Source organism: Sciurus carolinensis, unplaced genomic scaffold, assembly GCF_902686445.1.
Source record: "Sciurus carolinensis unplaced genomic scaffold, mSciCar1.2, whole genome shotgun sequence".
NCBI classification, from domain to species: Eukaryota; Metazoa; Chordata; class Mammalia; order Rodentia; family Sciuridae; genus Sciurus; species Sciurus carolinensis.
Genome location: NW_025920140.1, coordinates 69,266 through 213,444, shown reverse-complemented (window position 1 = coordinate 213,444; position 144,179 = coordinate 69,266). Strand labels below are relative to the sequence as shown.

Sequence of the window (144,179 nt, the reverse complement as noted above, 5' to 3'; positions counted from 1 at the left end):
AATGCTTCAGCCCATCCTAAAAAGGTGTCTATAAAAACTAATAGGTACTTATACCTGTAGTAGCCCGGCTTTACCTCAGTAAAGTCTGCCTCCCAGTATGCTCCTGGTTTGCTCCCTCTTAATCGGGATCCTGGATTTGCTGAGGTCTTGGTCACATTTGTCAGTTGACAGGCCTTACAGTCTGCCACGATGTTCTCAATTTTGACATTGGCATCCTTGATTCGGATCTTTGCATGCCTAATCAGGTCTTGCATTTTTCTGGTGCCCATGTGTGTGGCCCAATGCATCCTGGTTAAAACTTTGTTCCCCACATCCTCAGGGAGGATTACACTGCTGTCCGCAGCCTTCTGCCACCCGTCTGTGCATTGAGTAGTGGGCTGCTGTCTGATGCACTCTAAGTCCTCCTTGGTATATTGGAGAGTTTTTGGTAGGCTGGCTGGCCCAGGATCCACCAGGGCAACACTGGGTTTGACTTGTTGGCAGAACCACCTGCCTAGCCATCTGGTCTGCCAGATTATTGCCCCTGGCTACCAGGGTGGTGTCATTTTAGTGACCAGGGCAGTGTACTATGACCAGCTTTTTAGGCAGTCATAGGGCAGCCAGTAGAGCAAGGATTTCTTTTTTGTTTTTAATTGCTTTTCCTTCAGCTGTTAGTAGTCTTCTCTCTTTGTATATGGCCTCAGGGACATGTGCCGTAGCAAATGCATAACGACTGTCTGTGTAGACTGTTAAATTTCACCCTTTTGCCATAGTCAGGGCTTTAGTCAAGGTGATTAGTTTGGCGCACTGGATGGAAGTCCCTGCTGGCAAGGGCTCAGCCCAAATCACCTCTGTCTTGGACACCACTGCTGCCCCTGCATGCCTCTGTTTGTTCTGTACAAAGCTGCTCCCATCGGTGTACCAGATGTCCTCAGCGACTGCCAGTGGCTGATCCTTCAAGTATACTTGAGACCCGTGGACTTGAGCCAAGATCTCCATGAAATCATGAAGGAGGATCTTGAGGTCAGGGTCTGGCAGCAGGGTAGCAGGCTTCAGTGCCGAGGGTATCTGGAACTTAATCCTAGAAGGGTTCAACAATAAGCTCTGGTAATGAGTCAGGTGGGCATTGCTGATCCACTGATCAGGCGGCTATCTGAGCACCCCAACAATGGTGTGGGGTATGGTCACAGAAAGTTCCTGCCCTATCAATAATTCATCGGCATCTTTGACTCTCTGTGCAGGGGCCACTATCATGCGTATGCAGGGTGGCCAAATGGCCACCACGGGATCCAGTTTCTTTGATAGATATGCCACTGGTCTTCACCAAGGCCCCAAGTATTGGGTCAAAACTCCTTTGGCTATTCCTTTCTGCTCTTCCACATACAAGTGGAAGGGTTCAGTCACATCTGGGAGCCCAAGGGCTGGAGCTGAAAGGAAGGCGACCTTAATTTTTGTGAAGGCAGCCTCCATCTCTTCTGACTAAGAGAGATCCTGATTTTTAGTGACCTCCTAGAGGGGTTTGGCTAGCTCCGCAAACCCATGGATCCACAGCCTACAAAACCCAGCAGACCCCAGGAATTCACAAACCTGTCGGACAGTTTGTGGTCTGGGGATCTTGAGAACTGTCTCCTTTCTGACATTTGTCAGCCATCTCTGACCATCCCTTAACATATAGCCTTAACATCCTTAACATCCCTTAACAAGTAGCTCACCTCCTGTCTGCAAATTTGCACCTTTTTAGCTGATGCTCAGTAACCAAGACTCCCCAATGTCTGGAGTATATCTCGTGTGCCCTGCATGCAAGTCTCTCAGTCCTCTGCAGCTATGAGGAGGTCATCCACATACTGCAGAAGAGTGATCTGAGGGTGGTTGGTGTGGAACTCACCAAGAACCTCATGGAGTGCCTCGTCAAAGATGGTGGGAGAGATTTTGAAGTCTTGTGGCAGTCAGGTCCAGGTCAATTGTCCACTGAATCCCTTGTCATGGTCACTCCATTCAAAGGCAAAGTTGTCTTGGATTTTGGGAGCCAATGGTAGGCTGAAAAAGGGATCTTTAAGATCCAGCACTGTATACCATTGTTGGTTAGGAGGGAGGGAGCTGAGGAGGGTGTACGTGTTGGGGACTGTCGGGTACACATCCATTACTCTCTTGTTAACTTCCCTCAGGTCCTGTACTGGTCTGTAATCATTTTAATGGGGCTTGCAGATGGGCAACGGGGGGTGTTCCAGGCTGACTGACATGGTCTCAGGATTTCCAACTCCAGCAGGCACCTGATGTGAGGTGTGATTCCCAGTTTGGCTTCCCTTGCCATTGGATATTGGCGGACTCAGGTAGGTTCAGCTCCTGGATTTAATTCAATATAGAGGGGTGGGAGTTGATCTGCCAGACCTGTTTTTCCCATTTCTGCCCAAGCTTGAGGAATGGCTCTGAGCCAATAGTACAAGTTATCACTGGATGTCTCGGGGACCTGGTGCAACTGGTACTTGTCCTCTAAACTAATTGTAAGCACCCAGATGGGTTGTTCAGATGAATCTAAGACTGATGTTCCCTCAGGCCCAATACTAATTTGGGCCCCCATCTTGGTGAGCAGGTCTCACCCCAGGAGTGGGTATGGGTATTCTGGGATCACCATGAACAAGTGCCAGCCCATGCCTAAGTCCACTGTTCTTTTGTAGTCCATGAGTATTTGTTCATCCCAGTGGCCCCTTGTACCCAAGAAGTCTTGGTGGACAATTTGCCTTGAGTTGTAATAATACTGAATTTTGGGCCCCTGTGTCCACCAGCAAGTTGATGGTGGTCCCCTCCACTTTAAGGGTTACTCTGGTTTTGGGGAGGGGAACCAAACCCTGCCCCCCGTAGTCACTGATGTCCCCAGATTCCATCACCAGCACCTTGCACCTACCTTCAAAATCTTGGGTTTTTCTCCCTGCCTTACAGGGACATTCCCGGGCCCAATGTCCTATCTGCTTGCAGTAGGCACATTGGTCTTTCTGCACTCTAGGCCTGTATTGGTGCTTGTCTTGCCCAGCTGCTAACTGCCTTAGTTGCTTTCTCTTTTCTCCAGGAGGAAAGAGTAAGATTTTAGCCATGCTGCAGGCCTGCCTGGCATTTTCATTTGCCCTAACTTTTCTTTCTTCCACTATTATCCAAGTCTCTCTTTCCTCTGGTGTCTCCTGGTTATTTTAAACCCTCTCCGCCACCACCATCAAGTCCTGTATACTGTTTTCTCCTAGCCTGTCAATCTTCTGCAGTTTCCTTTTGATATCTGGGGCTGCCTGATTAATGAATGCCATGATCACTGCAGCCCTCGTTTCAGGGGCTTTTGGGTTCATAGGAGTGTATTGCCTAAAAGTCCCCATAAGTCTTTCTAAAAACGTGGCTAGACTCTCTTCTCTACCTTGCTGCAGATCACTGACCTTGGCCAAATTGGTGTGCTTTCATGAAGCCTCCTTGAGACCCACCATTAGAGTCTGGCAGTAGACCCGGAGCCTCTCCTTACCTTTGGTTGTATTGAAGTCCCAGGTGGGATGAGACAGAGGAAAAACAGCATTGATGGTGTCTAGGTTGGTGGTTGGTTGCCCATTGTCTCCTGGAACCAATTTCCAGGCTTCCATCTGGATACGCTCCCTTTCCTCTGTTGTGAAAAGGACCTGGAGGAGTTGCTGACAGTCATCCCAGGTCGGTTGGTGGGTGAACAAGAGGTATCTAAAAGACTAATTAAATCTTTAGGATTGTCAGAAAATCAGGCATTTTGGGACCTCCAATTATAGAGATCATTGGTGGCAAAGGGGCAATAATGGTACTGCTTGTTTCCCTCCTCATCAGGGGGTCCCATGGCCCTGAGGGGAAGGACCCTTGAATCTGCTGGTCCTTGAGCAGCAGGGTAGCCTGCCTAGTGGCTCCTTGCTTGGGTATGAGCTGCTGGTCCTGCGACCTGTTGGGTGGCCACAGCTGTGCCAGCTGAGTGGGCCTGGTTTTCAGGGGGTGCTGGAAACCTGAGTTGATACAGGGGGGAAAGATGACTTTTTCCTCCATGCCTCCCTGAAAAATAGAACACAAAGAATGCACGGGAGCAGAGTGTTTAGGTTTGGGGCAATCTTCCTCCACAGATTGTGTCTTTAGTGCCAGAATTTTTCCTGCTGGAATAAATGGTTTTAACCAGGGAGGGGGATTTTCGACAAGATCCTCCCAGACCAAAATGTAGGGGATTTGTTCTGGGTGCCCTTTGGGTCCTCTGAGAAAGACCCTTGATTTTACACTTCTGATCTTCCAAACATCAAATGTTCCCTCAGGCGGCCAACCTACTCCAAAAGTGGGCCATTCAGATCTGCAAAGAATCCTTAGTTTTCCTTTCTTTATGTCCACATTCAGGTTATGAGCATGAGCGTGTGCATCCTTAAAATGATCAGTCACCAGAATCAAGGGAGTCGTCTGAGTTTGTCCCATGTCTTCAGTCACAAAAATAGTCACAAACAAAAGACTTAAGAAAACAAACAAACAAATGAAGAACAGAAAAATGCCAGAGGTCGGCCTAAAACAGAACCAAAAGTAAACCAACAGCCTCATGATGTAATGCAGGAGTGACCCACAACTGGTTTCAAATCCTACAGGGACTTGACCAATTTCAAATTTTTCAGGGGGACATACATTCCCTTCAGGAGGGCCTGGAAAATCTTCCAAGACCCTCCATTGGTGACCCTCCAGTGCATCTGCTTAGGTTCTCTGCCAACTCTAATAAAAAAGGCCTCTACAGGAACCTGATCAGTTTCAAGTTCTTCAGGGTAAAAGGCACCACACACACAAAGACACAGACACACTTAATGGCCAGTGATTGGCCCTCCGGTTTGGGAGTCCCAGGGGTCTTGGGGGATCCTGGATGAGCCCCCAAGTGTTGTGCCCAGATTGCGAATCCCCAAGTCCACCAGGGAGCCATCTCTGATGCAAAAGCAAAAGGGTCTTTATTGCAACCTCGAGCTCAGACTCACAGCATTCACTGATGCTGCAGGTACTGACTGAGAGTCCTGAGTCTCAATTCAGTGGGACTTTTCTGAGTTCCAAGTAGAGCGGGAAATTTGAACAAAGCAAAGTACGCAGTTGGCTGATCTTCCAACATGTGTGGTTTGGCATGTTTTCATTGGCTTAGGGTACCCAGGTCTTAACATATTGACATTTATGGTTTGGAATGTTAGGCATGGCTTGTTAGCTCCTGATTGGTTGTTTGCCAAAGGACAGTCCTATCTAGTAGCCTTCCTGGAATTGGCTATCTAGGCCTGAAATCTTTTATGCCCTAAATGCAGCCTGTCATGGCTACAGTTTAACTCCCTTTTCACTGACTTCCATGCTCCAAGAGAGCACTACTACCAAGTCACCTGCATTTTTTCAGAGTATTTCTTCCATGACCTCACTCTGCTTTCCTTAGGATGCACTGCTTTCTCTTAGGACAGAGATCCAATGTCTCTCATGAGTATGCTTGTGAGGATAATTCTTCAGTACCTTCTGCAGCTGCGCATTGTGCACCAGGTTTCAGTGGCAGGATATTCAAAAAGAGAAACCCACTTGTATCTGGTACTCTCCATGCTTCTTGGACACACTGCCATACTCTCTGTCAATGAAGGGGACATTCACACCAGAGCACTTTTCACATGAACCTGAATGTCAACTGGATATCCAAGAGGTGAACTCAAAAGACAGCCATTCTTGTCCCTTAAATTTCTTTCACATTTTTGCTTTGCAGAGGCTTGCACAGGGTTTCTTGTTCAATAATGTTAGGATTTGGTGTGGAATCGATGTTAGCCTCAATTGAGAGAATTCAGGAGGATCATGGGGGATTTAGAACCACCTAACCCAATATCATTGAACCTCCAGTGTCAAGAGGAATGGAGCCCTATTATAGACTCTTGTTAATTTTGATGGTAGTCCTCAATAGATGCAGTGTAGAATTGGGTGAAGCATAACAACAACTCAGGTTGTGAGTTGTTCTCATGTTTACCATGGATCTGAGAATTAATGCATTGTGCTTTGGAGGGTAAGGAATAACACAAGAGCCCCTCTTTACAAGAACTCACATTGGATGAAGGAAATCAGAGACATTAGGCATAAAGCAAGTTGGTGGTGGATAGAAAGAAGTCAAGAAGGAAAACGGATTTGACAATTTTCAAATGCTTGAGGTACCCTTTTTCTTCTCAGTCATTCTAATATATGTTGGTTATTATGGAATGCCGGGATCCAGCCCTAGCAGGAGTCCATGGGTTCCACACCGGTAAACGGGGCACAGGGAGACAGTGTCAGTGATGGGTGGAGAATGAAAGACACAGACTCTAGTTCTGGTGCAATCAATCCCACTTTATTCTGGGGAAGGCTGGGTTTATATACATTTTTCTACAGGCTATAATGGCAGTCTTGTGGTTAATATTAAAGAAGTTTCCAAAGCATAGGCAGAAAACAACAACCTTACAGATCATCCTTACCTAACCACAATTGTTTTAAGAATATCTAACTACGTCGATGAGTTAATACAATATTTACTTCCTTAATATCTAAACTCCATGTGACCTAAGATTCTTCTTATTATTCTCACGGTTATTACTCTCCTGGTTAAAACAGTAGACAAGTAATCTCATGTGACCATCTCTACTAGGTCCATCTGGAGCACCATTTAGGAAATATTATTTCTGTTTGCAGTTAAAAATGTAGTAAAGGATTATTGGGCAAGTGGAAAGAAATTTTTCCTGTAAAATTTAGAAATGCAATAGCCCATTGATCATCAATTTGTAATAATTTGTCAAATTGTTCTCTTGTTTAAGGAATAATTATTTCATGCATTTCACAAGCAAACATTTCTTTACTTCTAAATCTGGCCTTTAATACCAAAGAAGCTACCATAGTAGGATAAGACGTTAATATTTTCTTTCCTGATACTGGTAAGTGTATCCATTCAAGTGGATCATTTTGCCATAAACAACCTGTTGGAGTATGTTTCATTTTTAGCACAATAAAAACCCAAGGCAAGTTATAATTAACTTGTTGTAAGTAATGTTTTTGAATTGCATTTTCAACAACTTGCAAGACTTGTTCTTCTTCTTTAGTTAATACTCTTCTTGAGGTAGGATCTGAATCACCCTTTAGTATTTCAAACAAAGGTTTTAAATCATTAGTTGAGAGTTTTAAATAAGGCCTAATCCAATTTATATCTCCCAATAATTTTTGAAAATCATTTAACGTTAATAGTTTTTCTTTTCGAATTTGTAACTTTTGAGAGCTGACACAATCTCTTTTTATAGTACTTCCTAGATAATTATAAGGAGGTTCCTGTTGAATTTTTTTAGGAGTCACTATCAGACCCCACCTCTGTAAATCTTTAATCAAATCCTGTAATATTATTTATAACAAATGGTTTTTAGAATGTGCAATCAATATATCATCCATATAGTGAATCATATAGCAGTCTGGATACTTTTGTCTACAATTAATTAAAGCTTGATCTACAAATTTTTGACATAATGTAGTACTATTTTTCATTCCTTGAGGTAATACTTTCCATTGAAATCTTTGATAAGGCCTTTGTAAGTTAGGCGATGGTAAGCTAAAAGCTTAGATAGCCTTCTATCTAGTTTAGCTAAAGGAATAGTAAAGAAGCAATCTTGTAAATCAATGACTATAATATGATAGCCTTTAGGGACAGCCACAGGAGAAGGACATTCTCCACTAGCTGCAGAGTATAAGGGGAAGTAGGTCCTAAATCTTTCATAGTTGCTTTTAGTTTTTTTAACATTGTAAAAAAGAGAGGCTCCCAATGAGGCTCTCCTCCCTCATCTATAGCCCATACTACAGGGCAACAAATACTAACATCTCCCTGTTTTTGTGCCTCACTAACAGCACCTAGAAATCCTACCTCTTGGACTTTCCTTTTTATTTTATCTGGGGGTTAAGAAGGGCCGGCACAACAGGAGCCACCAAAGGTGGATCCTCATTATGATATCTGAAAGCGGCTTCTTCCAAGTCCTCCTCATCAGACAGAGAGAGCTAATCAGGTAGACCTTTCTCCTTTTTGACATCTTCATCATCATCTGATTCACTTTCACTTTCATTCTGAGTTTCTTCTGTATATTTTTTAACGGAGGCTGTCAGCAAAGTCTCCTTTTCTGACCTTTCGTCTGCTGATCTTACCCTTTTACTTAGCTGCTCACTTTCATGTCTAGGGTCTAAACAGTCCCTAAAAAGATTCCACAATGCAAAAGCATCAGCAGGGACTCTTTCATTGCCATATAATCTATGATGTGTATGCATAGCATCGCCTACCTTTTTCCAGGCTTTAACATCTAAGGTTCCCTGTTCAGGAAACCAAGAGGCACATTCTTGCACAAAATGAAAAAATCTTTTTAATTGAGCTGTTTCTACATGCGTTTCTCTTTTAGTTAATAAGTGCTTATCAATATCAATAAATAGTGCTCTTTCTTTGCTTTCACTACCTCCCATGGTAGCTGTTCTGTCTATCCCTCCCTATCCTTTCTCGGCCTTCTCTACCGAGCGGTCCGCGGCACCCCAGGCAGGATCCTAGCTGTCTCAAAAATGAAAGAAATTAATAATAAATGGGGATTTACCAGAGTGCCCCACGTTGGGCGCCACTTGCTGGGGTCCAGCCCTAACAGGAGTCCATGGGTTCCACACCGGTAAACAGAGCACAGGGAGACAGCATCGGTGAAGGATGGTGAATGAAAGACACAGACTCTAGTTCTGGTACAATCAATCCCACTTTATTCTGGGGAAGCCTGGGTTTATATACATTTTTCTTCAGGCTATAATGGCAGTCTTGTGGTTAATATTAAAGAAGTTTCCAAAGCATAGGCAGAAAACAACAACCTTACAGATCATCCTTACCTAATCACAATTGCTTTAAGAATATCTAACTATGTCGATGAGCTAATACAATATTTACTTCCTTAATATCTAAACTCATTGTGACCTAAGACTATTCTTATTATTCTCATGGTTAGTATACTCCTGGTTAAAACAGTAGACAAGTTATCTCATGTGACCATCTCTACTAGGTCCATCTGGTTAATATCTAAATTGCTGAGTTAAGGGTTACAGTAGGGCAGCCATCCCAATTGTAATTGTGTACTGACATTTATTATAGGGGTGACATATTCTTTGTAGGAAGGAAGGAATGTTGTGAAACCTTATTTTCTTACCTCACCACCACACATGAACAAAACCATCGATAAAATTTAACCAGGTTGGAGACAAAGGCAGATCTACAACTATTTTCTCCAGAGGCTTTCAGGGACTCATTGCATGGCTGCAAAATTATTTTTAATTTTGTTAGTGGTAAAGACCAATTGTTTTTCAGATTGTGGGTAATATTTTCTGGAATTTTTGTTGTATTCCCCTCATCCCCTTATGCAATCCGTTCAGACTGAAATGAGTAATATATTATCAGAAAACACAGCAGAAAAAACACCATGCTTTGGAGCAAAACATCCGGCAATTCCTTTTAGGATGAGCCTTTGCAATCATCCTCCAGAGGATGTTTGTCAAGCACTGGATGGAATTCCGGACGCCCCCGCAATGGAACCACTTCTGTTTTGATATTGAGGTTTTGCTGATGTAGGGTCTTCACACTTGAATATTTGCAGATCTTTCAGTGATTAAATTTCTGAGATTGTGGAGAATTCTTCATTTGGAGAGTCCGGGATTATTGTTGCATATCCCAGGATCAACTGTCTTCAATTGTAGTTCGTGGGGGAAAGTGCTGTGAAATTGGGAAAGACTTTTCTCATGGTTCTTGTGCCAGAAAAAATAGGAATCAACATACATATATTCGACTGTCCATTGGGAGCAGCAGAAAAGAGAGAGGAATTTGCAAGGTCATTGTTGTCCTTAAAAGGCGAATGAGGGTCGGTGCTCATGGTTGCATAGTGAATGAACAGGCAATAAGTACTTCCTATATTTTTGGTGCATGTTGGGGCTGAATATATGTCGTGGTTTTATGGGTTGACCATGAACGATGGTGAGTTTCATAGTGTCTCCTCACCGAAGTAGTTTTCCATCATCAACACCATTCAGCTTTTCTGCCCCCCAAACATTCTTTCTCCTCTTTTGAATATTCAGCTTGGAAGTTTTGAACCATTCCACTTTCAGCAAGGTGTATGTTCAAAGCTGGTGTTATGCCCTGTGGAACTGTGCTCAAAATGCCATCACCAGGATGTGATTTCATCCCCCAACTTGTGTTGTGCTTCCTCCTCGGGCTGGTAAGAGGGCTCCTGGCAATATCCCACAGGCTCTTGTGACAGAGAGGTATTATTCTGGTCAAGAAGATGAGCCATTTTGTGAATACAGATTGGCAAGACAATTCTGCATCTTGTGGAGATTTGCTGTGCCCCTGGAAAATTCCCAGCAGGTAAGTTTCTGGGTGCAGCCCAGTTGTAAGGCAACAGCCAAGGAGGAGGATTCCAGCAGTTGGAGTGAGCACAGAACAACTCTCCTTGCATGTCAGGATTCGACCTGTCCTCCTTCAAATATGCTGAGTGAATGACTCCCTCCTCCCTTCTTGAGCCACCAGAGGAGCCACTCTCCTTCACACGGAACATGTACGTCCCATGTACCAGCTGTCTCCTTTCCAGATGTCATAGGTTAGGTGGAGAAACCCCACAGATGGAATGTGATGTGACCCAAATCAATGATCGCCTAAAACATGCATGCTCTACTGAGCCCAGCACTCCCCAACCATCTCTCCCTGAAGCTACTAGGTACATAGGCTAGTGTCCTGAGTCTGAAGAAAACCCAGGTTGTCCCAGTCCTGGAGGTGTGGGGAAGCAGAGCAAATCCAATTGTGCCAGTGCTAAGAGTTTTGACCCAAGTGCTCTAAAGCACCCGTCGGTACCAGCTTGTTCCACTGGAATTTGTGAGGGCTAATATTTTGCATCTGGAGCCAGATGAGTGCCTGTCAGCATGAATGGTGTGGCCAACAGAGCACAGCCCCACCTCGCAGACCTGGGTGGAAGTGCGAGCTCTCAGACTTCAATGGGATCCCTTGTCCTGCCTGGATATGGGGGGATTTATCAGTCACAGGACTCCATACCATTTACAGCCTAGTTCCTCATCGCCTGGGCAACAAGGATACACTCATTTCTTCAAAAACCCAATACCCTGGCACCCGCTCCCTTCGCCTATCCTCTTACACTCACAGCTGAGCTGCCTAATGTCTTGAATGTGGGTTTGAAGTGGCCAGGAGCTGAATGATCTCTGGTTGCCATGGGAACTGTGACACCACCATGTTCTCAAGCTGCTCCTCTGTGACCTCAGGTGGAATCTGGGGTGCAGACGCCATATCACTGGAGCCACTCAACAAAGTTCATGTTGCCCAAGGCTTCACAAACACCCTGGAGAGTGCAATCAAGTGCCTTCTCCTACCAGAGCCTGGAAACCCCGCACCTTTCACAACCAAGCTGACCAATGCCTGCTCCTTCCCCTTTGATTTGTGGAGTTCTCCCATGTATGGCTCTCATGTCATAGGAGAACTGCTAACCAAATTTTACATTTTTCTGATTGGAATTGATTGCAACAGAATGAATGAAGGATCAAGGATATAACTTTAGTCTCTTTTCTTTCTGTAACAAATCTTGAGAGTAATAACTGAAAACATAATGAGGAGAAGATGAAAATTGGATGAGGAAGGTTTTCTTTCTGCCAACACGTTTCTGTTCTGGGACCCCCAGACCACATGAGCCAACACCACATGCCTTTGCCTGTTTATAACTCCCAACAGCATCTGGCTAAATTGCTGAAGCATGCCCTACTGAGGGAAAAAGGGCTTGCACAGGAGGCATAACTACCTCTCCCTCACCCATTCCTGAGATGAGGGGCAAGATCCAGCACCTGAACTGGCTTGTGCATTATGCACAGCTCTCTGCTGTGTAGAATTTTCAAAAAAAGTTCAAAAGGAAAAATAAGTAAAAACATACTCTTGAGGAAAGTGTCAGTAGATTTTCAGTGTAGTGGCTAGGGATTCTTATGTGAATGATCCTCAATATCTGCATTCGTATTCACCAATTGAGCATATTCTCAATCCCACATAGTCCTGCCTCTGCCCCTGCTCATGGGAAACTTGGATGCCTGATTTGGTTTTCTGCTCAAAGTTCAATCAGCTACATCAGTTTTCATCCTTAAGTGAAGAGGGGAACAACCTTTCCGTCAGGACTCAGCGCTAGACATGGGTATTCCCATGCAAGAAGATTCTAGCTGGATTGTTGTGAACAGGAGAATTAAGAATTGCTTAGCCATTGCTTGGCTTGTTCATGATTGTTTATCTGCACACAATTTCACAAAGCAAGTCTGTACATGGTCAAGTGTTGTGACTCACAGGAATCATCTCTGTGCTGGCGATATAGCCCATCACGTAGAGTGCCTGATTCGCACACTGGTGGCCCTGATTCGAGTCCCCAGCACTTTGGGATAGCAGAAATAACAAACAAATGAAACCATTTCTGAGCCTCTGAACCTTCCATCCTCTCTCCTTTTCATTTTCTTTTCTCCTCATGCCACAAAAAGAATCAACACTCTAAAACAACACCAGTTTCATATGCAACCCAATTCCACCAACACCTTTCAGCAGGCCACTGCACTCCAACACAGCAGTGCTGCCCTGTCACCTGCATTTCTTCAGAGTATTTGTTACATGACCTCACTCTACTCTCTTTATGACAGAGATCACGGGTTCTCATGAGTATGCTTATGAGGATAATTCTTCAGCACCTTCTTCAGCTGCACATTGTGCACCAGGTTTCAGTGGAAGGAAATTCAAAATGACAACTGCACTTGTACCTGGAACTCTCCAGGCCTCTTGGACACACTGCCATACTCTCTGTCAATGAAGGGGACTTCCACACTGGAGCACTTTCCACGTGAACCTCAATGTCAACTGAAAATCCAAGAGGTGAACACAAAAGACAGCCGCATTGTCCCTGGAATTTCTCTCACACTTTTGCCTTGCAGAGTCTTGCATGTGATTTCTTGGGGAATAATGTGAGGATTTGGTGCTCAATCGATGTTAGCCTCTCTTGAGACCACTCAGGTGGATCATGGGGAATTTACAAACTACTCACCCAATATCATTGAACCTGCAGTGTCAAGAGGAATGGAGGCCTTTTATAGACTCTAGTGAATATTGATGGACGTCCTCAAGAGATGCAGTGTAGAATTGGGTGAAGCATAACAACAACTCGGGTTGTGTGTTGTTCTCATGTTTAACACAGATCTGGGAATTAATGCATTGTGCTTTGGAGGGTAAGGAAAGACACAAGAGCCCCTCTTTGCAAGAACTCGCACCAGATGAATGAAATCAGAGACATTAGGCATGAGGCATGTTGGTGGTGGATAGAAACAAGTCAAGGAGAAGAACGGATTTGACAATTTTCAAATGCTTGAGGTACACTTTTCTTCTCAGTAATTCTGTTACATGTTGGTTATTATGGAACAACTGCAATTTGATATTCAGGTTTTGCCGGTGTAGGGTATTCACACTTGAATATTTGTAAACTTTTGGTGAATAATTTTCTGAGATTTTTGGAGCACTCTTCATTTGGAGAGCCAGGGATTAGTGTTGCATATCCCAGGATCAACTGGTTTAAATGGTAGGCCATGGGGGAAGGTGCTGTGAAGTTGGGAAAGCCTTTGCTCATGGTTGTTGTGCCAGAAAAAATAAGTATCATCACACATATATTTGGCTGTCCCTTGGGAGCAACAGAAAAGAGACAGGAATTTGCAAGGTCATTGTTGTCCTTAAAATGGGAATGAGGATCAGTATTCATGGTTGCATAGAGAATGAACAGGCATAAACTACTTCCTGTATTTGTAGTGTAGGTTGAGGCTGAATATATGTCATCGAGTTTGTGGGTTGACCATGAACAATGGCGAGTTTCATGGCATCTCTTCTCTGAAGTGGTTTTCCAGGATCAACAACCTTCAGCTTTTTTGCCCCACAAATATCCTTTCTTCTATTTTGAATATTCAATTTGGAAATTTTGGCCCATACCAGTTTCAGCAAAGTCTATGTTCAAACCTGCTGTTATGCCCTGTGAAACTGCTCATCATGCCAACACCAGGCTGTTAATTTATCCCCCAGCCTTGTGCTTGCGAGGCAAGCACTCTACCAGCTGAGCTATCTCCCCAGTCCTCATCTCCCTGTTTTTGTGCCTCACTAAAAGCACCTAGAAATCCTACCTTTTGGACTTTCCTTTTTATTTTATCTGGGGGTTTAGGAAGGGCTGTCACAACAGGAGCCACCAAAGGTGGATCCTCATTATGATATCTGAAAGCAGCTTCTTCCAAGTCCTCCTCATCAGACAGGGAGAGCTAATCAGGTAGACCTTTCTCCTGTTTTCCATCTTCATCATCATCTGATTCACTTTCACTTTCACTCTGAGTTTCTTCTGTATATTTTTTAATGGAGGCTGTCAGCAAAGGCTCCTTTTCTGACATTTCGTCTGGTGATCCTACCCTTTTACTTAGCTGCTCACTTTCATGTCTAGGGTCTAAACAGTCCCTAAAAAGATTCCACAATGCAAAAGCATCAGCAGGGACTCTTTCATTGTCATATAATCTATAATGCATATGCATAGCATCGCCTACCTTTTCCTAGGTTTTAACATCTAAGGTTCCCTGTTCAGGAAACCGAGAGGCACATTCTTGCACAAAATGAAAAAATCTTTTTAATTGAGTTGTTTCTACATGCATTCCTCTTTTAGTTAATAAGTGCTTAGCAATATCAATAAATAATGCTCTTTCTATGCTTTCACTACCTCCCATGGTAGCTGTTCTGTCTATCCCTCCCTATCCTTTCTCAGCCTTCTCTACTGAGGGATCCGTGGCACCCCAGGCAGGATCCTAGCTGTCTTGAAAAGGAAAGAAATTAATATTAATAAATGGGTGGGTTACCAGAGGGCCCCACGTTGGGCGTCACTTGCCGGGATCCAGCCCTAGCAGGAGTCCATGGATTCCACACTGGTAAACGGGGCGTGGGGAGACAGCGTCGGCGATGGATGGAGAATGAAAGACACAGACTCTAGTTCTGGTACAATCAATCCCACTTTATTCTGGGGAAGGCTGGGTTTATATACATTTTTCTCCAGGCTATAATGACAGTCTTATGGTTAATATTAAAGAAGTTTCCAAAGCATAGGCAGAAAACAACAACCTTACAGATTATCCTTACCTAATAACAATTGTTTTAAGATTATCTAAGTATGTCGATGAACTAATACAATATTTACTTCTTAATATCTAAACTCTATGTGACCTAAGACTATTCTTATTATTCTCGTGGTTAAAACAATAGACAAGTAATCTCATGTGACCATCTCTACTAGGTCCATCTGGTTAATATCTAAATTGCTGAGTTAAGGGTTACAGTAGGGCAGCCATCCCAATTGTAATTGTGTACCAATATTTATTATAGGGGTGACATATTCTTTGTAGGAAGGAAGGAATGTTGTGAAACCTTATTTTCTTACCTCACCACCACACATGAACAAAACCATCGTTAAAATTTAACCAGTCTGTTGGAGACAAAGGCAGATCTACAACTATTTTCTCCAGAGACTTTCAGGGACTCATTGCACGGTTGCAAAATTATTTTTAATTTTGTAGTGGCAAAGACCCATTGTTTTTTATATTGTAAGTAATATTTTCTGGAATTTTGTTGTATTCCCCTCGTCCCCTTAAGTAATCCGTTCAGACTGAAATGAGTAATATATTATCAGAAAAACACAGCAGAAAAAACACTATGCTCTGAAGCAAAACATCCAGCAATTCCTTTTAGGATGAGCCTTTGCAATCATCCTCCAGAGGATCTTTGTCAAGCACTGGATGGAATTCCGGATGCCCCCGCATCATACAATATCCTTTCTGGGACAATTGCCACTCACATAATATCTTCATTTGGTTCTGACACTCATATAATACCATCACTGTGTCCTCTGACACTTACATAATATACACAATTAAACCTCTGATATTCACAAAATATCCTCCATGTGGCCTCTGATATTAATATAATACCCACTTTGACCAATAAGACTCACATAATTCCCTCACTGTAGCCTTTGTCACTCACATAATATCATCACTCTTACCAATGACACATAATATTCTCCATGTGACCACTGTGACCACTGTCACTCATTGAGCATCTTCCCTGAGGCCTCTGACATTCAATAAACATAGTGTGACCTCTGACACTGATATAATGTCATCAGAGTGGCCTCAAAAATTTGTATAAAATCCTCACTGTGCCTTCTGACACCCAATAACCTCACTATGGTCTTTGGCTCTCACATAGTCTCCTGTGTCCTCTGATACTCATATAATACACTCACTGTTGCCATGACAATTACATAATATCTTCCCTTGATCTGACTCAAAAATTCCCTTAGTGTTATCTTGATACTCACATAAAACCCTGATTATGGCCCCTGACACTCACATAAAAACCTCAATGTGGCCTCTGACTTTCACATAATATCTTCGCTGTACCTCTGAAACTCACATAACATATGACCTTTCACACTCACATAATATCCTCACTTTGAACACTGACATTCACATAATATCCTCACTATGAATAATTATATGCACATAATGTTCATACTGTAAGCTCTGATTCTTCTTCTGGTTTCTGACACACATAAAATATCCTCCATGTGACCTTTTAAACTCATATTACCCTCACTATAACATCTGACACTCAGATAAAGTCCTTATCTGGCCTCTGACATTCATATAATATTCTTACTATGGCCTCAGGTTCTCACATAATATTCTCACTCTGACCACTAACGTTGACAAACTGTCCTCACTATAGCCACTGAAAACCAGATATTACCCTCACTGAGGCCTCTGACACATAATATCTTCACTCCAGCAACTCATATTTACATAATATCTTTAATCTGCCTACCAGCACTCACATAATACCTTCACTATGCCTCTGACACTCTGGTAATTACCTCATTATAGCCACTGACACAGAATATCCTTATGTGGTCTGACACTTACTTATCCTCATTCTGGTTCCTTTTACATAATATTATCCCTTGACCTCTAACACTCACATAATATCTTTACTGTAGCCTAAAATACTCACAAAGTATTTTCCCTGTGGACTCTCACATTCATATACAATCCTCACTTGACCACTTTTTAAAAAATACCATTTTTTTAAAGATTAACATGTAAATTACAGAAAAAGTGAAAGTATAAGCAAAGAACAAACTTATTAATTTGCAAGCAGCTTACTCAGACATGGCTTCCAGGTCATGAGTATACATACCCAACATCACATTTTATGTATTTGAGATCATTGTGAATATCATGCTTTTCCACACATGAATATTCATCAAAACAAAATCTAATACCTACCTCACTTGACCACTTACATTCATATATTATCATAACTCTGACACATTAATCTCACATAAATACCCTCACTCTGGCCTCTGACACTCATATAATATTTACACTTGACCACTGACATTAACATAATACCCTCACTGGGAACCTGATACTCACATAATACACTCACTGTGACTGAAGACACTAACACCCTTAATGTGACTGCTGACACTCACATAATATTCTTAGTGTGCACTGTGTCCTTTAGTATTAATATAATATTCATACATTAGAATTTATAACTAATATAGTAATTGTTATTTGACTTTTAATGCCAACATATTATCAATAATTTTACACGCAAAATTAATAGTTTCCCCGAGTCCTTTCAAATTCATGTAATATGGAATATGTGTCCTCTTAAACTCATATAAAAAACTGTCCATTGGTGCTGAGTTTGTGACTTACTGTTAGAGCACTTGACTAGCACAAGTGAGGCACTGGGTTCAATCCTGAGCAACACATAAAAAATAAATAAATTAAATTAAATTTAAAAAAGAATTATCTTACTTTTCTAAACTATCCCTTGTTCTTTCTATACTGATATTATATTCATACTATAGCATTAAAACTCCTGTAATCACTGGCCTCTGGCTGTTCATACTAACATGCTTTCCATTCTATAAAATCTAAACCTAACAAAATAGCTGCCTGGTACCCATAATGTGAATATGATAAACTTGTTGTACCCTCTAAATCTAATAGCTGCCATGTGGTCTTTAATATTAAAGAAATATTCTTACTATTCCACATTAAACAAATATAGTAGATTCTCTGGGACCTTAAATATCATTATAATACCCACAGTGACCATCTAAAACACATATAATAGCTCCCCTGTAAACTTCAATAATAATACAATATTCCTATTATGGCTGTTCCATGTCCTCTTTTCAACAATATATGCATACAATAGCATGGAAAACAATACAAGAGTTATTCTGTCCTTTAATAATAATATAATTTGTCTGATATTACAACATCAGAAATGGATAACACATCCATTCAGAGTACTCAAATACTAATATAAAATCCATACTAGAGTATCAAATATGAATATAGAAGCTGTGCTGTGGCCTCTAAATCTAATGTGTTATTCATAACCAAGCATCTAAAATGAATATACTAGCTCCCGTCTACCTTGAAACGCAAATATAACATCTATATTATCACCTACAATACCAATGAAATATATGTCCTGTAGCCTTTAATATTACTTTATGCCATCTTTTTTATAAACCCTGGAACCAATATAATAACTTACTTGTGGATTTTAATATTCACTTAATATCCTTGATATAACATCTAAAACTAGTAAATCGTTGTTCTGTAGCATTTAACATTAGCATATTTATATTATACAATATTATGTTAATAAAATATCTGCATTTTGGCATTAAATAATTTTATGAGTTATCATTAAAATTAATGTATTAACTACCATGTTGACTTTAATCCTAAGATATGCATACTTGAGTTTCTAAAAATGACCTAAAAATTTATTTGTGACTTTTAATATTAATATGATATCAATACTATGACATATCAATCTGATATGATAGCTGCCTTTTAAAATTGATGTAATATTCATTCTATAGGAAGTACAACTAATATAATAATGGCCCTGAGATTTTAATACTATTACATTTTCCATAGTATAGCATTTAATATTACATAATAGCTTCTAAAGACCTTGGATATTGATAGAAGAGGTGAGCAAGAACATCCATAACAAATATAATAGCTGTTATGTAGTCTATTTTGCAAAAATAATATCATAATAAAACACCTCAAGATAATGCAATATCTGTCCTTAGTTATTAATAGTAATACCAATACTACACCATCCAAAAGTGATATAATAGTTGTCCTGTGGATTGTAGTCCTATTATAGAATCCATATTATTATAGAATTCTCATGATTAGTGCTGCTATTCATGAGCTTCATTGGCATCAAGCAGAGAGGTAAGACAGAGCACTAACTGGAACCAGGATGCAAGTTCTCAACAGGCTCCATTAGAAACAATCCATGCTCAGTAACTGAGAGAGTTCAGAGGGCAGCTGATCAAGACACATAAAAAGCATGATCTTTGTCCCACTTCTCTGGGAGGAACCTGTCACCAATAATGCAAATTCAATGAAACATTTCTCAGTCATACACAGGGCTTCATGCTACCTGGTATTTGACACTTCAGGTGTGAGTTGCAGTCTTGCACCTGAGACAAACCAAGTGGTCCCTAAATTCCATGATCTCTTTGTCAGGATCACCAAACCCTGAGTACACAGCTGCAGATATGAGGACATGCAGAGAGACATATGTAGCCTGCATTGCCTTGCTGCTCCTTGCTAACACAAGACCAGAGGGCAAAGTCTGTGGGCTGTGTTTCCAGGGTGTCTCCATCTCACACTGACCTTGATTGTTCTGGGCTTCTCCCTGTGGCCTTTAATCATGAGATTTGCCTAATTTGTATTTCAGTAGGGAAGCTGTGGTCATAATATATTACATTAAAATTTTTATTTTGTCTATATTGGTCTAGCTGTCAGAAAAATCATAATTTAAAAAAGTGCATGTTCTGGTGATTTTTCTATAGAGAGTTTGGTGCACTACACCTTTGTATTGGATGCCCTTCTTAGAAAGGGACGAGTACACCATCAGAGCTTTGTGCCTCAGTATTTGAATCTGGTGATGTTGTGCTTCAGAGTGTGAAAGTCAGGACTGGGACAACTGGGTACAGAACCATTTGAGGATATTGGTAGAAAGTTGTATTAGAGACAAGGGAATAACACTCAGGAAGGCTTTATTGATACACTTGTTCATGGGAATTCTTTGTTAATACAGTGAATCTGTTTTCTGTGGAATCAAACCACTCTGGAACCCAGGATTTATCACACCTTTTCTGTGATTTCTTTTTTCTCCTGTTTTGGAGAATTAAGCAATGATCCCAGCAAATCAATTTTTAGGCATTTTCCAAGAGTTATCAATGAAGAGAAATTATCACTAGCTGACCTTGTTAGCTTAAAGGTTTTTTACAGTGACTTGGAAATTAACTGAACTTTTGCTCATTTCATGGTCCTATCAGACCTGCCAAAGTTCATACAGGGCTCTTTCTCCTTCCTGAAGAAACTTAGAGGATAGGGAATGTTATCACATAATGCCATAATGTCATAAGATGAATACCTATAGGAGAAGGAGATAAGTGGGGAGAATTTTCCATGACTTTGATTTTTAGCAGCCTAAAAAACAGGGACTTTCCTTTTCTTGAATTCACTGGTGCCTCAGGCCTTACCAAACTCAGCACCATTCAGAGTTGCAGGACTTTTTTGTGGTGATCCTCTCCATTTTTGTTCCCCAGTAAATTTCAAGGAACACAGAAGCTTTCAGCAATGCACTATCCTGGGAGTCCTCAACAGGGGTGATTGTTCATATGAGTATTAATATTCTAGTCTTTCCAAACCAGTAGTCTATCATCAGACTCTCACCTTTGTGGGATGGTAATGAGAAGTCAATTATTTCTGTGTGCACAAGCAAGATAGTTCTAAACCTTTGAGATGGTTTGCTAATTTTTGATATTTCTTAATAGAAGAGAAAGAGATCAGCTTCTTGTGTTCATTCAAAAGTGGGCACAGGTTACTCAGAAAACCAGCATTAGATTAATGACTATCCCCTGAAGAGAGTGGTTACGTTGTCCTTTTCCATTTATCAAAACTGAATTGTCAGTCATTCTCTCTGCTCCAGTAACCTTAGCTGTTGAATAAATATTGACTTTTGAGTTGGTTCTTTGTTCTTCTACTGGGCCTCCTTTCCAAATTTTAGATAGAAGAATAGAAATAAACTGTCTTCAACAATACACACAAATAGAAGTGACCTGCTGTGACTTTGAAAGAAGCAGTACAGATGTTCCATAAAGAAATAGAGAATTCCACTCCCATGGTTATGACCATGGTATTGAACAAATTTTGGCAATTTCACACCATCATTTCTTCTTGATAAAAATTGCATTCATGAATTTTATAACCAAAATATTTTTATCTATGTGAGGCATTTAGAAATGGAACAGAAATGCCAGTTCCTTGCTATTTAATGGGGTCCCTGTAACTTTGCCTGCTGCCACACAAACTTTTCCAAAAATCTTTGGAATTACAGCAGTCCCACTGCTGTCGGACTATGGAGACAAAGAAATGAGACTTCTGATGACTACATCTTGGAAGTGAAATACCATGGCTCTTGCTGATTTATTTTTCTTTGAAACCAGATGCTGATGTGGATTCAATAAGATGGGGAAGCTACTGGTTTTGGACAATAGAACTCTTGGTGCCAGTGATCCATTGTAGTGTACCCATATCATACAATGAGAAGAAATATTGAAACAATTCTAATTTTCACAAGAAACATTGGAAAGTCTATGGCTCTCTATCTCTGAAAGTCAGTCATTGCAAATTTCCAGTGGGGTAGAATGGAAACAAGGACAAGGTAGAAGTTGATTTCCCCTCTTTCACTGTTCAACTCACATCATGGTAGAATTGTATGGCATCCCTTGTCCCTCTCCTTTCTGTGTTGTGTTTTCTGAATGTTGGTACATTACACACATATGACTCAAATATTAGGGTTCCCAAATAGTACGTATAATATAAATGGCCTTATACACCTGATGACAACTTCAAATCCATATCCTAGAATAATACCAGGGAATAAATGGCAAAAGTGATCAGGTCTTGTAAGGCATAATGACTTCTTCAGGACCACCCACATGGCCAGAAGGAGGAAATGGGTTTGATTCAAACTGTCTCTCCAAACCAGGTGAGTTGGATACACCTGGGACAGTCTGGGGACCAGCTTCAGGGTGTGTTATTGTAACCATATCCACTTGTGTATATGTCAAGGGAAGTTGGGAGAAACCTGCCTATCAGTGGGCCATTAGAATCATCTTGTGTGAGAAAGGGATATGGGTATGGAGTCCCCAGGGAAGTGACCTCACTTTCTTGGCAGTAGAACACACAGAACTTGGAACCCTAGTAGCTAGGCACCCACATTCCTGATAAACTAGCATTCTGCTCACTTGTGTTGAGACAGAAAGTCCAGAGCCATGAGTTCTTGTTGTCTTCTCATCTTTGGGTGCTTATTTCTCAGGAAAGTCCCTAGTATGGGCCTTTCCCAAGATTGGAAGCACTGTATCAATGTTGGGACCAACAAATCTGGCAATTTATCCCAAGAAGACCAGAGGTGAAAGAGGACAGGCCATTGGAAGTGAGTAGAGTCTAGCCCTCCACTCAGATTCCCATTTTGATAGCACCAGACCCTCAGAAGTTTTTGCCTGTGTGTGTTTATATTTGTGTCTCATATTTGTGATTCATTGAATTTGATGTTGATCAAGCTGTGATACTATCCTTTAAAAGATCACCAACTTACATCATTACCTCCACACTTCAGAGAGACATAACTACATATTTGAGTGAGTACAAACTAGTACTTCACAAGCCCTAGTAACTACACTTCTTAGCAAGTCTTCTCTAAACACCTTAGAGAGCCTTTCTACTTACCTCAGAGAGCTGGCAATACATACCTCAGAGAAAAATTTGACTCACCACAGAGACCTTTCCTATATACTGTGAATAGCCCTTTTATTCACTTAAGTGAACACTTACACTCTCATCAATAAGCCTTTCTACAAACCTCATAAAGCCATTCTACACCATTCAGAGGGCCCTCCCTACATGTCAGAGAGCCCACCATACATAAAAATGAGAACCCACTCAACACCTAAGAGAATCTTTCCTTCACATCTCAAACTGACTTCTCTATATGTCTAAATAATGACTCCCTACTAATACCAAGAGCTTTTTCAGCACACTTCAAATTACCATTCATATACTCCTTAGGGACACTGCCTCCACACCTTATTGAGCAACACTTACACAACTCAGAAAGCCTTTTCTATACACCCCAGAGAGTACTCCCTATAAATTTCAGTTAGGTGCTAATTCAAACCTCAGAATTCCTGTGCTACAAACAACAACACACCCTACTACACAACTTGGATACAACATACTACTCAACAAAATGCCCTCTCTACTCACCTCTGAGTCTTGGCCTGACACACCTCAGAGAAGTCTCTGGATACACTGTTGAGTGGCCTTCCTAAACAATATAGGGATTCCCCCTGTTGTACTCAAAGAATACTCTGAATACATCTCATTGTGTTCTACCTAGTCATATCAGATAGATTTCATTATTTATTTCTGAGGACCCTAACTACACAACAGAGAGCACTCCTATGAAGACAAAAGTCCTTCTACACTCCTCATAGATTCCTCCTGTACACTTAATAAAGGCCTCCATATACACCTCAAATCATCTGCACTATAAATCTCAGAGAACCTTCCCTTCACACTTCGGTGAACACTTTCTGCACACATAGCAGTCACCTCTCCACACAGCTCAGAGAACTACCTACTCATATCAAGTGCCCTTTCTACAGAATTCAGAGGGCCATCCATACACACCTTAGACACATTTCCTATACATATTATTTATCAATCACTGTGTCAATGTTGATCCCAGAGAACCATTGCTACACACCACACACCATGCCTCTATATACCTCAGAATGCCATCATTTCACTATTCAGAGGGCCCAGTTACACACCTCATAGAGCTCTCCTTTCAAACATCAGTTTGTCTTCATTTATCTCAGAGATCTCTCCTTACTCACCATAGATGTCCACAAATACACACCTCAACTAGCTCTTAATTTTTACCAATGAACCCCCACCCTATACACCTCATTCAACAGTCCTCCCTAAAAATCTCAAAGAGGCTCCCATACAAAACTCAGAATGCTCTTTCAACAAACCTTTAAAACCACCTACACATCTCTTGTAGCCTTCAAAACTAACCAGAAAGCCCTCCATATTTACCTCCAAGGGCCAAAACTACAAACCTAAAAGAACCCCCAAGATACTCTTCTGAGTGTCCTACCAAAACACCTCAGAGATTCTCTCTCAAATATTCCTTTCACCACACCTGAGTTTATTCTTGCTACTTGTACCAGAGACCTCACTATTCACTGTAGAATTCCCTCCCTACATAACTGAGATAGCATTTCTACTATGTAAAACTGGTCTCCTACACCCATCATAAATTCCTCTGCCCACCTAATATAGACCTCTCTACACACCTCTGAGAGTCCTCTAAACACATCCATGTGCTATCCCTCTGAATTTCAATTAGCTCTCAGTACACACCTCAGTGAACCTACACAGCAATGCTCAGAGTCCAGTCTACTCATCTCCATGATTCCTAACTTCAGACCATATAGATCCCCCTTCCACACTTCATGGGGCCCTCCCTTGTATATCGATTTGTCCTACTTACTCATCTAACAGAGTTCTCACTACTCACATCAAAAAACCCTATAAACTAAACTAACTGAGCTGTTTCTACTCATCTAAGTGCACCCTATCTATACACCTGAATGAACCCTCCCATATCAACTGAAAGGACCCCCACGCACACTTCTTGTAGTTCTCTAACACACATCATAGAACCATCCTGCACACCTCATAAAGTCCACAAAGCACAGCTCAGAGGCCTCATGCTACCAACTTCAGAGAGACTTCTCTACACACCTCAGTTTAACCTTCATACACAACAAAGTGTACCCTCCGTACTAATATCTTGAGCAGTTCCTACACACATCAGAGAAATCCCTACATAACTCAGTGAGTAAAACCTTACTTCTTTGCAAGAAGAAATGATGTTTCTTTTGAAGCCCTCTATAAACATCTCAAAGAGCCTATATGCTCACCTCACTGAGGTCTCAATACACACACCTAAGAGAACACCTTTTACTCTCCACTATGGCTTTCCCTATACACCATAAATACTGACTCTTACTCTGAAACTAAATCTAACACTAAGCATAAATCTAAGTCCTCCCTACATGCCACAGAGTCCTCCCTGAACCTGAAACTGATGATGACTGGACCCTGACATAAACCCTAACCCTAGGCCTAACCTAGCTCTAATGTCATAATGCTCTCCCATCTACACCAGATTTTTCTCTCTCATCTCACCAAACACTTTCTACTCACCTCAAATGACCCTCCAATCACAGCTCACAGAGTTCTTTCTACAATTTCCAATGCACATACCCTGTGCAACTCTGTGAGCCATCCCAGCTCACTTCTGGGGGCCCTCTCACACACACAAAGGAGCCCTAGGACAAGCATCATAATACTGTCTTACAAAAGTCATACTTACCTCCTTATACAGCTCAGCAGTTGCACACTACCAATATTAGAGACCCCTCTTTACACACATCATAGTTTGCTCAATAAACATCAATGCAAACCATCCTTACATCAAGAGTAGTACCTACTTGTGTAGACAACCTCACGTAGACATCCATATATGCCGTACTGAGTACAAATTATATTTCTGTATGAGACCTTTGTACTAACTATACTTCTATGCAGTACTCTTTAAGCACCTCATAGAGAATTTCTACTCACCTCAGAGAGCCTTCACTACACATTTCCAAGAGCTCTTTCCATTCACCTCAGAGGTCTTTCCTATACACTGCAAAAGTCCTACTTATTCAGTTATGTGAGCCCTCCCTCTCATAGCAAGAATTTCACTGACAAACCTTATAAGTACCCCCTACACCTTTCAGAAGTTCCTTCCTACATACATCAGAGACACCTCCCTACACAAAGAGAACCAGTTTTAACACCCCAGAGAACACTTCCTACACACCACAAACTCATCCCCCTACACAAATAAGTAATCCCACCCTACTCACATCAAGAGCCCTTCCAGCACACCTGAAAGTGCCATCCATAAACAGCTTAGGGATTCTTCCTCCACACTTTATTGAGCAACACCCAAACAACTCAGATAGCCTTCCATATACATTTCAGCAAACACTTCCTGTAAATACCAGAGAGGTGTTAACTCAAACCTCAGAATGCCCATGCTACACACCTCAACCAGTGCTACATACACAACACAGTTAGGTCTCACTTCTATCCAAAACTCTCCCTACTCATGTCTGGGTGCTGCATATACACATCTAAAAGAGATCCCATCATTCTCTATTGAAAGCCCTCACAAACACTTCAGAGATTTCTTATACTATCCTCAAAAAACCCTCTCATCAAAATACAGTGTGCTCTCCCAACACATATCAGAGAGTTCTCACTATTCACTTCAGGGGGTCCTCCCTCAACAACTGTGTTAACATCTCGACTCAGTCATAAGGCCCATTTACACCCCTATAGATTCCTTGGCATATCTAATGGAAAACTCCCTACACACCTGTGAGAGCCCTCATACACACATCAGAATGCTAATCTTATGCATTTAAAAGAGCCCTCACTATACACCTCAGAGAACCTACACTACAAAGTTCAGAGAATCTTCCCTACACATTTCAGCAAGTCCCACCTACACATAGAATAGGCCCTCCTTCACACTTCATAAAGTCCTCCCTTCTACATCAGTTTTTCCTCCCTACTTTTCTTACAGAGCTCTCACTATTCAACTAAAGTGGCCCTCCAGAAACAGCTCAGAGTTTCCTTTATTATCTCAGTACACATTCTTTATACAACTGACTGACCCCTCCCAACTCATCTCAGAAGGACCACCCAAAAACATCATAGAGACCACTGACACACATCAAAGATCTCTTCTATGGACCTTATAGAAGTTCCTCTAAAGAGATCAGAGACTGCAAGCTACAACTTCAGAGAGTCCTCTCTACACACCTCAAAGTAACCTTCATTCACATCAAAGAGAGCCCTTCCTACTTACCTCAACAGCAGTCTCTACATACCTCAGAGAGACTTCCCTATGTACCTCAGCAAGTACAAATTGGATTCCTTTAAAAGCCCTCTTTACTAACTAGTCTTCATTTCAAGTACTCTCTAAATCCCTCAGAAAGCCCAATACATGCCTAAAGGAGCCCTTTCAATTCACAACAGAGGCCTTTCCTATGCATTCAAAATAATGACCCCGACACAGAACCCAACCCTAACTCTAACCTTAACACTAAATCCACCATACATACCACAGAAAGCCCTTGCTGACATTGACAGTGACCATGATCCTGACCTTGACACATTACTAATCCTAATGCTAACCTTAAACTTAACTACATAGAACCTTCCATTCTACATCAGTTTTTTTTCCCTACTCATGTCACAGAGCTCTCATGCCTTAACTTAAAAGGCCCGCCAATCGCTACTCATTAAGCCTTTTCTACAATTCACAGAACACCCTCCCTCTGTACCTCTGTGAGCCCTCCAAGCTCACCTCAGGAAAACCTCCCACACACCACTAGGAGATCTCAAACACATTTTGTAGAGCTTGCTTACACATGTCATAGTTCCCTCCCTCCACAGTCACATACTACCAACTTAAAGCATCTCCCAAATAATCTCAGAGCACTCTCCTTAGACATCAAAGAAAGCTGGTTCTACTTACCTCAAATGCATTTCCTACACACTTCAGAGGGACATCCTTATGTATCTCAGTTTGTACAAATTAGATTCCTTTGCAAGCCAAGTCTACTAATTAAACTTCTTTGTAAGTGCACTATAAACACCTCAGAGAGTCTATCTACTGATGACAGAAATTCCTCAATATACATCTCATTGAACCCTTTTAACTCACCACAGAGGCCTTCCCTATAAATTGCAAATACTGAACTTGACCCTGAACTTGACACTAACACTAGTTTAAGCCTAAACCTCAGTCCTCCTTACATACCAGGAAGTCCTCCCTGACACTGACACTGACCATGAACCTGAACCTGGCCTAAATCCTGACCCTAAGCCTAACATAATAGTGCCTTTCCTCATTCATCAGTTTATTCTCCCTACTCCTCTCATGTATCTCTGACCACTCACCTCAAATGGCCCTTGATACACAATTTGGTGAGCTCTTTCTACACTCTACAGAGCACCTCTCTGATTCACATTTGTGAACCCTCTCAACTCATTGCAGAGGACACGTCCACATATGTAAAGGAGTCCTCTGACACACATAATAGTACCTTGCCTACACAGCTGAGAAGCCACTCCCTTCAAATCTCAGAGGGACCTCTATACACACATCTTAGTTTCCTGCTGACACATCAAAGAATATCCTCACTACACATCTGAAGAACTGTCCCTACACACCTCAGAGAGACATCCTTACAGACCTCAGTGAGTAGTCACTATGGATTTTTTGGAAGCCTTTCCTAATCACCTCAGAGAACCGGTGTGCTCACCTCAGGGAACCCTCATAACACACCACAGAGAACCATTACAACAATTCAGAGAGTCATTTCAACACACCACAGAGGCCTTCCCATTACAATCTAAATACTGCTTTGGATCCTAACACAGACACTGAACTGAACCTTAACCCACTAACTCTAACACTAACCCCCTAATTCTAATACTAATTCTAAATATAACCCTAATTCAAGCCCTAAACTCAAAAACTAACCTTAAACCTAATAGTAATCCTTCCTTCTCAGCTCAGAATCATCTCCATACAAAAATCACAGGAATCTCCCTATACATCTGAGTGCCCTCCTGACACATTGAAAAATATCCTCACTATATGTCTCAAGAGAAGTCTCTACACACCTGAAATAGACATATACCTATACAAATAAGTGAGTATATATAATACTCCTTTTCAAAGTCCTTCTAAACCCTTGAGTGAACCTTTCTATTAATCTCATAAAACCCTCTCTACACTCTTCAGAAATCCCTTTGACTGAACTTCCATATACACCAAAAATACCCCTACTTACTTAATTGAGCACTCACACTCATGTCAATTAGCCCTCCTATGAAACTCATAAAGTCCTCCTACACCCTTCAGAGACCCCTCCCACAATACCTCATAGAGCCCTCCTTCCACAATAAAATGAATCTACTTTCACACCTTGAAGAAATTTTCTATATGCCTCAAACATACCTCCCTATACATCTAAGGATTTCCTCCCTACTCACATTAAAAACACTTCCTACACAACTCTAAATCCACTCATACACACCTTAGGGACATGCCCTCCACACTTCATTGAGAAAACCCTAAAAATTTCAGAAAGCCCTCCTTTTACACCCCAGAGAGTAATACCTAAAAATGCCAGAGAAATGTGAATTCAAACTTCAGAATGCTCGAGCTACACACCTCAGCAAACCCTACCCACGCATCTCAGATAGACCTCAATATTCACCAAAAACTCTTCCTACTCACCTCCAAGTGCCTTACCTACATACCTGAGAGTTTCTGGCTACTATCCTAAAAGAAACTTTCCACCACAGTGTGTTCTCCTTGCTTATATCAGATGGATCTCTGTATTTACTTCACAGGGCCCTCAATACACAACTGAGATAGCACTCCTGCCTGGACAAAAACCATTTTTTACACCTCATAGATAACTTCTGCACAACTAATGGAGACTTCTCTACACACCTCAGAGAGCCCACAAAACAAACCTCAGAGAGCCCTTTCCTACACACCTCACATTCACCTTCCTCTACATCTCAGAAAGCCCTCCACACTCATATCAAGCACACTTGCTATACAAGAGAGGGCCATCCATTCACACCATAGAAGCCCATATTACACACATCACTTATCAATCCTTACAGAACTCGGAGAGTAGTTTCCAAATACTACACACTGCCTCTCTACACTACTTTTACAATTCAGAGGATGCTGTTACACACTCATATAGCCCTCCTGTCAAACCTCAGTTTGTCCTCCTTATTCACATCAGAATTCTCCCCTTACTCAGCATAGAAATATGTATCTACACCCCTCAGAGAAAACATACCTCTCACCAAAGAGGACACTTCCTAAACACCCCATCCAACTATCCTCTCTACAAATCTCAGAGGGGTTTCCATACAAACTTCAGAATGCCATTTCATCAAACCTCAAACCTCAAAGAACACTACCTGTGCATCTTAGGTAGCCTGCACTACTCACCAAAATGTCCTCTCTATTCACTGCCAAAGGCCAAAACTACAAAACTCAGAGAGTCCTCTTTATACTCCATTGAGTGCCCTCCCAAAACACCTCAGAGACTCCCTATACTACCTTCAAAGGATCCTCCCATCAAACTTTAGTATGTTCTCCACACTCAAATCAAAGATATCACACTATTTACTTCAGAGGACCTTCCCTACACAACTGAGACAGCATTTCTTCTTAGATGTAAAGTCCTCTTACAACCCTCATAGATTCTTCTGCACACATAATAGGGAACACCCTACACACCCCTGAGAGACTCTCCTCACATATCAGTGTGCCATCCCTATGCATTTCAATGAGTCCTCACTACACACCTCAGGGAACCTACACATGAAAGCTCAGGAGACCTCCCTACTCATCTAAGCGAATTCTACCTACATGCCAAGGAGGTAGTCCACTCCACACCTCATAATGCCTCCCTTTCTATATGAATTTGTCCTCCACACTCATATTATGGAGCTCTCTGCTCACCTCAAATAATTCTCTGAGCACAACTAACTATAGTTCATTCTACTCATTTCAGTAAACACTCAGTGTAGACCTGTGTGAGCCCTCTCATCCTCACACTTGGACCACCCACACATGTCTACTAGTCCTCTGACATGTCAATGCACACCTCATAGTATACTCTACACAGCTCAAAGACCATGCACTACTAACCTCAGAGAGTCCTCCCTACACTCCTTAGAGTATCCTCCATGCACATAAATAAAAGCACTCTCTAATCACCTCAAAGCCATCTCTACACACCTCAGAGACATCTGTACAAACCTCACTGAATACAAACTATACTTGTTTTAAAGTCCCCTCCAATAACTATATTTCTTTGAAAGTCCTCTCTAAATGACTCAAATAGACTATGCACCTCAGAGATTCTCCAATGCATACCTCAGAGAACTTTTGAATCACTACATAGGCCTTTTATGTATGCCACAAATGCTGACCCTGATCCTGAACCTAACCTTAAACCTAACTCTAACTCTAATCCCAAGCCCTCCCTACATACAATTGAGGGCCCTTCCTATGATACTGACCATGATCATGACCTTGACCCTAAACCCCAAACCTAACCACAACCCACACCCTAATCTCATAGTTTTCTCCCTTCTACATCAATTTGCCCTCTCTACTCATCTCTCAGAGATCTCATTTCTTCCCTCAAAAGTCCCTACAAACACAACTCACTGAACTCTTCCTACACATCACAAAGCAACTTTCCTCTGCACTACTGTGTGTCCTCCCAACTCACATCAGTGGCACATCCACACACATTAAATTGTCCTATGACACACATCATGGAACCCTCCTACACACCTCATAGAGCCCTCTTTACACAAATAAGAGGCCACATGCTACCAACCTCAGAGGGCACTCCCTACACACCTGAGCGTACCCTCATACACATCAAAGGTAGACCTCCCTACCCATCAAGAGCAGTCCCTAAACACCTGAGAGAACTATCCCTACACACCTCAGTGAGGCATGTCTAAATACCTCACTGGTTACAAAATACACTATTTCCAAGTACTCACTACTATTTTTCTTGGCAAGCCTACTTTAAACAAAACAGAGAGCCTGTCTACTCACCTTAGAAAGCTATTAATACACATCTCAAAGAGTCCTTTCATCTCATCACTGAGTCATTCTGTATACACTGAAAATACTGACCAACACTCTTAACATAACCCTAAACTTAACCATAACCATAAACACAAGCCCTCCCTACATACCACAGAGGGCTGTCCCTGACTCTGACACTGAGCAAGATATGAATTCTACCCAAAATGGTAAGCCACACCCTAACTCTAACACAAAATTTGTAATTCTTTCCCTTTTATATTAGTTTGTCCTCCCTACTGATCTAACAGTGCTCTCAATACTCACCTATAAAGGCTGTCTCTAAACAATGTACTGAGGTTTTTCTACCCAGCAAAGAGCACTATCCCTATGCACATCTGTGAACCATTTCAGCTCACTTCAGTGGGCCCTCCCACACACATCAAGGGGCCCTCCTACAACCATCAATGGGCCCTCCTTACATACCTCAGAGAGACTCCTATGCAAAGAAGAGAACCAAGAGGACCTTTCCTCCACACCTAGAACACACCTCCCTACACATCTAAGTGATCCTTCCCTATTTAAATCAAAAGCCCTTCATACTCATTTAAAAGTTCCATACATACACACCTTAGGGATACTTCCTCAACACATTTATGAGCAACACCTAAACAATAAAGAAAGCCCTCTTTATATATCCCAAAGAGTACTCCTTAGAGATAAAATTCAAACTTCAGAATGCCTTTGCTAAACACCTTAGCAAATACTACCTACACATCTCAGACAGACCTCACTACACACAAAAAATCCTCCCTAATTACTTCCTAGTGCTGTACCTACACAACTGAAAGACCACTTGTGATATCCTTGGATTGGCCTTCCTAAACAGCATTGATAGCCCCTCTAGTATCTTCAAAGAACACTCCTATCACACCTTAGGGTATTCTCCCTATTCATATCAAATGGATCTCATTATTAACTTCAAAGTGCCCTTGTCCACAAACCAGATAGCACTCCTACACAGACAAAAGCCATTTACACCCACAGAGATTTATGCTGCACACCTGATACCTCCCAACACATATCAAAGCACCTGAACTACAAACCTCAGGGGGACCTCTTTCCATACTTCAGAGTACCCTACCTACACACATTACAGTCATCTCCCTATACAACTGAGAAAGCCCTTCCTGCTCACAACAGGTGTCTTTACACCTCAGAGTGTCTTCCATACATATTTCAGAAACACTTCCCATATACCTCATTGGGCAATTTCTACACATCTTAGAGAACTGTCACTAAATACCACACACCACTTTTCTGCACACCTCACAATGCCCTACTTTCAAAATTCAGTGGTCCTGTAGCCCACTTCATAGAGCCCTCCTTTCAAATCTCATTTAACCCACCCAATTCATTTCAGAGATCTATTCTTATTGACATTAGGGGGGACATTCCTACACAATTTAAAGTTCTAATACTCACCTAAGAGCACCATCCCTATATACCCCAATCAAGTGTCCTCCCTACAAATCTCAGAGAGACTTTCATACAAACCTTAGAATGCATTTTAAACAAATCTCAAAAAACTCTACCTATGTATCTATTAGATAACTGTCACTACCCAGCAAAATACCCTCCCTGTTTACCTCCAGACACCATAACTACAAACCTCAGATATTCCTTTAAGTACTCTCATAAAATGCCTCTGATTCCATCCACTATCTTCAAAAAACACTCTCATCACACCTCAGTGTGTTCTCCTGACTCATATTAGATATATCTCACTGTTGCCTTGAGAGGACCCTCTCTATACAACTGAGATACCCTTTCTAATCAGTCATAAATACTTTCTACACCTCTCATATATCCCTCTGCACAACCTAATAGGGACCTATCTAGACACCTCTGAAAGCCCTCCAACACATATCAGAGTTCTGTCCCTATGTATCTCAATGACCCCTATTTTTACACCTGAAATAAGCTACATTACAAATCTCACCAAACCCTCCCTGCTTATATCAGGGAATCCTACATACACACCACATACATCACCCAATCATCTCATAGGTCCCTCATTTCTATGTCATTTTTGTCCTCCATACTTATCTCACAGAGCTCTCACTACTCACTTTAATTATTTTGTTTTAATTTCTTTTATTAAAATATTTTTAATTTTTACAGACACATTTTGATTCATTGCACACAAATGCGATACAACTTTTCATTTTTATGGTTGTACACATTGTATATTCATGCCATTCATGTAATCATACATATATATAGGGTCATACTGTCTGTTTCATTCTGTTTTTCCATCCCCACTCCCTCCCACCCCTTTTTTCCTCTGCACCATCCAAAGTTCCTTCATTCTTCTATTCCCCCTGCTACCACCCATTATTATATATTGTCATGCACTTATCGGAGAAAACATTTGGCCTTTGGTTTTTGGGGCTTGGCTTATTTTACTTTGCATGATATTTTCCCACTTCATCCATTTACCAGCAAATGCCATAATTTTAATTGTTCTTTATGGTTGAGTAATATCCATTGTGTATATATACACAGTTTCTTTATCCATCCATCAATTGAAGGGCATCCAGGTTGGTTCCACAATCTAACTATTGTGAATTGAGCTACTATGAACATTGATGTAGCAGCATCACTGTAGTATGATGATTTTAAGTCCTTTGGGTATAAGCAAAGGAGTGGAATAACTAGGTCAAATAGTGGGTACATTCCAAGCTTTCTGAGGAATCTCCATACTGCTTTCCAGAGTGGCTGTACCAATTTGGAACTCCACCAGCAATGTATGAGTGTACCTTTTTCCCCACATCCATGTCAACACTTATTATTGCTTGTGTTCTTGATAATAGCCATTCTAATTGGAGTTAGATAAAATCTTAAGTGGTTTAATTTTCATTTCTCTAATTACAAGGGATGCTGAGCACTTTTTCATATATTTGCTGATCACCTGTATATCTTTGTCTGTAAAGTGTCTGCCCATTTCCTTAGCCCATGTATTAATTGGGTTCTTTGTATTTTGGGTGTAAAGTTTTTTAAGTTCTTTATAACCTTTGGAGATGAGTGCTCTGTCTGAAGTGTGTGTGAAAAAGATTTTCTCCCACTCTGTAGGCTCTCTTTTCACATTGTTGATTGTTTCCTGTGCTGAGAAAAATTTTTTTTAGTTTGAAACTATCCCATTTATTTATTTTTGCTTTTATTTCTTGTGCTATGGGGGTCTTGTTAAGAATGTCTGGTCCTAAGCCAACATGATGGATATTCAGGCTACTTTTTCTCCTATTTGGTGAAGGGTCTCAGGTCTAATTCCTAGATACTTGATACATTTTGAGTGTAGTGTTGTACAGGATGAGAGATAGGGGTTTAATTTCATTTTACTGCATGTGAATTTCCAGTTTTCCCAGCACCAATTTTTGAAGATGCTATCTTTTCTCCATTGTAATTTTTTGGCAACTTTGTCTAGTATGAGTTTACTGTACTTATGAGGGTATGTCTCCGTGTCTTCTATTCTACCATTGGTCTACCTCTTTAGGTGCCAATACCATGCCATTTTTGTTGCTATTGCCCTAGAGTAGAGTTTAAGATCTGGCATAGTGATACCTCCTGCATCACTCTTCCTATCCAGGATTGCTTTGGCTATTCTGGGTCTGTTGTTGCCCCAGATGAATTTCATGATCGCTCTTTCTGTTTCTATGAGAAATGTCATAGGAATTTTAATTGGTGCTGGGGTCCAGCCCTAGCAGGAGTCCATGGGTTCCACACTAGTAAACGGGGCGCGGGGAGACAGCATCGGCGATGGTTGGAGAATGAAAGATGCAGACTCTAGTTCTGGTGCAATCAATCCCACTTTATTCTGGGGAAGGCTGGGTTTATATACATTTTCTTCAGACTATAATGGCAGTCTTGTGGTTAATATTAAAGAAGTTTCCAAAGCATAGGCAGAAAACAACAACCTTACAGATCATCCTTACCTAATCACAATTGTTTTAAGAATATCTAACTACGTTGATGAGCTAATACAATGTTTACTTCCTTAATATCTAAACTCTATGTGACCTAAGACTGTTCTTATTATTCTCGTGGTTAAAGCGATAGACAAGTAATCTCATGTGACCATCTCTACTAGGTCCATCTAGTTAATATCTAAATTGCTGAGTTAAGGGTTACAGGAGGGCAGCGGTCCCAATGATTATTGTGTACCAACATTTATTATAGGGGTGACATATTCCTTGTAGGAAGGAAGGAATGTTTTGGAACCTTATTCTCTCACCTCACCACCATACATAAACAAAACCATCGTTAGAATTTAACCAGCCTGTTGGAGACAAAGGCAGATCTATATCTATTTTCTCCAGAGGCTTTCAGGGACTCATTGCATGGTTGCAAAATTATTTTTAAATTTGTTAGTGGTAAAGACCCATTGTTTTTCAGATTGTAGGTAATATTTTCTGGAATTTTTGTTGTATTCCCCTAATCCCCTTAAGCAATCCCTTCAGACTGAAATGAGTAATATATTATCAGAAAAACACAGCAGAAAAAACACCATGCTTCGGAGCAAAACATCCGGCAATTCCTTTTAGGATGAGCCTTTGCAATCATCCTCCAGAGGATCTTTGTCAAGCACTGGATGGAATTCCAGATGCCCCCGCAAATTGGAATTGCATTAAAACTGTATAGTACTTTTGGAAGTATGGCCATTTTATTTATTGTAAACAAATGGGATACATGTTGTTTCTGTGTACATGGCATAAAGGCATACCATTTGTGTAATCATAAATTTACAAGGGTAATGTTGTTTGATTCATTCTGATATTTTTCCCTTTCCCCCACCCCTCCCATGCCTATTTTCCCTCTAAACAGTCCTTCCTTCCTCATTCTTGCCCCCCTACCTAAACCTAACTCTAAACCTAACACTAACCCCTCCCACCCCCCATTATGTGTCATCATCCACTTACTAGGGATATCATTTGTCCTTTGGTTTTTTGAGATTGGCTTATCTCACTTAGCATGATATTCTCCAATTTCATCCATTTGCCTGCAAATGCCATAATTATATCATTATTTATGACTGAGTAATATCCCATTGTATATATATACCACAGTTTTTTTATCCATTCATTAATTGAAGGACACCTAGGTTGGTTCCACAATCTGGCTATTGTGAATTGAGTAGCTATTAACATTGATGTGGCTGTATCTCTGCAGTATGCTGATTTTAAGTCCTACGGGTATACGCCAAGGAGTGGTATAGCTAGGTCAAATGGTGGTTCCATTCCAAGTTTTCTAAGGAGTCTCCACACTGCTTTCCAGAGTAGCTGCACTAATTTGCAGCCCCACCAGCAATGTATGAGTGTACCATTCTCCCCACATCCTCCTGTTGTTGCTTGTATTCTTGATAATCGCCATTCTAATTGGGGTGAGATGGAATCTTAGGGTGGTTTTGATTTGCATTTCTCTTATTATTAGAGATGTTGAACATTTTTCCATATGTTTGATGATTGCTTGTAGATCTTCTTCTGTGAAGTGTCTATTTATTTCTTAGCCCACTTGTCGATTGGATTATTTGCATTCTTGGTGTAGAGTTTTTTGAGTTCTTTACAGATTCTGGAAATTAGTGCTCTATCTGAAGTATGATTGGCAAAGATTTTCTCCCACTCTGTAGGCTCTTTCTTTGCATTGCTGATAGTTTCCTTTGCTGAGAGAAAGCTTTTTAGTTTGAATCTATCCCAGTTATTGATTCTTGCTTTTATTTCTTGTGCTATAGGAGTGCTGTTGAGGAATTCTGGTCCTAAGCCGAAATGTTGAAGATCTGGACCTATTTTTCTTCTATAATCTGCAGGGTCTCTGGTCTGATTCTGAGATCCTTAATCCATTTTGAGTTTAGTTTTGTGCATGGTGAGAGATATGGGTTTAGTTTCATTCTGTTGTATATGGATTTCCAATTCTCCCAGCATCATTTGTTGAAGATGCTATCCTTTCTCCATTGCATATTTTTGGCCCCTATGTCTAGTATGAGAAAATTGCATTCATTTGGGTTTGTGTCCATGTCCTCTATTCTGTACCATTGATTCACCTGTCTATTTTGGTACTAATACCATGCCGTTTTTGTTACTATTGCTTTGTAGTAGAGTTGAAGATCTGGTTATGCGATACCCCCTGCTTCACTCTTTCTGCTGAGGATTGCTTTAGCTATTCTGGGTTTCTTATTCCTCCCGATGAATTTCATAATTGCTTGCTCTCTTTCTGTAAGGTACATCATTGGGATTTTAATTGGAATTGCATTGAATCTGTATAGCACTTTTGGTAGTATGGCCATTTTGACAATATTAATTCTTCCTATCCGAGAACATGGGAGATCTTTCCATCTTCTAAGGTTTTCTTTAATTTCTTTCATTAATGTTCTGTAGTTCTCATTGTATAGTTCTTTCACCTCTTTTGTGAGATTGATTCTCAAGTATTTTATTTTTTTCGAGGCTATTGTGAATCGTGTAGTTTTCCTAATTATTCTTTCCAAATATTCATCACTTATGTATAAAAATGCATTAGATTTCTGTGCATTGATCTTATATCCCCCTACTTTACTGAATTCACTTATGAGTTCTAAAATTTTCTGGTGGAATTTCCTGGTTCCTCTAAGTATATAATCATATCATCAGGATAGTTTGAATTCTTCTTTTCCTATTCGTATCCCTTTAATTTCTTTGGTCTGTCTAATTGCTCTGGCTAGAGTTTCAAGGATGATATTGAATAGAAGTGGTGAAAGAGGGCATCCCTGCCTTGTTCCAGTTTTTAGGGGGAATGCTTTCAGTTTTTCACCATTTAGAATAATATTAGCCATGGGCTTAGCATACATGGCCTTTACAATGTTAAGGAGTGTTCCCACTATCCCTATATTTTCCAGTATTTTGAGCATGAAGGGGTGCTCTATTTTATCAAATGCTTTTTTCTGCATCTATTGAAATAATCATGTGATTCTTGATTTTAAGTCTTTTGATATGGTGAGTTACAATTATTGATTTCCTGATGTTGAACCAACCTTGCATCCCTGGGATGAAACCCACTTGATCATGGTGCACTATCTTTTAAATATGTTTTTGTATGTGATTTGCTAAAATTTTGTTGAGAATTTTTGCATCGATGTTCATTAAGGATATGGTCTGAAATTTTCTTTCCTCGATGTGTCTCTGTCTGGTTTAGGTATCAGGGTGATATTGGCTTCATAGAATTAGTTTGGGAGGGTTCCCTCCTCTTCTATTTTATGGAATACTTTGAGAAGTATTGGAGTGAGCTCTTCTTTAAAGGTTTTGTAGAATTTGGCTGAGAACCCATCTGGTCCCGGACTTTTCTTTGTTGGTAGGCTTTTGATGAGTTCTTCTATTTCATTACTTGAAATTGGTCTATTTAAATTGTGTATGTCCTCCTCGTTCAGTTTAGGCAATTCATATGTCTCTGGAAACCTGTTGATGTCTTCAAAATTTTCTATTTTGTTGGAGTATAGATTTTCAAAATAGCTTCTAATTATGTTTTGTATTTCAATCGTGTCTGTTGTGATATTTCCTTGCTCATTCCAAATTTTAGTGTTTTGGGTTTTCTCTCATCTTCTCTTTGTTAGTGTTGCTAAAGTTTATCAATTTTGTTTATTTTTTCAAAGAACCAACTATTCATTTTGTCAATTTTTTGTAATGTTTCTTTTGTTTCAATTTCGTTGATTTCGATTCTGAATTTAACTGTTTCCTGTCTTCTACTACTTTTGGTGTTGGTCTGCTCTTCTTTTTCTAGGGCTTTGAGCTGTAGTGTTAGGTTATTTATTTGTTGAGTTTTACTTCTTTTATTGAATGCATTCCATGAAATAAATTTTCTTCTAAGTACTGCTTTCATAGTGTCCCAGAGATTTTGATATGATGTTTCTTTGTTCTCATTTAGCTCTAAGAATTTTTATATTTCCTTCTTAATATCTTCTGTTATTCATTCATCATATCATAGCATATTATTTAATATCCAGGTGTTGGAGTAGTTTCTGTTTTTTACTCTTTCATTTATTTCTAGTATGGCCATTTTGATAATATTAATTCTGCCTATCCAAGAACAGGGGAGAACTTTCCATCTTCTAAGGTCTTCCTCGATTTCTTTCTTCAATGTTTTGTAGTTTTCATTGTAGAGATCTTTTACCTCTTTGGTTACATTGATTCCCAAGTCTTTTTTTTTTTTTATTGAGGATATTGCAAATGGAGTTGTTTTCCTTAATTCCCTTTCAGATATTTCATCACTTATATATAAAAATACTTTAAAGTTATGCATATTGATTTTATAACCTACTATTTTGCTGAATTCATTGATGAGGTCTAGAAGTTTTCTGGAGGAGTTTTTTGGATCCTCTAAATATAGAGTCATGTCATCAACAAATAGTGATAGCTTAAGTTTCTCTTTTCATTTTTGTATTCCTTTAATTTTTTTAGTCTGTCTAATTGCTCTGGCTAGTGTTTCAAGCACAATGTTGAATAGAACTGGTGAAAGAGGACATTCCTGTCTTGTTTTCACTTTTAAAGGGAAATCTTTCAGTTTTTCTCCAATAAGAATGATGTTGGCCATGGCCTTAGCATAAATAGCCTTTACAATGTTCAGGTATGTTCCTACTATCCCTATTTTTTCTACAGTTTTGAGCATCAATATGTGTTGTATTTTTGTTGAATTCTTTTTGTGCATCTATTGAAATAACCATATGATTCTTATACTTAAGTCTATTGATCTGATGGATTGTTTATTGATTTACGGATGTGAAACCATCCTTGCATTCCAGGAATGAACCCCACTTGATTGTGGTGCACAATTTTCTTAATATGTTTTTGGATACTGTTTGCCAGTATTTTGTTAAGAATCTTTTCTTCTGTATTCATCAAAGATATTGGTCTAAAATTTTCTTTCCTTGATGTGTCTTTGCCTGGTTTGGGTATGAGGGTGATATTAGTTTCATAGAATGAGTTTTGTAGGGTACCCATGTTTTCTATTTCCTGTAACACTTTGAGAAGTATTGGAATGAGTTCTTCTTTGAAGTTCTTGTAGAACTCAGTTGAGAATCCATCTGATCCTGGGCTTTTCTTGAATGGTAGGTTATTAATGGCTTCTTCTATTTCATTGCTTGATATTGATCTTTTTAAATTATATATGTCCTCCTGTTTCAGTTTGGGAGGAGCATATGTCTCTAGAAATTTGTCAATGTCTTCGGTAGTTTCTATTTTGTTGAAATACAGATTTTCAAAGTAGCTTATCATTATGTTATGTATCATAGTGGCATCTGTCATGATATTTCCTTTTTCACCACAAATTTTAGTAATTTGAGTTTTCTCTCTTCTTTTTGTTAGTGTGGCTAAGGGTTTGTCTATTTTGTTTACTTTTTCAAAGAATCAACTTTTTGTTTTGTCAATTTTTAGAACTGCTTCTTTTATTTCAATTTCATTGATTTCAACTCTGACAATTATTTCCTTTCTTTTACTACTTTTACTGTTTTTCTGTTCTTTTTCTAGGGCTTTGAGCTGTAATGTTAAGTCATTTAGTATTGACTTTTTATTCTCTTCTTCAATGTGCTCCATGCAATGAATTTTCCTCTTAGTACTGCTTTCATAGTGTCCCAGAGATTTTGATATGTTATATCATCATTCTCATTTACCTCTAAGAATTTTGTAATCTCCTCCCTGATGTTTTCTTTTATCCATGTTTCATTCAATAGCATATTATTTAGTCTCCAGGTGTTGGAGTAATTTCTGTTTTTTATTTGTCATTGATTTCTACTTTCATTCCATTATGATCTGATAGAACACAAAGCAGTATCTACTTTTTTGGATTTACTAAGGGCTGCTTTGTGGCATAACATACGATCTATTTTTGAGAAGGCTCCATGAGCTGCTGAGAAGAAAGTGAATTCACTTTTTGATGGATGGAATATTATATATTTATTTGTTAATTCTAGGTTATTGATTGTGTTATTGATTTCTATGGTTTCTTTGGTTTTTGTTTGGAAGATCTATTCATTGGTGACAGTGGAGTGTTAAAATCACCCAGAATTATTGTGTAGTGGTCTATTTGATTCCTGAATTTGAGAAGGATTTGTTTGATGTACATGGACGCACAGTTGTTTGGGGTGTAAATATTTATGCTTGTTATGTCTTCCTGATTTTTGGTTCCCTTAAGCATTATGAAATGTCCTTCTTTATCCCTTCTGACTAACATTGGCTTGAAGTCCATTTTATCTGAAATAAGGATGGAAACCCCCGTTTTTTTACTGAGTCCATGTGTCTAGTACATTTTTTCCCATTCTTTCAACTTTAGTCTGTGGATTTTTTTTCTAAAAGATGAATCTCTTGAAGGCAGCATATTGTTGAGTCTTTTCTTTTAATCCATTCTGCCAGTCTATGTCTTTTGATTGATGAGTAGGCCATTAATATTCAGGGTTATTTTTGAGATATGATTTGAATTCCTAGTCATTTGGGATTATTTTTTTTGTTTTTAACTTGACTTGGTTTCTCCTTTGAATGGATTTTTCTTTAAGGTAGATCCTCCCTTTGCTGACCTACATTGCTGTTTTTCATTTCCTCCTCATGGAATAATTTGTTGAGAATATTCTGTAGCATAGGTTTTCTATTTGTGAATTCTTCTAACTTGTTTATCATAGAAAAATTTTATTTCATCTTCAAATCTGAAGGTTAGTTTGCTGGGTATAGGATTCTTGGTTGGCAACCATGTTCTTTCAGATCTTGAAATATGTTGTTACAGGCCCTTACATCTTTTAGAGTCTGGGCTGAGAAACCTGCTGAAATCTGTATTGGTTTCCCCCTATATATAATCTGATGCCTTTCTCTTGCAGCCTTCAAAATTCTATCATTATTTTGTATGCTAGGCATTTTCATTATAATGTGCCTTCATGTGGATCTGTTGTGATTTTGTGCATTTGGTTTTCTATAGGTCCCTTGTAATTGATTTTTCATTTCATTCTTCAGACTTGGGAAATTTTCTGATATTATTTCATTGAATAGGTTGTTCATTCATTTGGTTTGTATCTCTGTGCCTTTCTTAATCCCAATAAGTCCTAAATTTGGTCTTTTCATGATATCCCATAGCTCTTAAAGATTCTGTTCATTATTTCTTACCATCTTCTCTGTTTGGGAAACTTTATTTTCAAGATTAAATATTTTGTCTTCATTGCCTGAGGTTCTATCTTCCAAGAGATCTAGTCTTTTGGTGATGCTTTCCATTGAACTTTTTATTTGGTTAATTGTTTCCTTCATTTCAAGGATTTCCATTTGTTTTTTTTAAGAATTTCTTTTTGTTAAAATAATCTTTTGCTTCCTGCAGTTGCTCTTTCAACTGCTTATTGGTATTATCATTTATTGTCTGCATTTTCTCTGTTATCCTTTGCTTCATGAATCATCTTAATCATGTAAAATCTGAAGTCCTTTTCTGACCTTTCTTCTACCATACTGTCATTGGATCCTATTAATATAGAATCTAGATTTGTTTGGATCATTTTCTTCCCTTGTTTTTTTTTTTATATTGTTCATGTATCTTCCCCTCTAGCAGTGCAGATCTGGGGTATTGCAGTTTCCCCCTATAGGCTTATATTGACCATATGAGTTTCCAAAACCTTTTCTTTAAGGGGGAGATCAATATTAGCAATGCCAGTTCAGACAGTATGCAATCCTAGCCCATATAGCCCCTATGAGGACATTAACAATATTTTAATAATAAACAGAATGAGTTCAGTTATTACCTTCAGTATAACAAAACAGATTTGCAATAAGATCTGCAGTTTCTAATGGAGGACAAAGAGGATGCAGAAGAATGTAGGATATAGCTGTTAATGGAATGAGAAAAGAATACATAGAAGTTCTAGATAATAGAAAGACTGAGAGTATAATCAAAAGAAGTTGGTTTTTAACATGCAGAAAGGGAGAAAGAGACTCTGAGGGAACAGGTAAACAAAAGGAAATGAGTGCAAGAAAAGTAAAGAAAAAAAACAAAATTGTTCAATAAGAAGAAAAAAGAAAATGCACACTATAACAGTCATATTATATTCAAACCTACCAGTTTTCAGTAGCCTGATGCATGAGAGGTACCTGACAATGAGCTTCAAGTCTCCAGCAGTCATCTCAGAGTTGGATTTGCCCCACCTAAAGATCATAGGTATGGCTTCCAGGATTATCCAAGATGGCCACTCTGGTTACCAAACGTGTTGGCAACTGGGGAGCTGCAGCTCAGGGTGTGGGCATAGTCAGTTGGAGGTCCTGGGGGTGGGGTGTGGTTGGTCAGGCAGGGTTCCTGGAGGTGGGGTGTGTTCAGTCTGGTTGCAGGATTCTGGAGGCAGGGTGCAATTAGTCAGTCTGAGGGTCCTGGTGATAGGGTGCAGTTAGTTGGTCTGGGGTCCTACAGGGTCTGTCTGTTTTCTCAAAATGGCGACAGTCACGTGTAACCAAAACTGCATGTACTGTAACAGTGAACTTCTAGGCAACAGCAGGCAGCTGGCACTCCACTGGCGGTGGGCTGTCAGTCTGCTGACTGCTCTCAGATGATCTGGAGGTGAGCCTCGCATGGTGGGTGATGGATAGATGAAAGGCTGGCAATTGTCAGGCAAGAGGCCAGGAAATAGCGGATGATAGGTGCCTGACAGTGAGCAATCTGCACTCAAAAAGGTATCGATATGCTGACTACAGTTGATCACAGTAGACAAATGGGGTAAACAGCAGGGGATCAATAAGCTGTTAAAACTGCCTCACCAAGAAACAGATATCCTCTGCTGGAAACCTGAGTTAAGGAGTGACAATAATAGCAGCCTCCCTCTGGTCTGCCATCTTGGATTTGTCTCACTACTCACTTTAAATGGTCTTCTGAACACAACTGAGTCGTTCCCACTCATCTGAGTATGCATTTCCTATGCACCTGGGTGAACCATCTAAAGGTTTCTTAAAGGGCCATCCCACACATATCTAAGAGACTTCTGACACACAGAACCCTGCTACACTCCTTATGGAGCCATCTTTACTCATCTCACAAAATATGAGTATGAAAATCATTCATACAGCAATTAGAGTACCCTCCATACACATTAAAGAAAATTTTTTCTACTCAACTCAAGAACAGTCCCTACATGCCACACAGAGTTATTTCTACATACCTTAGTGAGTACAAACTATACTGCTTTAGAAGCCCTCTCTCCTAGCTATACTTCTTCACAAGCCCATTCTAAGCACCAGAGGGCCTATTTATGCACTTTGGAGAATCCTCGATACACAGCACAGAGAAATCTTTCAACTCACAACAAAGGCTTTTCCTATACACCACAAATACTAACCCTGATTTTGAACCTAACACTTACCCTAGGTCCAGCCATAACCTCAACTCATAGTGCCCTCCCATCCACATCAGTTTGTCCTCTCCTCTCAATTCAATGAGCTTTCACTGCTCACATCAAACAGCCCTCTGGAAACAACTCACTGATCTTGTTCTATCATTTATGGAGCTCCATACCTATGTAACTTTGTTAGCCTTTCCAAATCACCTCTGTTGTCCTTCCCAGAAATGTAAAAAGCACTCAGACAATCATCATGAAATCCTCCTAAATACCTCATCAAGTTCACACTACACAGACCAGAGTACATTCACTGCAATATCAAGGAGCCCACCCTGTAAACATCAGAGTGCATTGTGGACACCAAAAAAAGCCTTCACTACACATATTACAATCTGTACCTACACATTTCAGAGAGAAAACCCTACAGAGCTAAGTGAGCACACAGCATACTCCTTTTCAAATTCTATGTACACACCTCAGCAAATCATAACCAAACATATCAGATCAACCTCACTGTTCACCAAGGAGCCCTCCCTACTTTCTTCCAAAGGCTGTGCCTAGACACCTGAGAGTTCTCATGAGTATTTTTTGCCTCCCTAAACATCACAGAGATTCCCTCTACTATCCTGAAAGAAATCTTCCATCACAACTCGGTTTTCTCCTTACTCATATCACTGGCAACTCTGAGCCTTTCCAACTAACAATGGGTCCTTCCACATACATAAATGAGCCCTCCCACACCCTTCAGAAGGCCCTTTATACATGCTTTAGACAGAACTTTCTGCACAATGAAAGAAACCACTTTTCCACCTCAGAGAACCTTTCCTACTCACCACAAACACACTTCCCTACACATCTAAGTAATCCCTCCCTAATTAAATCAAGAGACCTTCTTACACACTTGAAAGTGCTTTGCTGTACACACTCACATTAGGGACACTTCTTCCACACTTCTGTGAGAAACAACCAAACAATTCAGAAAGTCCTCCTTATCCTTCAAATCAATTGATAAATTAGTCACCTTATGAGATTAACTGAGTGGATACTGAAGGGAAAAAGGGTTTCACTGGAGGAGTTGTTTCATTGGATGCTTGTGCTTGTGGTATACATTGTTTATCTGGTGAGTGTCTCTTTCTGCTTCATTCATATTAGCCACTTCCCTGCACCACACACTTCTGCCATGATATTTAACCTCATCTCAATGCCCAAAGAATGGGCCAGTTTTCCATGGACTGAGATCACTGAAACTGTGAACTCTCAAATAAAAATTTCCTCCTTTATAATTGGTCTGGTCAAGCCTTTTAGCCACAACAGAGAAAAAACTGACATAAACACAGCTGCAGTCCTTTTTATACGACCGTTTACATAAAGTACAAAAAATGCACACTGAAAATACATTATATAAACTTTAATATATATGCTCCAAAGTTAATGTTTGTGACTATGTGTATATAACCTGAATCAGAATGTTTCTGTCATTGACTAACCACAAATAGTGAATCCTCAGCATGGACTACACAATAAAAGCAACATTTAGGGCTTTCTCATAACATTTTTGCCAGTTTTCTAAGCAAGGGAGTATTGGTAAAGCCATTTTGAAACTGCACCAACAGTGGGACAGAGTTTTAGTAGTAAAATTTATAAATTCTAACAGTTGTGTTTGTATAACTGAGCTATCACTCTTCCTATGCAGATCTCTAAGGACAGACACATAATGATCTTTTTCTTTGGATCCTGCATTTCCCATATTTTATACCTGACTCTGACTTACTCCCCTGACCTCCTTTCCTTTGAGGATATTTTTGACTTATAAGGTGCACCACCAGGAGGGTTCCCTAATCTAATGGGTGAAGAAAGTTGCCCTGTGTCTGGACCTGTATGGGCCACCAACTGTCTTAACCAGTGCAACCAAACTCCCAGGTCCAGCCATGGGCAAAGGGGGATTGGAAAATAGTCACAGACACAGACCTTGAAGATTAAGCTGGGATCAGGTGGATCTCTGCTATCTGATGGAGATGTAGATCTAAATAATTATGCCATTAATCTTTATTTATATATGTCTCTTTATCAGATTAAAGACTATGTAACCATTATTCTTTGTATTCAAGAAAGTTACAGAAACTAGGACATCATATGTTGCTTTTGTATAGTTGCAAGACACAGTTAAAAAGTGCAATGTTAGGAGATTTGTGTAGCTCTCCAGAAAGTCCATTGTTAAAAATTACTATAGGGTAGGCAGGAACTGGAGAAGTGCAGCTGGTGAAACATTGTAGTTGCCTAGCATAAGAATTCCTTCCTTCCCAGGAGCTGTGTGCCTGAGATCAAGGTCCGAGCTGATAGGACTCTTGCAGAGAGCTTACTCATAAAGGGCTTTGCCATAGCAGCTAAGCATCCTCTAACCTTTCACAGAAACACTGCAAAGCACCAGGTATGCCACAGTCAAGAAGTCATCAGAGACCCTCAATCTCAATCACTGCTCTCCCATCCTCTCTCCATACTCTGGTTCACAGGAGACAGAGTATATCAGGAGACACCTCTAGTCTTCCATCTGCCTCATTGATTGGATGCAAGGTTACACTTCTCTGGAAACACCTCCCCAAACTTTAGGGAACAAATCCTAGGTTTTTTCTGCACCTGAGCCTGGCTCAATTACCAGCCAGGAAATGGAAAAAAAATGGTCTCTGAAGAAAACCATAAATTATTACCCTATCTTACAGAAGAATTTGTTTTACAAAAATGGAGGAAAATGGTCAAACTGTGCTATGTATAAGTTTTCTGAGTATCATGTTCAAAATTGTATATTCCCTTATTGTTTTGCTGCCTCCCTGATATCCATATTTAATGACAGATCTATCAGCTAATGCCAAAACTGATTCAAAAGCAGAGAAAATATGATGTTACTTTTAAATCAAAGTTCCTGTAGGTCTTAAAAAAATTATTTCTCTTTTTCTATACTCTGCAATTCTCTTCTTTGAGTTAGTTCCACATTAAGGGCTAAAGAAAAGGGTGAGAAAGAAAGAAAGAGAAAGAAAGAAAGAAAGAAAGAAAGAAAGAAAGAAAGAAAGAAAGAAAGAAAGAAAGAAAGAAAGAAAGAAAGAAAGAAAGAAAAGAAAGAAAGAAATATGGTGGGTTGGCAAGGTGCACCAGGCCTGAGAATGTCAGGAAATTCACTAATTTCCATGCATTTTTTATTCTTTCCAGAGATTCACAGTAAGAAAAAATTAAAAAGATCCCATATATACATATTGTCCTTGCAAAGAGTCTCTTGAGAACTTTGTGTTCTCCTAGAATTTTTTCATGTCTGAGTTGACTCTATTCTGATCCAGTTGTGCAACATTTCATACTGTGTCATGTTTCAATGCCTCTGTCTTCTTCTGAGCTTCAGAGTATTTTTCTGAATTCAGCTTTGGTCCCGCATCCGTTGGTTTGTTTTGTGTTCCATGAGTTTTTTGTCTGATATTTTCTTTTACTGTCTTTACTCAGAGTCCAATTATTCAAACCTGAACAAGGCAGTGGATTCTGAGGTATTTATCCCTTGGACAGCAATGTGCAGCTTCTTATGTCCAGACAGTTGAAGGTACCAATTTTAGACAATGAAAGTCTGAATCCTAACTCTTAATTATGACCTAAAGGATTAGAGAGGAATAAGTGGGTATTTCTGATCTTGTTTGAGAGAAAGTTAACTGTTTTGTGCTTTTGAAAGCTGTCCCTTTTTTGATACTGGGCATTGAACCCAGGGCACTTTACCACTGAGAGCTACATCCCTTATTCATTATTATTATTGTTATCATTATCATTATGATTATTATTATTAGTTGTTGTAGTAGTAGTGGTGGTGGTATTGAGACAGGGTCTCACTAAATTTTTTAGGGCACTGCTAAATTTCAGAGGTTGGCCTCAATCTTATTATCCTTCTGCCTCAGCTTTCCAGGTAACTGAGATTACAGGCATGTGCACCACCATGCCAGACAGTGGACTATCTTTTTAGACTCTGAGAATCCTTCATTGATGGATGAACCAGGAGACCCCAAATATTGTGGTAATTAAATGTTAATGTAACATACTGTGGTTGAAACCTGGCTCTGAAGTTATATGCAAATACTAGTTCTTGGGTCACCTGAGCCTGTGGATTTGAGTCTAAAAGCACAGCAAATTCAATTTTGTCCATCTGTTTCAGAGCATTAAGTACTTCTCAATATACAATTGAGACTCTCACTCATAAATAGATGAAATACAGTTAGTAAGGTCCATTTTTAATTACTGATTTATTTATTCATTCAAACACTTGTACAAAGTACTAGGTGTGAGTGTAGTTGCTGCAACTTGTTCAACATTCCTGTGTGCTGGACACTTCTACAGGGTTTAGATGGATCATCCAATTTAATCTTCCCAGCAAACCTGTAATGTAGGTATGTTTTATTCTCCTCATTTTACAGATGTTGAAATTGAGGCTCAGAGAGGTCAGGTAGCTTGCCTGAGGTTTCCTAGCTGGTAAGATTGGTTCTGAGATTGGAACCCTGGCACAGCTAATGCTGAACATTAAATTCTCAACAGAGAGGACAGATGGTCCTGGCATACTTGCAAAACTGCCTTGCCTGAAACAAATGAGGAGATTATTCAAAACATGTATGTACACTAGTAACCTCATAGGTCACTGAAATATAGGAAATGCCAGAGTCAAATGATTTGGTATAAACTTGTTTACCTTTCAGCATTTCATGGTTCAAAGATTTAGATGTTTGTTTCTGTTCCACTGAGCAGAGCAGACCTTTCATTTCACATTTAAGCTCAAATGCTCTTGATAATTAATGAAACTACTGAGACTATATCTAGGAAAAAATAACATGTTGGTGGCCAGAATGATTCAGTCTGAAATGCTGATACCTTTGCTGTGTTTCTTACACAAAGAACTGTATTGACACTACAACTCACAGAGGGACTCCTAGTCACCAGAGCTTCAAACCCACACTGGGCTGGGAGTTTGTCTCTGCTGAGAATAAAAGTCCTGCAGATTTAACAGCCAGGAAAGCCTGTTTCTTGTCTTCTTTCTGGCTTGTGGCCCAGGACTCCTGTTGCCTGCATGAAAGCAAATGCCAGTGTGGCCCACTCCTGAGAGACTCAGGAAGGTTGGCTCTACATCCAACCTGACAAGAATCACATATAGCCTTCATCATTGCCAGGGTGCTGAATCCTCACCAATTTCATGTCCAGAGTAAAATCTGGAAAACCAGTTCAGAGTTTTTTAAGAAGTTGTGACAGGATATTTTAACAGCAGATTCTAAGCAATTACAGGGCTGGTAAATAATGGAAGGTGTGAAGAAATAATTTTAAAATGTGTATGTGTGATATTTGTGTTTATTACCTAAGTAGAGGGTCCACTGCAGAAAAAAAATTCCAAAAAGAATGAAAGAAATCCCTTTCCTGGGATCCCATTTTGTCAGTACCCTAAACTTTCTTTAATTTAGAAGGGGGAGCAAGTTGAAGAGATCTTTTGGACAGAAGTTGCTACAAGTGAGTTTTCCACCAAAATATCAATACATTTTTCTTTTATAAGTTGATAGGTATTATCATTGAAGAGAATTAAGCTGTTTAAATTTTGCAGAAATAAGTTGTGAAGGTTTTCTAAGATGGTGGGGTTTGCTTCTTGGTCCACAGGAGGGAACATAAAAACTGTGCTGCTCTGTTGATCACACTAGAGTCAGGTGAACCTCTATCAAGAACTATCTATGTCCTTTATTTTCCAGACACCAAATGGATTTCTTCTGTCTCCTAGTCCACTGATCTCCAGCTTACATTTTGGGAGTAGCCTTAGTCCTGTAGCTTCCTGAGTCCCCCATACTGAAAGGGCCAAATACTGTGTTCCAGGTGAGGGTTTGGAAATGAACTTGTAAACATAGAACTTCTAAGGTACACCCTTTCTCTCAATTCTGCAGAGGCTTAAAATGGTGGTTTCTGCCTCATATTTCATAAATATATTGAGTTTACAAAGGGTGTTCATAGGGACAGGGCTACACACCCTTTTACAGGAGGTATTTTTTGAGGGAGAAATGGTGTAATTATGTCAACTGCCATAAGTGCAACAATTAGTTCTTAAAGTATTTTGTATACTTTAATTTCACTATGAAAACCAAACAATTTTTAGGGAAGTATAAAACTTAAGAAAAAACATGATAATCAGGTTACTCAATGTACTGATTTACTTGAAATAAATTCAAAAGTAAATAGAGCAACAGATTTTCCTTACTGGGATATAAAAGTCACCTGCATAATTCTCAATTATAATCAAGTTCTTCTTGTCTCTGATTAAAAAAAAAAAGAAAAATATAGCATGCAGGGCATTGGGTTAAAAAACAATGAAGACTTAGTTGCTTTATCTTGCAGAACCCTCTGAATTAGGATAGCATTATTATTCACTTACATGCTAGAATTTTGCATTAGTATCACTTTAGATCATGTGGATATTGGTAAATTTTTTCTTTCATACCAAAAGACTGTTCCTCACCCACCCAGCAATGTTATTGTTTAGATATGTGATTTTAGGCAGAACAAATCCTAGGGACAGAAATGAAGCTGGGGTAGACACAGTGCAAACTCCTCCTGCCTGATTCTAGCCTTGTCTAATCCACCATGCATCCCCTATCCTCAGTGTGGTTCATTTCAAGATAGTTGCAATTCTTTGGCTCCCATGCCATTTAGCACTTAGTATTTTGCCTGTTAACCTGGTAAACTTTATTAGACTGTGGACCCTTAAGACTGCAACTGCATCTTGTTCCGCATGGTGTCTCCCAGCATCTAGCTTGTTGGCTGGAGTACAAATGATAACAGCAATTATCAGTGACTTTCTAAATGATAAGATGCCAAATAATTCATAAAGAGATGTAATAAAAAAGGTAAGTGTTAAAAAAAAGATCAAATCTGTTTACCTTTTGAGTTGGTCATTTTGCTTGACAAAATTATATAGGCAAAGTACCATCTCTGTGCCAGAGCCTGATGTACATGATGAGATTTAGGGTCTCATTGGAAGAATGGTAAGCTAAAGTGATTCTAATTGCTATCTTGCTTCTCTGGCTTACTACTGGAGTTAGAGTATCATGATGTGACTTATGTCCTGGGAGCAACTGGGTTTCTTTCTTTCCCCTGGCTCTCATTTCTATCACATGAAATCAAGCTTTAGTCACACACACCAACACATTGATTTTTAAACATTTTAACTTAGGCAGGAAGCAAAAACTACTAATTGTAAGTAAAATGAGCAATGAGCAAATTTAGTACTTTAAAAAATCTTTAGGCTGGGCATCCTAATCTTTGGTGAGGAGATAAAAGGCCTCATTGTCTGAAAGACTTAAGATTTGAACAACAGAACTCTGGGAATGAGTAGAGTATAAAGGACTTATATGACTACAGTGAGTTCCTGGGGGCAGGACTCAGAGATTCTGTAGAATTCAGCAAGTATTTGTAAATAATGAATGGCCTCTCTTTTCCCTCCTTATTGTGAATTCTGTCACATGATTGAAATATATCCCAGGTTGACATCCTGGGAAACCTTGGTAAATGACTGGAACTATGCTAATTTTCTCACCTAGTATTACCAACAATAAGTATTTTTCATATTCAATGTGGTTCTATACATTATCTGTATTTCTGGGAGTTGAGATGCTTATACCCAGTAGTTCTGAAAATTAGCATCCATTCACCTGCATGGTGTGTTAAAGATTTCTGAGTTCTTAGGTCTTAGATAGGGTCTGACATAAACATTTTATTCAAGTGCCTAATAATTCTCTTGGTCCAGGAGTGATCTTTTGAGAATGACTGAAGGCCACTGGTTCCTACTTTACATTTACAAATCTGAAGAATAAATTGCATTGCGTGTTGTGAGGGGAGGTGCTGGTGATTGACCCAGAGCACTCCACCACTGAGTTTTATCCTCAGCTCTTTATATTTTCAGACAAGGTCTTGTTAAGTTGCTGAGGTTGGCCTTGAACTTGTGATCCTCTTGTCCCAGTTCTGAGTTACTAGGACTTACAGGAGTACAGACCAGTTCCACTTTACTTTGCTTTGTTACTGTGTTTAAAAACTACTTGCTTGAGTGTTTCAATTTTAATTTCACCAAATAGACCTGTTTTTTTCTCTTGGTGCCATTCAAAAGACAGATAGCCCCCCAAAGATAATATAACACAGTCTGGATGGCTGACTTGATATATGGTCTTGGACCCTCTCTTTCTGATTGGATCATAAAACTAAGGGAAAACAATTATGCACCATTTAAAATATTATTAACCTTCCAATGAAAAGGGTGGTTGAAGATAGAAATTTTTAAAATGATAAACATGAAAATATGGTAAGAGGAAGATTTTTCTGAAACTAGATATTGCAATTGATAAATCTTCAGCATTCAGATTATCATTATGTCCCTTCCAAACTTATAAAAATAATCTATCAAAATAACAAACCTCTTTCACATATACTATTAATGTACTGTCAAAGAAAAAAAATGCAGGCTTGGCCTACAACAAACTTAAGTGATACTGGCAGGTTTCCTGTTGTAATCTTTACAAAGGTAGGCTGGAATCCTGAGGGTGACAGCTGATAGGGCTGAGGAGATTCTGCATATGATAATTCACATACATTCATTGTTCATCCATGCACAGTTATTAGAGCAGGCAATAGCATATATTAAAGAAATCCAAAGTAAGAAAAAAGGCACTAGCAGTTTTGGAAGAGGTATGCTTTCAAACTGAGATATATTTTAGTAAATAGATAGATGCCAGAAACACTGTGCCAAGTGTTGAATGTCAAGGGCCCAGAATGACAAATAAACTGAAATGTCTTCTAATTGAATAATTTGGATTTCTGAGGTTACATGCCTGTACCATTCCAACTTTTAAAACAAATTTTTAACAAATTTGAAATGCAACCAGTAGGTACAGATACATGTTGAAATCCATTGAAGCTAGTCAAATTTGCATTTGAGACTGTGTGCTAAAATTTTTAGTTTTACAAATCGGAGACAGTAAATATTTGCAATGCTCTGCAGCAGGAACTGTAAGACATATATAACATGTGAATAACAGAAGAGTAAACAAAGTGAGCAGGAACTGAGGGACTGAGTGGTTCTTTGCATCCAGGGACTGGACAGATTCTGAGGAAGAAATGCCACCTGAACTGAGCTGGGAGAAGGGACAAGATTTTGAAAGAGAGCAAAGTATATTTTAGGACTTAATAGATCTGCCTGGTTAGGATATGGAAATTATATTCAGGAAGAGCCCTGGTGACAGATGAAGTCTGAAAAGGAGGCATGGGCCATGAGTAGTTCCACCTTAATCTTTTGTTATACCTTCAGACATGATAACCATGTGAAGAAAGAAATCAATAGAAAGTGGAAGAAACAGGAAGATAGGAGAAAATTATTGCACTACTTCAAATATTGAAGGGACAGTGTACATACAAATCAGTTTGGAAGACATTTCATGGCAAGATTGAGAAGAATTTTGGTTTGGTTTGAGGAGTAAATAAGTAGTAAAAATGAGGAAGAGGCAAACTGACTAAGTGACTATGAGACTGGAAATGTTTTAGGAAAAATTGCTAATATGCATTCAGGTCTTCCTGTGTGACAGACCTCATGTCTTCTCATTTAATGCTACCAGTATTTCTCTTGTAAAGATGAAGAAACAAAGGCACAGACATTGCCTAATTTACCCAAGATCACACACTATTAAGTGGAAGAACCAGATTCAAATTTAGTTTGTATTCTTAACCACTACTCTCACTGACATAGTTCACCAGGGAAGAGCAGCTTTCTTGGAAAAGAAGCATTGGTTGGGGATGACTAAAATGGAAATGATTGTCAAGTCCAGGTATTCCTATGGAGAAAAGTAGGCCGAGAACAGAAGTCTGGCGTAGGCTGAAATGTAAAAATTACTGTGGTCCCCCTCCCCTGTCTCCCATCTCCCACTCCCCCACAAAACACACTGCCCTCAGTCAGGAACTGATGCGCCTTTCTGTCAATCATATTTTCTTCTTGGTTTCTAAAAGCTGTCACAAGTTATCTCAGGTCAGTCATCCCAAACATCTTTTTGATGCCGCAGGGTTGTCTGTCCATTCCTTCTTTGTAGATTAGATGCTGGAGAACAGAAAATGGAAGAGAATAAAAATCCACTGACAAATGAGGTCCAACCCGGAGCATTGGACTCCAGTTTTGCTTGCAGCTTCTGCCAGACATGTGTTCCCAACATTAACTATTTTCTGGACCACCTGTAGTATCTCTTACATTCATTATAATTTGTACTTTTATCCCTACCATTTCTATTAAATATTTATTCTGTGAAGGAAAAACTGGGGGCAGTAGTAAAAAGCCAATAAAAAGGACTGAGAAACATGCCAACAAAGACAGGATAATCAAGAACTGTGATAATTAAGGGTACATAAATAAGAAGATAGGAGCAAAAATCAGTGATGTCTTTTAAAATATCAGACAAGACTAAAAAAGCCAAAAGGGATTCTTTTGAAATTATCAACAAGATAGACAATGACCCAAACAGGAAATTAAAAAACCACTCACAATGAAAATTCAAGACCTGCTCTCCTCCAGTGTTCACTCCAAGTCAATGAGTATAGTGGTTAGAAGGATAAATAAAAGCGTATAAAGTATATGTGAGGAATTTGAAAACACAGTTGAAGTGGATAACATTTTAGAAAAAAATTAAAATTTTAAAGCGCCAGGAAAGAAGCAGAACCTTGAATACACCATTAACCAATGAATACATTGAAACAGTAATTAAGACACACTTTAGCCCCTGCCAAAGTAAGAACTTAGGTAATTTAGTACAGATAAATTCCAATCAGAGTTTAAAATTAGGTAGAGTTGTAGCACAGTGGTACATTGTCCCTGGGTTCAATTTCCAGTAGGGTAGCTGGAAAAAGAGAAGAGACCTCATTAAGAAAATATCATGTAGGACCCATGCAGTGGCACTTGCCTGAAATCCCAGTCACTTGAGAGGCTGAGGAAGGAGGATTGAAAATTTGAAGGCCAGCCTCATCAACATAGTGAGATCCTGTCTCAGAATAAAAAATAAAAAATGTAGCTCAGTGGTAGAGAATCCTGTCTTTAATCCCTAGTACCAAAAAAATATATAGAACTCAACACTAAAATTGGCAAATTATATTCTACATAAGTTTTACTTAGTAAACATGACTTACAAATGTTTCCAGCTGGTCATGGTGATACTTGGTGGAAATTCCAGTGACTCAGGAAGCTGAGGCAGAAGTATTCCAAGTTCAAGGTCAGACTGGGCAATTTAGGAAGCTCTTATCTAAAACAAAAATTAATAGAGATCAGGGCTGGGGAAGCGCTCAGTGGTAGAGCACTGACCTAATTGGTGATTCACCCATACCCACCTCTGTCTTGCTAGAAGCATAAGCTCCATGAAGGGGCTTTATTAGATACTTCCCTGCTCTTTAGAGTGCCTGCAATAGAGCCTGATAAATGCCTTCTGAATACATGTGAAGATTCAGCAAGAAGAGTGGATATTAACCAGGCAGCAATTTTATCAAGTTTTGTTACTATAATGTGGACATCATGTTCCCAATAAGGCCACAGGCATGTAAAATGGATTATCATTTTCTACAAATTCACAAGGCAGACTTTATATTAGATTTGGATGTTATAGTATGGATATCTTATTAACATAAAAGGCCACAGGGAAGCAATGATATTAATTTTACATACTACATAGTGATATCAAAATAGTTTTGTAACCCAAATAAGTTATATTAATTTCACTTGCTAAACTATGGATATTTTATTATGTTATTATTATATGGCATGTGGCAGCTATTATATTAGCTTTAGGTGGTTATTAGCATTAAAAGCCACAGATCATATATTATATTAGTTTCTTTTCTTACAGTATGGACCTGACATTAATAATTAAGCACAGTACACATGAAACATGGATTATCATTTTAGTGTGAAAGGCTGCCGGGTAGCTATTTCATTAGTTTTGCATGCTATGTCATCTATATTATATTAACACTAAAGGCTACAGGGAATCTAGCATATTAATTACATGCTATACTGTGAATGTCTTGATAATAGTAAAACTACATGGCAGTTATTAGTTTTACATGCTATGGTGTGGATATTACTTCAATATTAACAGCCACAGGTTAGCTCTTATGTCGCTCTTAGATGCTACAGTATGGATAGTTTATTAATAATAAAGTCCACAGGGCAGCTACAGTATTAGTCTTAGAGTTTATACAATGAATAATATATTAGCATTAAAGACAACAATGCAGTTACTATATTACTTAAGAATATATACATTACATAAGTATTAAGAGCCAGTAGACTGCTATTTTATTAGTTGTAGATGCCATGGTTTGCATATCATGTAAGTATTACAGGTCACAAGGGAGCAATTACATTATTTTAGATTGGCTACCATATTAATATGGTCATAGGCAAGCTATTATATTAACTCTAATTGCTATGGAATGGATGTACTGTATAGTATAGTATTAAAAGATCATAGGGCAGCTACTATTTCATGTTCAGGGAGCAAGTTTTGATACATTTTTTAATATTAAAGGCCACAACACAACTGTAATATTAGTTTTAGGGGTCACATTGTAGGTATAATATTAATATTAAATGCCACAGGATAGTTATTATATTATAGGGTACCTTATGCATACTGCATTAGTCATAAAGGCCACAGGACAGCTATTTTATGAGTTTTAGATGGTACTGTATGGATATTATGTAGCACTAAAGGCCACAATATAGCTATTTCTTCAGCTTTTAAGGCCACAATATGTATTCATACTAATATTAAAGGCCACAGGGCATCTCTTACAGTATTTTAAGATGCTATAGTACACATATTTCATTAGTATTATAGTACTACATTTAGTTATTGTGTTTGCAAAAATGCTATAATGTGGATATTATATTAGTATTTAAGTCCACAGGGCAGTTATTATACTAATATTCAATGATATAGTACTGATATCATGTAGTATAATGACCTGAATACCCATTATATTAATTGTAGATACCATGGTATGAATATAATTACTATTAAAGACTATAGGACAGCTATATCACTATTAGATGGTATAGATTGTATATTATATTAGTATTAAAGGTCATAGTGTGGCTATATTAGTTTTAAAAGCATACAGCAGAGTTGGATGCAGTGGCACAAGTCTGTAACCCCAGTGGCTCAGGAGGCTAAGGCAGGAGGAACACAAGTTCAAAGTCAGCCTCAGCAACTTAGCTAAGTCCTAAGTAACTTTGCAATACCCTGTCTGAAAAAAAAATTAATAATAATAAGCAAAAAGGAGCAAAAAGTGTGGCTCAGGGGTTCAATTCCTGGTAGCAAAAACCAAAACTGAACAAAAGAAAGCCATTCTTCATTACAGATGGTTATGCTAATATTAAATATCACAGTTCATCCATGATAATATAGTATAAATGTTACATTAATACTGAAGTTCATATGACAGTTATCTCATTAGTTTAAGAAGTATTTTACATATTATTTAAGGCCACAGAGAAGATATTGTATCATATGATTATACATGGATTTTATATTAATATTAAAGGCCACAGGACAGCTAATATATTAGTACAAGATGCTGTAGTATACATTATATTAATACTAAAGGCCAAAGTTCAACTATTGTATGAGCTGTTATTGCATCATTATTACTTTAATGTAAAGGCCAGAAGACGGCCTTTATATTAATTTTCATTGTTATTCTCTGTGTACAATATTAGCATAAAAAGACATATGGCAGCTATTATACTAATTTTAGATAGCAAAATATGGGTATTACATTGATGTTAAAGGTCAAAGATGGCTATTTCATCAGTTTGAGGTACTAATGTCTGGCTACATATTACTATTAAAGGCCACAGGACATATATTATTGTAAGATGCTATAGTGTGCATACTACATCCATATTAAAAGCTACAGGACAGTTGTTATGTTTATTTTAGATGTTATAGTATGGGCATTATAATAGTATTGAAAGTCACAACACAGTTATTCTATTAGTGTTAGATGTGACAATATGCATGTATTAATGTTAAAGGCCACAGAGCAGCTATCAATTTTCCATGATGTAATATGGATATCATATCAAGAATAAGGGCCAGAGGGCAGTTGCTATATTACATTTAGAGGCCAGAGAATGGATATTTGACTAACACTGAAATCTAGCAGCAATTATATTAGTTTAAGATGCTATTCTATGATGATTATATTAATATTAAAAGGCAGAGACACTATTACATTAGTTTCACATGCTATAAGAATATTACATCTTATTATACATGCTATAATAAGAATATTAGCATTAAAGGCCATAGGGAAGCTATTAGTTTAGATGATGATGTATGGATTTAAATTAATAATGAAAGCCACAGGACAGTTATTATGTTACTTTTACACTGTATAGTAAACATGTTATATTAATATTAAAGTTCAAATATCAGCTATTATGTTAGACTTGGATGCACTAATATGGATATCATATTAGGATATAAGGTTACAGGACATATTATTACATTAGTTTAAACTGTTTATGTAGAGATATTACATTAAATAAAGGGCACATATCACATTTTATGTTCAGTTTTGATTCTATAGCATGGATAGTACATTAATATCAAAGGTCCAAGGTATCCCCTGTATTAGTTAAGATGCTGTAATACAGATATTACATTACTATTCATAGCAACAGGGCAGCTATTCTATTTGCTTGAGATGTTAGGTATGGATATTATTTTTCTACAAAAGAATACAAGTCAGTTATTACAATAGTTTTGGAATTTATAGCATGGATATTGTATGAACATTAATAGTCACAGGACAACTATTATATTAATTTTAGATGCCATACTATGGATATTACATAAATATCAGAGGCCACACTACAGGTATTTTATTAATTTTAAAGAATGCAATACATTTCTCATATTAACATTAAAGGCCACAAGTCATCCCTTATACTAGTTTTAGATCCTATAGCATGGATATAATATTAGTACTAAGGGCACAGGATATAGATGGTATTAAGATGCCATATTGTAGATATTATATTGATGTTTAAGTCCGCAGGGCACCTATTAGGTAGACATGCTATCATATTGGATATGAAGTTAACATTAAAGAACACATGGCATCTATCATGCTTTCTTGAGAAGCTGTAGGATAGATAGCCTATTAGTTTCAAGGTCACAGGCAGCTAATATATTAGTATGAGATTCTGTAATATGGCTATTACAGCAATATCAAGGGTCACTGGTCAGCTATTACATCAGTTTAGTTATAGAGGCTATGAAATGGATATTACATAAGTATTAAGGACTGCAGGCTAGTTATTATATTCACATTAAACACTTCAGAATGGACATCATATTAGTATTAGAAGCAAATATATTGGATGTCAGTGTTATTGATGGACATTACATTAGTAGTAAAGGACACAGGGGCATCTATTAGATTAGATGAGATGAGACAGTTTGTATAGTACATTAGTTTTAAGGTCCACAGGACCTTAGACTGAAATGGTACACTATGAATATAATACTACTCTAAAAGATAGCAAAGCAGTTATTATATTAGTATTGGATGTTATAGTATGGATATTTAGTTCATGTAAATGCCACAACACAGCTCTTATATTAATCTTTGATACTATGGAATGAATATTATAATACTTTTGAAGCCACAGGACAACTATTACATTAGTTTTAAGTGGCACAGGATGGACATCTTTATTATTAAAGAAAAAAGAATATAATACCTATTCTATTAGCTTTAGATTTTAGAGAATGGATATCATTAGTATTAAAGATCACAGAACATCCATTATAATATTTTGGTACCACAGTGCATCTCAATTAGTATTGAAGGTCATATGGAAGCTATCATACTAGTTTTAGAGGCCAAAATATGCATACTATATTAGTATGAAACACCACATAGCAGCTCTAACAGCAGTTTTTGATGCTGCAGTATGGATATTATATTACTATTAAAGGCCAAGGACAACTATTATATTAGTTTCTGGGAACACATTTTTGCTATTATATTAAAGTTAAAGGCCTCAGGGAAGTTATTATACTAGTTTTAGATGCTATGGTATGGATATCATATGCTTATCATAGGCCACATAGAAGTTATTTTATTAGTTTTAGATGCTACAGTATGGATATTATATTAGCACTGAGCCAAAAGTCAGGTACTATATTGAATTTAGATGCTCTAGTATGGACAGAATATTATTATTAAAGTCCACAGACCAGCTGTTAGAATAGTTTAAGATGCTATTACATTAGTTTTAGATTATATATTATAGATATTTTAATACTCTGAAAGGCCATGGGGCAGCTATTTTATCAAGTATAAATGCTCTACTATGGAGATTATATTAGTATTAAGTCAACTGGAAAAATATTACATTACCATTAGCTGCTAGAGTATAAATATTATATTAGTGTGAAATGCCACAGGCAGCTATTATATTAGTTTTAGATGCCACACAACAGATATCATATTTATATGAAAGGCAAAAGGACAGCAAATATATATGTATAAGATGCTGTAGTGTGGAGATTACTTCAATATTAAAGGCCATGGGACAGCTATTATATTAGTTTAATGTGCAATTGCACTGATATTTCATTGATGTGAAGGGCCACAGAGATGCTATAAATTAGCTTTAGATGCTAGAGTATGGATATTACCTTAATCTTAAAGGCCACCAGGTAGCTATTATCAAACCCTTCATCCTTTTCACAGGGTGACACAATTCCCTTGACAGATGTCCTCCATTGGTCAGGTGACTCTCAAACTCTCTTCTAAGTCCATTCCTATTTTCTTTTTCACTTCTGTGTGTTTTCCTCCTCTTGTTCTTTTCTATGATTAACATTTTTGCTTAGCTTTTTAAAACATTTTGAGCCAGTTGTGGTGGTAAACACCTCTAATATGAGCTACTCTGGGAGGTTAAGGCAGGAGGGTCATATGCTTAGGAAACCTGCCTGGGCAGCTTAATGACAAGTTTCAAAGTAAAAATGGCTGGGGATGTTGCTCAGTGGTGGATCACTGGCAGTGTGAGGGAGGTCCTGGGGTCAAACCCCATCACCACAAAATAAAGTAAAACATTATTTTAAAATAATTACAATCTCCCAGGAAGTTGGTAAAATAATACATTTTGTATACTCTTCACCAATTTCTTTAAGTGGCATTGTTTTACATAACTAATACTAAACCAAGATATTGACAGTGCTGTGACTGCTTATGAAAAGGAAATGCCCTTGTAAAAGCAAACTGGTTTTTACCATATGTGTATTGACAGTGATTGGACATGGCTTGGAAGAAAAAGCAGGTCCTGATCACAAAATCTATAGGTAATTGTAATCCAATTGATGTTATACTTAGGTACCCCAAGAATGGAGATCTTTGGAAAGGAATAAATTTAAACATGTAGTTGGTACTTAAACTAGGTTATGGCAATCACATCTTGTAAGCTAAAATATCAGAGGAATGAGACTAACTCCCTCATCTTGCAGATCTCATGCTAGTTAATAAAATCAGGAGATGAAACAGAAAAAAAAAAACACTGATCGCAATGGGCAGGAGTTGGGGATGTAGCTCGGTGGCAGAGAACTCACCTAGATCCTGTAACGCAGAGTTTGAGCCTCACCACCACATGAAAATAAGGGAATCATGTCCATCTGCAGCTAAAAATAAATAAATAAATAAGAAAGAAAAAAAAGTATGTATATATATATATATATATATATATATATATATATATATATATATATATATATATATATCACTTTAAAAAATGCAATGGTCACATTTAATTGCCAGATGAAAGTTTTTTTTAATAGAAACTTGTGTATTATTATTTAATCAATTTATTTATTTTTGGTACCAGGAATTGAACACAGGGGTGCTTAACCAAAAAGCGACACTCTAGCCCTTTTTGCTACTTTATTTAGAGATAGGGTCTAAGTTGCTTAGGGCCTCACTTTGAACTTGTAAGTCTTGTGCCTCAGCCTCCCAAGCCACTGGGATTCAGTTGTGTTCAACTGTACCTTGCCAGAAATAAGATTTTGATATCATTCACTAATCCAAGGAGTCAGGGCTCTTTGAAGAAGTGGCAGATACTAGAACCAAGAGAGTAAGTATAAAACCAGGGTAACATTTAAGTATCAGAAAGAACTTTGGGACAAAAGAAGAAAATGTGCTAAAGAACAACAGGAGATAATGGAAAAAAAGATCCCAGTAGAAAGATCCCAAAGGTTAAACCAAGAATGAATTGAGAAATGAGGAACTACAGAATTGTAGTAAATAAATAATTGTATTTATTGTAGTAAATAAATTGTATTGTAGTAAATAACAGCATAAGGTAACAATCCAATGTCCACAGTGATACAAATAAGTATCTGAATAGATAAATAAATGGGTTGAATGGAAACCATATATGCAGAAGAATTTCAGATAATTGGGGCACACACTCAACCATCAAGGAGGTGGAGCTAACTCCCTGTTCCTTATGTGCAGGCCATGCATGGTGACTTCCTCCAGAAGATCACAGACAATGTAGACACCCAGAGACAGAAATTTCCCAGTGAGAAACCAGAAAGACCCTGCCTCACACAGGTGAGCACAGTCAATACTAACAGGATATTCCCCTTTGGGGCATGCAATCACAGAGATGCTCTCCACCTCTGTGACAGCATCTCAAAGACCCATAGCCCCAGGATAAATATGAAATTAAAAAGTAAACCCCAATAGAGAACAATGTAAAAAGTACCTGAAAGACCCTTCTCAACCTTATTAAGGTCATTGGAACAAGGAAGGTCTTAGAAACTGTTCACTACAAAGAGAAGTCTATAGGGACAGGAACTGAATGTCATTTGGGATCCTGGATGGGGTCCTGGAACAGGAAGAGGCAGAACTAAGAATCCAAAGGAAATGCAATGGCGCTTAGTGATAGCACATTAGTGTTTGTTCTTCATGACACCTTTTCTAGGACATTACCCATCTGAGATATTGCATACAAATCATACCAAAAGAAAAATGAGGATGAGCCTACCTGGGAAATCTCTGCACATTCTTTGCAATTTCTGTATAAAGATAAAAACTACTCAAATATAAATCCTTAAGACATAGTTATATGTTTTCAAACACATGGTTGTTTATACAATTTTAATTGCTGCTAACTGACATTCTAACCAGTTCTATATTTTACTATTAATTCAAAACATATTTTAACAGAAAATTAAACCATTTTATCTAATATATGATTCAAGATAGTGCCACTTTTACAGGTTTTATGTTGAAATAATAACACAAGTAGGTCAACTTATATTTTTATGCAGTCACTAGGTACTAGGTGCGGCTTCTAAAAACTTGACCATTTTGCACTAAAATAACATTTTAGAGACCATTTCAATGCATGACTGAGCTTCCTCAACAGAGGGACTTTCACTGTGACTAGATCACTTATCCCAAAGAATCCTTGTCCTATTTTTATTTCTATTCATACTCTTTAGCAGTAATAGGTTCAAATTGTTCATTTGACTAACAGTCAAAGAGAAGAAAAAGATAAACAGGATTGGCAACCACAGTGGATTATTCCTTGTGAGCAGAAGAGGTTAGAAGGACACCAGAGTCCATCACCACCACAATGCTCTGCAGGAAGTGAAGAAACTGGGGAAACATAGTCCGCAGATGATCCTAGATGCTGCTATGTTTTGGAAAATTACTTTCCTTTTAGAAATCACAAACCATTTTTGGAGGCCCAAATGACTGAATGGTTCCAAATTGAGTTGAACTTCTAAGTGATTTTATTATCACTCTATCTCATCATAAAATTTATGATAACAAAAACATCTTGGTGCTGGGGATGCAGCTCAACAGAAGAGCACTTGTCTGACACGCAGGAGGCCCTGGGTTCAACCTTCAAAAACCACAAGAGAAAAAAAAAAAAAAAACTATGTCTTATTTATGAAACCAAGTACAAAATGAATAATCACTTCTTCTAGCAAAACGTGTTAGACCTGAAAGAATGGATGCTATCAAAATAAAAATATTGACTCAGAGTGGATCACACACCTAGACTATCATGAATAGTACTGCCTCATCATAAAGCATGTTCATCTTAAGCATACATCAAAACAACAAAAAAATCTTTATTGACTGTTGACAAGGGAAAATGGACATGGTCTAGCTTAGGAAAGGACACATTAGATGCATATGATACTGACATCTATCCTCCAGGACAAGCATATGATACAGACATCAAATCCTCCAGGAAAAGCCAGGCACTTTGACCTGTCTGTTACCCCAGTACTTGGCAGGTGAAGGAAGGGGGATGACATATTTGGGACCCACCTGGGCAATTGGCAAGACCCTGTCTCAAAATAAAACATTTAATTGGCTAGGGATGTATATAGCTCAGTGTTTTCATAGCACATGCTACGATGGTCACTTGGTTCAATTCTCACTGCCAAAAATGGTGCAGGCCAAACACTTGATCACAGAGCAGGGCAGAAGTCTTTATGCCAACCTCCCAAAATGATCAAACTAAATTGTACTATGTTCAGCTCATAAGATAACATGTCAAACCACTGCTTCTACTAATTCAAATTTGATGAACTTTTAAATATAATAAAAATTGTATGTTCTTTGTTATTAAATTCAACAAATATGAGCGGTATACATGATTTTAATCTGAAAGCCATAGGGGCACTGGTAATATGATAAAAGCTAGTCATGGCACTTCCTGTGACAATAGGCCCATCACATTGATGGCATGGAATAAGGAAAAAACTTTCGGATGAATGTACAACTTTAAGAAGACAAATGGATACACTTTCTAAGCTTGAATATTAGAAAAGAAAATGATTTTCAACAGATTGTTTTTATAAATATATCAGAATTACAAAAAGCAACTGCTGTCTTGTCTCTTAAATACTACAATGATTTGAGTCCTGAGGAAATTTTGTAGAGTGGTTTTAAATATCATGCCATATAATAGCTGACATTAACCATATCATCATTCTGCTTCTATCTTCTAAAAAAGCTTTGAAAAATTTTTTTTTACCACATAGAAATGTTTAATGGGATGCTGAAGTTTTAAATCTACATTTTTGTCATATTATAAAGACAGTTTCTGACCTATTATGATTTGACTAGCAATTTTATTTTAAACTTATAACAGCAAAAATTATACATCATATTTTGAATTTGGGTCTTTTCTCAGGCTCACAATATGTAATAGTCTCTTGCAATGCTAGAAAGTAGCAGTCAGCCACAACACTCAGTCTGTGGCATGACTATGAGGATAAACAATGTATACTCTGAGTGCTACCTTACTAATAGGTTAAGAGATTAAATACATTTTCAGCTTAATGTTATTTTCAACTTATGATGAACTTAAGAACATCTTCATTACACTTTATTTTTTTATTATTCTTTTTTTTATTGTATACAAATGGGATACATGTTGTTTCTCTATTTGTACATAGAGTCAAGGCATACCATTTGTGTAATCATACATTTACATAGCGCAATGATGTTTATTTTTTTCCCTTCCCCCCACCACTCCCACCCCTCTTTTCCCTCTATACAGTCCTTCTTTCCTTCATTCTTACCACTCTCCTTATCCCTAACCCTAAACCTAACCCTAAACCTAATGCTAACCCCTCCCACCCCCCATTATATGTCCTCATCCGCTTATCAGCAAGATCATTCGTCCTTTAGTTTTTTGAGATTGGCTTATCTCACTTAGCATGATTTTCTCCAATTTCGTCCATTTGCCCACAAATGCCATAATTTTATCATTCTTCATTGCGGAGTAATATTCTTTGTATATATATGCCACAGTTTCTTTATCCATTCAACAACTGAAGGGCATCTAGGTTGGTTCCACAATCTGGCTATGGTGAATTGAGCAGCAATGAACATTGATGTGGCTGTATCTCTGTAGTATGCTGATTTTAAGTCCTTTGGGTATAGGCCAAGGAGTGGGATAGCTGGGTCAAATGGTGTTTCCATTCCAAGCTTTCTGAGGAATCTCCACACTGCTTTCCAGAGTGGCTGCACTAATTTGCAACCCCACCAGCAATGTATGAGTGTTCCTTTTTCACCACATCCTCGCCAACACCTATTGTTGCTTGTATTCTTGATAATCGCCATTCTAATTGGGGGGAGATGAAATCTTAGGGTAGTTTTGATTTGCATTTCCCTTATTACTAGGGATGTTGAACATTTTTTCATATATCTGTTGATTACTTGTACATCTTCTTCTGTGAAGTGTCTGTTCATATCCTTAGCCCATTTGTTGATTGGATTATTTGTATTCTTGGTGTAGAGTTTTTTGAGTTCTTTATAGATTCTGGAAATTAGCGCTCTATCTGAAGTATGGTTGGCAAAGATATTCTACCACTCTGTAGGCCCTCTCTTCACATTGCTGATAGTTTCCTTTGCTGAGAGAAAGCTTTTTAGTTTGAATCTATCCCAGTTGTTGATTCTTGCTTTTATTTCTTGTGCTATGGGAGTCCTGTTAAGGAAGTCTGATCCTAAGCCAACAAGTTGAAGATTTGGACCTATTTTTTCTTCTATAAGATGCAGGGTCTCTGGTCTGATTCCGAGGTCCTTGATCCATTTTGAGTTGAGTTTTGTGTAGGGTGAGAGATAGGGGTTTAATTTCATTCTATTGCATATGGCTTTCCAGTATTCCCAGCACCATTTGTTGAAGAGGCTATCTTTTCTCCATTGCATATTTTTGCCACCTTTGTCTAGTATGAGAAAATTGTATTTATTTGGGTTTGTGTCCATGTCCTCTATTCTGTACCATTGATCTACCTGTCTATTTTGGTACCAATACCATGCCGTTTTTGTTAGTATTGCTTTGTAGTAGAGTTGAAGATCTGGTATTGCAATACCCCCTGCTTCGCTCTTGCTACTGAGGATTGCTTTAGCTATTCTAGGTTTTTTATTCTTCCAGATGAATTTCATAATTGCTTGCTCTATTTCTGCAAGGTACATCATTGGGTTTTAATTGGAATTGCATTGAATCTGTATAGCACTTTAGGTAGTATAGCCATTTTGACAATATTAATTCTGCCTATCCAGGAACATGGGAGATCTTTCCATCTTCTAAGGTTTTCTTTAATTTCTTTCTTTAGTGTTCTGTAGTTCTCATTGTAGAGGTCTTTCACCACTTTTGTGAGATTGATTCCCAAGTATTTTATATTTTTCGATGCTATTGTGAATGGGGTAGTTTTCCTAATTTCTCTTTCTGAAGATTCATCACTTATGTATAAAAATGCATTGGATTTATGAGCATTGATCTTGTAACCTGCTACTTTACTGAATTCACTTATGAGTTCTAAAAGTTTTCTGGTGGAATTTCCAGGTTCCTCTAAATATATAATCATGTCATCAGCGAACAGGGATAGTTTGAGTTCTTCTTTTCCTATTCGTATCCCTTTAATTTCTTTGGTTTGTCTGATTGCTCTGGCTAGAGTCTCAAGGACGATGTTGAATAGAAGCGGTGAAAGAGGGCATCCCTGCCTTGTTCCAGTTTTTAGGGGGAACGCTTTCTGTTTTTCACCATTTAGAATGATATTAGCCATGGGCTTAGCGTAGATTGCCTTTATAATGTTAAGGAAAGTTCCCACTACCCCAATTTTTTCTAGTGTTTTGAGCATGAAGGGATGCTGTATTTTATCGAATGCTTTTTCTGCATCTATTGAAATAATCATGTGATTCTTAACTTTAAGTCTGTTGATATGGTGAATGACATTTATTGATTTCCGAATGTTGAACCAACCTTGCATCCCTGGGATAAAACCCACTTGATCGTGGTGCACTATCTTTTTAATATATATTTGTATGCGATTTGCTAAAATTTTGTTGAGAATTTTTGCATCGATGTTCATTAAGGATATTGGTCTGAAATTTTCTTTCCTCGATGTGTCTCTGTCTGGTTTAGGTATCAGAGTGATATTGGCTTCATAGAATGAGTTTGGGAGGGTTCCCTCCTCTTCTATTTCATGGAATAGTTTGAGGAGTATTGGAATGAGCTCTTCTTTAAAGGTTTTGTAGAATTTGGCTGAGAACCTATCTGGTCCTGGACTTTTCTTTGTTGGTAGGTTTTTGATGACCTCTTCTATTTCATTGCTTGAAATTGGTTTATTTAAGTTGTGTATGTCCTCCTCATTCAGTTTAGGTAATTCATATGTCTCTAGAAATTTGTCGATGTCTTCGAAATTTTCTGTTTTGTTGGAGTATAGATTTTTGAAATAGCTTCTAATTATGTTTTTTATTCCACTCGTGTCTGTTGTGATGTTTCCTTGTTCATTCCGAATTTTAGTAATTTGAGTTTTCTCCCTCTTTCTCTTTGTTAGTGTGGCTAAGGGTTTATCAATTTTATTTATTTTTTCAAAGAACCAACTATTTATTTTGTTAATTTTTCCAATTGTTTCTTTTGTTTCGATTTTGTTGATTTCGGCTCTGATTTTAACTATTTCCTGTTTTCTACTACTTTTGGTATTGGTCTGCTCTTCTTTTTCTAGCGCTTTGAGCTGTAGTGTTAAGTCGTTTATTTGTTGATTTTTACTTCTTTTTTTGAATGGGCCCCATGAAATAAATCTTCCTCTAAGTACTGCTTTCATAGTGTCCCAGAGATTTTGATATGATGTGTCTTTGTTCTCGTTTACTTCTAAGAATTTTTTTATTTCCCTCCTGATGTCTTCTGTTATCCATTCATCATATAATAGTGTATTATTTAATCTCCAGGTATTGGAGAAGTTTCTGTTTTTTATTCTGTCATTTATTTCTAATTTCAATCCATTATGATCTGATAGAGTACAAGGTAGTATCTCTATCTTCTCGTATTTGCTAACAGTAGCTTTGTGGCATAAAATATGGTCTATTTTAGAGAAGGATCCATGTGCTGCTGAGAAGAAAGTGTATTCATTCTTTGTTGGATGGTATATTCTATACTTGTCCGTTAAGTCTAAATTGTTGATTGTGTTGTTGAGATCTATAGTTTCTTTATTCAATTTTTGTTTGGACGATCTATCCAGTGGTGAGAGAGGTGTGTTAAAATCGCGTAGTATTATTGTGTTGTGGTCTATCTGATTTCTGAAATTGAGAAGGATTTGTTTGATGTACGTGGCTGAGCCAATGTTCGGGGTATAGATATTTATGATTGTTATGTGTTGCTGATTTATGCTTCCCTTAAGCAGTATGTAATGTCCTTCTTTATCCCTTCTGACTAGTTTTGGTTTGAAGTCCACATTATCTGAAATGAGGATGGATACTCCAGCTTTTTTGCTGTGTCCGTGTGCATGGTATGTTTTTCCCCATCCTTTCACTTTTAGTCTATGGGTGCCTCTTTCTATGAGATGAGTCTCTTGCAGGCAGCATATTGTTGGATTTTCCTTTTTAATCCAATCTGCCAGTCTGTGTCTTTTGATTGATGAGTTCAGGTCATTAACATTCAGGGTTATTATTGTGATATGATTTGTATTCCCAGTCAATTGACTCATATTTGTTTTTGACATGATTTGGTTTCTCCTGTATTTGGCTATTCCTTTAGGCTAGCACCTCCTGTTGCTGATTTGCATCGTTGTTTTTCATCTCTTCCTCATGGAATATTTTGCTGAGAATGTTCTGTAATGCTGGCTTTCTTTTTGTAAATTCCTTTAGCTTTTGTTTATCATGGAAGGATCTTATTTCATCGTCAAATTTGAAGGTAAGTTTTGCTGGGTATAAGATTCTTGGTTGGCATCCATTTTCTTTCAGGGCTTGGTACATGTTGTTCCAGGCCCTTCTAGCTTTTAGGGTCTGGAATGAAAAATCTGCTGATATTCTTATTGGTTTCCCTCTGAATGTAATTTGATTCTTTTCTCTCGTGGCCTTTAAAATTCTGTCTTTATTTTGTATGTTAGGCATTTTCATAATAATGTGCCTTGGTGTGGGTCTGTTGTAATTTTGTATGTTTGGAGTTCTATAAGCCTCTTGTAATTGGTTTTCCATTTCATTCTTCAGATTTGGGAAATTTTCTGATATTATTTCCTTGAATAGATTGTTCATTCCTTTGGTTTGTTTCTCTAAGCCTTCCTCAATCCCAATAATTCTTAAATTTGGACCTTTTCATGATATCCCATAATTCTTGTAGATTCTGTTCATGATTTCTTACCATCTTTTCTGTTTGGCCAACTTTGCTTTCAAGATTAAATAATTTGTCTTCAATGTCTGAGGTTCTGTCTTCCAGGTGTTCTATCCTATTGGTTATGCTTTCTATGGAGTTTTTAACTTGGTTTATTGTTTCCTTCATTTCAAGTATTTCAGTTTTTTTTTTTTCAGTATCTCTAACTCTTTATTGAAATGATCTCTTGCTTCCCGTATTTGGTCTTTTAACTGTTGATTGGTGCGATCATTTAATGCCTGCATTTGCTCTTTCATCTCCTCCTTCAATGCCTGCACTTGCTCTTTCATCTCCTCATTAGCTTCCCTGATTGTTTTAGTTACGTACATTCTGAACTCCCTTTCTGACATTTCTTCTGCTGTGCTGTCATTGGGTTTTATTGATGTAGTATCTAGGTTTGTTTGGGACATTTTCTTGCCTTGTTTTCTCATATTGGTCAGCTGTCAGTGGGACCCTGAGATATTGCAGTTTTCCGCTATTGGCTTGTAGTGTCCCGGTAGATTTCCAGTGTATCACCTCCCAGCCTTCAGTAGCCTGATGTCTTGGAGGAATCTGATAATGCAGCACATCCAAAGAAAACTGCCCCTAGCCCCCTACTGATTCCATGGTTTGGAACTGGCTCTGTGCGGAAATGCTTTCACTGTGGGCCTGCACCGTGCAGCTGGCCTTATGGGAGGAGCCCACTGCCGGAGTGTGGAAGGCTACCTTGGGAAGACTCTGCTGCCCTGCCCGGCTCCAATAAGGCACCTCTATCTGGGCCTGCCACCCGGGCCGAGCTTTACCCAGTGGGCAGACTCACGTGTGGCTCTATTTCAGTCCGAGTCTCTCAATGCCTCCCCTTCTTAACTCCTGGGTTCTGGAGCGACTGGGGGTGCAGTCACCCTCTAGGCCGCCATCTTGGATCACCCCGTGAAGAGAGCCTGAGGCCGGAGTGGGCAGAGCCGCCTGAAGAGGTCTCTGGCTGCCCTGCCCTGATCCCAGAGGCTGCTTGCGGATCAAAGCTCTCCGTTGGTTCAGGGGCTTGTGGCTGGTTCTATGTAGAAAACCTCTCACTGGGCGGTCTGGTCTGAGAAGCTAGCCTTGAAAGGCACCTCCCACCACAGGGGTCCAGGCTACTTGGGGAGGTCTCTGGCTCCCTATCCTGGTCCCTGAAGCTGCTTGTGTGCCAGAGTACGCTGTGCTGTGCTGGCTCCAGGACTTGGAGCTTGTTCTGGTCAGAAAGGCTCTCACTAGCGGGCCCGCTCCGGGAACCTGGAGAATCTGGCTATGTGGGCAGGGCCCACCGCCAGAGTGTGCAGGACTGCCTGTGGAAGACTCTAGCTGCCCTGCCTGGCTCCGATAAGCCACCTCTATCTGGGCCTGCCACCCGGGCTGAGCTTTACCCAGTGGGCAGACTCACCCGTGGCTCTATTTCAGTCCGAGTCTCTCAATGCCTCCTCTTCTTAACTCCTGGGTTCTGGAGCGACTGGGGGTGCAGTCTCCCTCTAGGCCGCCATCTTGGATCGCCGAAAATTTTTATTAGAATAAAGTCATCTGAATTAGGAAGATTTATTGTGGCATGTGTGTGTGTGTGTGTGTGTGTGTGTGTGTGTGTGCGCGCGCGCCCGCTGCTGAGAACCAAGTCAGGGTTTCTCACATGCTAAGTAAATGTTCTGCCACAGGAATGTGCAAACAGTTGACCCATCCTGAGCAGCCTTCTGGTAATGCCCCAAGTCGCTCAACCCCTCCCTGCCACGCCCCAACTCCCCAACCCACTCTGCTCTGCCCCGCTATTCCTTGCCCAGTCTTGCACTGCCTTGCCCTGCCTTGCCCTGACTGGAGAGTGGTCTGACCTGAGGGCAGCGACCTTACCAACAGAGGGTGCATCACCGATGGTGGTCACTGCCACAGGATGGGTCAAGCATGTGGAGTCCCTGGACTTCTGTCCATTGTGCCTAGTCCTGGAGGCCTCTCTGTCCTGAACCTGACCTCCAGGCCCAGGCCCCTGGCGTCGGTCTCAGATCACGCTTCCTCAGCCCCAGGACACACCAACCTGAGACCCCATGGAGGGTGGAGGACTTCCCACAGGGTGGCCTGACCCAAGAGAGGCAGCCTTCCCCAGGGCAGTGGCCCGACCTGGGGGTGGTGGGAGGCAGCCTTCCCCTAGGGCAGCTGTGTTATGCAGGCGGACTAACCTGAGGGTGGCGGTAGGCGGCATTACCCGAGGACAGCAGACTTACTGGAGGAAAGCTGCCTTTCCCCTTTCCCAAGAGTGGCTTTCCCTGAGGGTAGGGCGGTGGTATGGCGACCACAGCCCACAGTGGCATGTGTCCAGGCAATATGTCTCCACCAGCACTGAAGCAGCCAGATGCCAACATGTTGACAAGGCCTCCAGAGTGCTGGCGAACATAGAGTGGGTGGGTCCCAACCTGCGCTGTGCATCCACCTGTCCAGCCCCACCTGTCTCAGCAGCCGGAGAACTGGGAATGTATAAAAAGTAAGGTGGCCTGGGCACGCCCCCACCTGGCTCTACCCACTGTGGACTCCTCACGTGTGTCTGAGTCCTAAACCTGCTTTAGGGGCTAAAGGCAGCCCAGGGAAGAGATCTCTCCAGAGCAAAGTGCTGTTTCTGTCCCTCCTGCCCTTGTCTGGGCACTAGCAAGCACATGGTCATGATGAGGTCTGGAGAGAGTCACTGCAGAGGTCCTGGGGATGCAGATGCCTCCATGTCCCCACTGCACCCCAGGGACAGGATCTCACTGCTGGGTCTGCAGCAGGACAGGTGGCCAGAAGGACATGAGGGGTCATGACTGTGGTTGCAGGAGTACCAGGCATAGGCCACCACCCAGGGGAAAGCCGAGCCTCCAGGTGACTCAGGTTGGAGCAGGGCCTGGGTTTAGAACACAACTCTGCAATCTCCTAACTGTGTGAGCTTGGACAAGGTACTTAACTTCTCTGGGCCTGAGCACCCCCACCTCCCAACTGGGGATAACAGCAGGACCTTGCTCACAGCACTCCTGTTTGGGTCAAATGGGCCCCCATGGGTTAAGAGATGGGCCCAGGGTCTGGGGCAAGGAAACCACAAAAAAAAAAAAATAGAAAAAGAGGCTGAGCGAGCATGTGTGGAGACTCTCAAAGTACAAATGAGGCTTGACAGGGGGTCTGCAAGGTCAGCCTGGCCTGACCCAGTGCTGGGGTCACAGGGGATGTGGCCAATTGGGAAGCAGCCAAAGGTAGTGCAGGAATGCTGCACTACTTTTGCATACTTGGACTACTTCAAAATAAAACATTACTTAAAACTTACAGGCAGATTTTGATGAGAAACAGGGTACGGGCAGAAAGCAGAGACTGGCTGAAATGAACCCAGATCCCAGGGCTGCAGAGCAACTGAACACCACAGGGAGACACCCTGTGGCTCACTTTAGGGCCCACAGGGGCCCTTATGAGGGTACAGATTGGGCCACGCTTGGTGCTCCTAAAGCACAGTCCTCAAAAGCAGAGTGGGGCCCAGGGCAGCACCAGCAGTCTGCCAGTGTCCATGGTCCCCTAGAGGAGGATGGCAGGGGACCACTCACCATGGTGCACCCTGGGGTATCTGATCCTTGACTCAGACATTTTTAGCCAGAATCTCCATGCTGGGGCCCTGGAAGGAAACAGTCATCAGGCATGGTGCCCCTGGAGAAGCTCAGGACATGCAGGGACACCTGGCTGAGGGGTGCAGTGCTCCAGAAGCTGACACCCTCAACCCCCAGGCAGGCCAGGTCTGGGCTGAGGGTGCCCAGTCCAAGGTGGCCTCACCCCACACAGGGCACATGCAGCCACCCTCAGCCCAGTCTGGCCTCACCTGTTTTTGCATGATGTCTGTGCTTCATGCACTTGGGAAGTAGCCCATGACTGTGTGCCAGGATAGCTGTCTGCTCCAGGCACACACTCAGGATGCTCCTGTCAGGGGGTGGAGAGGGCATGCGACAGCAGCCACTCCCACCAGGCCTCACCTCCCCATCTACGATTGTGTAGGCCACCCACCCTGCATCCTCTCTGTGCTGACCTTACCCACCTATATGCTCCTCCCTCCCAGCCCCTCCTGGTAACCTCCCCCTTGACCTGTCCATGCAGGGGTCTGCACCCAGGACAGCAGCACAGCCAGGCAGGGCCCTGCTCCCTGTCAGTTGAATGGGGTGACTCCCGAGGCCTGGCCCCTGCTCAGTGGCCCCGACACAGCCCCATGGCCCAGGCTGTTAGATCCCGGCTCTGTGTCAGGCCTGGGACTCCAAGGCAACCTGCACCCTTCTCCCTGTGGCCCTGACAGATGAGTTGACCTCTGGACACCCCAGTCTCCTTGGCTAGAGTCAGGACTGGAGTAGCATTGACAGGGGACCAGAAAGAGGCTGTCCCATGCACTGTGGGATGCCAAGCACCAGTCTCCACCAACTAGATGCCACAGTCACTGACTGTGATGACCACAAATATCTCCAGACACAGCCAACGTTCCCTGGGGAAGACAACTGTCCCTGGCTGAGGACCTCTCAAACAGACCCTTCAGCACCAGCCCACAGCAGTGGACAAAAGGCTGGGGGCACAGACACCACAGAGTGCCTGGCATGCAGGAGCCCACCTACCACTTGAGGACACATGACTGGATGCCTGTCCATCAGACCCATCAGTGCCAGGCACAAGTCTGCAGGGCATGGCAGAGAACAGAGGCCCCGCCCTCACAGGTGGCCCACACCTGGGTGGCAGAGCCTTTTGGAGCCCCATGAACAAGTGGTGTGAGTGGCAAGCATGACTATGTGTGGCCAGGAAGGGCTTCCAGGAAAGGAACTGTCTATCCCTGGGGTCAGCAGCTGGGCAGAGGACAAATGAGGAGTGTCCAGGGAGGCCAGAGGCAGTTCTGCCCTGCAGGTGAGCCATCCCACTCGCAGCAGGGATGGAGGTTTGGAGCTCAGTCCCCCTCACACCCTCTGGCCCAGGAACCAGGAAGCCCACAGCCTTCCCACCTGTTGACTGCCACAGATGACCCCATTTCACAGATGACCTGGGGTTCAGAGCAGAGAGGCCCTGTCCAGGTCCAGCAAGCCAGGAGGTCCAGAACATGGGTGCAGCCTTACCGCCTCCTGTCCTGGGTGCTGGTGCAGTCCACCTCTGCATGCCCATGCTGCACATGGTGATATGGCAGGCCCCCAGGTGGTAGCAGAGCTCAGAGGAGACAGAGAGGAGGTTAGTGCCCAAGCTCCTGCTAGTGCAAGACTTGGGGTGCACGAAGGACTTCATGAGGTGGCAGAGCTAATCTAGGGCATTGATGGGGCAGATCAGCTGCAGGCATGGGACAGAAACATGGGATGTTTGGGCACAGTCAAGTGTAAGTGCTCTTTCAAGATCCCTGCTCAAGAGAAATCTATGACTCCCCATTACCGTGCATTTGGCGCTCAATATTCACCATGTATTTCAGTTCTCACCTTCTGGCCTGCTCTCTTCACCTGCCCAGTGTGTCCCTGACTAAGCACAAACAGGTCATGCCCTCTAAACCCTTATGAGGAGGAGCCCTCCCCTGCCCCTACTTCCCCAACCACGTGTGGAGGTAAAGGTGGTGGCTCCTCCTTCCTCTGCCCTGTGAGATCCTGCCAGCCACATTAGAGTCCCAAAGCACATGCCCACTACTGCTCTCACAGCAGCCAAGGCCCCAAGACCAGCACGCCAGCCCAGAGTGAGGCCTGCCTCAACCCTGAAAAGCCACAGTGCACTGAACAGCAGGAGCCAATGTCAGCAGGGTCCAAGGGACAGCCAGACCCAGCACAGGCCAAGCACAGCAAGTGGGAAGAAGCACCAAAGCAGATCTCACATCTCTCCATTTCTCAAAAAAGCTGGAAGCCTCCATTTCTATGAGATCTTTCGATTTCTAAGGGCTAGAAAAATGAAAAGGAAGAAACCAGAGCAGGGCCCAGCCATGCCTGGCATGGGTCTGCAGCTGCCTGCAGGGGCCCCAGCCCCAGAGAAACCTGCAATGACCACAGTGCATGGGAGAGAAAGAGGCTGCAGTGAGCATGAACCACCTTGGGGACTCCCAGGCCTGCAGGGCATGGCCAGCAAGGTGTCTGGAGGAAACCCTGCCAGCGGAGTCCTGATGCTGGGAGCCCGCCTGGCCAAGCCACGGGCTGGGGACATACCTGGTCAATCTTCACGGCAGTGGTGCTGGCATCGGTAGGCAGGTTCAGCAGTTCCAGATAAAATGTCCTGAGGGAGAAAGATGGGTTGAAGGGGGCCCCACCCCAGCTCCCAGCTGGGCAGCCTGGCCTTCCTGCTCCAGGCAGAATCAAAGGCAGCCTGACAGCCCCGTCCAGCTCTTCATCCAGCCTGCTTCTCCTCTCCTCCTTGGAGCCCTGTCCCCACCTGGTGCTGGACACTGCTCTGTGCTCACTGGCTCCAAGTCTGTCCCACTCTACCACAGGGGTTGGCCGACCATAAAGTCCAGGCTCTGAGAACCAGGCAGTCTCAGGGACACTGCTGGGCTGTGGAATGCTGTACAGGCCACAGACAGGTGGATAGCAGCAAGCTGCCCTCATGCTTATAGGCCTTTATTCACAGCACAGGTGGGCTGGTCTTGGCAGTTCCTGTCCTAGAAGAGGACAGACTCCCACGCATGGGGACAGTGTGTGTCCTGCATAAGGTCCCAATGAACCTGTGCTGGGTGAACAAGTGAATGACCAGAGCCCATATTTAAAACACTGCACAAACAGCACAGGAGAGACTCATGGCCTGGTACATCCAGAAGGGCGCCAAGATGTTCTTGTCCAGCAAATGGACGGAAGTGTCAGTCTCCTATTTCCAAATGACAAACCCAGGCCCAGAGAGGATAAAGTCTTTCTCAACCACTCTTTGTCACCAAAGCAGGACTTGGGAGGGACTGTGGGCAAGCTGCTGGGGATGTGGGAGCTACTCCCCTGGACCTGTGCTTCCTCCTGGAAAAATCTGTTCCCTCCACTTCTCCCTGCAGTGGTTGTAATGGGACAAGGCCCAAGGCACAACACTCTCTCAAGGTCCAAGAAGCCCAGGGCCCCATCTCAGTTCCTGCCCCATGCAGAGTGAACTGGCAGCTTGGCTCAGCAGAGGGGACCTGCTCTGAAGTCAGACTGTTGGCCGTGTGACCTTGGGCATGTTGTGTATGCTCCTGGGCCTCAGTTTCCTCATCTGTAGAATGGGTTAGCATGACCTACTGTGAACACTGCCATCAGACTCTCATACAGGCTAGGTGCTCCAGAAAGAGTGTCTGGCCCGCTCCTCATGCTGAGGGTCTGTCTGCCACCTGCTGTGGCAGTTTTCTGAATCTGTCCCCTTCATAGGCCCACGTACACACATGAGCTTGCAGTAATACTGCTGGACCTTCTCCAGGGACTGGGCATTGATCTCTTTCTGCAAATTTTCTGCTGCCTGTCTGCCTGGAGGAGGAGGCCCTTCCATGTTTTCCAGAGCTGTGGAGGAAGAGGAGGGAGGGCAGGAGTGGGTTGTAAGGGCTCAGTGGCCTTGACTTGGCCCCAGTGGTCCCCCACAGCCTGCAGTTCACCTTTCGTGAAAAGCATGGTGTGCAGTCAGAGTCTGGCCCCACTCTCCAGGAGGTAGGGCAGCTTGGAGAAGTGGTAGCCATCAAGGTAGAAGACCACCTTCAGTGCCTGCCATCTGCCCTCTATGTGGTAGAAGACATTGGTGTCTGCAGGAGACAAGGAGGCAGGGGCTTCAGAGCCCCACCAACTCTGCCACAGCAGCTTTAGATCTCCCTTCCCCAGGTGCCTAGCATCTCCCTGCCTTACCCACTCCGGAGGGATAGCCTCAGACCTCCCTGACCTTCCACCCCACTCCAGAGGGATAGCCTCAGAGCCCCTCTTTCCAGCCTCAGGATGGCACCCTGGGTCTTCCATGTCCACTGATGCCAGAGTAGCATCCTGTGACCACATGTTACCTCCAGCCTAGAGGGGCAGCCTCAAACTTCCCATCCCACAAGGGTAGCCTCAGACAGCCCCACACTCTGCAGAACAGCCTGTGACACCCCTCTTGGATGACATCAACAGGTGCTGTTTTTGGTCCTGACACTGACTGCCTGTCAGGGGAGCCAGCAGTGTGTCATCAGCGCCCCCCAAAAGTGCTCTAGTCACCCCTTGCCTGGTAGCTCAGGGCCCGACCTGGCAAAACTGCCCTCAAACAGTACCTGCATCTTATTCAGCCCATGAGGAAGAGCTTAAGACAAGGAGGGTCAACTGTGGTGAGTGGAGCACCTGCTGCACCCTGCAGGCATCCCTAGCTGATCGGGGTTCTCCTGAGCCCAGCACAGCCCCAGACAGGCAACCACTGCACTCAGCTCAAACTAACCCCCGGAAGTCAATCCCCATGAATCACTCTGCATTTCTGGCAGGGCCACACTGCCATAAGGAAGCGCAAGTCAGTCCTTGAGGGAGGGCAGACTTCACAGAATCAGTTGCACAGCACATGGACACACAGGCCATAGGAGCACTGCAATTACAAGGGGGTGTGGCAGAGAGGAAAAGGGGTCTCAGGGGTTTTCATGGAATGAAATGAAAGGAAGGGAAGTGCTGATCTAGAGCATGGCCCTCAGCCTCGCAAGCACTTCAGTCCTGGGGACAGCTTGTGACATGGACACCCCAGTTCCACTTCAGAGTTTCTGATGTAGGATATCTGTGGTTGGTTCTGAGAAACTGCCTTTCTGGCAAGTTCCTAGGACCCACGCAAGGCAGCAGAGCTTAGAAGCAAGCACAGGGTTCTCAGTCTCAGTTGGAGGTCACCTGGATAGCTCCCCAGGGACCCCAGGACACAGGGACCTTCTGCCCAGGCCCACACCACAACAGCCTGGGATCTGCATCTGGGCTGCTCCCAGCTGACTCCAGGTGAGATCCATGGGGAGGGCGGGACTGTGGCTGTGCTGCATCCACTGTGGCCCAGATCCTGTCCCCGAGTACTGAGTACTCACTGCTACAGATGTGTGCATGGTGGGTGGTAGGTAGTTGGGAGAAATCCTAAGTCTTGACTAGCAGCTGTGAATGTCTCAAGTGTGTAAGAAAAACCTTCACGAATTCACACCCATCAGGAACACCTATGGAGAGGAGCACTGGACTCTGGGCACTTAGGAAAGTAAACAACTTTCCCCAAATTTACCTAGTGTTACCAAGGGAACCTGTATAGGGGCCTGGTGGTCTGATACCCCATGGCACATTGTGATTGGGTTAAAAGTCTATAAAATGTATGGTTTCTCCTGTAATAAATGAGTTTGCAGGTTGCTCACCACAAGCCTGCTTTTACCCAACTCTCAGGGCCGGGGTTATGACTCCATTGGCTCTTACCTGTGCCTGAGCTAGCCAGGCACACACCCTACATTTGGCACCAACATGCCTCAATACTCAGCTCCTCAGGATTCGTGAGTCCCCCCTGATTGCTGATTCGGTAAGAGCCCCTTTGTGTTGTGTGTGCTGAAGTTCCTGTGAGGGTAAACACAGGACTCCTCTCCTCCCCTTTCTTCCCTGTTCATCCTAATTGTCCTAATCCCCAAGAAAAGGCACACCACTGCTGGTTTGAGTTACCTGCACCCCCCCACCAGTGGCCCTATGCTCCCCTTTGGTTCTCCTGGCAAATTCACATAAGGGATTGATACCCCCAAATTTGGAACCAGGTCTTCCTCAGCGGAAATTTTTACTGAAGACCCATGCAGGACACAGGGCTGTGACATAATGACTCACAGAATTTCCCCCCATGAAGCACCAAAACATTTCGGGTCCTAAACACTTCTCTGTATGTCTGAAGATAGGTTCCCTTTGTCTTCCTGCTGGCCCCCTAGGTATACTTAGGCTTAGGTATACTAATTGCAGGTTGCCTCACAGTCATTCTCTTTGTTCTGGAGATTTTTGTTTACACTAACCACAACTCAATACCACCCTTTCATGGGATTCCACTCCATAACAATGGGAAACCTCCCCACTATACAGAGAGCTCCACAGTTCACAGTTCACTGCTTTAAAGGTGCTTTTTGCACAGTGCAGCACGAGCTTAAGGTGAAACCAAAAGATGGTTTTGGGGATGAATTGGTAATCTTACACCATGGAATAGCCCTGAGAACATTTGGGACCTCAAAATTTGGATGAGGGTTTTATACCTAGCTAGGAAAAGAAAAGTTCATGATGGCTACTCCCTACCAGCAAATTTCATTCCAATTCTCCTAGTGATTATTGCCAGCCTTCAGGGCTCCTCAGCACAAGATATTATTAAAAATCACAATGATTCTCTAGATGACAAAAATATGATTTTGCAAACCTCCCCTTCAAGCATTGTGACCTCTAAGGAGGAGGAGACAGACATGAATACTGACAAAGGCCACCTGCAGAGTAACAAAGGCCTCCCTCCAAGTAATAAAGCCCTCCCACTGTCTGCCCCTCCTCCTCTGTACCCTTGGAGTAAATTGCCCTCTCCCATTCCCTCTGGAGTCCTCTCTGGAGTTCCCTCCTCTAAGCAGGAAACTTTAAAAGGATCTTCTTTATCTCCCAAGAATCCATTTGCAGCATACCCCATCAATTTGGGTCTGGATGGAGGTGAAAGGCCTTGGATCCCCACCACACTTTCAGACCTTGCCCTTCTTAGGAAGGCTTCTCAGAGTTCTGTTCCCAATTCCACTTACTTTGAAGAAATACTTAACCAATGGTCAGCTAATGTTCAAACTCCCTTCGATTGACTTACTGTACTCAAGGCCTGTTTAACTCACCCACAATTTTTGCAATGGAAAGCCTCCTATGAGGAGGAATCAGAACAAACAGCATGAGATAATTTGGCTTATAAGATCTCCTTAATGTTGGACATGCTTGCTGGGCATAGGAATTATATTAGCCCACAAGCCCAGTCACAAATTTGTAACCTTGTTTTTTGACCAAGTTAAAAGCTTGGCCAAAAAGTCTTAAAAAGCATTACAACACCAAAAGCAGAGGAACTATTTAGAAATGTAATACAATCCCCTAATGAATTGTTTCCTGACTTCTTGTCATGGGTTACACAGGCCGTAGTAAAGAGAGTTCCATCTGGCCCCACTCAGGATTCCTTGATAAAAGAATTGGCCTGGGAAGGGGCAAATACTGAAACAAAAAATGCCATAGGCCCTGTCAGGAATGAGTCAATCTCAAAATGGGTTTCAGCTATGAAGGAGGTTACTCCTACAGCAGGTCCCATACTTGTACTAGGAGCTGCAATCAATAAATTGACCCTTTAGCATGGAGAAAAATCCTCGCATGACAAGCTGGTGCCTATATGATGGAATTGTTAAAAAAAGGACATGTAGCGAAACATTGTCCATGAGATAATAGGCCTTCAATACCAAAAATTACTTGCCCTAAATGTAAACAAGGATATCATTGGGCAAAGGATTGCAAAAGGAACAATTTAAACTTAAAAGGCATGCAAGTAAGAGGGACCACTGCACATCCCCAGGTGCGCTGGACATTGCCAATCCTGGACACAAAACCTTGAATGACCATCCACTTAGAGTTCCCATTAAGGGTCTAGTGGATACAGGAGCAGATATTACCATCATTGACTCTGCTACTGCCTCAAAAATGCAATGAAAAACAATAGCTGGTCCTAACATTCAAGGAGTGGATGGTTTCCAACCCACTTGTCAAGTGTCCTTCTCTGTGATTTGGCAAGACCTTGATGGCAAAAAGGGTGCTATTTACCCCCTAATTGCTGATAGTCCCAACACTTTATGGGATGAGATATATTAGGAATATGGATACTGCTTTGACAATAGATGATAAGGATTTCTGTGATGAGATAATAGTACATAACAAAATAGGTCTTTTGGGCACGCAGTCCTCCCAATTCTAAAGGGCACTGTTCTGCCCCTCCTAAAGTCTGAACCCATTCCCATACAGTGGGAAACCCAAGATGACATATGGGTAGAACAGTGGCCCATTCTAGAGCCTAAACTTACCATCCTAAAAATGCTGGTGAAAGAACAGTTAAAACTCAGGCACATGGATCCTTCCACCAGTCCCCATAATACTCCTGTCATTGTCATCCCAAAAAGAAATGGTAAACATAGACTCCTACAAGACTTTAGACCTATTAATAAACACATGATAAAGATGGGATCCTTTCAGTCAGGACTCCCTCACCCTGCTAGTATTCCAAACAATTATCATATAATTACCATTGACATAAAAGATTGCTTTTTCTCAATTCCTATTGCATAACAAGACAAACCATATTTTGCTTTCATGGTTTGGGAACCTAATACCATAATCCCAGCACAAAGGTACCAATGGACAATACTGCCCCAAGGAATAAAGAATAGCCCACTTAAGTGTCAACACTTTGTTTCACAGGCAACCAGATCTCTCATTAAACAATATTTAATAATACACTATATGGATGATATCTTACTTGCCCACAGAGATAGTGCCACATTATTAACTTGCCTTAAGCAGCTTTTGGCCAACCTCACTACATTGGGGTTACATGTGGCAACTGACAAGGTTCAGCACCAACAACCACTCTTTGAGTTTTTAGGATATAAAATTTCATAAAAAATGATGCCCCTCAGACCAACTATACTTATAAAACCTAAATATACCATAAATAAATTACAATGGCTTTTTGTACATGTTAATTGGCTCAAACCCTTTCTGCCCATCCCTCCAAAGGACTTGACCCCCTTTTTTGACTTATTCAGGCAAGATTCCTGCCCTTCAAAGAAAATTACTGTAACTCTGAAAACCCTGCAAACAGTTAATCACATCAATAACTGTCTTGCTGACCACCAAACACAATGTTATGATGAGAGCCATCCCCTGCTAGGGATTGTCTTGTTGTTCCTAGGGGCACACCTTGGTGTCATTTGGCAGCAGGATGGCCCTCTGTTCTGGGTACATCTTGAGTGGAGTCACTGTCACAAAATCACCAGCAGACTGGAAAGCATTATTCTTACAGTGCTTAAGATAAGATATTACTGTAATAAAGTCTTCAATGCTGAGCCAGTTACTCTGGTACTTCCATTAACACAAGTTGAAATCTTGTATCTCATACAGAAAAACACTCAATTCCAAACCTTAATCTCTGACTTTCCAGGACAATTAGATAATCACCTTCCTCCTAACAAGATGGTTCAGATGCTACAATCCCTAGATATTTCTCCTCCAAAAAATGCCTTCCCTTCCTCACCACCCATACCCAATGCCCCCATGTGCATTTACCAATGCCAATAAGCAAAAGTTTGGGGATCTTATAAAAACAGTAAATGAACCAGATATCACACATCTAGAAAACCATACAGGGTCTGTTCAACTAGGTGAATTGAGGGTTGTAATTCAAGTAATTCTTCTATGCCAAGAAATCCCCTTTAAAATGTTTTCTGATAACTAATATTCCTAACAAGTGGCAAAACACTCCCCTTTTCTGTGTTCAGACCAACCAATAAATCAATCGATCAAGCCCTCCACACCTTAAACAAACTTACTGAAAGCAGACAGTTTTCATGGTATATTACCCATGTAAAATGCCACACAAATCTGCCAGGGATCATTGCTCAGGGTAATGATGAAATAGAAAAACTTATCTCATGTTACTCTATTTCATTGAGTGCCTTAGAGCAAGCATGCATACTACATACTAAGTTTCACATGTCAGCTAGCAATTTGAAGGTTTTGTTTCCTGATCTCACTTTGGCACAATGTAAACACATCATGCAAACTTGTAAACATTGTGCCCCTATGGCACCACTTGGTTCCTTACAACCTCAAGGAGTTAATCCTAGAGGCCTATCCCCTAACAAGATCTGGCAAATGGATGTTACCCATATTCCTTCATTTGGAAAACTGAAATATGTACATGCCATTGTGAGCACCTATTCCAACCTCACTTTTGCTATTGCACAGTCTGGGAAAAAAACCTCAAATGTAATAAAAGCTATAAAAATGGCTATGTTAATGATGGGAGTTCCTTGGACCATAAAAACTGATAATGGGCCTGCCTACATCTCTTCCAGCTTCCAACTGTTCTTAACATCATGGGGTATCTCCCACACAACTGGCATTCCATATAACTCACAAGGGCAAGGAATAATTGAAAGGACCAATCGCACATTAAAGGAAACATTGCAGAAACAGAAGGACATTCATATATGCCTGGACCCTAACCTCACGCTCACACACATTCTATTTACACTTAATTTCCTCACATTTGATAGCAATGGAGTGAGCCCTGCATATGAACATTGGGGTTCCTTTTCTTCTCTGACCCCCTTACACTTGGTACACTGAAAAGACCTTTTCACAGGTGCATGGCAAGGACCACACACTCTTATCTACCAGAGACGAGGGTTTGCTTGTGTTTTACCAGAGTCCACACCTAACCCCATTTGGATACCAGCCAGAAATATCAAGCCAGTCACCACTAGCCAAATTCCAAAGACTAAGCCTATCAGACAAGAAATGTTGCCAACAGCCTCCACATCAGAGAGTCCACAAGAAATCATGGGGTGACATAAATGCATTAGCCCCCCAAGTCACCATCTGGGGACCATAGCCCAGGCACTTTATTCTTACTCATGTGTGCTATTTTAACTGCTAACTCTCAGGTAAGTACCACACAGGTAAGTTCTTCCCCACACCTTTGGACCCTTGTTCATTAACCCCCCATACTTCAGATTGTCATAATCAGACTCCTTCATTTCCTAGGTTTTCCACTGTGCCAAATGCCCCAACAAAGTTGCCCATTAACATCAGCATTGATATAAAGAATTCTCTAAGTTTCTTGCTTAGAAATACAACTTTTACAAGTACATCACTTCATACTGATGATCACATTCAATTCAATTATCCAAGTAATGGAGGTGACTTTCTATGGTATTGCTGTACTAATAACATCCTTTGTCTCCTGAATGACATAGAATCCCTAGAAAGATGCAAGGTGCATGACTTAAGTCACCAAAAGATCAACAAATCAGGCCTTGATGGTCCTACATTGGCTAATCCCATTTACTTTCAGGGACCACTAGATAATATCGAGGAGACAGATCTTTATCCAGATGCCCCCAATGACAAAATGAAGCCCCCAAATCCCCAATGTACCCTTCCTGATTGCTCCAAACCTAACACATTTAGTTACCCTCCACCTCCTGTTCTATGCCATGGACCCTACATAACTGGAAGTAATGGAACACTAACTTATCATGATGCAGCCATTCCTGTGGTCTTCAATGATCTATCATTCAATGATTCATCTGCAGTCACAGTATTTCACTTCAAGGCTGAAGTGCTAGTAAACCCTTTGGCATAAAAACCTATGCAACAAGTATACTTGCACAGATGTTTCTCCTCTAAAATTCCTGAATGCCCCAGCATATGGAGATAAAGGCCATTACCACCAGCAAGATAAAGTGTTCGTACATTCTCTATTTTATTTTATTCAAGTTTCAAACTTTAATTCAACCACCCTCACAGGTAACATGATTAGCTGTGCACAATTAAACTGTGCTCTTGCTAACCATCTGCATATTAAGATCCCACTTCATATCATGGTTCATATTCCCTCATTTCTGTATATGATGGTTACTGACACAGATCTAATGTTCCCTATGATGTTAACAGAATGACTCTTGTCACTACCATCAACTAGATCCTGCAGATGATACTTCAGATTCTCTGCTGCCTTGATTGCCTTCCCTGCTGCTACAGCTGCCTCGACTGCAGCCTTGATCCAGTTCAGATCCACTGCTACTGTCCTTCAACAAACAATACACACCTCCTCTGATTTGTTCTATGGCCTTACATAATTAACCACACTTACCTTTGATGGCATACACAATTTACAAACCCAAATAGACATACAACAACAGCAAATAGATTATTTAATGGTAACAAAAAGTTTTCAGTGTGCCATTATTACTCAGTCTTCATCTGTTTGTATAATAGATGTTACTGTTCATAACCTTACACATGCCAGAGATTTACTTGCACAACAACTAAAGGCTGAATGGTCACAAAAGTTTCTCAATGTAACATACCTCATTGAACAGGAAATCACAAACATGACAAAAATCAGGGTTAATCAATTTGATACAACTACAATACAACAAATATGGTCAAAGCTAAAAAACATGCTGAATCTTACAAATCTGATAATGTTAGGACTAATCTGTAAACTCTTCCTTATAATTCTTGCAGTTCTTAAATGTTTGTGGTCCATTTTCAACAAGAGACTCACGAGGGTTCAGGTCAATCATGTTCTCCTGAAGGAATCCCTTGTCCAAATTAATAAAAATGGGGAAAATGTTGGGAGAAATTCTAAGTCTTGGTTAGCAGCTGTGAATGTCTCAAGTGTGTAAAAGGAAAACCTTCACACATTCACACCCATCAGGAATACCTACAGAGGGGAGCATTCTGCTCTGGTCACTTAGGAAAGTAAACAACTGTCCCCAAATTTACCTAGTGTTACCAAGGGAACCTGTATAGGGGCCTGGTGGTCTGATACCCCATGGCACATTATGATTGGGTTAAAAGCCTATAAAATGTATGGTTTCTCCTGTAATAAATGAGTTTGCAGGTTGCTCACCACAAGCCTGCTTTTACCCAACTCCTGGGGTCTGGGTTATGACTCCATTGGCTCTTACCTGCGCCTGAGCTAATCTGGCACCCTACAGTTTACATCTGTTGAAGTTTGTTGTTTTCTGTCTGAGGTTATGGTTTATCTTGGTACATTTTCTGTGACAGTTGATAAGAGCCTGTGTTCTGCTGTTGTTGGGAAGTGCATTCTATAAATGTTAATTAGATCCTCTTGGTTGATAGTATTGTTTAATTCTTTGCTAGCTTTTTTCTTCTCTTTTTTAATAATTTATTTAGTTTAATTAATTGTAAACAAATGGGGTACAACTTGTTTCTCTGGTTGTACATGAAGTAGAGTCATACCATTTGCACATTTGCATAATCATACATGTACATAGGTTAATGATATTTGTCTCATTCTGCTATTTTTCCTTCCTTTCACTCCTCCCACCCCTCTTTTTCCTCTATACAATTCATCCTTCCTCCTTTCTTGCCTCCCTCCCACCTATGATTATGTATTATCATCAGCTTATCAGAGAAATCATTCATCCTTTGATTTTATGGGATTGGCTTATCTCACTTAGCATGATATTCTCCAACTTCATCCATTTGCTTGCAAATGCAATAATTTTTTTCTTCTTTATGGCTCAGTAATATTCCTTTCTGTATATATACCACAGTTTCTTCATCCATTCAACCATTGACAGGCATCTAGGTTGGTTCCAGAATCTAGCGATTGGGAATAGATAAGCTATGAACATTGATGTGGCTGCATTACTGTAGTATGCTGATTTTAAGTCCTTTGGGTATAGGCCAAGGAGTGGGATACCTGGGTCAAATGGTGGTTCCATCCCAAGTTTTCTAAGAAATCACCACACTGCTTTCCAGAGTGACTGCACTAATTTGCAACCCCACCAACAATGTATGAGTTTACCATTTTTCCCATATCCTCACAAACACCTATTGTTGCTTGTATTCTTGATAATAGCTAAAGCAATCCTTAGCAGGAAGAGTTAAGCAGGGGGTATCACAATACCAGAACTTCAACTATACTACAGAGCAACAGTAACAAAAATGGCATGGTATTGGCATCAAAATGGACAGGTAAATCAATGGTACAGAATAGAGGACACAGAGACAAACCCAAATAAATACAGTTTTCTCATACTAGACAAAGGTGCCAAAAACATGGAGAAAAGATAGCCTGTTCAACAAATGGTGCTGAGAAAACTGGAAATCCATAAGCAGCAGAATGAAACTAAACCCCTCTCTCTCACCCTGCACAAAATTCAATTCAAAATGGATCAAGGACTTTAGAATCAGACCAGAGATCCTGTACCTAATAGAAGAAAAAGTAGTTCCAAATCTTTATCATGTCAGCTTAGGACCAGACTTCCTTAACATGAATCCCAAAGCACAAGATACAAAAGCAGGAATCAATAATTTGGATAGATGCAAACTAAAAAGTTTTTCTCAGCAAAGGAAACTATCAGCAATGTGAAGAGAGAGCCTAAAGAATGGGAGAAAATCTTTGCCACACATACTTCCGATAGAGTACTAATCTCCAGAATCTATAAAGAACTCAAAAAACTTTACACCAAGAATACAAATAACCCAGTCAACAAATGGGCCAAGAAAATGAGCAGACACTTCACAGAAGATCTGAAAGTAATCAACAGATATATGAAAACATATTCAACATCTCTAGTAATAAGAGAAATGCAAATCAAAACTACCATAAAATTTCTTTGCTAACTTTTTAGTCTGGTGATTCTATTAGTTGCTGAGAGTGGGGTGTTAGATATCCCAAGTATAACCATAGATTTGTCTGCTTTTTTTTAGCTTTATTGGTTTTTCTATTGTGTATTTAACCTATTTTTGAATGCATGAACTTTTAAGATTACTATGTCTTGGTGACTGATTCTTCTGCATAACATCTCTGTCCTCAGTAATTTTCTTTTCCATGAATTCTACTCTATCTGATATTTATATAGCTATGTAAGTACTCATGCTTTTAGAAATTCAAGTTTACATGATCTTCTTTCCATTTTTTCACATTCATTCTACTTATGATGTTACATATGAATTGAGTTTCTCATCTTCTGCATATTGTTTTGTCATGCATTTTTATGCACTCTGCTAGTCCCTGTCTTTTACAGTACCTGGTTTAAAATATTTGTTATTTGCAATATATGATTCATTTCAGTAAATTGGCATTTGTTATCCTTTTCAAGTTGTGGTTTTCCTAGTTCTTGATATGACAAGTGATTTAAAAATTATTAAAATGTATTTTAACACAAGAGTTAAAACATGATAATGCCACATTGACTAATCACAAAAATGCAATCTTTAAATTAACAGTCATAGGTTAAGATATATTCTTTTTGTTATTGCAGCACAAGATTTCCCACATGGACAAAAGTTAGATGTATTCTTACAACTTTATTTCTAATAGTATTTTAAATTATTTTGCACTTTATATTTTTCTTTTAAAAGAATTCATATTATTTGTTCATACACAGTCATACACATTCTTATTTTTTTACTTAATGAACAGGATAAGTTGAAATTAAAGTTATCCATGAAAGATTATTTATTAATCTGATATGTTGACAAAAGGTATTCTGAAGTTTGGCTAATTTGTGATAACATTGAAAAAGGTAAATGATTAGATCAAATTTTGATAACAAAACTTCATATCCCCTAAGCCCTTGTAATGTAAAAGGCTAATTTTGCAAATAAATATTCTTCTAATTTTCTTATTCTTCTTATTTCTAATAAAAGAAATCCAGGCACTCTAATGATATATGGATACTTTATACATGCAAAAGGTAAATAAATAAGTTTGTAAAAATTCTAATGTAAACATTTATTGCAATAGTAAAAACTTCATTTTCAGTTTTTCCTGAAAAAAAGATATAGTTATTTCTTAATGCAACAACTGAATTATTCAAATAATTCCTTTTGGAATAGATGTGGTAAAAAATGAAGAATTTTGTACTTCTGCCTTACTATTTTGTCATTTTTTGTTAGATGTTCTCTTCATTATTCATTTTTTAAGATTGAAAATGATGTCTATGCACAAGTCTTGAGTAAACACTCAGGCTTTTCACTTATGACATCATATATCTGTAATATAATATAATATAAAGCTGCTCCCCTGCCCTTTTTGTTGCAGCCATTTCTCCACCTTGCAACTTCTTGTCAGTCTCTGAACATCCTAGCTAGCTATTGGTTCATCAGTCAGCTTGCAAATATCCTTCTCCATTATTAATTCCCTGTTAGCCCAGCAGAATTCAACTGTTTAAGAGTAACTCCCCCATCTTTTCTCTTGCTTTTTTCTCCTACTCACTTTTCACTCTCTCTAGCATGTGCCCTTTCTCTTTCTCTTTCTTTTCCTCTCATTTTCTCTCTTACCCTGCAGGTACACTTTGTTTGCTTAATAAACTCCCTTATGTGATTTCCCATGTCCGGCATGGTTTTTGTGGGATTTCTTATAATATGAACAAAATTAACACAAAGTAAATATGTTGGAATTTTAACACAGTACCTAAAAATTATACAGAAACCAAAATGGATATGTAGAAAAGTTTGCTAAACCTAAAAATATTTTAAAATATCAAATAAAGGATTAAGAATATCTACCTAAAATTGACTCAAAAGGAATAACTGTAATTTTAATGTCCTATACACTTTTATATTAAACTTAAAATGTATTACATGTTCACTAAATAGAACAGGGTCAGAAAGGTCCAAATAGTAAACATTTCAGGCTTTGTGGTTCACACAGTCTATTGCAACTAATCAGTTCTACCAGTGGAGTACCAAATCACTTTTAGATAATACAAGAACAATGAACATGACCATGTTCCCATAAAATGTATTTATATAACTAGATGGGGGAAGGGGGGCAGATTTAGACCAGAGGCCACAGTTGGTCAACCCCTGATATAGATAATCTGACTCAAAAACACTTTATTTTCATTATTTCAATATATACCTACAAAGCAGGAGTAACAAACAAGTAAATGTTGAGTGCTTTGTAAATTAAAGTCATGAATCAGTAAGGAAAATAAAACATTTGTGTTGAAAAACCAAAGCCATTACTACCCAATCACTACTCAGTGAAAATGATGCTTTTTTTAAAATTGTGGCAGAATCCTAAGGGGTCTTTTTAAGAACTATGCTTGAGAATCTGTTTCTCAGTCAAATACAGCTGGGGCAGTAAATATCCCAGTGTAGATCATAAACTTCACAAACAGACATAAAATTTGAATGAATATAATGTTTTGAAATAATGTTTAGTTTTATGACAAAATTAAAGATATTGTGTAAGAGAATCTTAACATATTAAAAATAATCTTAAAAAGCAATTAAAATTTAAGATTAAAGCAAATTATATATTCTAAACACATTAAAGCTTTTAGTTCAGAAAAGCAACATGAAACTGTAGTTTAAATAAAAGCTGATAAATGCCTGATGTCACATCTGCTTCTTATAACAACGTATGACATAAGTATCATTACCCTTATTTTGTAGATTAGAAAAATCTACAAAAGGTTCAAATTTCCTGCACAGAAACACAGGCTCTGGAAAGGCAGAGCATAATTTAGCCATTAAGTAATCTAATTCTAAGTTCTATAGTTGGTCCATCTCATCAAAATACTTGAGAATGAATACATACATTAACTTAAGCAAATCTGTCCCGAACATTCTGCTGATATCTAAAGGCCTCCGTAAGAAATACTGTGTCTTTTCAATAAATTCACTTACTGGTGTACAAGAACCATGTTTCCACTGTGCTGCCTTTCCCATGGTAAGGAAGTAGTACCCATAGTGGGGATAATTGGCCAGGGAATAACTATACACTCCTATTTAAATGAAAAACCAATCCCAAAGAATAACCTTTAATTAATCAACCACATTTTGATTAAATCTGATATTTCATTGCCTCACATATCTCTTCAAGAACAGCTGCACACCAAGTCACAAAGTGATGGTGTAAAGAATTTTATTTTTAAAAGTTCAAAGCACTGTGAAATGATAGCACTGGATAGTAAGACTGAATATCAATATTTGGATCATTGCCTCTGACAGCTGAATAGGGAAAGAGTCAAGTCCTTCAAAAATACCACTAGGCTGAAGCATTCTGAAGGAATACAGAACTCCACCTTAAAAAAGCACAACACACTTTAAGATTCCATTATATTCATAATAATAGACATTGTCATACATGCACAGTTCAAAGAATAGTAATACACAAGTTAAATAAATGATCCAATGGCAGATAAAAGGTAAACTATTTCATAATGAACTATAAGACTGGCAAAACTGAGAATGATAAATTCTATCTCATGCACACATTTTTAAGGCATAAAAGTTTAAGTGGAAAAAGTACATATAAAAATAATTTGAACACATTAGTGATCCTCTTGTTAAATAATAGATATTTTTGTTTATAATCCACAAAAAGGTTTCATTAACCTGCCTATCACCTGGGTGAAGGCCCCTTGATACTCTCTCTCATCTAATACTGTATTAAAGAGCTCCCTGACACATTTAAAAGCACATATCTGATACCCAAGTCTGCAGGTAGCTGCACACTGAAAGATAAAGATAGAAAAAAATTTTAAAAAATTGCTTTTTAAAAATTACACAAACTTCTATTTTCTTAATAAATATATACATAGTAAAGTATTTTCACTAGATCTTTTATACAAGCACTTTATACCACATTCAAAAACCTAAAATTAATAAATTCAATCAACATGCCTACTTATTTAAGTATACTATGTAGACATTACTAAATACAGAAGTTAATAAAATATATATTATTAAAATAGTTTTAAAAATTATCATGTAAAAATATCAGTAAAGGGCTGATATTTTGGAGGCAAAGTCAATACAATTATAGAGAAACAGCACTTTCAAATTCTACCTGGTGTATCTCAATACACTAAAAGTACACTTCAAATAGATAAAGAATGGAAAGGTTAAAAGGTTTTCATCAACCTTGGCAATCTTCACAGGACAATACACTACCCACACTCATCTAGTCTGATCACTGCTCATCTTGCAGATTTCCAGCTGCCTGGTTGGCAGAACTTCTAAACAATGCCTATTCTAAATATAGTAAAGACACCAATGTAAACAAAGAACATGAAAATAGTTATAGTTTAATCAAATATAATAAAAACATGAGATTTAAAACCTTTGGTTAACTAAAGTAAATCCAAAATAAAAGCTAACATATTTACCACAGCAGTAATATCAAAATTTTAAATATACTCACAGAACTCCATGATCCTACTTTCCAAGAAGCACACACATGAATCTCACATGGTCTTAGAAATTCAGGTTTGGTACTTGAATTACAGAACCCATCACTCAATTGATGTTCATTCAGTTGACACCAAACCTGCCACTGCTTTGATCCTTTTCCACATGTAACAAGACACTGTAAGAAGTCAACAGGATGCATTACAAAATGATGCAATGATCAATTTGCATAATAAAATACAGCCCTAAGTGTGTTATAACCTCAATCCTTTAGAGATAGTCACTGGGCAAAACTGCCAACCCTAACTTCTGTGGCCCAAGTGTCACTGAAATGTCCACTGGTCCAAGAAACAAAGATACAAAACTAACCTTAGAATAAGTTTATATTCCAGGTTATTGCATTTTCTTATAAAAATAGCTATTAACATCAGCAAATGTTATTGCTAACTTAATAACTATGAATAGGTTAAGCATAGCCATTTTAAAAACTTTTACTGTCTTTATAAAAATTATTTTTTAAATGATAAAGTTAAATATGTGAATTTTATAAAGTCTTTGATGCAAAAATTCCTAACACAATATTATAATAGTTCTAAGCCTCATGTTTTTAATGTTACCTCACTCCACTCACTAGCAGCCCAAATGAGACAGGAAAATTCATTGCAGTTATGTAGAATCACTCCAGGAAGCTCCTGACATTCTCTTTCAGCAAGGTGGTGGACAAAGTTGTTTACACAATGAGATGCTGAAGACCCTTCTCCTCCTCCACAACTCCTGGAACACTGATTTAGAAAAGAAAAGAAAAGAAAAGAACAGCAACAAAAGAAGACTTTTGGAGATGGAAAAAATTAAATTCTTTACAACATAAATACTTGTGAGAAATTTAATATTCAATTAGGACAAAGAAGACAATCTTCTTTAAGCAGCAATTATTGTATCTGGGACCATTCTAAATAAGGTCATCTTGTTAGGACACAGCCACCATAGCATGACTGTCGGGAAGGAGGTTTAAGTTGATCACTGCAGTTGTGGTCATTTACTGGTACAGTCTGTCCTTTACAAATGTAATACATCATGCAGTGGACATATAAGGGTCTGTATCCTGGATCACAGTGGGATGAACATTCACTTTTGCCAGTGATGTGACATCTAGAAAAAAAAAATAGTTGGTATTACACTTGGCATACATGCTAATTAACACAAAGTTTAAAGTGAATTCTGAGAAACTCATCCATGAGATTCAATGTTAAAAATTCTAAGAACTCACAGAAATGCTACATGAAAAGATTTAATATATCACTGACTCAGAGATGTAAACTTCCAAGAGGTTATATAGCTCAAACATTTGATTTATAGATATAAAAAATAAGCTTTAGAGGGATTATGTATTTTAATATTATGTATTTCAATGGTATTGTTCAATGGTATTGTTCATTGAAAATTTTTCTATTTTGTCAGAAATTTTAATTTTTCCACACTAAATCTTAAGTGTGGAATCTTATATAATCCAAAATATATAAAAATTAAAGAATTATAACTGGAGACAGGGCATCAATGTCAACACTATATCCATTAACATCACCTTAACACTTGATAACTTTGGAGGTATGTCCAAGGAAGTATAAGTTTCAAAAACATTTGAAAACATTGGGTTTAGATCAAGAGGAGTCAAGTACCAAGTGAGTACTTTGATACATTAACAGAGAATGTCTGGAAATCTGACAACATCAATAAAGACACAGCCTTTAAAAATGGGCAACACAGTTTCTGTAAAGCATATCACACTGCCTCATTAATTCATTCTAAGCTCTAATTAGTCATGTTTGCAGGGAAAACATTGTTTACAAACAAAAATGCTAGTTTTAGCTATATTATCCCAATTATAGCCCAGGAATCAAACAGTATGGGTATCTCCACATAAAGAAGCACAGAATTCACAGAACTCTGATAGCTTCTTAAGGATTTCATTGTGTTTCATGTAACTTGAAATAGACAATTCTACCATACTTTTGTTATGTTTTCAAACAATATACAAATATATGTATAAATAATTACATTCAATACTGAATGTGACCTGCTACAATGAAAAAATTTTTAAAGAATTTAAAATGGAAGATGGGGTTATTCTTCTTAGTATCTGACTGTTACCAATCATTAAAGGGGGAGTAGAGGACAAGGAATTTAGATTAGAAGTACAAGTTTTTCTACCATGATCTACCATCATGTTGCTTTTACTTAATGGGTTAATTGCTAATATACCAGGAAGATCTATACATTCTCTAATCCACAGACTTCACAAATTTAGTGGTTCATGAATTCAGTGGGAATTATAGAATCAGGCTACTGATTTATTGTTTTAGATCTTTAAACCATGGCTTTTCAGAGTAGAGTTTACTTATATTTACTTTACAGGCAAAATGACTTCCATTTTCTAACACACAGTGTGGAGACCTGTGTACTGGTATTCAGTCAGTAAAATGAATAAAAGTACAAATAAATTGCTGAGCTTCATCACAAATTAGTGAATGTGAAATTTTATAATAGCAGAGGCAAATGATGGGTATTACCTACAGGTCTGCTCTGTTTTAGGAACTGTTTTATATATCTCACTTATTAGTTTAGTTGCATTATGCACTGGTTATATCATACATTATTTTTTAACCTAGTACACAGTTTGTATTGCACCTTTCAGTCACAAACAATGGAAGTGGCATGTGGTTGCAACTTTGATCAGATACAATCATATGATCACTCCTATGTATGCAGATAATTTTTCTTCTATGAAGACCTTGGCCAAGTCAAAGGAAAATTAAAAATAAAAGGAGATTTTACACAAGTAGAAGTTCCCTAATTAATTAATTCTATTAATAGTCTAAAGGGTGCAACTAAGAAAGCTAAATGTTCAACCGTACATATAATATATGCTAGTAGGTAAACGGACAACTGGGATCATTGTAGAGGAGGTGGCTCAGCACAGCGCTTGGACTCAGAGCAACCACTGGGGCTCCGGGCGGCTGCCTGAGGAGGAGCAGCGTGGTGAGCTGTTTAGACTCAGAGTGATCACTTCTGAACACCAGGGGGTTGCCCGGAGGAAGAGGACAAGCGTGGCGGGTCACTTGGTCTAGGAGCGACTGCATCAGAGCTACAGGTGGTTGCCAGAGGAGGAGCTGTGTGGTGAGCTGTTTGGACTCAGAACGACCACTTCTGAACACCGGGGGGGCTGACCAGAAAAAGAGGAGGAACAGGGTGGGTCACTTGGACTCGGAGTAACTGCCTAGGGATACAGGCAGTTGGTGGGAGGAGGAGACGCGAAGTGAGTTGCTTGAACTCCTAGTGACTGCATCAGAACCCAGCAGCTGTCCGGAGGAGGAGGTGTGTGGTGGGTCTCTGGGTCTCGGAGCTATTGTATGGGGCTAGAGGTGGCGGCTCAGAGGAGGGGCCCCATAGCCAGGAGATTAGGTGCAGAGCAGGGTCCCAGGACCGGCTTCTTGCTGGAAGAGCCACACAGAGACACGCTTAGGGGCGGAGCGAAGTTTCCAGGACTGTGGGCAGCTTCTCTGAGGAGAGGAAGCCTAAGGAGATGCGTCTGCAAAGGGTGAGGCTCCCAGGCCCAGGAGGTAGGTCCAGGCCCCTGGGAACATTTCAGAGGAAGACAGCCCAGTCCAGGCAGTAGTTGTAGATTGAGGGGAGCATCTAGGAGGGGAACTGACCAGCGAGACCTCCCCACTGGGTGAGTCTTCCCTGCCAGGTGAGGTTTTCCCACAAGGACGGTAAAACCAGAGACACAGGAACAAACAGGCCTTGCCTCAACCCGCAGCCTAGTTCCCCTTTGGATGACCATTGATCAACAAGTGGAGGCACCTCTGCCCACTATCAGGGAATATACCTAACCTGAGGGTCACCATCCCTAGAGAGGCAGCTACCTTGTGAAGCACCGCATTATCAACTTCCTCCAAGACTGCAGGCTACTGAAGGATAAGAGGGGATATACTAGCAATCTTCAGGGAAATTATAAGTCAATAGAGGAAATCTGCAATATTTTAAGGACCCACTGATTCCTGAACAATATGAGAAAACAAGGGAAGAAAATGCCCCACACAAATCTAGATGTTACATCAATAAAATCCAACGACAGCATGGCAGAAGAAATGACAGAAAGGGAGATCAGAATGTACATAATTAAAATGATCAGAGAAGCAAACAAGATGAAAGAGCAAATGCAGGCATTGAATGATGAGATGAAAGAGCAAATGCAGGCATTGAATGATAGCACCAATCGACAGTTAAAAGAGCAAATACAGGAAGCAAAAGATAATTTCAATAAAGAGTTAGAGATATTGAAAAAAAAACCAAACAGAAATCCTTGAAATGAAGGAAACAATAAACCAAATTAAGAACTCCATAGAAAGCACAACCAATAGGATAGAACACCTGGAAGACAGAACCTCAGATATTGAAGACAAAATATTTAACCTTGAAAACAAAGTTGAACAAACAGAGAAGATGGAAAGAAATCATGAACAGAATCTGCAAGAATTATGGGATATCATGACAAGGCCAAATTTGAGAATTATTGGGATTGAGGAAGGCTTAGAGCAACAAACCAAAGGAGTGAACAATCTATTAAATGAAATAATATCAGAAAATTTCCCAAATCTGAAGAATGAAATGGAAAATCAAGTTCAAGAGGCTTATAGGTCTCCAAATACACAAAATTACAACAGACCCACACCAAGGCACATTATAATGAAAATATCTAACATACAAAATAAAGACAGAATTCTAAAGGCTGTGAGAGAAAAGAACCAAATTACATTAAGGGGGAAACCAATACAGATATCAGCAGATTTTTCAATCCAGACCCTAAAAGCTAGAAGGGCCTGGAACAACATTTTTCAAGCTCTGAAAGAAAATGGATGCCAACCAAGAATCTTATACCCAGCAAAACTTACCTTCAAATTTGATGATGAAATAAAATCATTCCATGATAAACAAAAGCTAAAAGAATTTACAAAAAGAAAGCCATCATTACAGAACATTCTCAGCAAAATATTCCATGAGGAAGAGATAAAAAACAAAGAAGCAAATCAGGAAAGGGAGGAATTATCCTATAGGAACTGTCAAATAAAGGAGGAACCAAGTTTTGTCAAAATAAATAAATAAATAAATAAAATTTAAAATTGAACCAAATGACTGGGAATACAAATCATATCTCAATAATAACCCTGAATGTTAATGGCCTGAATTCATCAATCAAAAGACATAGACTGGCAGATTGGATTAAAAAGAAAGATCCAAAAATATGTTGCCTGCAAGAGACTCACCTCATAGAAAGAGATACCCATAGACTAAAAGTGAAAAGATGGGGGAAAACATACCATGCACATGGACTCAGCAAAAAAGCTGCAGTATCCATCCTCATTTCAGATAATGTGGACTTCAAGCCAAAGTTAGTCAGAAGGGATAAAGAAGGACATTTCATACTGCTTAAGGGAAGAATAAATCAGCAAGATATAACAATCATAAACATCTATGCCCCAAACAGTGGCTCATCCATGTATGTCAAACAAATCCTTCTCAATTTTAGAAACCAAATAGACCATAACACAATAATACTAGGTGATTTTAACATGCCTCTCTCACCACTGGACAGATCTTCCAAACAAAAATTGAACAAAGAAACCATAGATCTCAATAACACAATCAATAATTTAGACTTAACAGACATTTATAGAATATACCATCCACCCAAGAGCGAATACACTTTCTTCTCAACAGCACATGGATCCTTCTCTAAAATAGACCATATATTATGCCACAAAGCTAATGTTAGCAAATACAAGAAGATAGAGACACTACCTTATATTCTATCAGATCATAATGGATTGAAGTTAGAAATAAATGAAAGAGTAAAAAACAGAAACTACTCCAACACCTGGAGATTAAACAATATGCTATTATATGATGATTCGATAACAGAAGATATTAGGAAGGAAATTAAAAAATTCTTAGAGGTAAATGAGAACAAAAAGCATCATATCAAAATCTCTGGGACACTATGAAAGCAGTACTTAGAGGAAAATTTATTTCATGGAACACATTTAATAAAAGAAGTAAAACTCAACAAATAAACAACCTAACACTACAGCTCAAAGCCCTAGAAAAAGAAGAACAGACCAACACCAAAAGTAATAGAAGACAGAAAATAGTTAAACTCAGAGCTGAAATCAACGAAATTGAAACAAAAGAAGCAATACAAAAAATTGACAAAATAAATAGTTGGTTCTTTGAAAAAATAAAATTGATAAACCTTTAGCCACACTAACAAAGAGAAGACGAGAGAAAACCCAAATTACTAAAATTCGGTATGAACAAGGAAATATCACAACAGACACGACTGAAATACAAAACATAATTAGAAGCTGTTTTGAAAATCTATACTCCAACAAAATAGAAAATTTCGAAGACATCAACAGGTTTCTAGAGACATATGAATTGTCTAAACTGAACGAGGAGGACATACACAATTTAAATAGACCAATTTCAAGTAATGAAATAGATGAAGTCATCAAAAGCCTACCAACACAGAAAAGTCCAGGACCTGATGGGTTCTCAGCCGAGTTCTACAAAACCAAGAGCTCATTCCAATACTTCTCAAAGTATTCCATAAAATAGAAGAGGAGGGAAACCTCCCAAACTAATTCTATGAAGCCAGTATCACCCTGATACCTAAACCAGACAGAGACACATCAAGGAAAGAAAATTTCAGACCAATATCCTTAATGAACATCGATGCAAAAATTCTCAACAAAATTTTAGCAAATCACATACAAAAACATGTTAAAAAGATAGTGCAACATGATCAAGTGGGTTTCATCCCAGGGATGCAAGGTTGGGTCAACATCAGGAAATCAATAAATGTAATTCACCATATCAGTAGACTTAAAGTCAAGAATCACATGATTACTTCGATATATGCAGAAAAAGCATTTGATAAAATACAGCACCCCTTCATGCTCAAAACACTAGAAAAAATAGGGATAGTGGCAACATTCCTTAACATTGTAAAGGCCATCTATGCTAAGCCCATGGCTAATATCATTCTAAATGGTGAAAAACTGAAAGCATTCCCCCTTAAAACTGGAACAAGACAGGGATGCCCTCTTTCACCACTTCTTTTCAATATTGTCCTTGAAACTCTAGTCAGAGCAATTAGACAGACCAAAGAAATTAAAGGGATAGGAATAGGAAAAGAAGAACTCAAACTATCCCTGTTTGCTGATGATATGATTATATACTTAGAGGAACCTGGAAATTCCACCACAAAACTTTTAGATCTCATAAGTGAATTCAGTAAAGTAGCGGGATATAAGATCAATGCACATAAATCTAAGGCATTTTTATACATTAAGTGATGAATCTTCAGAAAGAGAAATTAGGAAAACTACCCCATTCACAATAGCCTCAAAAAAATAAAATACTTGGGAATCAATCTCACAAAGAGGTGAAAGACCTCTACAGTAAGAACTACAGAACACTAAAGAAAGAAATTAAAGAAAACCTCAGAAGATGGAAAGATCTCCCATGTTCTTGGATAGGAAGAATTAATATTGTCAAAATGGCCATACTACCAAAAGTGCTATACAGATTCAATGCAATTCCAATTAAAATCACAATGATGTACCTTACAGAAATAGAGCAAGAAATTATGAAATTCATCTGGAAGAATAAAAAACCCAGAATATCTAAAGCAATCCTCAGTAGAAAGAGTGAAGCAGGGGGTATCTCAATACCAGATCTTCAACTCTACTACAAAGCAATAGTAACAAAAATGACATGGTATTGGTACCAAAATAGAAAGGTGGATCAATGGTACAGAATAGAGGACACGGACACAAACCCAAATAAATACAATTTTCTCATACTAGACAAAGGGGCCAAAAATATGCAATGGAGAAAAGATAGCCTCTTCAACAAATGGTGCTGGGAGAATTGGAAATCCATATGCAACAGAATGAAACTAAACCCATATCTCTCACCATGCATGAAATTAAACTCAAATGGATTAAGGACCTCAGAATCAGACCAGAGACCGTGCATCTTATAGAAGAAAAAGTAGGTCCAGAGCTTCAACATGTCAGGCTTAGGACCAGACTTCCTCAACAGGACTCCCATAGCACAAGAAATAAAAGCAAGAATCAATAACTGGGATAGATTCAAACTAAACAGCTTTCTCTCAGAAAAGGAAACTATCAGCAATGCAAAGAAAGAGCCTACAGAGTGGCAGAAAATCTTTGCCAATCATACTTCAGATAGAGTACTAATCTCCACAATCTATAAAGAACTCAAAAAACTCTACACCAAGAATGCAAATAACCCAATTGACAAATGGGCTAAGGAAATGAATAGACACTTCACAGAAGAAGATGTACAAGCAATCAACAAACATATGGAAAAATGTTCAACATCTCTAGTAATAAGAGAAATGCAAATCAAAACCACCCTAAGATTCCATCTCACCCCAATTAGAATGGTGATTATCAAGAATACAAGCAACAACAGGTGTTGGCGACGATGTGGGGGGAAAGGTACACTCATACATTGCTGGTGGGGCTGCAAATTAGTGCAGCCACTCTGGAAAGCAGTGTGGAGACTCCTTAGAAAACTTGGAATGGAACCATTTGACCCAGCTCTCCCACTCCTTGGCCTATACCCAAAGGACTTAAAATCAGCATATTACAGAGATACAGCCACATCAATGTTCATAGCTGCTCAGTTCACAATAGCCAGATTGTGGAACCAACCTAGATGTCCTTCAATTGATGAATGCATAAAGAAACTGTGGTATATATATATACAAATGGAATATTACTCAGCCATAAAGAATGATAAAATTATGGCATTTGCAGGCAAATGGATGAAATTGGAGAATATCATGCTAAGTGAGATAAGCCAATCTCAAAAAAACAAAGGACGAATGATATCGCTAATAAGTGGATGATGACAAATAATGGGGGGTGGGAGGGGTTAGTGTTAGGGTTAGAGTTATGGTTAGGTAGGGAGGGGGTCAAGAATGGAGGAAGGAAGGACTGTATAGAGGGAAAAGAGGGGTGAGAGGGGTGGGAGGGGTGAGGGGGAAGGGAAAAAAATAACAAAATGAATCAAACAGCATTACCCTATGTAAATTTATGATTACATAAATGGTATGCCTTTTCACCATGTACAAACAGAGAAACAACATGTATCCCATTTGTTTACAATAAAATAATAAAAAAAGAAAAATAAATTGTTACATGCTTAAAAAAATAAGATATGATAGTATATTAATCCAATTAGGAATGATGTTTTTTAATAAGTAAACTTAATCCTGAATGATTGATGAGTGTGTTTAGTGAAGAGGAGAAAATAAGGTGGGAGAGGTCCAGAGTAGAAAGAAATACATCAGGGCTAAGACTAAGACTGGGGAAAACTGAGTGGCTAGGGTCAGTGTTGATGCTACCTGGTAGTGGTATTATTGATTCCCCATATTTTCCCCTTTATCTGAAGGGAGGTGCATATCTCTAGATGCTACAATGTTGGGGTAACTTCCTGTGGAGAACACTTTCCTGTCAATTGACATCAGCCTTATGCTAACTGACTAAAGTGGATGGAACCTATTCCAGTTCCACCAGCTCTCATCCATTTTTCCACTGCTTCCAGAACAGCATTTCTCAGGAAGGGCTGATCTTTTAGCCTGGAGTTATAAAGGAAAAGGCATTGTTTGACAGTAGAAAATCAGTGGTGTCACAGATTGCAGGGGAGGGAGGCAAGATGAGAAGATGAGCACAGGGGATTTTCAGGGCAGGAAACTTCTCTGGGTGATACCATCACCATATACATATACAGCACAAAGAGTGAATCCGAATGTAAACTATAGACTTTAGTTGATAATAGTGCATAAAATTTGGCTCATCAATTACACACATGTGCCCAACTAATGCAAGATGATAATAGAGGGAGTGGGTAAGTGAAGGGCATGGGGATACAGGGGGAAGAAATAAGTCAGAATATTCAGCATTTCTGTACTTTTTGTTGAATGTTTTTTAGTAAACATAAAGATGCTCTAAATAATAAAGTCTATCAATTTTTTAAAAAAATTACATGATACAGATAACAAATTACAGTACAGCCATAACAAATTAGCAGCAAAGCATGATATGGGCAATCATGCTTTTTTTTCTAATCCACTGAGATTTGGTGGTTGGTGTATGCAGCACAACAGCAAAAGTAAACTCAGGGAAATGGTCATAACAAGTCAGAATAGTCTAAATTTACATTGAAGAGAAAGTAAAGAGTTTAAGCAGTCTGTGACATGATCAACTTTCTGTTTATAAAATTGAACTATGTACTAGAAGGTGACTAATTATCTCTGATATTTCCTAAGCAAACTTTAAAATTTAAAAAAAAATTGAAAAGTCATGTCTAAAAGAACAAGAATAAAAGAAAACATAGTAGGCAAGAGAAAGAATTAATATGAAAAGCCGATTGAAATATTCATTTTTAAATAGTTTTGTTAGTTGCAGATGAACAGAATGCTTTTAGTTGTTTTTATGTGGTGTTAAGAATAGAACCCATTGCCCCATATGTGCTAGGGAAGTGTTCTACCACTGAATCCCAGCCCCAGCCCTGGAATAGATTTTTGATAGTCAAGGAAGATGAACCCTAAGCCTGTGAAGGTGGAGAGTAAATTGAAAAACAAAATAATTACCACAAAATCAGAGAAAAGTCCAGGAATCAAAAGACACAGGTTTCTCTGAAGAGGTGACTGTTGTGAGGGGTAGATTTAAAAAATGAAGACTTGTTTGAAAGGTATTTATGAAGAATAGTTAGACAACAACCCTTCTAGCCAAGAGCAGCATAGGCTAACAGAAGGTGAGCCACCTGTGTTATTTGGCATTTCTAGCAGTAACATTAAAGAATAGTAACAGGTGAGATTAATTTTAATAGCATTTTAATTTAATCCAATTATCTGCAATAGAACCACTTCAATATGGCACCAATGTAAACATTATCAATAATGTTTTGCATTCTTTTTTTAATATTAAGTTTCCAAATCCATGACTACAGCATGGTTACACCACATAGAACAGTCACGGGTGGACAGCATAGCTCTAGGAGAGGAGAACTCAAAGGAATGGGACATAATACATGAAACTGCACAGCAGATTGAAATAGGGTGATGAAGTGAGTCTCCACAATCAAAGAACAGATTCCAGCCTGACTTGCCATCCACTGTGGCCCTAAGGTGACTTTGTTTTTACCCACCCCATCACAACTGTCAGAAAATGAGGGAATTCCTATCTTGGGTGACCGTTTAACCAAGAAAAAGGATCAACTGACAAGGTCATTTGATTCTTCACCCCATTGACAAACAAAAGGGCCTCTCAACAATCCAGCTACCCTAGAATGAAGCCCTTGGTTGACTCATCTGTCCTACACAGAACTTGCAATCAACACCTTTGTCCTTCCTAAATATGAACAATCAACAAGTGATCATTGGAAATTCTAGGAAAGCCACTTAAAAAAGAGAACAAAAAAATAGAACTAGGATGAGACTAGTATGTCAGAGCAGAAGAAAACTCAAGAATACACTTACACTCAGAGAACTAATAGAAGATGTTGTACCCACGAAATAAAAGCAAGATGTTATGAGAAGAAACATTAAAACAGTGAAATGGATAGAATAAATGAGAAAATAAGTGCTCAGTTTAAGAGGTTGAATACTCAAATAATAACTTTCAGAAACATGAGAGAAAAATGAGTGAGGAAATTATTAAAAACATTTATGAATGCAACTAAATTACTCAAGACAAAGAATCAGTGTTTTCAAGTTGAAATGACAACCTAATTTCTTAAGAAAATAAAGAAAAAATAAAATGAAATGAAACATCAGCATGAAGGGATCCATAAAACTTCCAGAACAGAAAATGCCACATATAAGCACAGAAAATTGAAAAATAAGCTGAGGAAACAGTCATAAAACAAGACTTTCAAATCTAAAGAGAAATCACGTATTTTAGAATTTGTACAAAAGTATTTGGCAAGAATGAGAATGGAACAAAACAATTTTCAGGGTTGGAGGACTGATAATTTTCAGTGCAAAAACAAGTAAACAAGAAAACAAAACTGAGGAAATGCATCTTGAGAGAAACCTAAATGGTACAAAACAAGAGTATACTCACAGCATACTGTGTGGGAAAAGAATTAATAGTTCTTTTCTCTTGCATGTGATTCTTTAAGGGATCTCTCCTGGTCTGAACACCCCCACCACTTCTCAATATATATTTCAAAACCTCACAGAATCATTATGATTTAATTTGGTGTGTACACTGCACCTGTGGCTTGGCTTTGTCCCCCTAGGACCCCAGGGTCCCCAAATTCCAATTCTCTTTGATAAAGTACACCCAGGTCCTTCCTACCAAGTTAATTCTTCCTTCTGCATTATCAAAGCCCCTGGTTTCTACTTTAGCATTTATTCTAGCTGACCTGGTAGTCATTCACTACCACAGTCCTTCTCTGAGACACTGCCCAAGCAGTTTCAAGAATGCCTGTTCCCATGCAATCACTCTGTGCATCACTGTCCCAAAGCAACAGGACCACAGGTGGACCTCTTCCTGAATAAAGCAGAACAGTTCCTGTGGAACCTGGTCACATCAGTTAACTAGATTGTCCCTCACCTTCTTATTATCTGTGGCCACTGCCCCTGGTCACCTGCTTCCTCGTATAGAATTATGTCCATCTGCTCCAGGTTTCCTTTCCTCAGACCACTGTTCTCCCTTATTCTTAAGCTTTCTGTCTATTCTCCATGAAAATGACTTCTCCATTCCATACATCTTCTCTATACCTTATCTTCAGTCTCCTCACACCTTCTTTCTCTGATCATCTCTGATACACACAGAGATAAGGTATTGCATTTACAATTTTATTACTATTATACTACTATTTTACATTATGATTTCTACTCATGCTTCTGTTACATCCACTAGACTTTAAAACCTGAACACAGAACTGGGGTCTCATTAATAACCTAAAACAAAGCAGTCCCTCATTAAATGTCCTTTATTGAACATGTATTGCACAAGTAAGCATCCATAATTACACACTACACAAAGACTCTAGTCTTTCCATTTTCTGTCCCTACTACAAATTTCTCTTCCATTTTCTCTCTGCTCCTTTCAGTCATTCATGCTACCAGTACATAGCTGGGGAAGGGAAATGAAAGAATGAATGAATGTTTGAAATCTCAACACAAAATAAGACACAGATTGCTAAGAAAAAGTGTGTGGAGGACAGTGGATGAGAAGGTAGGTATTTCACTAGGAAGAGGGATGTAAGTTAGAGAGAGAAAATGTCTGCAACTGCAAAAAAATAAGAGAGAGAGAGAGAGAGAGAGAATGAGAATAAAAATGTGAGAATGTACAAGGAACAGTTGAATAGGGTAGTTTTAAATGGGAGCTGTTAAGTAAGAAACACAAAGAGTGAGGAAAAATAATAAGAAGAAAGAAAACTACACTTTTGTATGCCTGTGTGTTATATGGAAAGGAGAATTCCATAGCAGCCCGACTCAAAGTGACTGAATTATAACATGATAACAGTATGCAGTTAAATAACCATCTCTTTTTAAAACCTGGGTACCTTGACATATTTTGGTACAGTCTTGTCATGGTACATATGCATCCCATATGAACAGGTTACTTCTATCCTCCTCAGGGATGCTGAAGGAATATCATACGTCAGGATTGTATAAATTACCCACACATAGCACCTCAATAAAGATACAAAGGAAAATACAATCAATTTATAAAAGATACATGCTTCAGATATAATTTCTATATGTAATAATGAATGCTAATTACTTAACCAGTATAGTTTACTAATATGATTAAAGCAAAGTCTTACTAACCACCAAAGAAGAACCACTAGTTCTTCTTCCAGTTGATCAGTTAATTCTTTCAATTAAGTTGTTTGATCCACTGTGTTCAAAAATAGCTCCTTGTATGTTTGTTTCTTTTTTTGACATACCACAAAATTTCCATTTAAAAGAAAATTCCCTTGGGCATCAGATAGGACTGTAAAAGAATATATGTATTGCTCATGAAACCATAAAGAAAGTCAACAGTACAGAAATTTTTTTAACTTTTAAATTAAAATCCTGTTTTGAATTTAAAGAATAAAATTTTAAATTAATATCAAGGATAATATTAAAGAAATAAAACTTATCATGCTACAGTGTGCTATCAATTCTATAAGTAGGAAAACTTCAGCATGTCAGACAAAGATATTAGAATAAATCCCCACTACACTTTTCTACCTAAAAGGGTCATCTTCCCCCATGGGGTACAGAGCCTCAGGAGCAACCTACACAAAGTAGTCAGCAGAAAGAAATCATGCCCCTACCAGACAGATCAGTTAAACCAATCTTGGTCATCAACAGAAGAAAACAAAGAGCATACTGTGGCAAGATTCTATTTTTATATGTCTTGGAAAAGATGTACAAAGGTTTAAAACTAGGTTCAATATTCTAAAAGGCTATGCAATGACTACACTGTTCTCTATGCACCTGTCTTGATTTTTTTGTAAAGAGGCACTCTATTCCTGTTGAAATACATGTAAATATCAGCTTTTCAGAATAATACTCCTATCTCCCTCTCTATTCATGCCTTTACTTGTTCTCTCTTTTCCATTGGTAGGTAATAAGATAAGCCTACCAAATATATGCATATTCATTTATATAAAATATACAAAATAACAGTATAGTTTATATTCTTAATTTGTTGCTTTTTAAATATAAAATTGCATGGGGTCCACAATAGTGTGGTTATAAAAAGAAAAACAAATTAGTATTCAAACAGTGGGTTTAAGTTCAAGTTGTCCCAAATAGTTGCTTTGTGATATTAGACAAACGTCTAGCTCAGTTTCCTAAATTGCATAATAAGTCAATACAAATATTTGCCTTAAGAGGTCCTTCATCAGAATCAAATTTGGAAAATGTTTACAATGTGTGTAAAGGGTAAAATCTATGCTATTTACTTTTAATTTTCAAGAGAATATGTAATATTTAAAACTTTAGAATAATAAAACTCTGTAATAATCAAGTGCTTCTCTTCTTGTTTTACTAATATTATACTTCTCAGTGGAACAATAAACTTTTGGGAAAAATATGAGTTTGACATCCAGGGAACTGCACCAAAGCACAAAGTTGACTTAGCTAAAAGGAGGAGAATTGTATTCTAAATACACAGGTAACTTTAACTGAATATACATTCTGTTATCTAAAATATCCTTATGAAGAAAAAAATTGAAAAATATTTTCAGAATTTTGTTCAGTATTTCTTTTTTAAAGGATATATTTGGTGTAGCTTAAGAAGAAAGTTAAGAAACTTCATAATAAATGCAATACCTGTGAAAAAGCAATCTTGAAGGGATCATTGCAAAATCAGTTACATGTTTCTGAGAATATGTGAACCAGTTTAACTGCCTTTATATATTATACTAAATTCAATGAAGAACAAATAACATTCTAAATTTATTCTCTGAAATAGAAATTCCTCTGTGTAGGAATCTGCACTTGATCAAATGTAGATAGACCTATTTAAAGAACCATCTGTTACATTAATTCTAAGGGAAACAAAGTCTTTGTGAGAAAAATTCTACATATTTTGTTACTTTTAGTTATGAAATTTCATAAACATTTTAAAAATCACTTCTAGTTGACTATGTTTGTTTTGCTCACATCAGATTAAACTTTAACATTTGCATTTGTAGTTCTCTTAGAAAGGATGATACTTTATTGATGAACATTTCTAATGTTTTAACTTTGGGCAGAACCTGTGATCCGTTCCCAGGAAAATACAGATATGTACACTTGGAACCTTAGAGAGACCTACTGGATTATTTATCTACATATATTTTAGCATTTTTCTGTGTCTATGAACACAGGTTAATATTTTTTAGCAGAAGAAAAAGAATTTCAAATAAATATAAAAAGATAATATATCAAAATATTTACATTTTATTCTGTGGGAAAATTAATCATTTACATTTATTAATATAAAATTCAGAAAACACAGAATTAACCACTTTAAGTGAACAATTCAATAACATTTAATACATTCATAATGTGCAACTAACAACTTAATCTAATTCTAAAACATTTTGATCACCCCAAAAAGATACCCAGTACCCAGTAGGCAGTTGTTCCCTTTACATTTGACTTTGATAATGCCAAATATAATTTCTGAAATAAGCTATTCATAACAGATTCACATTCCCTGTTGTAAGTATTAATTATCTGGGCTAATATTTCATATTTTATTAAAATGAAGTAGATAATTCCTCAATATCAGCTGAACATCACCACCTATTCCAGCATGGTAAATTGTTGGTAAATCAACTTTTAAGATGTTTCTCAGATGGAATAGTTTTGCAAAATATTCTTTTCATTTTGTGTGTAAGAAATATTATCTAAATTTTAAAGATAATTTCCAAATATAAATGCCAAAAAGTTGCATGATTGTTATTAGCTAAAAGGAGGAGAATTGTATTCTAAATACACAAGTAACTTTAATCTGAACATACATTCTGTTATCTAAAATATCCTTACGAAGAAAAAAAATTGAAAAATATTTTCAGAATTTTGTTCAGTGTTTCTTTTTAAAAGGGTATATTTTGTTTAGCTTAAGAAAAACATGTACAAAGTCAGAGGACCTAACCTCAGTAGGAACTGAAACTGTCTTTGCTCCAGGGATTCTTGTTGCCTTCCAGGAATTCACACCAAACTCAGACCTACGTGAAATTGCACACAAACCACATATTGGCTGCTGCTTACCAAAAATGTTTACCAAGGTGATTGTCATCTTCTGGTTTTCCAGAATAGCTGTGAAGAATTTCAATGTTTGTTTCTCCTGTGGGAATCTTTACAACATTGTAACCTGTAATATAATGTTATGCATGTTCAATCACAAAAGCAGATGTCCTAAAGGATATTACTGCTAAATGAATGATACAGTCATTCCTAATTTTATTTTACCTTTAAAAATAAAACTGGTTATTCCTTTTGAAACAATACATTAATAAGTTACTAAGGATTGGGAAAAAGCAGCTGTCATCTAGAAGCACATAGAGTTTCAGATTCCTAAAGGATAACTCTTTGTAATTGTTTTATTTTTAAAGTCTCTTTTTTCTTCCTTTTATTATCACTATTATTATTTTCAGTAGTAAGGATTAAACACAGGGACCCTGTACACTGAATTACAGCCTCAGCCCTTACAGCCTCAGTCCTTTTTATTCTTTATTTTGTGACAGGGTCTAAATCACTAAGGCTTACCTGAAATCTTCTTGCCTCAATCTTCCCTGTCATTGGAATTACAAGCATGCACTACTACATCCAGCATAGAATTCTTAACATAGAATAGAATGAAGATAATGTTAGCATGTTAAATGGTTAATTAGCATATTCAATTTTAAGTTTGACTAATGCATTTAGATTTTCTATTGGGAAAAATATGAACTTTCAAGTACTATTCACAAATCCAGAGATATCAATACAATTGGTATTTGAATGTGATAATGTGAACAGATAGTAAGCAGTAAATTTCATTGCTGAGAAATAATACTAATAAAGAGAACCTCAAACTCCTTCATAAGCTTTTAGTTTGTAGTATAACCTGGAATACCTATATCTATTTACCCCCAACAATCTGAAATCCTTGAATCTACCCCCTCTCAATTTTACATTGCTCTTAAAAGTCTATTAATAAACTAGCTATAAGAAAAATTAAGTTTACTGGAATTAAATAAAAGTAATACCTGTACTGTATGAGATCAAATTCAATAAAGAAAAAGAGGAAATACTATATCAAATATACATTAAACAAGAAACAGAAACACAGAAATATTCTGTTCCTGACATGGAAACATTTATATTACATAGTTATCCAAATACTCTCAGGGAAGTATATAATTGATTATGTTCTAGTTATATTAATCTAAGTTTTTGCTTGTCCTTTCTTATTAGGATTTTCCCCTACTTAGTAAACAAGTGAGAGAAACTGTAATACTTCTCATGCACTAAATTTTAAAAACATTGGATAAACTTAAGAAGTAGAACTTTTATAAAAGCTTAAATATGGATCCTAATATACTTGCAGTGCCTTTTTCTATCTCATTAAGGCAACCCACTTTAAATATAATGTGATAAATGGTAGAAAGAGTTGGCATTCACTATGTATACATATTAGTTTTCGGTTATCAACCTTAAAGAATAAGTTCAACTCACCTTCTCTTCACTATAAAACATTCCTGTTCACTACTTCCACTCTATGTCTGCTACAGTTTTTCAAAAAAGCTAGCTTGACACATTGCACTTTGCAAAGTCAACAAGATAAAGGTGACCACCAGGGGACAGAAATGTGGTCAATGCCACTTAAGGTACTAAAAATGACTTCACTTTTCTCCATTTACAAATTGATTAATTCACACTACAGTTTTTGCAAGGTTAACTATTTAATCCTAATTTAAAATATGTGGTTTTTCTCCTCCAAAAATATACTTTTCCACACACTGTGATAAGTATGAGTCATTGATTATAGAAGGAGATCAAATTTGTGTGACTTTAATGAAATAATAAATAAAACCCAGAAAAATAGTATGTCAAATCATCTAATAAGTACCACCAGCATGGAAGAGAAAGAAGTATTCTACACTTACTTTATAGGTAAAAATATAATCTTTGAGTTTTAAGTTATACCTCTTTAATTGAAATAACTCATAATAACCCAACCCATATTCAAACACATATGATTATATTTAACACAATTTAATGTTGAATAACATAGCTGTAAATATTACACTTACTGTGCAAGAAAAGTTTTAATGGTCTGCTTTTATTTCATTAAAAAGAAAAAAAAATGTTTCTCCAGAAAATTTTAGAATGGAAAATATCTGAGATATTGTCATAAACATTTTGAGTCAAATCAAGGTCAAATATCAATTATTAATATCTATAATTCAGATACTGCTTGAGAAATCAAATATGATGATACTTATAATCCAATATTTGTTAATGGTTTCATTCTTTGCCTTCAATCAACATTTTCAATATTAATAACAAACACAACAGACCAGGTCAGACCAAAAAAACAAAAAAAGAGTGGTTCAAATGATAATAATTTAAAACAAGTTTCCTGAAAAAAATCATAAGTATATAAATTTTAGATTACAGGATACATTCGTTAGGGGACTATTTACACATCTTGGTCAAATAACACTGAATTTTTTCTTACTCTTAAAACACACCTTTTATATTTTTAATAATTACATTTGTCTTGGTTGTGTAAATTCATTAATTTAAAAGTACATTTGGTATAAGATATAAATTTTATATTTAGGAAGTATTTCTTTCCTAATCATTTTGAATTGAGGGTATAGAGCACAAAAAACAATAGCAAACTCTTACTATTATACCTTCATTATGTACTCTACTATTACATTAAATAAAAGGGAAAACTAGAAGCAAATACATGGCTGACCATGGGCACTGCTGAAGACACCTGCCATTATCCTGCATGAAGAGTTATCTCGACAACATACTCCACATTTGTCTCTCTTGACCTTGTAATTTAACACATGATCACAGTCAGACTGCTTCAAAACACAATTAATACAATTAAGTTACTCCTTGAATGTACATAAGAAATGAGAGAGAGTGCTAGAAAGAGAATTTTAAAAAAGGTGTTGTTTAAATGTCACAATAGTAGGTCACAATCAAAGTAGCAAAAGCAGTTTACAACCTGAATACCATATTTTCATAACCTAGTAAGGCAGAAAACAATCTGGCAAAGGTATGCAAAGGAATGAAGAAAGCAACATTGCCTACCTTACTTGGCAAAATGAGACATGGATTTGCAAAAGCAGTAATAGTGATTAAAAACTATCTCCTAACCTGACCCCCAAAATAAATTCATAATTATAAAGCCAGTAACAAAACTGTTAGGATCAGCTATTTTAGTGGAAATTAAAAGAAAATAAAATCCTCAAAATAAATAAAGTAACAGTTTAATTAAAACTAAGTAAGTTGCAACTTTAATTCTTCTGTATTCAATCCTGTGTAAAAGAAAATGTATGTTAGATTCCTGAGGCCTTTAAAACAACTCAGTATCAAAGCATCTACATTTCCTCTTACCCCCAAAATAATATCATTTGAAAATAAATATTTGAAAAGTTTTTCTTTCTATACAAGCCCTTTACTTGATATGCCAACTATATGTGGATAAAGTCAGTGGAACATGCTTATTAGTAACAGCAGAGAAATAGAACCAGTGAAAATCTCTGTACAACTGTGTTGGGGGCTATGCCATGCAGACTGCACCAGGATGGTGCCTAGCAGCCAGCCAGAAGTTGCTTTGATCACATCCATGGTGAGGAGGTTGATTAACATAAGCACACCCACGTGATTTGTCATTGGCTGTATCCAATTAAGTCCAGGCACACAATGCATGCACAGGTGTTCCAGAGTGCTCCTGATCCTGCCTGCTCATTTTTTGACCTTTACCATGATTGGGCAGCTAGTTCCTTGCCTAATCTTTGCATAATTGGCATCAGCCCTACCCTTCACCTCCTGGAGGGGATATAAGCCGGCGCTCCAGCCGGGGTTCAAGGTTTGAGGACCCAGATTTGAGGTTGGGGTTCCAGGATCGAGGTTCCAGTTCCCGGGTTTCCTGATTCACCAATAAAACATTCCAAATTCAAGAGCCTCACTACTCTTTTGTCCCCCACGCCAAATTGACTCCGCTGGACAGCATCACAACTGCAATGGTACTCAAAAGAAAAATGTATCATTTTACAATGTTTCAAATTTAGAGGTACCTAAATAAAAATACTATAATTTTTAAAGTTTACTAATACTCAGGGGCTCATTTTTCTCATTTTTTAAAAGAATATTTCATAGGAATCTGTGAGAATTAACAAAGAAATTTTTTAAGTATCTCACATAGTACCTGGTAAACAACAAGTACTCAACTAGTTTTAGTTTCTTACTTTTACCCCCTTTCTGTCAAATATCAGATTTCTCAGAGATTTAAAAACAGTGGTTAGTTTTCTTTCCATTCAAGAGAACAAGTGTATATTTTCAAATATATCCTAGCTACAATGTTATGGTAGTTCTTCAACAAAGGGACAGAGTTTTTCTTACCAAATAAGGACACACTTGTGATCCAGAACCAAACATAAGCTCCCACTGTTTGTTCATCTTAACCCAGGAAGTTGTAAAGACTAATCATATATTCTTCCATTTGGTTTATCAAGAAGGCATTCTCCATGGCCAGTACTGTACCAATGACAGAAAATAACACCTTGTAAATACAGGTTGATATGTTTCAGTACAACATTCTTTATCACATTTGCTGCTATTCTCATGCTTTCAAGAAAAATATTTTATCATAATTTAAAAATGAATGCATGTCAACATGCATAATGAAAGCCTCAGGGTTTACAAAGTATTTTTAGTGTGCTTGTTTGCACTTGATTCCCAAATGGAACTTAGAGATGCAATATTAAAAAAAAAAAAAAAAGGCTGGGAATGTAGATCATGGTAGAGAAGTCGATAAACTGCCTAAATGTACAAAGCCCTGGGTTCAATCCCTTATACCACACAAAAAATTTTTAAACACAAGTAATAAGCATAAATTCATCACAATATAATTTACATGACAATTTTGGATCTACTTTGCTATCACAATAATGCCTCAAATATAATTCCCAAACTGTCAAAATGTGGTAAAAATGGGTTTTCAAATCATTTGATTGTATGGTTTTAGTTCTAAGCAACAACAAAAAAAGGAATCTCAAAAAGTCTCATTCTGTCTCCAACTTTCATGTTTCTCAAGGAGAGAGAGCAAAGCACAGTCAAGGTCACTGACTTTGGGAGCTTACATTTTAATGCCACCACTCTGTGGTTGTACACAGCTATTTGAATAACTTATCACTTGACTTTATTCTGTTTTCTAGGGGCATCTCAAACTTTAGCCATTCAACTCCTCCCAAATATGACCTAATAAATCTGAGAAATTCAAAAACATATATATATATATATGGAAGCTGTGATCACCATTAAGTTTCCCCCTGGCGTTTTCATCATATGAAAAGTTTCAAATAAAAAACATGATAGGTAATTCCTGTTTTAAAAGGGGTGAAATAATATGTATAATATGTATATACACCCTTTTTTGTCAAACATCCATTTGTGCAGTGAAAGTAAGCTTAAGTCTAAACAATGAAAAACTAAACAAAAATTAAACCCTTTAAAAGAACATACACATTTCAAATCTTAAAATCTAATAAATAATTACTCAACTAAAGTAATATAAATTTAGACTTACTGTAGGAACTCAGTTATATATTTCTGACTACATTTTGACCAGGTCCAAGAACTTGTGTGGTTATTTAAAGTTGGGGCCATTACATGATACTGATGTTTAATTCCAATTTCTTTGAATTTAAAACTATCATCATGTGGAACATTGATCTAAAATTAAAAACAAGCATTAAAGAAGAGTATCAAAAATAATACACATTAGTAACAGATTTCATGTTTATACTGCATTGGATTTTGCACTCTTGATCTCTCCATAAGATGCTATAAATTCATGTTTAGAAGTACATGATTTCTGAGAAGTACTAGAGTAAACCTTGATAGGTTGCACAGTCTGTTAATGAACTGCTTACTAACCCATATTTTAGAGACACCTAGAGTTTCTAAGGAAGAAAATAAATGTCTAAGTAAGACAGCACTCTCTGAGAGAACAGTCTTCTACTAGCTGGCAGCTTTGGAGACCAGCAAATGGTTCTTCCTACATGTTGCTGCAATACTTCCAGAGTCTGCAGGTGCTCTCCTCAACAAACTTACAAAACTAGGTGTGCAGCTTGCTGATGATCTTGAGATATAATAGGGAACTGAAGAAGTACTAGTTAACTAAAAATTATGTACATTTCAAATTTTTCTTCATAAAAGCTCTAATGACATCTCAAGGCATGATCAGAAAAAAAAATGTGATAAAGCTAACTCTAGCCTCAATTCCAGATTAGTGAAGTAACAATGAATCTTCAGGATACATTCTGGGTAAGCAGTTGGAATTGTTTTTCAGAGGATGAGATGTAATGCTTTCTGATTTTAAATGGGTGCTCTGAGGATATTATGGGAAACCACTTCCTCCATTCTTACAGCATAGAACAGCAGCAGAATTTTAGTAAAGGCAGGAGTAGATAAGAAAATTGCAAATTTAATGAGAAAATATAGAGTACTAGGTGGTGGTGGGGACTTTAAAAAAGTATTTTAACAAGTAGAAATTTCCACAGGCAATGTCCAATGCTGGGGTTCTGAGCTCTAAGAGCAAGAAATGAGTTCTGGTTCCCTAGAACTAGGAGCCTCTGCTAGTCCTCCCATAAGATGGTAATGGACAGTACCCAGTCATGTGTAGGGTAACAAGAGACAGAGGCTAGAAGTGTTCACCATGTAATCCAACAGAGTAAATAAAATAAATGTCAAGTCCTAGCTCTTTGCTTAGTCTTTTGATCTGTGCAGTCTGTCTGACCCAACATAGATCATAAAAGAGTCAGAGGTAGCACTGCAGGAATAAAAATTGTTTTATGAAGAAACAAACATGTTCACTACTCAACTGAAGACAGAATTTTAGGCATTCTGCACAAAGACAAACAGAAGGCACATTACTGAGGGGACAGAAGATACTTACACATGCCAAGTTTATGGACTGTAGTAAAGGCGGCAGTGAGTCCATTTTGTTTATTAATAAAAGAGCTCCGTAAGGGATCACACAGGGTACCTAATTCTGCTAAGCCTGAAAAAATTCACATTTGTATTTCATCAAAATGGGAACTAACCACCAAAATCATAAAATAAGCACTCAGTTTTAAAACATTTAACCATTGATAGTACTACATGAACAGGAGTTTAGAGTGAGCTGTTAATAATATTTATTGTGCTATCTATATATAGACTTAAATTGACCTGTATTTGAGCAGATGGAGAAAAAATATTTTCCACTACTCCAATAGCACATAACCATTCATTTTTAAAATTAAGGCATAAAATGGTTTTGAAAATGGTCTTCTTCCTCCTAACACCATTCGACCAAAACTGGCCAAAGAACTGCAGGATAATAAGCAACCATGGATCCTTACCCAAACACTGGCTTTTCTTCGAATCATGCACAGACATTGTGATATTTATGAAGAGTGAGTCACACTGCCGCTCAACATCTGTTTCCTCCTCCCTATGAATGAGGTGATTCCCTTCCATACCGAGTAAATGCAGGTCTGTGGCTAATGCCCCAGGGGAACCCAGGGGTTGCCTGGATGATTGGGGTGCTAATTATTCCCGCACTCGAATAACCACCAGGGCATCACTGGGAAGAGGTCAGGAGTCCTGGTCCAGCGGAGCCTACAAAACCCCTCTGAGTGCTGGCTGCGGCTGGCAGGCACTCAGAGAACCGGGCGCCGGGGCGCCACCCCAGGAGCAGGGGCCCTTGGAGGCTAGTCCCTGGGGTCGCCGCCCGCCCCTCCAGGGGCTTGACCTCGGTGCTGCTACCCGAGCCATTTCCTATGGGCAACAAGGTCCGCCCTCCACCAGGCCCAACCCTCACTCACACAGGCCGTCCTCGAACATGCGTGGGTCCAGGTGGCACGTGATGGTGGCTCTGGGCAGGCCCTGAAGGTCCACCTCCTCTTCCTAGCAGTTGATGAAGCTCCAGTCGCTGCCACCTGGAGAAGGGCACGAAGGGCCGCAGCGACACCCTGGTCCACTCCCACACCTAGGCTGCTTCCGCCGATGCTCTGAGACTGCGGCCACGCGGTCCTCCATCTGCACAATTGCGCCCCACGCCCCTGTGCTCCCAGTCCAGCGCCCGGGGTCACCAAGGTTCCCAGATGCCTGCGCGGATTCCGAACCCCGCCCCGCACGCCTGCGTAGGGCATGGGAGGGGCAGAAAGACTGAGTGGTGCCCCCCTCCCCCCCACCCCCCACCCTTCTCCGCCCAGCCCGGAGGGCGAAGCTCCAAGGGTTCTGCCTCTACTACTTTTTTTGCCCATTTTCTGATTGGATATTTTTGCTTCTATATGCTGTTGAGTTTTGAGAGATCATAATATATTCTACGTTCTCATTCTTGATCAAATATGTTATTTGTAAATGTTTTCTTGAAGTCTTTAGCTGTCTTTTTATTTTTTCACGGGTGTTTTGCAGAGCAAATGTGTTAAATTTTGATGTGGTACAATTTACCAGTTTTTTAAATGTGATTGTATTTGGTGTTAAATCTAAGAATTATCTATTGCTAGATCCCAGAGATTTTTTCCTACTTTTATTCTATAAGGCCCCAATGAGTTGAAAAGTTGCCAGAGCTGCTGATGCTAAAAAGGGGTTAAAAATGAAAAGCTGCAGATGAACTGAAGTTAGCCTAGCTAGATAACAGTATGGCCCTGACAGCTAATTTAGGCTGTTGCTAGGGGTAAGGAAGGATCTCCCGACTGTGGTCAAGCTGACCTCACCTCTGACCTCACCTCTGACCTCCTATAGACCAGTGGTTACTATGGTGACTAAAACATTGCAACTGAAACTTTTATAGCCTGAATATGCAAACAAGGACATAAACCCTCCAATTGTAAAAGAGAAACTGAATCCCTTTGACTGAAGTGTATAAAACAGCTTGTAAATTTGTGCTCAGGGTATTCAACATTCACTGCTAAGCTGGTCTGTGTTGAATGTCCAAGCAGCTGCTTGAATAAACTGGCTCTTCCTGCAGTTGCATACGGCTTGGTCTCCCTTATGGTCATGGTGGTTCAGGGCTTGGGCACAACACCTACCCAGAGGTCTGGGCACAACTTTTGGGGGCTTGTATGGGATGGCTCCCTCAATTGTCCCCCCCCAAGGAGACAACTGGGACCCCAACTGTGGAGTCTGAACACTGATCAGTAAGTTGGAAGGATCCAGACTTTGTGCGACCGGTCAATTTGTATGAGGGCCCGATTTGGATTTGTGTGCCTATGTGATCTGGGTGGACACACCAAAGGATTCTAGGCTTGGAGGTGAGAGAGACATCTCTGCCCCCATTGGGTCACATTAAGCAGCATCTGGGATGCTTGAAGCATCATTTGATCTGGGACACTTGGAGCATTTGGTCGCAGGCATTTGGTTGTGTGAGTGTGAGTCTGAATGTCTGTGAAATGGTTAATATGTGGATTGTAAAAGTCTTAGTCTGTCTGTTGGTATTGTGTTCACTGTAGGTCTCTATGGTGTGTAGCCTGAGTGTCCTTGTGTAGAACGTTTTATTGTCTCTCTGTTGTACTCTTTTGTGTGTGAATTATTCTTCTCCATCTACTTTTCTGAGCATGCTGTGAGCTTCAACCATGGGTCACTATGATGATTTTAAGAGTCATGCTCACCACAGGGACTTGCTGACATTCTTCTTTGCTGACATTTTTTAGGTCGGGTGAGTTACCCTCCGCAATGGATAATTTACCTCCTTCAGTGAAGGAGCCTCAAGTGAATGCTTTGAAAGGATTATTAAAGAGCAGGCAAGTTAAGGTGTCCAAAAAGGAGCAAGTAGCACATTGGGAAAAGGTTCAAAAGATAGCTCCTTGCATTTCTGTGGCTCAGAACTTGGAGCCCAAAGTTTGGAGAAAAGTTTTACATGTTGCAAGGAAGGCAGAAGTGAGAGAAGGTTTAATCCCACCTGCACTGTTTTATCTTACAGTAACAATGATTTATGCCTGTTTAAGGGAGTTCCAATAGAGAATGTAGATCCTGAAATTTACTCTTTTGGACTTTAGAAGAGAGTAAAACAAAACCTGTAGTTCAGCCCGGGACCACTTGGAGAAAGTAAAAGATAGCCCCCTCCAGCTACTCCTCTTTGTTCTCTGCAAGTAACTGGAGAACAGGATATTCCTCAGCAATAAACTTAGGTGGAGATACATATCTAGCCACATTTCTCATGGTCCCCTCCCCACCCTAAATAACCCTAACCAGTCCAACAACCAGTGGCACGTCACAGTAAGGAGTATGATATAGCAGCCCCATTCCTCAAAAGTAGTGGGAAATAATGTTTCATGATTTTCTGCATCCAAACCTAACCTGATTTCTCAACCAGGAAAAAGGGTTAAAAGGTCTTAGGCAATTTCCCTACCTGGCCTTGCTGAAGCCTGCCTTGGAATATGACTGGAGCAGTCTAAGCAGAGGACCAACCTGAGACTGAAGAATTCTTGTTTTGTTTTTCTTTAATGCTGTATTTTTTGAGCTCATAATTTTGATCCTACATACCTAGGTTAATAATTTTTTGACCAGTTCTATTTTTATCCAACTCTAGAGTTATTTTTAAACATCTGTTACATTGCAATGGAGATAAACATTACAAGGCCTCTGCTTTTGTTTTATGTGTATATGCTATTGTCTAATATCATATTGTCTATGTATGTACCTGACAAAATTGACATGAATAATAAGTGTGCATAAAATTAAAATTTCAAAAATGGATCCAAATACTTATATTCATGTGATTTAAAGGGTTCAATTTAAATTGGGTAAAACTAATAAAAGTGAAATGTCTTTGGAAATAACTCACAAGACTCTAGGTGGTCAAACTAATGAAATGTTGATGTTAATAAAATGTCTAATATCAATTGTTTCTAACACTTTTCTTCAACAGGAAAGAGATGGCAAATACTGTTCAGGACACTTGTCTGATGTCTTGTTTTTTACAAAATAAGTAAATTAGAGTTAACATGTATGGAACTACTCAAATGTGTTTGTTAGAGACATCTGATTAATTTGCAAAGTTAAAATGCTAATTGTTAAGTAATATTAAGTACTCTTAAGTCCTTAAATTCCATGGAGTAACATACTTAAACATTATTGGTGTTTTCATAGGTTGGTAAATTAAAAAGGGTTTAAAATTGCTTTGTGTCATTACTAAAAATAAGGTTATTAAGAGTTATGTCCTAACAGGTAAAACCCCAACCCAGAGGGTGAGTGTTCCATCTACTCCCTTACCACTTCTCCCTCCTCCCCCTCCAGTTCTGCAAAACTCCAAGGAGCTCTTAGATTTGGATTTAGAGTTACCATCTCCCCTCTCACTGTGTTTCAATTAGGGTACTATAAATAACAAAGTATTTTATTTTGTTAATATGGAGTAATTTATCTAAATTCAGAAATTTCATAAGAGTTGTTTCAGAATGTGAACTAAAAGAAGTCAACAGATAGGAAGAGAAAATAAAAGGCTCTAGAAATGTAACTATATTTAGTGAAGAACAAAATATTTCTGAGTAAGAAAGTGTTTATGTGATGAAATACATGAGGGTCTAAGTAAGTGTTAATAAAGTCTGTGTAAGTAAAGGGCAAATGTCAACAAGTTTGCATGTAACTAAGTGGGTTACAAGTATGTGAGACAATCAGTTAAAGCTGTTTAAGATTTTTCTTAAAGTTAAATACTAATGTACTTATATAAACCAAAGTTTAATTTATATGTTAAATTGACAAGGATTTCTTAGAGACCCTAATTTACTCTTAACATTATATCTGTTAAACTTCATTCTTCAGGACAACTGGTCTTGAAAATTGAGTTTTATACAATTATGGTTAAACAACAGTTAGAATATTGTACTACATTAGAGTCTAGATTTTTCTTTCAAAACTAAATTTGGTTAATATAAAGATATCAATGTAATTGTGGAATGTTTACTCTTTGTATACTAAATGTGTTCATATTTTCCAGGTATACAAGTATTTAAAACAGGAAATTTATCAAGCTGCTATTCTCCAGACTAAACTTGTCTGTAATGGTAATTTTAAACTTAAAGAGTAAATTTTATTGGAGATTTATTTCTATTGTTTAATGTTCTGTTTTAGAACCTGTTATCAATAAGGTATATGTAAAATTTGTTACTTCTTTCACTGAGATAAAATTTTAAATGTAAATGTATTCTAAATGATAGAGCCTGATTTGTTTAAAGGTTCATATCATAAAACATAAAGGTATTTTGCCACACAAAAGAAAAGTTAAAAGCTCTCTCAGTCTTTCTTTGATTCCTGTTTTGGATATAATTTTAAAGTGTGTTAACTAATGTTCATATAGACTTACTAATCAATTGATGTAGACTCCTTAAAATGACATTTAAGTAAAAGTGCAATGTGCAGTAGCAAAAATGGGACAAAAGTGACTGAGATTGGGGTCTCTGACCTCATAATTGTGGCATGCCTGGTGCCTGGGAGTGTTCCTGTGCAGGAGCACAAGAGGCCTAACTAATGTGGCAGTACCATCCCTGGGGAGACTCTGTGCAGGAGTCCTATCAGCTCTGACATTGATCTCAGGCACACAGCTCTTGGGAAGGAAGGAATTCTTTTGCTAGATTACCAGTGTTTCCTCAGCTCCCTTCTCTGGTTCCTGCCTACCTTACAGTAACTTTGGACAGTGGACTTCCTTGAGAGCTACACAGAGGTCCTAACATTGAACTTTGCAGCTGTGGGAAAAAAATCACATAGATGTTCTAGTCTCTGTAACTCTCCTGAAAACAAAGAATAATGCTTACATAATCTTTACCCTAATAATAAGACATATATAAAGATTGCTGACATAACTCTTTAGATGTGCATTTCCATCAGAGAACAGAGCTCATCTGATCTCAGCTTAATCTTCAAAATCTGTGTTTATGAACCTTTATTTTATAATACTCCTTAGTCCCTCACTGAACTTGAAAATTTGGGCATGCTGGTCATGGCAAAAGAGGCAAAAATTAGTTTCAGGATTAGAACATTTTACTTAGTATCTGTAAAAAGACAAACCTTACCTGGGATAAGGCTCTGCCTCCCACCTTATGGCATGTTACAATGGCTCTAAAATGAGCCAGACTTCAGATTATTTAAAGTTATACTCAAAAGATTGGTTCTTGTTGTAAAATTATTGTGATCTCAAAAAGGTGATATAATGTAGAACTCAACCAAAATTTAAGATAGGTATAATATAAGCTAAATATGTTTTTACTCTTGCTAATTTCATTTTGTAAAACTGTTGCCTGTTACTATTTTGCAGAAGTAGATATTTCCAGAACATACAACCTAGGTAACTTGTGATAATAAGCCATCACCTACAAAACAGATAGTATGTGGTGGTACTTTAATAAAAGGATAAATAAATGTAAAGTTATAAATATTGAAGTTAAAGCCCAGTACTCTTACTTTATGACTGGTGAGACTGACTTGCTGGATGGTTAAGATCAAACTTAGAGATTGAGATTAAATACAGAGACCAAGAAAAGCCAGTATCTGGGTCTTGCCCTCAGCCTGAATCCAGGGAACAAGAGAACTTCTCTAAGGAGCTTTGCAACTCTGGGTCACACAACCTCCAAATCAGGGAGATCGATGAGACCCCTGGATGATGAAAAGCCAATCAGTGCACTGCTGCAGAGAAGGATCATTGGAAAAGGGAGACATCCCTCATGCATCCAGGGGAAGCCACCTCATCAAGGAGACCCTGCCTTATGAACACTACTAACTGAGCTAAGAAACTGCTCTTAAGTTCTCTATGAGTGACCCCTGTGGGAACTCAGGTGATTCTTTAACAAGACAGGAACAGGACACTTTGACCAGCTTGATCTTAGACACCTAGCAAAATAGTTAAACCAAAATATAGCCATTCTTGGGCATTTAAAAGAAACAATAGTTAAATGTAACTTAAATAATACACTTGTGTTAACATGCTATAATAAAGACTGGAAGCTACAAAAGAGATTCTTAGGCAAATGTGCCTAATAACTATCAATAGAAACTGCCAGAGTCACAAATATTTAGTCAGTTTAAGGTCTACAGACCTTCCTAAGGTACACAGGTAGGCTTAAATTATGTTTGCTAGTATGATTATCTAGCCCTAAGTAACAGAAATATAGAGATCTCTACCAAAATCAGGTCATACAAAAAAAAAGGATATTTTACAAAATCAGATAACATTAAGTAGCTTAGTTACATTTTCTGGGGACACAATGACAAAAAGAGTTAAATGTGTGATAACTTGGACAATGTTAAGTTTCCCACATGAAGGCCTTGTCCTCTATAGCCTTTGTTAGGCCTTGTTCTATGAGGTAGTTATTTGCAAATAGGGACAGTTTCATTTATAGTTTTATAATCAGCATGCTTTTTCTTTCTTCTATTTTTAGTTTTCACTTTTTTTTCACCTAATTGCCTGAGCTAAAACTTCCAACACAATGATGAATGCAAGTGTCAAGAGCAGACAACCTTGTCTTGTTCCTGCTCTTAGGTGGAAAGCATCCAAATTTCCAACAAGGAATACCATGATTGTGATATTAAAGCTGATGTTGGTTATTTTCTGTAGGTACTCTTTATCAAGTTGAAGTCGTTGTCTTCTGTTCTTTACTTGCTGAGAGTTGGTGTGTGGGTAATTTTGTGGATGTTCTGCATCAGTTGAAGGGATCATAGACGTTTTAATCTTCAGCCTGTTGATGAAGTAGATTACATTAATTGATTTTGAAATATCGAATCACTCTTACATGCTTTAAATAAATTCCTCTCCTTTATGGTCTCTATTTTTTTTACAGTGTTGGATTGAATATGCTGACATTTTGCTGAAGTATTCTGTTTGGGTTTTTTTGTTTTTGTTTTTGTTTTCAGTTTTTGCAGTGCTGGAACCAAACCCAGGGCCTCACACAAGCCAGGCAAGTGCTTTACTACTGTGCTACACACCCAGAACAATATTTGCTGAAGATTTTTCTAAGTTTTCTTTCTTTCTTCTTCCCCCTGCCCCCCCAAGTCTTTGTTTAGTTTGGGTTTCATAGTGATATCTCATTAATTGAGTTGGAAAGGGTTTCTTTCTATTTTCTGAAAGAGATCATGCAAATATAATATACATTCTTCACAAATATTTGGTAAAGTTTTCCAGTAAACACAAGTAGGCTGGAGATTTTGCTTTCAGGAGGTTTTCATTACAAACTTCACTTGCTTCATGGTTATAGGTTTATTCAAGGTATCTATTTTTTGTTGGTGGATTTTGTTATCTTAGTGACTTCTCATTTGTCATATTTGTGAACTAAATTACCAAATTTGTCAAAGTTGTTCATAGTATTCCCTTATTGTCCTTTAAATGGGTATAGGAGCTGTAATATTTTCTGTCTCATTTTTGATAATAGTGATTTATTTGTTCTATTTTATCTTACTTTATTTTACTATGACAAGAACATGTATAAAAATATTTATCAATTTTGTTTTGTTTTTTCCCCACAGAAATTTTTAGCTGTATTTTTTGTTTTCAAATTTATAGACTTCTGCTTTTATTTTACGATGTCCTTCCTACTACTCACTTTGGGTTGTTTTGCCTTTCTTTTCTAGGTAGAAGCAGATTATTGAGACCTTCCCTCTTTCTTAATGTATTCATTTAGGACTAGACATTTTCCTTTTGGCACAGCTTTAGTTGCATCCCATTAATTTTGGTATGTGGTATTATTCACTTTAATTCAGGTCTGTGTTTTTTTCATTTCCTTTGTGACTTCTTTAAACCATTCATTGTTTAGAAATTTCTTAATTTCTAAATGTTTGTAGGTTTTCCTCTTGTCTTTATTTCCAGTTTGATTTCATTATGATTAGAGAACATATTCTTTATTATTTTGAATTGGTTTACATCTGTTGAAGTTTGTTGTTTTCTGTCTGAGGTTGTGGTTTATCTCGGTACATTTTGGGTGACAGTTGATAAGAGACTGTGTTCTACTGTTGTTGTAAAGAGCATTCTATAAATGTTAATTAGATCTTCTTGGTTGATAGTATTGTTAAATTCTTTTATCTTTGATAACTTTTCCTCTTTTTTAAAAAAATTTGTTTATTTTGATTCATTGTAAACAAATGAGGTACAACTTGTTTCTCTGGTTGTACATGAAGTAGAGTCATACCATTTGTGCAATCACATATGTACATAGGATAATGATATTTGTCTCATTCTGTTATTTTTCCTTCCCCCCACCCCTCCCACCACTCTTTTTTCTCTATACAATCCATCCTTCTTTCATTCTTGCCTCCCCCATTATGTATCATCATTAGCTTATCAGAGAGATCATTTATCCTTTATTTTTTGGGGATTGGCTTATCTCACTTAGCATGATATTCTCCAACTTCATCCATTCTCCTGCAAATCCATAATTTTTTCTTCTTTATGGCTCAATAATATTCCCTTGTGTATATATACCACAGTTTCTTTATCCATTCAACCATTGAAGGGCATCTAGGTTGGTTCCAGAATCTAACTATTGTGAATAGATAAGCTATGAGCATTTATGTTGCTGCATCACTGTAGTATACTGATTTTAAGTCCTTTGGGTATGGGCCAAGGAGTGGGATAGCTGGGTCAAATGGTGGTTCCATCCCAAGTTTTCTAAGGAATATCCACACTGCTTTCCAGAGTGGCTGCACTAATTTGCAACCCCAGCAGCAATGTATGAGTGTACTTTTCCCCACATCCTCACCAACACCTATTGCTATCCCACTCCTTGGCCAATACCCAAAGGACTTAAAATCAGCATACTACAGTGATGCAGCCACATCAATGTTCATACCATCTCAATTCACAATAGCTAGATTGTGGAGCCAACCTACATGCCTTTCAATTGAGGAATGAATTTCTTTTTCTAGAGGGAAATGAAGATAAAGTTATAGGGAAAAAATTTGTAATGATCCATGTCACCTGCAGGCACATTCTGTCAAAAATGCTTCCAAGAATGAGCAGGTTTGGTGTCTCACTCTGGGGAGCCATCCAGCAGACCAGAATGACAGGGCCTGGGAGGTCAACTCCAGGGAGAGTCCAGGTGTAGATATTGAGTTGGAGTCCAAGACCAAGCATCCTTTGTTCTGGCAGGTGGAGGGCAGCATTTATTTATTATGATGACCAAGGGAAGTGAACATAACATAAAAAGAACCCTTTTAAAATGGACGATTCAGTAGTGCTGAACACACTCCAGGTTTGTGCAAACACCATTGACCCTGGAGTATCTTTGCATCACCCGAGAGGGAGACCTGCCCATGCAAGTAATTTCTCTGATTTCTCTCCCCTCTACTCACTGGGAATCAGAAATCTGCTGTGTCTCCATGAATTGCCTGTGGAGGTGATTTCATGGAATTGCACAACCTGTAGTATCATGTATCCAACTTTTTCACTGTGTATAATATTTTTGAGGTTCACCCACGTTGCAGTATGCATGGCTAATCTAGCATTCAGGTTCAAGTACTTTTTGGAGATTCCATTTTCAATTCTTTTATGTATGTGCCTTGGAGTGAAATTGCTGGTGGATTGGTTGTTGCCCATTTAACTTTAGGAGGTCTAAATTGTTTTCCTTGGTGACTGCCCCACTGTCCTTCTTGCCCTGGATGTACAAAGCTTCCAGTTTTTCCATGTCCTTACCAACACTGAGTGTTCTTTGTTTTCCTGGCTATGCTGATATTGGGGGGTGTGAACTGGTGCATTTCCACCCCTGGACTAAAGGATACTGAGCATCTTCTCCTGTACTGATTGACCAATGTCTACCTTCTTGGGAGAAGGTCAATCATGACCCATTGTTAATGGGATTGTGCGTATTTGGGCTGTTTCTGGTTCCAGGCTACTCAGCCCCCATAACTGTTTGACTGTGAGATTTGTGGTGAAGAAGCCACAAAGAAATGTCCAGATCATTTTTGGACAAAACAGAGTCAGGAGGTGAAAGGGGGATGCTCAAGTGAGTCTAGGGAAGGTCTTTCTTTCTTTTTCTTTAGGTACCAGGTATTGAACCCAAAGGTGCTTTACCACTGAGCCACACCCCAGTCCCCCCCTTTTTAATTTTGAGACACAGTCTCACTAAGTTTCAGAGGGCCTTACTTAGTTGCCGAGGCTGGCCTCAAATTTGCAATCCTCCTGCCTAAGTCTCCTGTGTCACTGGGATTATAGGCTGCACTACTCTGACCCGTGTGTCTATGGAACTTTTAACAGAGAACCTGGGCTACAGTCACAAGGAAGTTCAGAAGACTTCCCTCTCTCAGCACACTGGAAACATATGTGCTGCTCTCATTTGAAACAAACTCTTATTCCAGCACACAAGCAGTCTCTGTGATGAGCACATTCCCCACCTTCAGCCCTTTTAATCACTTACAACATTATCTCTCATGTGGAAACAATGTGTGTTGGTCTTACTGTGCTGTAATTACCCCTTTGATAAAACCATGTGTGAAGTCATTCATGACCTGCTGGGTATCATCTACCTGATTAATTTATGGATCATGTGCTACATTATTATTTCATTTTCATTTTATACTTTGATTCATCTCTTCTTACAGTCATATGACACAGCACCAGTCAGAGAGACAGTGAATGGGAACTGAAGCAGGATTCCAAATTTCTCTCCTTCTTTCATCTTCTCTGTCATCCCATGAGTCAATCACACCAGGAGACCAAGAACTTTGGCACCAGGGGATACCCCTCAACACTTACATGCAGTGTGTGTGGCTCATTCTGTTCTTGGCACCAGAGTGCCCCCCAGAGAACTTGGAGAAAGACCCCTCCTAGCTGCCCTCAGGCCACCCACATGGGTTGGGAGGCCCCCAGTTCCAACCTTTCTGGGAGGACAATTCCAGGACTCCAGAGTCCAATCAGTTCTGTGGAGATCCTTTGAGGAAATTGGCAGTGTGTAGTGAGAAGACCTTTGTCTAGGGAACCACAGACTTGAAGTGAAGATTGAGGGTCTGCTGCTCTGTCTATGGATCCTTCCTGGGCTGTTTTTGGACTTTAGAGTGGAGATGACAGGAGTCCCCACTCAAAGGGTTTCTGTACCATATTGATCACCACCAGAGAGTGGAGGAGAGAGCTACTTATATGCATCTTTGCCCTAATTTCCAGATGGGGACACCAAGGTCAAGAGACATGACATTACTAACATGGCCAGGTTCACCAAGGTAGCTGCTCCTGGGGGTAGGGAGCTAGAATTTGCAGCCTGCTTTGCTTTTGCTCTCCTCTGTGTCCCCATCTCCCATGACACAAATGGTCATCATGCATGTCTCCTCATGCAAGCAGTAGCTATGGCAATCAGGGCAAGGGTCCTGGCACATAGAAAACCCATGCTTACCCCCTCTCCTTTCTTGTCCAGGATACACCCTGGGCAAGTGCCTCCCCTGGAGACTGCAGTTCAGGAGGGCAAGGTGGAATTCCATGAAGGATCTGCCTGGCCTTGCCAATGGCTTTCAAAATTTTGGGGAATCTGCAAAGCCTCTGAAGAATTTGGCTTTGAGCAGCATTCCCCTTCAATTCTAAATCCAATGAATGATTAGGCAAATTGGAATATATGTTTCTGATTTATTCATACTTATAAAAATTTTCTTTTTATGAGGCATTTGATGTCCAGAGAGCTTATTTATTTATATGTTAATAGAGTCAGGTCTCTTGTTGAAATGTTAATTTGGGTCTCACAAGTATGTCTCAAACATTTTTAAAAAACTGTGTTTTCTCTATATTGTATTCAGGACATTCTCAATTACTTTTCCCTCAATGTTGTTTAAACATGTGACCTACAAAAACACCATTGCTGTGGCTGCCAAATTAATTTTTTTATATCCAATATTCCAGATAAATTCTGCTTTAACTCTTCTTAAGCTTATTTTTGGGGGTCATTTTATGACCTAATCTAGCCATTGGTTTAGCCATTCTGATTTGCGTATTTTTCTTAAAAGAGTCTCCTTTTCTTTCTTTATTTTTAAAATACCTTTATTTTATTTTTATACAGTGCTGAGGACTGAACCCAGGGCCTCACTCATACAAGGCAAGCACTCTACGACTGAGACACAACCCCAGTCCCAAGAGTCTCCTTTTCAAAAAAATTGTTCTGTTTCAGTTATGAATCTCCTGAAGTCAGGTGTCAGCCTCCCTGGAAGTATGAACTCACTGGCACCATTATGTGTATATGTTTGTGTCTCAGGTGTTCCATTTTCTCTGAATTTCAGTACCTCAGACCATGGTGTCAGTTGAAATAGATTTATACTATTTCCTCTAATATATTTTTCCATGCATTGGCCTGGTTTGGCAGATCCTTGGTGAGCTGAGGGCAGGCCTCTGACATGGAGGTTAAGTATTATTGGGTGGGTATTCTTAAAATTCTTAAAAAGTGAATGGTCAGTGAATCCAGGGGTCCTGGGTGGCTTTGCTGCCTACAATTGGACTTGCCCAAAGCTCTTTTTCCTCTTTTCCTTTGGAACTTATGGAATTAAAAAGAAATTAACTCTGGTGGGAAATTTTGGTTAAAGAATTTTTATTTTTAGGCTATGCCTTTAACATGTCTTTTTTTTTTTTTTTTTGAAAAACAAATACAATTTCATTCAGCAGGAGAACACAGGGGTTTCCCCCATGGAGGTACTTTCAAGTGTAAGGCTGATGCCAGGGTGAGCTTTATTTCAGACTGACTGCATGGACTGCAGCACCTTGGCACAAAATTAACAGGCCCACCCCCTGTTAGCTCTTGGGATACTGAGGTCAGATTACAAAAGGAGATCCATGTACCCTACGTCAGGCAATTTAGAAGTTAGAGAATAAGTTGAAAGGCATTAATAAGAAGCAAAAGTTAACCTCTTCCTTTGATACACTCACATTTATCTTTACCTGGAAGGCAAGGTTCAAACAAATTTAGAATTCTTTTTTTTTTTTTTTTTTTGGTCCTGGGAATCAAACCCAGGGTCTTGTGCATGCGAGGCAAGCACTCTACCAACTGAGCTATATCTCTGCCCTCAAATTAGAGTTCTTATAAATTAAAGATAATTATTTTAATTCTCTGTTGGATTATGTGGTCTGGAGACAACTGACATCAGCCCAGGCTTGCAGCCTTTCTCTGCCTACCTCTCTCTCCTGACTGTACCAGTGGAGGCCTCTCTTGTGTGCAAGCTGATGTACACAAGCTGTCCCTCAGCCACTACTTTGGCCTAGAGGAAACATACAGAGGCACATTCTGCCCTCAGCAGGTCCTAGAGGGGTTCTGGATGCTGACTAAAATGCATGTTCTATAATAAGTGTGTATTATTGTGCTAACACCTTTGTAACAAAGTACTACAGAGCACCTTAAACAACACAAATTCATTGACTCATAGTTCTGAAGACTAGAAGCCCAAGGTCAAAGTATTAGTAAAAATTTTTCCCTAGAGTTGTGAGGAAAAATCTTCTTCTCTAGCTTCTGGTGGTTTGCCAGTAATCTTTGGCATTTCTTGTCTTGTAGACACATCACCTCCATCTCTGCCTTTATCTTTGCATGGCATTTTGCCAGTGTGCATGTCTGTGCTTTAATTTACCCTTTTATGGGGATGCCAGTCATATTGAATTGGGATCTGCCCTCATACTAGCCTGACTGTATCTGCAAAGATCCTGTTTCTAAGTTAGATCACATTCAAAATAAGTACTAGGGATTAGGGCTTCAAGTGAATTGGGGAATACACAAAACAACTTATAAAAGAGGGTAAGTGTGGGTTCCCAAGGGTGGACTTATCTCCTTGGTCTTATGACTGTTTCATTGCATAGGGAAAGTTGTGACTGATGAGGTCCAGAGTGGGAGTTGCTAGAACCTGGGATCAGTGACAGTGACCTCTCTAACAGGATCACATGAATAAATTCTTTCTTTTTATCAGTATCACCAAAGTCTTTGACATGGGTTGACCCAACAGTTTAAAGAACAATAGAAAGAAATAGAAAGACCATGACTATTAACATCCTTGGAGTCTCCCCAGCTGGCCAAATTAATTAAGAAAAGACCATGACCATTAACATCCTTGGAGTCTCCCTAGTTGTTCAAATTAATTAAGACTCTTCCTCATCCTACGAAGAGTCTTTCCAATCTAGTTCTTCTCATCAGTTCATTTCCTCTTTAACCCCAGTTTCCATTACAATCTCTCATTTAATTCACATAATAGATTATGGGTCACTACCTAAACTGAAAAGAGGGCTGGTCTTCAGCACCATGTTGGAGTGTGGAAATCTTCAACAAAGATGTGTTGGATATCCAGGCCTCTGACTTTTGTTGATTGCATATTTCATGCACCAGTTTTGATTCTGGATAGTATATTTCTATATTTCTATATATTATATATTTCTATATTTCTAGTTCTGAGTGCAGTCAGGCCTTTGATGTTGTGTACATGGGCTATTTCTGAGTCTGCATTTTAAAAGTAATCATGGCAGGAAGGAGGGGTATTAAATTCTGTGACTAAAAACAATCTCCTGGGAGCCAAACACACAGATAATGTTTATTATCCATGCTAAAAATAGGTAGCCTGGTATTTTTAGTCATTCACCAAAATATAATGTGTGGACTCAAATTCAGTGGTGGGTGCCAGGCTTTATGGGATTGAATGAGACTGGCAGTGTGGGGAGAAACTGGGGTCAGATGTTAGGGGGAAAATTTTTCTCGGAGAGAAGTTGGACCTTGCTACCAATTTAAGTTTTCCAGCTAATGTGGGTGTAGTTCAATTTCAAACATTTTTAGAGCTTAAAAAAACAAATACAAAAACAAAAATGAAGCAAAGTCAAGGGATTATTGAGAGCATAAAGACCAGCAATGCAGTTGTTATATCCAGGGCTGTAAAAATGAGCTACTTCTTCCCCTCAGATGAGGGCAAAACATGGTCTCAAATCACAGCAAAATTAATTTGTTTGCTTGAGTATAAATTTAAAATGACTCACCTGATTTTTGTTTTCTTTTCTTCTGTAATTTGCCAGAGTTAATTCAGTCCCAAAAGATTGGCTTTTTACCACCTTGCTATAACATCTGATTTGGTTTTGTACAGTTCTTTTCTCCTCACTAATGCCCAGGCTATATGTATACTTTAAGACAACACCAGGTCTCTAGCTCATGCTTTTTCCATGTTTCTTGTGTAGGCTTTCTGGTACTCTAGGGTGTGGGAAAGGAAAGCAGGGTCTTCAGGGTATTTAGATAGTTTAAGAAATCTTTTCAAATCAACATGTTACTCTCTCCCTCCCTCTCTCTCTCTCTCTCTCTCTCTCTCTCTCTCTCTCTCTCTCTCATGCCTTCTATAAAAGTCAAGTTTAAAGGATCATTTCTTTACCAGAGCTTGCATGTATTGAATTACTGTTGGACTTGAGATCAGTAGTGAGCCTTCAAAAGAAATGGAAAGAAACATTAGTGAAAAATTGCTGAGGGTTGAGTGTCAAACTTAAAAATAAAAATAGAATTTGAGTTATTACTGTGTTGTATAACAAAGCCATTTTCCTTGTCTGACTACCATAAGACCAGAAATAAGAGGGTCAGAGGTCTGTGTCCAAGTCACAGGACTGCACATGGGTTTCAGACTAATGCATCACACAGCAGAGATTTCTGGAAGATGTTTAATGTGAACTTCAGGATGAGCAATGTTGGTTTTCCTGTGTTTTGCATAAGCATGTGTCATTCAGTGCTCTGTACAAACATGTCAGGGTGTAGGACACAATGCCTTACCAAGATGTTGTCATTGTGTGTTGTGTTAGGCTGACTGATATATCTCTCCATGCTCTTTCAAGCTGCTTGGAAGTTCACTTGTGACCATGAGTGGGTTCAGTATTAGGCTATATTTCTTATATTCAAATCAAGTCCTTGGTTGCACAGACATTCCATTATCCCAAATGTTAAAATTGGGTGATGTGAGAGAGGGAATCTATGCTCAAAAACCACACAACTGAAAATAAAAAGGAAAAAAGGAAAAGAGATATTACAAGAAGATGATGTCCTTTAACTCCATCCCAAATTAATTCCCTTATCTATAGTGGACTGTTTTAGGTCTTTTTGATGGGTGTCATGGACATTTTGAGGGACAGTAGTACTTAATTTCCAAACTCATTTTTTTCAAAAGAGTAAAATTTTTACTTCATTTATTATTATATTTAAAAGATTTTTCCACTTTTTTTACTGGTGCATTTTAGTCATATGTAATGGAGGGATTCATTGCTACACATTCATAAATGCACACAATATAACAATATAATTTGGCTTTTATCAAATTAGTACATTTTATATTATGACCACCCTGAAATTAATGACCATAATTTTGGAGTCATTTTCTTCTTCTAAAACTCAAAGTACAATTTCTTTCCTTTGTGGCTTCAACAAATTAAGTCCTTGGGGACTTCCTCTTTTTCTCATGGGTTATATAGAATGGTTCTGTTTCATATTCATGTTTAAAATTTTTCCTGGGATCCTGTTGTTTACTCCTGGTTCATTTCATGATGGGAAGAGAACATTCATTCTCATTGCAACCTTGATTCTTCTAAGTTGTTGAGATTCCTTTGTGAACACAGAGATGATCTCTCTTGGCAAACACTCCATGTGAACCTGGCTAAAATATGTGGTCTATGGTCAATGCACAAAGCAGCCTGTGCATGTTGATCAAATCCTGCCAATTATGGGATTGTTCATTTTTACTTTGTCCTTACTGACTCCTGCCTGTTAGATCTGTTTATTTGACAGGTCAATTATTGATACGAAGTGTCCAATGCCAATATCTTCAGTGTTGGAGCCTCCAACTCTGATCATAGGTGTATCTCTTTCTCTGTTCAGATGGGTCATCTTTTGTCCTTGTGTTTTGAGGCTCAATGGTTTGGTGTTTACCCATTTAAGACATCATTGGGGAGACATGCTTTTCTCATTGGGTCATGTCCCCCACTGATCCCAGTCATTTACTGATCCCAGTAAAGTCATTCTTTACTGTAAAGTCCACTAATCTGGCACTAACCTGGCCACTGCTGTGTTACTAAATTCATGACATGACACAGCGTGCCCCTCCTTTACTGCCAGTCCCCAGTTGACTGTGCTCGAATGAGCTTCTCATGTACAGCATGTAATAGACTGGTGGCTTTTAATCAGTTCTGTCATTGTCTCTCTCTTTCAAATGTTATATTTAGATCATTGACATCTTGACTAAGTATTGCTATGGTAGGGTTCAGGGCAGTTGTTCTATTATTTATTTTCTATTTTCTTCCCTCTGGTTTCTTGCAAATCCACTTTGACTATCTGGAGCAGTGACTTGCATACTCTTCTCAGTGCTGCCTGGGTGCCAATGTGTGCACTCCCAGGCTGCCACAGCATGCTGTTATCAGTGTTTCAGCACTGAGATAAAGCACTGAGGCCTCCAATGAGGTCACTACCCTGCCAACTCCTGAAATGGAGTTGTCTTAAATTTGATATTGAACATCATATACTATTTGTGCTTCAGCTGTCTCATACCACTTAAGAACCTGAGTAGTGAGGAAGAGTTTATTCTATTTACACCCTTTTTGTTACCCATCTCAAAATTCTTTCATTTCTGGAATTTCAAGAACTCCCATTTTTTTTCTGCCTCCATAGTTACTTTGGAAGTGAGTTCCTGATGGATAACATATAATTTAATATATTCTGCCAATCTCTGTGTTTTTATTGGTGTATTTAGACCATTAACATTTAATGTAATTGATTATCAGGATTAAAGTTTATCATTTCATGGGGTATTTTGGGGGACCTGTTTCTTCTGTTTTTAATTTTTCCTTTAGGATTTTTGTTTGTTTCATTGGTTTTGGGTTTTCCTGTGAGTTCCTTAGACCTTCTCTAGAGTTATGCTTTGACAATTTGTGTTTTCCAGTGCATCCCCCTGTGCTTTTTCTCAGTTGCTGTTCTATGCAATCCCATCTACTCATGTCTCACCACACCCCACTGTTTTGAGTGAGTTGCAGAGCTCTAAGCTCCAACCTTATCCAGGATGCTACCTCCTGGACCTGGGAAATTCACCTAAGCCCTCTGTGCCTCACAACCTTCTTGTATGTGACAGGGTCAGTAATGTCACTGGCCTCCTTGGGCCTCTGCAATGAATAATGGACTTGCTGCCTAGGAAGTTACTAGGACAGTGCCTGACACATAAGCCCTGGATAATCAGCACTTGCCCATGCACAGGTGAAATACAGCAGGGTCAGGTCCTGGGGGAGTCTGACTGCTCTGCTCCCTTTCTGGACAAGAAAGCCAGGGTTCCCATCTCCAGCCAAAGTGTGTAGTCATGTGGAGGTGTCCTATACATTGCAGGATGCTTAATAGCATCCCTTGTCCCTCACTCTAGGTGCCAGCCCCCTCCCCCACCCACAACACTGAAAGATCTGATTCAAAACGTCAATAGCAACCAGGTTGAAAGACACTGGTACAGGGATGGTGCGGATCCAAGAAAGTCCACAATGTTGTTAATGGCACCTATCATGTGCTGTGTGCTATGCAAGGTGTTGGGGACCATGCTGTGACCAACACAAACCCTGTCTCTATCTTTAGGAAGCCAAACTCCAATAGGGGTACCAGGTAATAAGTTGGGTATAGCAGTGAGTGAAGCAGAGGACAAAACCCAGTGAGTTCCTGGGTGTTCCTACTGCTTAGGTGGTGGCCAGGGCAGGCCTCAGAGCAGGTGGCATTTATGCTTAGATCTGAGAGAGAAGAATGGCTCCATCATAAAATTCCTGAGGAAAAACTTATAGTCAAAAAAGAATCAGAGCAAAGGCCCTGGGGCAGAAGTGAGTCCAGCAATAGAAAGAGGCCTGTGGTCGGGCTGGATAGGGGAAGAAGGAGAGGTGGGCCAGTGCCAGGTTACATTGCTTCAGGAGTTTGCACTCATTTTGTAAGCCATGAGAGGGAGGTGAGGGTTGGGTGGTTAGTTGGGGAAGTGGGGTACTGAAGTGCTCTCACCAGGTGAGACTTGTGTCTTGAATGTCCTGGAATTGAGGTTCCTCTGATTTGGGATCCCTCCAGCTCTGCTGCTTTCACCACTATTCCAGTCCCTTCTGACTGGTCCCACTTTAGGAAGACCCATCTAGTTGCCCTGGGGAGTTTTTAGGATGGGGCAGGGGTGGGAGGAAGTGGGGAGACCCCCAGCTGCATCACAGTCCCCAGGAGAGGATGCAGGCAGCATCCAGGAGGCCTTGCTGAGTGCCCAAGCTGGGATTCTGGGCAGTGGCTGAGCTTTCTCAAGGACATCAGAGACAGGTAGACTCCTTCAAGTTCATGGCAACCATAAGGAAGCTCAGCTGCAAGGTCCTCAGTCTCCTCCCAACACCTCTCTTTTTGTTTAAAATGAATAAGACCAAAAGTATATTTCTGGACAGGACTTGCAGGCTAAATTCCCCAAGAAGTAGAAAAATGACCACAGAAAGAAAAGCAGAGAGTGAAATCAGAGCCCTGTGGGGTGGAGTTGTATCCCCCCACCAACATGGATCAGTTCTTCAGTGGAATGTGATAGTTTTTTTTTTTTCCCTAGACCCTCTTGCCCTTTAATTCTCTTTTTCTTTGGAATATCATCTTGCTTGCTTACAATTTAAATTTGACAAGAGTCTTGTTTTTGATGGGATTTGCTGATATGAGACTTGGTCACACTTCCCCACTGGGAGGTAGAAAGAAGTGACAATCATCCATTAGGTTAGTGGTGACCTGTGTCCAGTGTAAAAGGGCAGCAGAGTTTGGATGTTTGTGAATAGTGTTGCTGGCAGCAAATGTAAAGATCTCCTAGCTGGGACTCTGAAATCAGCTCTTATGCCAGTATTGATCCCTAGTGAACCTGGAGCCATTTTGAATGCATTATTAAAATCATGAACCAGAACTGTGCTGCCCACAGTACATGATTTGTACTAAAGCTCACAGTAGAGGTTATGTGGAGGGTCACACATGTGGATACTCTCAGGTGGTTATCAAAAATAATTTGCAGCCAGGAAACAATCAGCACTAAGGCTTGCACTGATGATTTGGTATTTAAGATCAGGGCATCATTAGAATGGCCTCGGGGGACAACTGATGGGCATTGACAACCCTGTATACCATTCTTGGAGTCCCATTTCTCAGCAGAGCTTTTCAAAGTGGCCTTGAGCTTGGAGAGGTCTGTGGGGGCCTTCTGATGTGGCCTTATGAAATATGGAGACTTCTGTGTTATCCTATGGATCCATGTGAAAGCTCTTCAAGAAGAGAAGGGATGTGACACTCTGACTCCAGGTGGAGGATAGATTATCAGGGCTCAGGGCAGAAGCAGGGAGATCATGGAGGGTCATCCACAGAGGAGCCACTACAATAGTCAGATGAGCACAGAGCTTCAGAGGATTAGGAAGGGGTTGGGGGTTCTTGGGGACACAGGTGGGGAACAGGAAGAAGTGTGCTCCCGGAATTTCACCTGGACCAGGCTGGTGACTGAGCACCAGACTCTCTCTTGGAATCAATATATGTCTGCTGTAGGATCCAGGATTGAAACCAGCTGAATACTGAACTTGGCTTATAGCTTATATTGATGACACATGACAAACCAACAGAAAATGTTGGAATAATAAAAGGAACTGTGAGTGTGATGGGGCACAGTGGACAGAAAGACCACTTGAGGTGGGAAGCTACCCACATGTTGTGTATTTACATGTTCTGCACACATGTCCATGTACATTTCAACGTGTATATTGTGTGCATGAAATTTGTACCCAGAGCCCAAGCCTTGAACCCATGCTATTTAACCACGTTCTGGGTCAACATTGAGTTGTTCCAATTTCAAAGTTTATTATTCACTGCTCTAAACCCTGCTGCGGGGATGTCTGGATGCATGCATCTTTGTGCTCTGCATGTCTAGAGATGAATTGCAGGGAGTGGCAGAGGAGGTCTCATGGTCACTGTGGCATCTGTCAGCTCCCACATCAGCTCCCACTCTCAGCAAGTACTTGGCTGCCTGACCTTCTATGGAGGCCAGACTCCCCCCTCTGAAGGTTGAAAAGACCTATGAAGGCAGCCAGACCTTTCCAAAGATGGCAGATAAGGAGGAGGCTGGGCCTTTGAATCTCTGTGATTAATCACAGATCATCTATCCTTGTGCCCCCAAAGCTGAGCACATGTCCCTACTCCTCAAGACAGCTGCTCACAGACATGGGGTCTGGAAAATTTTCATCATCTACTGTTTTCTGCTCCTCTCGACAGCAGCTGTGACAGTTCTCTGAACTGGAGAGTTCTTGCCTGATATTATTTTAGGCTTATTTCCAGCCCCAGGGCGCAGAGTGGCCACCTGCGCTCACCTCGATGGGAGGATGAGCATGGGACAGAACAGAAAGATAGTTCTCCTGGTTCCCAGCTGTGAGGTGGGTGAAAGTGGCATTGGCCACCCCAGCAACTTCCCTTCTCTACAGGGAGAGTAACAGGGGGCACAGAGACCCTGTCTGTATTGTGTACTTTGACCAGGAAGCCTGTGATGGGTGGATTTTTGAGTAACACTCTTTGGAGTCTCTGCTTAATTCAATCCAAAAAAAAAAAAAAAACTCTGGTAAGCATCTTTGGGGTCAGGATTTGGTCAGATTCTGGGGAAACCCAGATGATGATTCATGGACCTTTCCTGGAAGAGCAGCCAGTGCAGAGCAGAGGGGAGCAGACGTCTCCAGCATCACCCATGGTCACACTGGTCACACTGTGTTTGCTGTAACCTAGGGCCTTCTGAACTGAGCCTTGCAATTTTATGCTAAGTAATTCTGGGTTGTGAATAGAAAGCCAGTATCCACTGATATAAACAGAAGGTCATTGCAAAAACAAAGATGTAAAAACTGTTATTAGGCATCAGCAAGCCCCCTCCCTCCATGGTGGCCTTGGCTTTGTCAGTGAACAGAAGAGGGGCAACTCCTGGAATGTTCCCCTTGACCTGGTCAGCAGGATGGTGACTGGAAGGTGAAAGAACATTCTCAAGTGCCATTCATGAGCTTTAAATGCTGAGGAATGGGATGAGGACCCAGGGCAGAAGAGGCATGCCACAAAGGTCCCAGAAGGCCTGCAATTTTGTCCTTACTTCTGAGATCAAAGCAGTTGCTGACATGTTCCAGTAGGTAAATAGCCTCTGCTTCCTGTCATCAAAGACTGACACTGGCTGCAGGAGATGGGAAGGATGACTGGGACAAGAGCAGAAGCAGGGAGACCAGTTGACCTTTCAGGAGTTTGGGGAGGTGCTGGGACTCAGAGCAGGGTGGGGTGCCACTGAGGTGGGAGGTGTCTGGCATCAGGTGGGAGGGGAGGTGGGAAGGTCAGGGGCAGCTCTGTTTCAGGCAGAGTAGTTGGGCAGGTGGGTATTCAAGTTGAGTCTTGGATATTCATAGCTAAAGCCAAAACAGCAGACATTTGATTTGATCTCGTAACATCCAGGGGTCAGTATTGGTGTCCATTTTCTTCATTGAATAAACATTTGGGAAGCTGTTCCCGGAATCCAGTGTGATTCTTCTGGATTGTTATGGGGACAATAGTGAGCATGTATCAACCAACAGGTCCCTATGCTTTGATGTGGTTTGATTGCTGCTGTTTGTCCCCCAGGCCTTCCTATATGCTGAGAGGGTCACATCTCTTACAGTGGTCCTTGCCCAGGCATTGATGGGGGCAGGTGGATCCCAAGCTGATCCCATGTCATCATTGATGTTCCAGGGACACTTGAACTCAGGGGAGGGCTTCCAAGTGAATTTCAGCCCCAGGGAGACACCAGTGACTTCAGACAGTGCAGGACAGAGGTGCTTCCCCTCTCTGGGCCCCAGCTCATGGCACTTTGTCATCTGCTGGTCTGGTCAAGGTCCACACCCCTGTGCCTGAAACCACAGTGCTAAACCTGTGACTGCTTTCCTGCTGTGCACACCCCTGGGCTCATGTAATCCTCGTCTCTGTACCACCCCAGACTTCCCTACTTACAGGTCTATCCTCTGATCTCTAGAGCTCATGCCCAGTCAGTGTCTATTGGGGCTGGGGTTGGGCAGGTGAACAGTGGAAAAGTGGGTGGAGCTAAGATGATGTTGGACATGTGAAGACATGCCCAGTTTCATGAAGTTTCTCCCCCTTGACCTCCCCATGTGGAAAGGGGAAGGTAGGAGCAGGTCTTCTGATGCTGCTAGTAAAGGAAGATGCAAAGTCCTTCAATTAAAAATAAAAGTGGACTGCTCATTTTAAATGTATCTTTTAATACTTTGTGGGAGGATTCCAAAACAAACTCAGCTGTAACAGGATGTGGAAGTCAGCCTGGATTACACTACACTCCGAAGTTGAGTCATTTAATACTCTACAAGGCTAACCCAAACTGAGTGCTTGCTGTATGCCTGGCATTGAATTACATGCAGGCATCACACATGTCTCCCCAGTCCATGTTGAAGGATAACATGTGTCACCTCAAATCACATTGCTCAGCCTCTTGTCTCCTTGAAGTTAAGAGTACTTGAAAAACAGCATGTGTGACAGAGTCACCTAATCCTGCTATTTCTCCAAGACTGAGAGGACATCACCACATGAAATATGCCTTCCTGGTAGCAGAGGAGAAGTGACCATCTTTGCACCAAAGACTGGGAGTTGAGACCAGGGCTGTTCAGTGCAGACATAGCTAGGAAGACTCAGCATTTTTAGGGTTCCCACAGATGTGTTTGCTCTTTCCTGATGTACCCACTCTTTGACCAGCTCTGTACTCAGGTATTTAATGGTGACTTTGGGTCTTCACTACCTTATGAAGGCTCCTGTCCATGTAAAACTTGTTGATCTGTCTCTGTCAATTTAGTTCTCAGAAATAGCAACAAACAAACAAACCCCTTAAGAGTGGAGATAAAATTTTGCCTCTCTGACAACACTCAGAACAACCTCAGAAGAGACAACAATATTGGCATTGTTATTCTCTCCACATTCCAGGAAACAGTATCGGAAATGTTAGAGTCCCACAGACAGTAGTAGGATAAGAGAGAAGCCCACGACTAACTCGAGAATTTATGCTGCCTTCCCCACCATCCTGAGTTTAATGACAGAACATTCTGAAAATTTTCTGGAAGTGTATAGATAAAAGAAGTCTTGGGCCTAAAGTGAGCATTACCATACCTCTAGTAAGTGAGGACAAGTCAGTAAATCCCTGGAGACTGAAAATCAGCTAGGAGTGGGAGGCATGGAGCAGGGAGGGGATCTGACACACATTCTTTGTATTCTGCCTTTTGCACACTGCAGGAGACCAAGAGGCATGTGGTCTGACAGCTTGGGCTAAGTTGTGTTTCTCTTCTGACAGGAGACAGAGATAAGACAGTGATTCAGAGACAGAAAGAGTCTGTGGCAGAGGCAGAGATGGAGACAGAGAGAGAGATAAAGGTTTGTAAATAGTGAATAACAGCAATGTAGCACAGTTCCTCTTGGAAGGCAGGACACCTTGCAGAGCTCTTACCTGATACTCAAGGGTTGAGCTCCACCCTCCACACTCCAAGGAAAAGAAAAGACATGGGATGCAAGCAAGAAGGGAGCTGCTGGTCAGGGAGTGGCCTGGAGCATCACTGGCCTTGCTAGCCCCAGTCAGTCCCCTGCATCCCAGGGACAAGGGCTGGAGAAAGCCCCTGCAGAGGTGAGAGTGCTTCCTGTTTGGAGACCACCAGTAGTAAACTAATTGTGCTACCAATGTCCCCACCAACTGCTTCACCTAATGGAGAGAAACTCATGGTCCCAGAGAGGCTGGGTTCAGACACCAGCACCAGTTTCTCCCAGGACCATGCGATCCTCTTTTTCTTTAACTGCCAGTTTGATAAAGGCATGTGTGAGCACACATGTGGACTCCTGATAAGCTCTACAAGACATCCAGTGTCAGGGACCAAGAAGTTCTCATTCTGAGAACGTTCTGACCTTTACAAT

General features: G+C 39.4%; 1 pseudogene; it reads right to left on the bottom strand.

The window, feature by feature from the left end:
* Positions 1–78,858: 78,858 nt before the first annotated feature.
* On the bottom strand, positions 78,859–119,501 carry LOC124974247 (A disintegrin and metalloproteinase with thrombospondin motifs 20-like; annotated as a pseudogene).
* Between the last annotated feature and the right edge of the window lie 24,678 nt (positions 119,502–144,179).